The sequence below is a fragment of the Suillus fuscotomentosus genome (assembly GCF_016647785.1).
Source record: "Suillus fuscotomentosus strain FC203 chromosome Unknown F5891scaffold_5, whole genome shotgun sequence".
Classification (NCBI taxonomy): Eukaryota; Fungi; Basidiomycota; class Agaricomycetes; order Boletales; family Suillaceae; genus Suillus; species Suillus fuscotomentosus.
In genome coordinates this window covers 654770-786991 of record NW_024539517.1, presented here as the reverse complement: position 1 = coordinate 786991, position 132222 = coordinate 654770, and the positions used below count along the sequence as shown (strand labels likewise).

At 47.9% G+C, this 132222-nt stretch overlaps 35 protein-coding genes across 35 annotated transcripts; 16 read left to right on the top strand and 19 right to left on the bottom strand.

The window, feature by feature from the left end:
* Positions 1-7028: 7028 nt before the first annotated feature.
* On the bottom strand, positions 7029-7286 carry F5891DRAFT_942271 (uncharacterized protein; the record flags this gene model as incomplete). The annotated part of the gene is made up of 1 exon (XM_041374403.1): positions 7029-7286. A coding segment is annotated over one exon (258 nt), but the record flags the coding sequence as incomplete, so codon positions are not given.
* Positions 7287-7346: 60 nt separating this feature from the next.
* On the bottom strand, positions 7347-7745 carry F5891DRAFT_975664 (uncharacterized protein; the record flags this gene model as incomplete). Its single annotated transcript, XM_041376546.1, has 1 exon — positions 7347-7745. The coding sequence occupies one exon, from the start codon at positions 7743-7745 to the stop codon at positions 7347-7349; it is 399 nt and encodes a 132-aa protein (XP_041231811.1).
* A 4759-nt stretch (positions 7746-12504) lies between these two features.
* F5891DRAFT_1182464 (uncharacterized protein) lies at positions 12505-14737 on the top strand (the record flags this gene model as incomplete). Its single annotated transcript, XM_041366169.1, has 8 exons — positions 12505-12651; positions 12705-12901; positions 12985-13864; positions 13908-14044; positions 14096-14380; positions 14437-14536; positions 14592-14618; positions 14678-14737. The coding sequence occupies 8 exons, from the start codon at positions 12505-12507 to the stop codon at positions 14735-14737; spliced, it is 1833 nt and encodes a 610-aa protein (XP_041231810.1).
* A 3634-nt stretch (positions 14738-18371) lies between these two features.
* F5891DRAFT_1125632 (uncharacterized protein) lies at positions 18372-19531 on the bottom strand (the record flags this gene model as incomplete). Its single annotated transcript, XM_041363985.1, has 3 exons — positions 18372-18455; positions 18662-18955; positions 19007-19531. 3 exons carry the CDS (start codon positions 19529-19531, stop codon positions 18372-18374), a joined length of 903 nt encoding a protein of 300 aa, XP_041231809.1.
* Positions 19532-22756: 3225 nt separating this feature from the next.
* On the top strand, positions 22757-25167 carry F5891DRAFT_1182460 (uncharacterized protein; the record flags this gene model as incomplete). The annotated part of the gene is made up of 5 exons (XM_041366168.1): positions 22757-22984; positions 23034-23060; positions 23116-23406; positions 23458-23665; positions 23738-25167. 5 exons carry the CDS (start codon positions 22757-22759, stop codon positions 25165-25167), a joined length of 2184 nt encoding a protein of 727 aa, XP_041231808.1.
* Positions 25168-25486: 319 nt separating this feature from the next.
* F5891DRAFT_975660 (uncharacterized protein) lies at positions 25487-26773 on the top strand (the record flags this gene model as incomplete). The annotated part of the gene is made up of 5 exons (XM_041376545.1): positions 25487-25553; positions 25586-25615; positions 25666-25794; positions 25873-26020; positions 26206-26773. 5 exons carry the CDS (start codon positions 25487-25489, stop codon positions 26771-26773), a joined length of 942 nt encoding a protein of 313 aa, XP_041231807.1.
* Positions 26774-34811: 8038 nt separating this feature from the next.
* F5891DRAFT_975659 (uncharacterized protein) lies at positions 34812-35802 on the top strand (the record flags this gene model as incomplete). Its single annotated transcript, XM_041376544.1, has 3 exons — positions 34812-34863; positions 34918-35078; positions 35128-35802. The coding sequence occupies 3 exons, from the start codon at positions 34812-34814 to the stop codon at positions 35800-35802; spliced, it is 888 nt and encodes a 295-aa protein (XP_041231806.1).
* Positions 35803-37713: 1911 nt separating this feature from the next.
* On the top strand, positions 37714-38761 carry F5891DRAFT_556510 (uncharacterized protein). Its single transcript, XM_041372246.1, has 6 exons — positions 37714-37784; positions 37837-37874; positions 37939-38124; positions 38172-38318; positions 38376-38557; positions 38606-38761. Exons 1-6 carry the CDS (start codon positions 37754-37756, stop codon positions 38676-38678), a joined length of 657 nt encoding a protein of 218 aa, XP_041231805.1. The 5' UTR covers positions 37714-37753; the 3' UTR covers positions 38679-38761.
* Positions 38762-39990: 1229 nt separating this feature from the next.
* Positions 39991-40998, bottom strand: F5891DRAFT_556469 (uncharacterized protein). Its single transcript, XM_041372245.1, has 4 exons — positions 40753-40998; positions 40592-40700; positions 40248-40544; positions 39991-40160 (listed from the first exon to the last, which is right to left on the bottom strand). The coding sequence occupies exons 1-3, from the start codon at positions 40851-40853 to the stop codon at positions 40251-40253; spliced, it is 504 nt and encodes a 167-aa protein (XP_041231804.1). The 5' UTR covers positions 40854-40998; the 3' UTR covers positions 39991-40160; positions 40248-40250.
* A 386-nt stretch (positions 40999-41384) lies between these two features.
* On the top strand, positions 41385-42756 carry F5891DRAFT_1004693 (Chloroperoxidase). Its single transcript, XM_041360359.1, has 4 exons — positions 41385-41868; positions 41930-42133; positions 42189-42402; positions 42454-42756. The coding sequence occupies exons 1-4, from the start codon at positions 41646-41648 to the stop codon at positions 42683-42685; spliced, it is 873 nt and encodes a 290-aa protein (XP_041231803.1). The 5' UTR covers positions 41385-41645; the 3' UTR covers positions 42686-42756.
* Positions 42757-43030: 274 nt separating this feature from the next.
* On the top strand, positions 43031-47091 carry F5891DRAFT_556388 (uncharacterized protein). Its single transcript, XM_041372244.1, has 8 exons — positions 43031-43216; positions 43282-43347; positions 43402-43527; positions 43586-43702; positions 43766-44847; positions 44897-45400; positions 45454-46998; positions 47048-47091. The coding sequence occupies exons 1-7, from the start codon at positions 43078-43080 to the stop codon at positions 46864-46866; spliced, it is 3447 nt and encodes a 1148-aa protein (XP_041231802.1). The 5' UTR covers positions 43031-43077; the 3' UTR covers positions 46867-46998; positions 47048-47091.
* A 1777-nt stretch (positions 47092-48868) lies between these two features.
* On the bottom strand, positions 48869-49818 carry F5891DRAFT_556356 (uncharacterized protein). The gene has a single exon (XM_041372243.1). The coding sequence runs from the start codon at positions 49730-49732 to the stop codon at positions 49040-49042; it is 693 nt and encodes a 230-aa protein (XP_041231801.1). The 5' UTR covers positions 49733-49818; the 3' UTR covers positions 48869-49039.
* An 85-nt stretch (positions 49819-49903) lies between these two features.
* Positions 49904-51193, bottom strand: F5891DRAFT_1004668 (tRNA-guanine(15) transglycosylase-like protein; the record flags this gene model as incomplete). The annotated part of the gene is made up of 1 exon (XM_041360358.1): positions 49904-51193. A coding segment is annotated over one exon (1290 nt), but the record flags the coding sequence as incomplete, so codon positions are not given.
* A 1311-nt stretch (positions 51194-52504) lies between these two features.
* Positions 52505-53034, bottom strand: F5891DRAFT_942311 (uncharacterized protein; the record flags this gene model as incomplete). Its single annotated transcript, XM_041374409.1, has 3 exons — positions 52505-52657; positions 52707-52829; positions 52897-53034. The coding sequence occupies 3 exons, from the start codon at positions 53032-53034 to the stop codon at positions 52505-52507; spliced, it is 414 nt and encodes a 137-aa protein (XP_041231799.1).
* Positions 53035-56100: 3066 nt separating this feature from the next.
* F5891DRAFT_556284 (uncharacterized protein) lies at positions 56101-58389 on the bottom strand. The gene is made up of 2 exons (XM_041372242.1): positions 57918-58389; positions 56101-57856 (listed from the first exon to the last, which is right to left on the bottom strand). Exons 1-2 carry the CDS (start codon positions 58060-58062, stop codon positions 56223-56225), a joined length of 1779 nt encoding a protein of 592 aa, XP_041231798.1. The 5' UTR covers positions 58063-58389; the 3' UTR covers positions 56101-56222.
* Positions 58390-59099: 710 nt separating this feature from the next.
* Positions 59100-60301, bottom strand: F5891DRAFT_1101567 (uncharacterized protein). Its single transcript, XM_041363588.1, has 2 exons — positions 59615-60301; positions 59100-59564 (listed from the first exon to the last, which is right to left on the bottom strand). Exons 1-2 carry the CDS (start codon positions 60183-60185, stop codon positions 59440-59442), a joined length of 696 nt encoding a protein of 231 aa, XP_041231797.1. The 5' UTR covers positions 60186-60301; the 3' UTR covers positions 59100-59439.
* Positions 60302-61009: 708 nt separating this feature from the next.
* On the bottom strand, positions 61010-61734 carry F5891DRAFT_1101566 (uncharacterized protein; the record flags this gene model as incomplete). The annotated part of the gene is made up of 2 exons (XM_041363587.1): positions 61010-61564; positions 61618-61734. Coding segments are annotated over 2 exons (243 nt in total), but the record flags the coding sequence as incomplete, so codon positions are not given.
* A 68-nt stretch (positions 61735-61802) lies between these two features.
* F5891DRAFT_1004635 (kinase-like protein) lies at positions 61803-64707 on the top strand. The gene is made up of 12 exons (XM_041360357.1): positions 61803-62393; positions 62449-62473; positions 62529-62596; positions 62657-62763; positions 62815-62844; positions 62899-63181; positions 63238-63311; positions 63364-63444; positions 63494-63709; positions 63760-63907; positions 63963-64277; positions 64329-64707. Exons 1-12 carry the CDS (start codon positions 61926-61928, stop codon positions 64473-64475), a joined length of 1962 nt encoding a protein of 653 aa, XP_041231795.1. The 5' UTR covers positions 61803-61925; the 3' UTR covers positions 64476-64707.
* On the bottom strand, positions 64704-67211 carry F5891DRAFT_1004632 (uncharacterized protein). Its single transcript, XM_041360356.1, has 5 exons — positions 67076-67211; positions 65630-67015; positions 65437-65575; positions 65001-65387; positions 64704-64944 (listed from the first exon to the last, which is right to left on the bottom strand). The coding sequence occupies exons 1-5, from the start codon at positions 67130-67132 to the stop codon at positions 64820-64822; spliced, it is 2094 nt and encodes a 697-aa protein (XP_041231794.1). The 5' UTR covers positions 67133-67211; the 3' UTR covers positions 64704-64819.
* Positions 67212-68459: 1248 nt separating this feature from the next.
* On the top strand, positions 68460-70793 carry F5891DRAFT_556144 (calcium proton exchanger). Its single transcript, XM_041372241.1, has 17 exons — positions 68460-68833; positions 68888-69008; positions 69058-69083; positions 69134-69191; positions 69239-69287; positions 69344-69353; positions 69402-69423; positions 69470-69627; positions 69676-69794; positions 69847-69890; positions 69938-70017; positions 70067-70156; positions 70209-70255; positions 70311-70350; positions 70408-70454; positions 70517-70584; positions 70631-70793. The coding sequence occupies exons 1-17, from the start codon at positions 68513-68515 to the stop codon at positions 70642-70644; spliced, it is 1314 nt and encodes a 437-aa protein (XP_041231793.1). The 5' UTR covers positions 68460-68512; the 3' UTR covers positions 70645-70793.
* A 663-nt stretch (positions 70794-71456) lies between these two features.
* F5891DRAFT_1182445 (fungal hydrophobin-domain-containing protein) lies at positions 71457-71904 on the bottom strand (the record flags this gene model as incomplete). The annotated part of the gene is made up of 3 exons (XM_041366167.1): positions 71457-71507; positions 71562-71723; positions 71782-71904. The coding sequence occupies 3 exons, from the start codon at positions 71902-71904 to the stop codon at positions 71457-71459; spliced, it is 336 nt and encodes a 111-aa protein (XP_041231792.1).
* A 2095-nt stretch (positions 71905-73999) lies between these two features.
* On the bottom strand, positions 74000-76693 carry F5891DRAFT_555996 (Sodium/calcium exchanger protein-domain-containing protein). The gene is made up of 18 exons (XM_041372240.1): positions 76487-76693; positions 76113-76433; positions 75938-76058; positions 75863-75888; positions 75755-75812; positions 75658-75706; positions 75591-75600; positions 75522-75543; positions 75321-75478; positions 75154-75272; positions 75058-75101; positions 74931-75010; positions 74792-74881; positions 74693-74739; positions 74598-74637; positions 74494-74540; positions 74363-74430; positions 74000-74316 (listed from the first exon to the last, which is right to left on the bottom strand). The coding sequence occupies exons 2-18, from the start codon at positions 76374-76376 to the stop codon at positions 74303-74305; spliced, it is 1257 nt and encodes a 418-aa protein (XP_041231791.1). The 5' UTR covers positions 76377-76433; positions 76487-76693; the 3' UTR covers positions 74000-74302.
* Positions 76694-78254: 1561 nt separating this feature from the next.
* On the top strand, positions 78255-79333 carry F5891DRAFT_1169912 (uncharacterized protein). Its single transcript, XM_041365498.1, has 3 exons — positions 78255-78422; positions 78481-78652; positions 78721-79333. The coding sequence occupies exons 1-3, from the start codon at positions 78412-78414 to the stop codon at positions 79102-79104; spliced, it is 567 nt and encodes a 188-aa protein (XP_041231790.1). The 5' UTR covers positions 78255-78411; the 3' UTR covers positions 79105-79333.
* Positions 79334-80298: 965 nt separating this feature from the next.
* Positions 80299-82785, top strand: F5891DRAFT_1004589 (uncharacterized protein). The gene is made up of 11 exons (XM_041360355.1): positions 80299-80402; positions 80453-80528; positions 80578-80654; positions 80703-80822; positions 80873-81107; positions 81159-81367; positions 81420-81584; positions 81637-82192; positions 82245-82294; positions 82341-82434; positions 82487-82785. The coding sequence occupies exons 3-11, from the start codon at positions 80589-80591 to the stop codon at positions 82567-82569; spliced, it is 1578 nt and encodes a 525-aa protein (XP_041231789.1). The 5' UTR covers positions 80299-80402; positions 80453-80528; positions 80578-80588; the 3' UTR covers positions 82570-82785.
* Positions 82786-85077: 2292 nt separating this feature from the next.
* On the bottom strand, positions 85078-87141 carry F5891DRAFT_942180 (permease for cytosine/purines, uracil, thiamine, allantoin-domain-containing protein; the record flags this gene model as incomplete). The annotated part of the gene is made up of 11 exons (XM_041374395.1): positions 85078-85456; positions 85528-85805; positions 85858-85903; positions 85960-86166; positions 86216-86247; positions 86306-86342; positions 86392-86511; positions 86565-86624; positions 86682-86789; positions 86842-86931; positions 86978-87141. 11 exons carry the CDS (start codon positions 87139-87141, stop codon positions 85078-85080), a joined length of 1521 nt encoding a protein of 506 aa, XP_041231788.1.
* A 256-nt stretch (positions 87142-87397) lies between these two features.
* F5891DRAFT_1004577 (Mob1/phocein) lies at positions 87398-89823 on the top strand. Its single transcript, XM_041360354.1, is given in 6 exon segments — positions 87398-87521; positions 87536-88010; positions 88067-88202; positions 88264-88346; positions 88449-88886; positions 88906-89823. 5 exon segments carry the CDS (start codon positions 87706-87708, stop codon positions 89687-89689), a joined length of 1746 nt encoding a protein of 581 aa, XP_041231787.1. The 5' UTR covers positions 87398-87521; positions 87536-87705; the 3' UTR covers positions 89690-89823.
* A 640-nt stretch (positions 89824-90463) lies between these two features.
* Positions 90464-90934, bottom strand: F5891DRAFT_1125622 (histone-fold-containing protein; the record flags this gene model as incomplete). The annotated part of the gene is made up of 4 exons (XM_041363984.1): positions 90464-90539; positions 90593-90729; positions 90778-90849; positions 90908-90934. The coding sequence occupies 4 exons, from the start codon at positions 90932-90934 to the stop codon at positions 90464-90466; spliced, it is 312 nt and encodes a 103-aa protein (XP_041231786.1).
* Positions 90935-91098: 164 nt separating this feature from the next.
* F5891DRAFT_1004567 (thioredoxin-like protein) lies at positions 91099-91955 on the top strand. The gene is made up of 5 exons (XM_041360353.1): positions 91099-91280; positions 91334-91488; positions 91538-91600; positions 91652-91698; positions 91781-91955. Exons 1-5 carry the CDS (start codon positions 91215-91217, stop codon positions 91783-91785), a joined length of 336 nt encoding a protein of 111 aa, XP_041231785.1. The 5' UTR covers positions 91099-91214; the 3' UTR covers positions 91786-91955.
* A 1033-nt stretch (positions 91956-92988) lies between these two features.
* On the bottom strand, positions 92989-95232 carry F5891DRAFT_555868 (amidase signature enzyme). The gene is made up of 6 exons (XM_041372239.1): positions 95118-95232; positions 94261-95053; positions 94124-94199; positions 93981-94068; positions 93488-93932; positions 92989-93439 (listed from the first exon to the last, which is right to left on the bottom strand). Exons 1-6 carry the CDS (start codon positions 95150-95152, stop codon positions 93182-93184), a joined length of 1695 nt encoding a protein of 564 aa, XP_041231784.1. The 5' UTR covers positions 95153-95232; the 3' UTR covers positions 92989-93181.
* Positions 95233-96312: 1080 nt separating this feature from the next.
* Positions 96313-97689, bottom strand: F5891DRAFT_555556 (Chloroperoxidase). The gene is made up of 4 exons (XM_041372238.1): positions 97291-97689; positions 97016-97219; positions 96751-96964; positions 96313-96700 (listed from the first exon to the last, which is right to left on the bottom strand). Exons 1-4 carry the CDS (start codon positions 97511-97513, stop codon positions 96448-96450), a joined length of 894 nt encoding a protein of 297 aa, XP_041231783.1. The 5' UTR covers positions 97514-97689; the 3' UTR covers positions 96313-96447.
* Positions 97690-98452: 763 nt separating this feature from the next.
* F5891DRAFT_942309 (uncharacterized protein) lies at positions 98453-99409 on the top strand (the record flags this gene model as incomplete). The annotated part of the gene is made up of 3 exons (XM_041374408.1): positions 98453-98602; positions 98717-98820; positions 98872-99409. 3 exons carry the CDS (start codon positions 98453-98455, stop codon positions 99407-99409), a joined length of 792 nt encoding a protein of 263 aa, XP_041231782.1.
* A 5253-nt stretch (positions 99410-104662) lies between these two features.
* Positions 104663-105002, bottom strand: F5891DRAFT_1182434 (uncharacterized protein; the record flags this gene model as incomplete). Its single annotated transcript, XM_041366166.1, has 4 exons — positions 104663-104713; positions 104769-104777; positions 104835-104866; positions 104921-105002. The coding sequence occupies 4 exons, from the start codon at positions 105000-105002 to the stop codon at positions 104663-104665; spliced, it is 174 nt and encodes a 57-aa protein (XP_041231781.1).
* Positions 105003-105888: 886 nt separating this feature from the next.
* On the bottom strand, positions 105889-108071 carry F5891DRAFT_1125615 (uncharacterized protein; the record flags this gene model as incomplete). Its single annotated transcript, XM_041363983.1, has 9 exons — positions 105889-106415; positions 106475-106594; positions 106646-106832; positions 106887-107081; positions 107134-107279; positions 107330-107357; positions 107407-107571; positions 107629-107771; positions 107828-108071. The coding sequence occupies 9 exons, from the start codon at positions 108069-108071 to the stop codon at positions 105889-105891; spliced, it is 1755 nt and encodes a 584-aa protein (XP_041231780.1).
* A 320-nt stretch (positions 108072-108391) lies between these two features.
* F5891DRAFT_1161708 (uncharacterized protein) lies at positions 108392-110245 on the top strand. The gene is made up of 7 exons (XM_041365265.1): positions 108392-108483; positions 108532-108724; positions 108783-108927; positions 108984-109202; positions 109259-109521; positions 109578-109727; positions 109783-110245. Exons 1-7 carry the CDS (start codon positions 108430-108432, stop codon positions 110037-110039), a joined length of 1281 nt encoding a protein of 426 aa, XP_041231779.1. The 5' UTR covers positions 108392-108429; the 3' UTR covers positions 110040-110245.
* A 2279-nt stretch (positions 110246-112524) lies between these two features.
* Positions 112525-114017, top strand: F5891DRAFT_1169901 (kinase-like protein; the record flags this gene model as incomplete). Its single annotated transcript, XM_041365497.1, has 8 exons — positions 112525-112643; positions 112696-112936; positions 112989-113087; positions 113115-113300; positions 113356-113386; positions 113439-113476; positions 113530-113745; positions 113799-114017. Exons 2-8 carry the CDS (start codon positions 112925-112927, stop codon positions 114015-114017), a joined length of 801 nt encoding a protein of 266 aa, XP_041231778.1. The 5' UTR covers positions 112525-112643; positions 112696-112924.
* Positions 114018-132222: the final 18205 nt, after the last annotated feature.

The window sequence follows — 132222 nt, the reverse complement described above, 5'->3', positions numbered from 1 at the left end:
TTGCGCTTTCTCGGATCGCGGAATCTGCGGGTCATCTTGTAGTGGCTCTGCAACATCAAGGAAGGTTTGTAAGACAGGTAGGCGCCTCGGTAACTGCGTGAACGGCATCATATGTGCGGTTAAATCATATTTGGCGCCGGCCGACTCTACTTGGAGCGTCCTATCGTTCAGGATCGCGAACCCAAATGAGTAAGCGCGGTCAATCCAATCCTCGTGATCGTCATCTTCTTCTGGATCATCGTCGGTGCGCGGTCTCCTTGAGAGACCGTCTACGCCAGCGTGTTTCGCGGCGGGTACATGAACGAGATTAAATTGAAATAGAAGAATACCCGTGATCCATCGATTGATGGTCGCGTTGGGTTGCAGATCGGGATTATTGATCATACCTTTAATATACTTCGCGTCGACTTCAACCGTTAAGTTGACGATGCCGAATATATATACGCGCACTGCGCGCAGCGCGCGATACAAGCCGTATAGCTCAAGTTTCGCTTGGGAGTAGCGGCTCTCGACTTCGTTGAGCGCGATTGATCCGAACCGATTTGGATATCGCTTGCCATCTTCGCCAACTTGTAGCAGAATATACCCGATCGCGACGCAAGAGGTATCAACCGCTAGGATGACCTCCCGGCCGCTTTCGTAATCTATCCGCCTAAGCGCGGGCGAGTCAAGAACGGAGTCCTTGAGTGTTTGCATCGCTCGACGTTGCTCCTCGCCAAACTCGAATGGAACATCTTTCTTGGTTAGGTTAATCAGCGGCCGCGCGATGCGCGAGAAATTGCGGATGAAAATGCGCAAGACGCCGCATGTACCTAGGAACCCACGCACTTGTGACTGGTTCTTAGGTTCAGGCCAATCACGAATCTTTTGTACTTTGGATTCGTCGGGTATCCTCCCTTCGAAGGTACACTTGTGACCGACGATGGTCGCGGATGGCGCGGCTAATACAAACTTGGTCGCCGATACTGTCGCGCCGACATTTTCTAGGCGCTGTAATATGCGATTGACCACTATACAGTGTTCCCAGATGAAGCGCCTGATACCGGGGTTTTCGGGTATGGTCTCGTAAGAGCCATCCTCGCGCTGATACCGAGTATTGACTGATTTGATTGGTACATCGTCGATGAACGGCGACGTGTACTTGGGAATTTCGTCCTGTAAAATAAAGGCCGTGTCGCCTTGATACACTTGAACGGCGTTAGCATGTCCTTGTGGGAGCGTGGTTAAGCGGTGTGGTCCTAGGGGCGTTCCGAAGGTAGTCATGTCGCGCGAGTCTACGTGCAGTGCGTGCTGATCATACCCGGCGTACAAATCCAACATCGCATATACTGCGTATCCGGCAAACATTTCGGCCAAGAAATCTGGAAACGGCGGAACTGACGCATCGCGAATGGTGACTTCGTTCAGCGGCTGTAGGTCGTGAACTAAGCGCAGCGAATGGCCGTCCTTTTTCACGACACAAAACCAGCGCGAGCGATAGGCGGCCGTTGACGGCTCGTATACTCCTGATGAAATCTTTTCTTTGATAATGCGAACGACTTCGCCGGTAATTGCGGGTGGAATCGGGATATTGCGCTGCGACCATGGAGTGTGCGGTACTGTCGGAATCTTATAGGGCGGAAAATATGTTTCATCGAGGCGCCCCCGTTCAGAGGCGCCCCAAGCGAATGCGAGTTCGTGAGTTTTAACTAGCCAAGTTATCAACTTGAGCTCTTCGGGCCACAGCCAATTGGCCGGATCTAAATCTAGCTTTTCTGCGCGCTCGCGCGTAAAGCGGGTACCTGGTGTAAACTCTGGGGGGTGAGTTGGTAAATCGGGTAACCCGGCGAGCGGGTCTTCGGGTAACTTGCGCACTATCCTATACTCTGGCGGCATAGTGGTAGGCACCGTTCGTACTTTCTTCGCGACTGGCTTATATACCAGCGCATGAAGTGCGCGATCATAATAATAGTAAGAATTGAAAGCGTCGATAGACGCTTTATCAATAACGGATCGGGTGGACGATAAATGCACATAATGCGCGGACGGTTCGGAAACGATGCGATGAGAGAATGAAGAAACGGAACTTTGCGCAGAATTGGGAAATGATACGGGGATACTCCTTAAGAGCGTTAATCGGGCGCTCGAAGCGCGGACGCTTTGCGGCACTTCGGGAAGCATGCGAGAATGAATGAGACATGACGAAGGAAAATACTGATAGCGGGGGATATGAGAGGTATTGTCTCCCCGCGAATAATGCAGATCATCGAAAATTAAAAACCCTTTTCCTCCTTTACTTTCGGCGGATGATCCGAACACGAATGACCGCTTGTACAGCGCTCGCAGCGCTTTACCCAAGGCAGCGTTGGAATGCGTAGCTCCTTGCGCGTGTTTGGGTCAGTAACCAAAATATCCTGTTCCCCGTCAGGGAGATCAAACGTGCGACAGGTAGTTAGCTTAAAGAATGGGCGACCGAGAAGAATTTCGAAACTTGCGCGCGGTATGACTTGTACTTGGAAGTACAGCGGTCCTCTGCCGAAATCTAGCGGCACATTCTCGATGACGCCGAGCGTCGCGTCCTTGTTAGTATTAACCGATTCCATGTTTAAGCGATGGTCTGACCGCAGACCAACACCGAGCGTTTTCCAAATTGCGGCTGGCATTACCACGACTTCGGCGCCTTGATCTAGGACACAGGTTACCACCCTGCCGCCGATGGTAGTTGCGCGAATGCAGCGTAGTGGCGCAAAATGGTCTGCTACAACTCGGCCATCGTCGCTTCGCAAGCGTTTGGCGTCATAGTCGCGCATCCATTCATCCGAAACCGGGTGTCCTGTAAGTTCGTTCACTGATACTGTGCCGACCGTGACGCGCTTTGTGGTGGTGAGGTCGCGGAATTGCTTGCGGAGGTCGGGCGATATTGCGAACAGTTCCCGTGTCGAAATATTGATATGAGTATCTAGTAGGCGCTCGAGGATGCGCTTATCGGTGTCCTTGTCCTCTAAGCCGTGCGAATACCGGTATGATGCCGTTTTTGCCGAAGATGATGCCGTGTTTGTTGTCGAGTCTGTAAGGTCAGTGTGTGTTATAATGGGTGAGGATGAAGATGAAGTTGCGGGAGCGGTGTTTGTCCTGCGTGCGTTTGCCGATGATTCGGCCGCTGCTGGCGCGGTTATTGCTTTCGCAACTTCCGGCGCTTTCCCTTTACTTGACGAAGCTTGGACAGCGGGGGAGACAATCTCCTCTGCTACAGTGGCTTGCCTAGATGCGGGTGCTGGTTTGGCGCGATACTCGCTAGCAATTTCTACGCCGTCAAACCGGACGGTCTTCCCCTTACCTTCGCCCTTCGCCGATCCACGCTTGGTATCGCGTCGGGCGGTTGCCAGCGCGAGTGCTTGTGCGGCACGTAACACATCTACGTCCTCCTCGTCTATATCAGACTCAGATTCTGCGACGGTATGGATAAACGCGGACGGGTCTATGTCCAATACGACGTCGACATCCGTCGCCACGCGAACATATAGCGCCGCGGTAACGCTAGAACTTGGAAGCGCCTCGTTTGCCTGTTTGTTGGAGTGATACCTATCTAGTCGGTCCTTTAGGGTACCGTCGCTCGCGCGACCGGGAATCCAATCTCCGCTGGTTAATACCAGTTTCATCGAGGTTTCGTGTACCTTACACTTGCCGGCGCTAATGTAGGTGTCCTTCTCTTGACAGCGGCTGAGGAAATGGTCGTTCTTTCCGCAAAACATACAAGCGCTCGATGGTGAACCACTACCGGGTCGTCGGGCTTGGTATTCCTGCTTGACAACGGTACCTTGCGCCGGTTGTTGCGGTGCTTTTGCCGCCGGTGCGGTAGCGCTTGGATATGGCGTCAATACCGACGTCCCTACGGTTTCAGGGCTTACTGTTCCCATTCCTGGAATCAAGAATTTGGCGGCTGCGTCTACATCTGCAAAAGGGTAAGGGTCGCGCGGGTGGTGATCTGGGAATTTGATCATTAAGCGCATGCGAAGCAGCGCTTGGATATTGCTCGGAAACCCTTCTAACCACATGCGGTTCCGTTCCGCCGTACCTATGTGATCCTTCGCAATCAAGGAATCAGCAATCTCCCTGAAGGCGCGGCGGTAATTGCCGAGCTCGGTGAGCGAAGGCATTGGTAGAGCCGCGTGTTTGCGCGTTACCGACTGTAGGTCGGATACTGCGTAACGCTTCTCGCCTTCACAACCGGGATACATTTCCTTTACCTCCTTAATAAAGGCGTTATAGTCGCTTAACTTTGCCTCCGGCATTCCGGACCAGAGCGCGCGCTCGCTGTTAGGCAAGTAGCGGATGATACCCTTGATGCGATCGCCTCCGACGAGGTTCGCGTCGTCGGCGCACGCTTCATAATCCTCGATAAATGCAAGAAGATTTTCCGCCGTGCCGTCGAACTTCGGCGCTTTGTCCGAACCACGAATCGGCATTCTGATAGTTGCGGCCATTTGGATAGGTTGGGATTGGGGTTTGGTAGGTTGAGGTTGGGCTATGATGGGTGTTGGAAGTATGACGTTTGAAGGTCCAGGATGACCAAACTGAGGGATAAATATGGCGGCGCGGTTCCGAATAGAGTTCGGCCCGATTAGGGGTTCCGTTTGTTCTGTTTTCACGATAGGCGCTGCGCTTGCTGGCGGCGCGTGTATCCGAGATGAAGGTTCTTCTTTTACAGTCGCGCTGGATATGGTTAGCGGGGTAAGTGGAGACAAAGGAATAAAGTTCGGATCTAGGGGATTTTTAGGCGTTTCAACAAATGCGCCAGGCGGCAGGTTGCGGGGATGGTCGTGTGATTCGAATTCGTCCGAGGATTCGCCGTGTACTGATTCTCTGGGCGATGGCGTTACTGGCGATGCGGGTGCAAACGGGTTTGGTGTTAATAGGGATAGATTGGGGCGCGTTGGCTCCGAGAAGTTTCGCGGCCGATTATATTTGACCGGAGTCAAAATTTCCTGAATGGTGGATAAGCGCGAAGAGGCGACCGCTCTTCGAAATTCTTCCAAGACTTCGTTTCTTGCGACGCGTTCTTTAGTAGGCCTGAGTAACCTACCGGTTTTCTCAGATGATCCCCTCGCGGTGGGCTCCAGTTGTAGAAGAGGAATGGAAAGTGGGTGAAAATAGGTGGTGTGAGATAACTCAAGTAGTCCTCGGTGAGCGAGATATACGTCGGCCCAAGGGGATTGCTACTGAGAAGGTTCCTCTAGGTGTATAAACGGAGGGAAACACTGAACCGGGCGCTTGGTCAAGCCTGGTTAGGCGCGCGACAATGAGCGAAGCGCGAGCGAACGAAAGCGACGTGAGGCGCCGATGAGCGATAGCGGCCGACGACAGATATCGGCGCGCGACTTATACGGAAGCGCGCGCTTTAAGCAGAAGCGATGCGCGCGGGGGTGATAGAGCGCAGCGACTCTTAATGAGTCAGAATACTAATTTGACAGAGTTTCTAGTAGAGTACGGCGACGGCGCTCGTATTGTACTTTGATACCCTTTCTAGTTTTTAGAGGATAACTTTAGACTTATAGTCCAACGACGTGTGGGCAGGAAAAGATACCCTTACACAGTTTATGTACGTCTATATATACTAAGTAATGATAAGCGCTGTCAAGCGCTAAAGCGAGCCGAGAAGCGAAGCGGACGCGAGATAATATGTAATAAGGGTTCATAACGGAAACATACGAAATATGACCATAAGTGCCGGAGATATGTTAAATCAATGAAAATAGAATCGGAATACGCACCGACGAACCGAACGGACATGGAATGGATGGATGGAGGACGTGCGACGGAACCAAGGATGTGCGCGCCGATGCGCGACTAAGAAGCGACCGGAGCGCTGGCGCTTGCGAGCGGCCGACAAAGCGCGGGGGCGCGCTGCGTGAGGTATGAGTCGCGCTATGTGAGGAAGTGGTAGTAAGAATGGGATTTTAGACCCCTGCAAGGCCACAGAGATATTAGTCTCTACAACGCACCAGCGAATCAGTAAGGACATGGGATGAATGGACGGACAATAGTGCGAAGACCTAGGAGAAGGCGCGCGAAGCGCGCATAGCACGTGTGCAGGTAAGGCACGCCTAAGTGCGCGCGAGTCCGGATAAGGCATGCACAAGACTGGTCCTTAGGATTAGAGCTGTAGCATATAGGAATGTATGGGTAAAGGCCGGATATTCGGCATTGAGACGCGCGAGTCTCTACACTGGCTTAGGCTTGCCATATTTCAAGCCTAGGCCATGAGCCCAAGCCAGCCCAAAGCCGTGGCTTGAGCCACACTAGGCCGCGGCTTCATGGTATGCAAAATTGTAGACTCGTAGTTTAGTAGCACAAGAAAATACATGAAGTAACTAGTCAGAAAACTCATCATCATCTAAAATCAAAGCATCCCAAGCATCCTCCTCATCTGCAACATCAGTCCTCTCCTCACTGTCAGCTTCCAATTCAGAGTCATCACATGCCTCCGACTCCACAAGAGAGGATGGTCCAGGCTTGCGAAAGAGAAGGTCGTGTCGTATTGCACATTTGACACATTGGAGAGCTTCCACAATGTCTCCTTTAAGCTGGTTCTGTCGTTTGCTGATCGTGATGCCACCTTGCAAAAATGCGCGCTCGCTTGATACTGATGATGACATGATGGATAGGTAATCTCGTGCGAGCGAGGCCCATACTGGATATCTTGGTGCATTTATCTTGAGCAAAATTGACATCAGTGCAAATTTTCCAAGTAGTGCAAGCCATAGTACGTACCCCCCATCATTGTATGGTAGATACACCTGCTGGTAGAGCCGCCTCAACAGTCTCCAGGTAGCTCATAAATTTGGCGCTCCATGGCCGTGATGGATCGCCAATCGAAGTAGGGGTGGGGTTCATAAGTAAGTCGTCCTCCGAATCACTGATGACTTCGTGGATGAGTGACTTGAGACCACCTGCCTTGCTTTTCTTGGACGTGGGCTGGGATGACGACAAAAACGTAGCTTCTTCATTCAGCTCACGATAACGAGCTTTGAACTGGTGGCAAAATCAGACTATCGACATACCTGATCAGTCGCGACAAGCCATTCAATGGCAGCTTGTCTGAACAACTTGTCAGAATACGGTACAACTCGTTTGGCCTTGTGTTCAGTGAGATGGGCATTGATCCTTTGCTGCGCAGCGTTCTCCTTTCGAGCCTTCACATCACCAGGTAACATTGATTTGAATGAATGTTGGTTTGCCCATTTGCGATACTTGCCAGAAAAATGGGCCTCAGCGTGGCGATGAAGGGTGGTGATTTCATTGACAAGGACACATTTTTTCCTATGAACGAGTGAGTGAATGAGTAGTATGAGAGTACAAAGGTAGACTTACGGACAAACACTACACTTTCGGTGTTTCTTCACTTTGCCATTGGCCCCAGTTTGCTCAAACGTCGCTCCAAAGAATGTGTTGATATCGGCAGTTTTGCCTTCCCGAGATGATCCTGGGTCCGCGATTGAGACATCGATGTCGATGAAGACCCCATCTCCGTCAACCAACTCGGGGGACTTCTCTGGGGCCTTCTGTTTCTTTCTACGAGGCTTAGGGTTTGTACGAGCATCCTCGCGGACCGAGTCATGGTCTTTGTCGACAGATTTGTTGTCTTCGATGTTGACGAAGGTATCATCAGGATGCAAGCGCTTGTTGGACGAGGGAATAACTGAGGAACAGATTAAGTTTGCGAAGGCAGCGAAGTTGAAGCGCCAGGCAAGACTGTAGAGGTGCATGGATTGCTGAATGTTTTCTTTTCAAGACCGGGGCAAATATCAGCGAGCTTTCAAAGATAAATAACATGACAACGGCGACTCACTGTGATCTCATTCTGACATACCTCATGGTATGATCGATGATTGATTCCCAGTGAAAATCGACAAGAATGAGGCAGATAGGTAGCGATACACGTCTAAGTACCAAATGATATAGATAGAAATCTAAATAATTCGAGATGGAAAAATGCAAATTGTAAAATTAAATGCAAAGTCCAAACTTGCGAGAAATTTGCAGTGTATTTGCTGCAAATGTTGCAAACGACACTTTGCAAATTGCAAAGCTACGCCTAGATTAACATTGCGATTGCGCATATACGCTTCCTTGATCGCGATCACACAGCTACATGAATTCTATAACCTCCGAGAGCCTCGAGGCTGGCATACATCGACTTGCAAACGGTACTGATACTTACATATGCGATTGTGATGCCTGTCTTCGGAAGAACAAAGGCAAGCCCAAGCGTGTACCCCGAACTACTTACTTCCGGCACAAACCCAACAGACTCGCTAGACTTTTTCCCCCACCACTTCCTGCACAAACTCCAGCTCCTATACCGGCGCCATCGTCTAGCAAGCGTCCTCTGGATGCTTCTGATCACCCCGAACAGCCACCCATATTGAAGCACAAGGATGATCGGATTGATGGCGCAGAAGACGGTGTGTTCATAACCCTGTGATCAATATCAATTTGCTGATATGAATAATAAGATTTTGATATACCTGAGGCTGCTGACAATATTCCAGGCCCTGACGCACTCGATGGAGCTTTCGATCACCTTGAGGACACCAATTTTGGTGATACGGGACCCGAGGACAGGGAGGAGGAAGAGGAAGCTCGTGTTGAGGAAGTGCAAGCTCGTGTTGAGGACACCAATTTTGGTGATACGGGACCCGAGGACAGGGAGGAGGAAGAGGAAGCTCGTGTTGAGGAAGCACAAGCTCGTGTTGAGAACACCAATTTTGGTGATACGGGACCCGAGGACAGGGAGGAGGAAGAGGAAGCTCATGTTGAGGACAATATACCCGAGAACTTCGATCAAGACATGCCCCCGGATGACGTCGATCTCGAGGGTGCGGACACTGACTTGGGAACCATGGGCTGGACGGACGAGGACTTGGACGAGCTACAGCAGATGGCATGCCTTGAAGATGCCCAGGATTCAATGTCATTCATTACTGCTCTCCGAAAAGCATCCCTAGACGACACACACTCTAAACTACCTCCAGACGCACTAGACAGACTTCGAAACCCTCCCCGCGAACTCCCCGATATGTCAGATCCTGATCTTATCCTTTCATTAAAATATTACTTTGCAAATACAACAATCGCTGCTTACAATCTTATCCGCGAGGCCACGATCGAACGACACCCCGAAGATGATGTATATAGTCATTACCGGGTTAAGCAAGCTGTCTGTGAACTTAGTGGTGTCGTCCCGATCGTTAATGACATGTGTACCAACACATGTCTCGCATTCACAGGTCCGTACGCCGAGCTCGATCATTGTCCTCGATGTGGAGAAGATCGATGGGACGCCAAAAAAAGCTCACCTCACAAGAAGGTAGCTCGGAAAACGTTTGACACATTTCCTGTTGGACCGCAGCTCCAGGCCCTATGGCGCCATCCAGACCAGGCAAAGAAGATGCGATGGCGCCAGGAGTACACCAACAAGATCATCGATGAATTGAAGACAACCGACGGCGTTCCGGAGGTATATGAAGATGTTCTTCATGGGAAGCAATATCTGGACGCGTGCCAATCTGGCAAAATTAAAGATGGTGATGCGGTTCTTATGTTCTCGATCGATGGTGCCCAGCTCTATGAATCCAAACAATCCGACTGTTGGATATATATTTGGGTAATTTTCGATCATGCGCCAGACGTCCGGTACAAGAAGAAGTACATACTCCCGGGCGGTATCATTCCTGGCCCCAAAAAACCCAAAAATCTAGATTCTTTCATTTTCCCCGGCCTACACCATCTTCGCGCAATTCAGACAGAAGGGCTTCCAATTTGGGATGGCGCGAAGAAGGCTCTATTTCAATCTAATCCCTTTCTCTTTGTTGCAACAGCTGACGGCCCCGGCATGGCATTTCTTACTGGCCTCGTGGGTCACCATGGCAGATTCGCATGTCGTCTCTATTGCGGACTCCCAGGGAGACACAAACCAGGTGCACCTACGTACTATCCTGCCCTACGTCAACCTGAAGGTACTGATCAACCTGATCACCCCGACTTCTTCATTGATCGGCTTCCCCTTCCCGGATCATTCGATTATGAACGGAACCTCAAGCGTGTGATCCGCTGTTCCAACATGGCCGAATACGAGCTTGCACGCCTCGAGACAGGCATTATGAAACCAAGCATCTTCTGCGGCTTCAACACTGACCGTATTTTGCTGGTGCCGCTGTGCTTTGGCTCTGACATCATGCACATCGCTGCCATCAATACCGGTGATCTCCTTCTACCCCTCTGGAGAGGAACCTTTAGAGCCGAGACTACGGATGATAAATCCACGTGGGCCTGGGCTGTTCTGACGAAGGCGACTTGGAAGGCACATGGATCTCTGATCACAGATGCAACACCCTTTCTGCCGGGTTCGTTTGATCGACCTCCTCGTAACCCAGCAGAGAAGATCAATAGTGGGTATAAGGCCTGGGAATGGCTTCTCTACCTGTATGGGATGGCACCGGCCACACTCTACGGCATCCTTCCTGAGCCCTATTGGTCGCATTTCTGTCGTCTTGCCCGGGGACTACGTATAATGCAACAATACCATATATCTAGATCAGATCTCATTGAAGGCCACCATCACCTTCTTAACTTCGCGGATGAATTTGAAGAGCTCTACTACCAGCGCCGGATCGATCGACTTCATTTCGTTCGACCATGGCTCCACTCGATCACACATATCGCTGGTGAGACAGTCAACAAGGGACCACCTATCTGCTCATCACAATGGACTATGGAGCGAACTATTGGCAACCTAGCTCAAGAGATACGACTACACAACTCCTCTGTCTACGCTAATCTCTCTCAACGTGCTGCCCGTCGTTGTCAAGTCAATGCCATCAAGGCTATCATACCAACAATCGAACCATCGGATAATGCTTCCCCGAAGGGCTCGTTGGATATCGGCCAGGGATATTTACTGCTGCGGCGAAGAGAGAGGACAGCTCACGCAGTACGTCCCTGTGAGGCCCAAGTACTACTTCGCTACCTGTCCGACAACAATGTTCATGTTACCTCCGCCCCTCTCATCACTCGATGGGCTCGTCTTCGCCTTCCAAATGGGCAAGTTGCACGGTCTGCATGGAAGGAAAATGCTATGTCCAAGCAACCAAGAATGGCACGCAATGTGAAGGTATGTTTTTCATGGTCACTCTATTAGTATTATACATTGACACGTACACTAAAGTTATTGATTGACGGCAAGACCACTGTTGCCGAAGTCTTATTTTATTTCAATATGATGCTTCACGACGAAGAGAAGACCTTTGCTTTCGTATCTGAATTCAGCCAGCCGCACACAGATCTATTTGAAAACTCGTCGCAAACGGTCTTTGCCTGTCGTTATCGTGGAGACGCTTCATTGAAACTTGTCGAGGTTCATACTATACAGTCTGTGGTGGCTATGATTCCTCATAATTTTCCGGGTATTGATGGCGTTCTTTTCTACCTCGTGGAACGACCAGGGTTGGACATTATAAGAATGAGTGGTGTGGAAGAGGAGGGTATTCTTGACGAAGAATGAGTTCAATTACTTTTTTATACGAGATGCAAGCATGTTTATTTATCTGACTACTGCATCACTAAAGAGCTTCTTCAAGTTCTCGTTTCATTGCACGAACCACAAGAAAATTCTTGTCTGTACGCGATCGATCGTACCATGCTTCATCCTCCTCCTTCGACACGTACTTCCAGTAAATTGATCCAGGCGGTGGTGGGCTTGGCGTTGCAAATATAGACTTCATATTACTTTTGGGCATGGAGAGAACTGGTCGGGTGATAGTGGACGAGTGTGCCATTGGCTCAGGTGGGTCGCTTTCAGGCTCGGTGACGCTGTCAGGATCGTTCACACAAGGAGGGGTGATGACTTGCTGTGGTGTTGGCTCAGGTGGGTCGCTTTCGGGCTCGGTGATGCTTTCAGGATCGTCCACATGAGGAGGGGTGATGACTTGCTGTGGTGTTGGCTCAGGTGGGTCGCTTTCGGGCTCGGTGATGCTTTCAGGATCATCCACACGAGGAGGGGTGAAGACTTGCTGCAGTGTTGGCTCGGGTGGGTCGCTTTCGGGCTCGTCAGGCCAGGGAGGCATAGTATTTGGGTGATGCCTTCAATATAAGTTGTTGAACCGAGATATAATCATATAATAGTGACTCACAACAGTTGCTGTCTGATCAAGTGTTCTTTCTCTGGATGCGCATGCCAGTATGCTGGGTTGACAAACATATCATCCGAGGGTGTCATCTTTGGTGTGCTGGAACGACTGTCTGAAAAAGATATGCTAAGATACATTAGTGATAACAGTGTTAGAAGTGATGGAGAACATACCTAGTATCAGCATCGTAGCCATCATTATCCTGATCAAAAGACATATCTAAAACTCGTTGAGTGGATGTAGGATGAATTGATGATACTATAGAATGAATTGGACTTAGTCCGAAGTTTCCTTTCTTGACTTGTACTGCAGCGCCCCTTCTCATCATACCATCATTATGCCCGACACAACGACTTCACTGACAGGATACGCCAATCTCCTCATGTCTCAAATTTCTCCACAACATTCTTTTAATTCACAACTTAATTCCGGCGGCTCACATAATTTTCAAAATACCCGGCGTGATTGCGATACCAATAATACCGTGAGTTCTATGATAGAGAACTTGTTACATTAATGAGATACACGTGTCATTAGTCTACCATGTTGCCCGAAGGGCTCTGGGCTCTTCTTGATCAGGGTCGTTTATCTCCCAATGATCCTGACGTCAACATGATCTCACAATTGAGGCGAGAGATATCGGAACTCCAGCACACAGTCGCCTTTCTCCAGTCGGAGAAAACACAACTCGTCAATGAAAACTTGTGTCTGAACACAAAATGCGAAACATTGCAGTAAGTTCCAGTCATATCATGCACATATATGCGCACCGTGTTTGCTGATGCGATCAATGATGTCATGGTATATCTTCTCTCAGGACCATACTTGTTAACAGTCGAGGTTCTGCCAGCTCGACTGCATCAAGTTCTTCTTTGTCGGTTGCAAGTGACAGTACTGCGGATCGAAAACCTACTCTTCTGGACGTCGCTCGTGAAGATTCTGATCATGACCTCAACGCAATTGATTACCCACTGGTCAGATCATGGACGAAGAAAGACTGGCAGGAGAACATGCTGTCAAGTACATCAGCCAATCCTGGATCCTCTGGGAAAAAGCGAGGAGCCACACGCATGGCACGAGGCATCAATGTAGCATGTACCTACCTGCAAGACCAAGCTGGCCAGCCGGTGTCTGCACAACGGGCAAAAACCATCCGTCTTTTCATGCTGTCATGTTTTCGACAACTCGAATCTCAAGGTCTCGCGCCCAAATCCATCGGCCAAGCATCGCTCAAAGTCCTACATTGGCTTATTCACATGCTACGCAAACATTACATTGAACTCCGTCTATGCGCTGACAATTGGAAAGCTATGAAATTAATGATCGACAACTATTCCCAATGGTACAACTACCACGTCGTCAAGAAACAAACTAGCGGTCATGTCAAGTCCGAAGACATAGAGACTGCCGACGATGACAACAACATTACCCCTCCTTCTTCCTCACCATCTGCGACACCTGCTGTTACCCCTCCTTCTTCCTCACCATCTGCGACACCTGCTGTTACCCCCCCTTCCTCATCTTCTTCAACACCTGCGGCTACCCCTCCTTCCTCATCTTCAACTTCTCATAAACGAGTTAACGTTGATATCGACCCTGTTGCAGAACCAGCGTTGAAAAGACAACGAGTCGAAGTGGAGGACCTCTCACCTTCACCTCTTTTAACTGGCCCTGATAATGATTTGTATATTGCACCGGTAAGTCAAATTTTCCTTCCGTTTTACTTATTAATTGTTGTAGATTATGCCACCTGCCTCACCCCGCACTGAGAACGAAATCCCGCGACACGCATCACCAGAACGTGAACCAACCCCACCTCCCCGTACCGACAAAGGAAAAGAGAAGGAAGTGATTACTGTGGAGGTCAACAATCCTCTGTAAGTGATCGCTCTATTGCTCATTACATTCTACTGATACTATTAATTTAGTTCTAATCTTGTCTTCAAACCTCGCCCCAAGCCAATCCCAAAGAAAGCTCCTGCCTCCATCGACTCTGCCACTTCTGGAACGACTAGCGCCGAGCCGACTATCATCACCCCTCCATCCAATGACCCATCGGATACCAACGCAGCTTCCCTCGCTGTCAAGATGGAACTCCTGGTAGCGACCCCCACGGAGCCCATTCCCGGTGCAATCAACTCGAAGGCCCAACCTGCAAAGAAGCGTCAGCCGAGCACAAAGCCCATGCGTGTGAGCTCGAAGATCACGGCGCGGTAAGATTTATCTATTGCGGTCACAGCAAGTAAGGCTAACACTATTATTATTATAGGAATCTTTGTGCCCTCGAATGGCAATCGAACGGCCATCAGAAAGAACCGGCAAGCGTCTTTGCAACCTACTGGAACAGTCTATCGAAGACTGACAAAGAGGTATGTCGTTTTTGTATTGATGTCATTTATCTACTGACTAGCACTATTATTGAAGGTATACAAGCACAAAGCGGCTCTACAGGTGCGTGGTTTTCATGATATCCGCGAGTATCTTCATACTAACAATGATTTGCCTTATAGCTCGGCTCGGCTGGACCCACTGAAAGGAACGGCGCCGGCGATGATGCAGACGAGGAGTAGCGGATGGATACGAGGCGGGATGGCGGGCGCGGGATGGCGGGATGTCGGGATGGCGGAGGCGGGCGCGGGCGCAGCGATACCACTACCTAACCATAGCGATACCTATAGATACATCATTCAATGGCATTAGATACCTATTCATCTCATCTAATTGGAACATTTTCAGCACATGTTTGCATCTAAAACCCATCTAAAACCAACTAAAATCGTATCGAAGCTCGTTTCGGTCTCTATCGTTTTTCGTCTCGAAAAGTCCCACTTTTCTAAAGAGGTCGAAACATAACGAAAAATTTCATTCCCTCATATTTTTTTCGATCTATATCTACACGTATCTACGTCATTCTTGTCGATTTTCACTGGGATTGATTGACTAAGAAGCTGATACCGGTCGTCAGAAAACAACATTAACATAAACAGAAACTTACATACCGAAATAGATTGCTTGCTAAGCCATGGCTTGGGCCGGCGGCTTAGGCTTTGCAAAATTGAAGCCTGGGCCAAAGCCCTGGTCAGGCCATGTCCTAGGCCTGGGCTGGGCCTGGCTGAATCAGGCCCGGCTTGGCCTGGCCCGGGGCTTGAAGCCGAGCCGGAACATCACTAGCTGGGACTTCCGTACTCGCTGGGGAGTAGAGGGGAGTCGAAGTCGACGATGAGGTTCCTGAGAGGGGAAGGGATAGGAACGGGGGGCAGAAGGAGGGAGCAAGGAGGGTATCTTCCGCGCGATGGGTCATCCGCGGGGTTGAGACCGCTAGGGACATAGCGTGTGAGGATGATACAGGCAGCAGTGTAGAAACAACAATACAGAGAGGAACAAAAGATGCTCCAAACTGTATCTAAAAATGTTGAAGGTCGTGCATTGCCTAGTCTGCTATGCTTGAGATGACAAGCGCATTCGACCCTAAAGGGGAAGCAAGTGGAGCGAAGATCTAGTGGTATGTGCTGAAGCGAAGCGCAAGAAAGCGCAGGTGCGCGCAAGGTACGAAGGTGTGGGAAAGCACGCACGCGTGCGGAAATGGTAGAGAGACTAAGCTTAAATGATAATATAATGCAATATAAGAGAAGAGAGATGCAAAGTGTAGACAAATAGATTTCTACTATGTTCTTCTAGGTAGATAGTGGGTGGAAAGTATAGTAAGGTAAGGTGAAAAGTTTTTTTGAAAAGTAAGTACTGCTGGTGCTTATATAGCGCGGTCATGTGGAGCCGAAGCGCTACCGAGTAGGTATGTAAGGATATATATGGGTGAGAGTCCATGATAAAAATAAAGGTGGAACACTATGCTAATAAAGGAAATGGAAATATACACACTAGGGAGCTTGGTGGACAGTGGATGGATGCATCTGGATGGCTGGCGCTATAGGGCGCACAAGCGCGGGAATGCGCGCGCGTGTATACATCGTGAAGTGCGGGAATGGTGCGCGCATGGCACGCGTTGCGCGGGAAAGCTGCACCTCATATAGGAATTGCTGTGGACAGTACACAGAGTGGTGCTGCGAGTTGGTGCTGTATACTCCCTTAGTGGAAACTGTCATATCACGCCATGAGAGGCATGAGTCTCTATAGCGGGTCTAATGGCATGGTGAACGCATTTAAAGACGGCGTTGGTTGCACGATTGCGGCTGCACCCCTTCCACCACCCTTCCACAACTCCTCTGTTATCTCTGTAAACCTTGAAACAAGGGGGTGGGTTTGACTGGGAGGTCTGGAGGATGCTGAGGATGAGGAGTTCGAAGCCGATGGCTTCGGCCCAACCGATTTCGCGGTTGTCGGCCTTCCACCCTGGAACGAGACGCCAAGCCCGCCACCACCCATTGACCCATATTGCGACTCCCATGCCCGAACTAGCATCTGAGAAGGCGTTGAGGTCAGTGACGATGCACGGCCCTGGGATAGGTCTGCTGACGGCTGGTTGGCGTAGTGTTGCAGCCCACCACTGGAGGTCTGCGGCGCAGTTTTTGGGTGGGGAATGAGGCACGAAAGGACGGTTACCGTATAAGGGAAGCATGGCCTCCAACTCGACAAGGTACACTCGTCCTTCTGGAATGATCTTGGCAGCGTGAAGGAGCTTACCGTGAAGCTGTTGGACTTCGAGAAGGGTATGGCGGGTCCGGGTCTCCCATTCTGATATCGCCGCCAGGTATTTTTCCCTCTTCGCAAGTGGGATCTCGACTGTCAAGGTCCCACGAAAAGCCGGTGAAGGGTGGCTGGGAGCAGAAGGGCGTGTCCTTGGACACCTCCCAGGGAGTACCTGTTTGGCGCGAAAGCGCGTCAATATCATCCATACAGTAAGAGAACCTCGCGTCTCCTGCAGAGCGAGGACTCCTCTGGGAGAGGTCGATGATGGGGAAGATGCAATCCTCGTCGTACTCTTCTGGCTGTCCATTGGCCGCCGTGCAGCCTCTATACCATTTGCGACCACCGTTGATGCGGAGCCCTCCTTCATTCTGGATGCTCTGGGCCCAGAGTTTCCATTGCTTGTTGTATTCTTCAAGGTGCTTGAGCAGGATCCGGAAGAAAAGGTGGTCATCGACCCACTTGGAGAGAGGTCCAATTCCTTCGCTGCGGAAGATGTTGGCTCCAGCGTCGGCGAGGCCACCATAGGAACCAGCTGCCGAAGAACATCCAAAGCAAAAGCTGGTATCAATAGCGAAGGACTCGTCGTCCGAACGGACGACGAGTCCTGGATATTGGGAAGGGTGGAGGGGAATAGTCCTATAAGCCTCTGTGACGTCGCGTGTTGCGCCTTGATAACCTGGAGGGAGGCGCCAAATAAGTAAACATATAGTAGAAAAGGTACCGTATGTGCAAGGGTAAATGTTAGAGTCAATGAAAGAGTTAATGGACGGAACAGAGCGTGATAAAGATGAAAGACTATGTGATAAATTCTGAATAAGACGAAATTTGCCAGGTTTACCTGGCTTAGGGATAATCGAAAGCGGTGCTGTCTGAAATGGTCCAATGAGGGTTTCCACCTCTTCCTGCGAGAGAGGGCCCAAATATCTGCCGGCAGCGAACTCTCGAGAGAGAATCGATCTGAAGGCATCAGCGTGTTGAGAAATGGAGGGACTATTAGGTGGGCTATATGTGGTTGTGATGGGGGGAATGCTACCATGAAAGCCGTATTGTAGTGACTGCGGAACATGTGAATATGTACGTATAAGTCCAGATTTATTAAGTAAGAAACGCCATGCATCAGCGTGATAGGGGGTGAGGGCTTTAAGCTTCCTGGCCTCGAGGACAGCCTTGAGCTCCGTGATCCAGGTTCCCGCAGCCGGAGCATTCGTGAATGTGATCCTTGCTGCTGCTCGCGCATCCGTTGGGTCTCTGCCAGTCGTAGCACAACTGGAGACCCTGAGAATTGACAAGGCGACCTTCTGCGCTCCTGCGACAGTGTGTTGGGGTCTTGCTGTCCCAGAGGAACTCGCTCTTGCATTTGTGCATGTTGTGGGCGAATCAGCCGAGGCACAGAGCGCAGGCATGTAGGCCTGTTGATGCTGCACTGCTCTGAAAAGCCTGCCTGTCTCGAGTAGAGCATTTGCGCTCATGCTTGGCTTGTTGGTGGTTCGGAGACGTGGGACGAGGTGGTAGATGACCTGATGGGTTTCGAGGGGGGGAACGAGAACGAGAGCAAGTAGTTCAGGGCTGGCTCTTGTGCTGGTTGCGTTGGGAAGAGGTTTGGGGTTCGTGAGCGGGCTGCTGTGTAGCCATAGCTTGCTGCATCTGGTTGGGTACCAGCGATTGTAGGGAAGGAGGGGAAGCGGGAGCGAGGTTTCAGGATCATTGGTAGCGGCAGCATAGTGGAAGCAGTAGTGGAAGCAGTAGTGGAAGCGGGAGCGTGAACGGGAGCATGTGTGGTAGCGTGATGGGTGAGGGGGGAAGTTTGAATTAGTTTGAATTGTAATGAGATTCGAGTGAAAGTGACGAACCTCGTTCAAGCTTTCCAGATGCAACTTATTCCACACTTCTTCTGCCATATTCTTGAGGAGCATTGGGTTAAAGACGCTAATGTCGAATGCATTATCGAGGGTCAGCGTGTCGTGCCAGTCTCGGCGTACACGGGCAGCATAAAGAAGTAACGCGCGTTCCCCAAAGGGTTCAGCGCGTTGAGGGTGGGATACGATGTTCATAAAGAACATTGTGATGGCGTGTTGGTGCTTCTCCGGCCAGTTGAGCTTGTTTATGTAAAGGAGGAAACTGTTCTTTGCCATGTCGAATTGGCGCTATTCAAGGTTGTGGTCTTGAATAGCTTTGCGGGATGGCTTGAAGGACACGACAGGCTTTAGGGCCACGAAGTCTTCCACTTTCGTGAAACCGAAGGTCCCGTCTGCCGAGGACTTGGCCTCGTCTGCAGTTTCTTTGCATCCGTCGGGGCTGAAGTACCATAACTCCACGTACTCAAACGATTTGAGTTTGTGGATGGCATACTGGGACGGATGGGGGGTAAGAGTATCACTGACGGAGGTACATACCATGAAGTCGTTTATCTTCGGCTTTTTCTTCTTGGCCTCCCAGCATTCGTTCTCTGCTTCTTGCTCACGTGTCCATTCCTCTTGTTCCAACAGTTCTCGCATGGTTTGGGCTTGTTCCGCCGCGAGTCTAGCGTCTTCGGTGACTTGCTGGTTCCAAGCGGCAACGCGAATGTCGCAGTCTTGCTGCCATCCCACTGTGAGTTTGTTGGCTGCTTCAGCGTGTGTTGTCTGCGAGTTTCCGATGATGCGATTTCTTAACCCTTCGAAGGTGGCTGACGCGAAGTCGGGCTCAACGTCAGAGGTAGGGTTGGATGCGATACGTGCCATTTTGAAGTGGATGGCGGGGATGAAATTTGAGAGATTGGATAATATTAAGTGCTTTGTAAAGGTGTGGAAGTATTAGAATGTGTGTAGGAGAAAAGCAAATAACTCGACGAGGTAAGCGTCGAGGATTCTACTAGTGGAGGAGCAGAAACAAGAGACGCCGGCGTTTTCCGCTCGCCCAAAGACAAAACTCTAATCCTTCACTCGTACCTCGCTACGTAATAGAGTGAGAATCTTTTACTGCCTTCTAACTTATTGATAATTATCACAAGTTTTTTGCAAATTATTATAACTTTCTGGGAGTTGGCTGATCCTTAGTTCAAACTTGTATACATGAAAACAATTAAATTTGATTAAAAACATACTGAAATGTAGTGTAGTAAAATGTAGCTAGGGGGTATGACAAGCTCGAACCCTTACCCGTACCCGTGCAGGGTTTACCTGCGGGTAATACATATAGATATAAAGTTAGTAGTTATAAAAATGAGATACTTACTTCCTGCGAACGGGAGGCAGCGACTTGAATCAGCATGGCTCGAGCTCGAACGAGGATCAACGAACTCACTTCCTGCGAACGGTGGGCGACAACATGGATCAGCGTGGCTCGAGCTCGAACGAGGATCGACAGACTCACTTCCTGCGAACGGTGGGCGACAACATGGATCAGCGTGGCTCAAGCTCGAATGAGGATCGACAGGATCACTTCCTGCAAATGGTGGGCAACGACATGGATCAGCGTGGCTCGAGCTCGAACGAGGATCGACAAACTCACTCACTACAAACAGCGGACAACAGCTTGGATCAGCGTGGCTTGAACTCGAACTCGGACCGACAGACTCACTGAGTCACTGCGAACGGCGGGCAACAACTTGGCGAACTCGAACTCGGACCGACAGACTCACTCACTGCGAACATCCTAGAATAAATAGTTTTTAGAATTTTAGAATTTAAAAAAATCATTGCGCACCTTAATTGTATGTAGTGCAGGAACACCAGCAATGCCTCTTAAAGCTTCGAAGACGAGAGTGAGAGTTGAAGATCAGTGACATGGCACCACTTCGCTCAAACATTTCAAACTACAAGTCACATGATACAAACAAATACGTACAAATGTTGGACTTGAGATATTTCTTCGTTCAAACTACAAGTCACATGATACAAACAAATATGCACAAATGCTGGACTTGGATATTTTAAAATTTTGTTGCACACTCACGGCATCAATGATCACACTATTCAGGTGTCGAGTTTCTCAATACCCTGTAGACAGGCATAGTTTTATGACCCTTAGGTAGTACTCTATAACTTAGCAATAATTACATGTATGTTATGAATGATATTGATATTTAGCTCTAATTTGTAATAGTTTATCTGACTTATAAGAGTTAGATGTATTGTGTCTATTTATATCTAAATTAGCACAGGAGGTTTTCCCTGATGTGTAATAGTAATACCATGCGTACAGCCTACCAAAGGGCTGATTCCCTTGTTGTTAACCGTTCTCAACTACATTCTTACTACTGACGCACCTGAACTTCAACACAGTCATGCTCTTTTTCAAGACGTTTCCTGCTCAATGGTAAGAGCTCGTGCCAACAGTAAGAACACAAACTGAACATCGACAAATAAAACTGGAATAAGGTGACTTGACGAGTATCGGGAAGTTTATAGCAGCGGAGGCTAGCTTTGACATGTAGTTGCACCCCGGCATACTAGTAGGGAGCTTCGAGCGAGCGTTACGTAGATTATTAGATTAGGAAGTAGGTTAGGATTAGGTAGAGTGAGATCAACACAGGCAAAGTCATCGCGAAATGGATAGGACAGCGTTGTTGTGCTGCAGTCGAGATGGCACGTGATCTAGTGGTGAGCCCTTTTTGTGCTTTAGTGACAGCACTGCACGTAAGATTCATTCATCTAGAACACCGCAATCAACTCTACTAATAACTGGTGCTTCTCCTGCAATCAGACTGTCCTGCATGGATGTTCTGTCCTCAACTACAGTAGTGATATCTTCTTGAATGGCCTTGGTACTGGTTATTAGCGCTACATCAGGAAAACACTCAAAATGCCGTAGCCCTGGTGACAGCTATATAGCCGCTGTAGCACTATATAGGCACCCTTCAAGCTACTGTAGTCGCAGTAGCGCTATATAGGCACCCTTCAAGCTACATACGCATCAGTAAACTACAACTTTTCCCACAGGGAGCACGGAAGTCACGTTCTTGTGCAGCCCGTGACAGACTCCACAGTTCCCTCAAAGTTCCAGTGCGCTTGAACTTCAAGGTATCCAGTTTCCACATGAGCTGTGGGACATTGCAGCACATTTCGACATTTGTATACTAGTAGTACTACTATACTACTAGTACCCGGTCATACACTTTAATGCAATATATAGTCCTTATTTCTTTCATTTTGAACATTGGATTCAAATGCGACACGTGATCATTACAATAAAACACATGTATTGCGCAGTACACTTGCATACATACTATATACATGCGTGGTGTGATGGTAAATAGAGGTGCTAAGGTTCAACGTGTTCAAGGAGTCTCAACTTTTCAATCTAATTGGACCTGGATGTGATGGTATTCAAATGATTCTTATATTTAACTTTAGCTGTCAGGTAGTATGCAGTTGTATCGGAACTTACCTGGCAAATTGCTTTGCATGAGTGTGCGATGAGAAAGACCGTGCTTTTTGAACGCGATCCGCATGTGACCTATTCCTATATCTGCCTTCACTAGTTACTGCTTCAAAATGTCAAATTTATGCTTGGAGAGAGTCGCCGTGACTTCGTGTTCGCGGAGCACGCAGTCAGCAAGTATCTTCTCTGCGTTGAACACATCCCGTCTGGCCCTCGCAAGGTCCATGATGAGGTTCGCTTCAAAATCATTGACATCTTCGATCGCCTGTAAAAATGTTAACAATTGTTTGCACTAGTAGTAAAATATTTACTTGCCATTGTCCTAATAGCATCGACTACTTCGTATAGGTCAGAAATACCATCACCAGAGTGACACAGAGTATTAAGGCTTGCATGCCAGTGAGCAGGACGACGTGAAATCAACGGGATATCACTTATATTGAGATGTACTGGTTTGCCAGTTGACATGATGTATAAAAAAACACTTCATTGATTCGGACGATGTGAGTTGATGGTTCTCACGATGATTCCAAACTTCCCACAATCAATTTGGCCTAGAACCCTCCTTAGGAAGTCGAACTCATATGTCATATCAGTGTCCTTCGTGCGGCAAAGACAATTTCAAAGACCATGGCACTGTGGCTCAACACATGAGCCAACCTCGCTCTGGCTGTAACACTTGGCTACAGGATCTAATAAGGTTGCGTTCAGCATCTGTTCATACTACTGCTAACTCTATGAATACTGACGAACCGAATATTCCTGACATCGACTCAGAGCTTGATGGGCCTGGATTTGGAGATTGGAATGAGGTATGGCAAGGTAGTAGTGGTGAGGGTGATGATCTTGAGCATGGTGAAGATCGACAACTTTCTTTCACTCGAGATGGTTAGTTTAAAACTTTTTTTATTGCATTCACGGTTCTGACAAGTGTTTCATTAAGATCAAGAGTCTTCCGTTGTCCTTTCGTTCAGCCAAGGAACTACGTGGTCGAGCCGAAATGCTACCTAGCGGTCCACGCTGGTTCTCCCAAACGATCCTTACTGCACATCCGACAAAATTACCTGTCGTTTTGTATTGGCGTGATCCCCTGGAATGCATCGCGAGCATTTTAAATCACCCTTTCTTCCACGATCGCATAGATTTTACGTCTCGCAGGGTATATACTACTGCGCAGCGACTGTGTCGCGTGTACTCTGAATGGATGACTGGTGATGACACGTGGAACATGCAGGTGGGTTTTTCTTGCTTTTTGTGAGTTGCTGTACTTACTTGTTTTCAAAAGTCAGCCCTGCCAAGAGGTGCAACGCTTCTTGGGACAATTTTGTCATCTGACAAGACCAACATTTCTATGATGACGGGCAACAGAGTCGCACATCCCCTCCTTATCAGTCTCGCTAATATACACATGTCCACGGAGCTCAAGTCGTCATCTAATGCCTTCGTTCTTACCGCCCTCCTCCCCGTACCAAAATTTATTTATAAAAAAAAATGTATGTGAGGCGTACTCGAGGACTGCCTAATTCATGAGTGCTTGAACATTGTGCTACATCCCCTCAAGCAAGCCGCTCGCAAAGGAGTCATGTTGTCCGATCCTGTTGGACACAGTCGATACTGTTTCACACCATTCGCAAGCTATATCGTCGACACTCCAGAGGCCATGATGCTGGCTACTGTTGGTGGGAAAACCTCCCCAGTCACCATGGCCATGTACAAGCAGTTCAGAGACAGTTTCCGCCACGAGCCTTGCATGAAATCAACTACGCTAGCCCAGCTACGCGTCATCTGGACAAGGGCAGATCCTGGCGATATCGAAGCGTTCTTTCGCGAAGCTCAGAAATTTCGCTTAAATGGCGTATCTGAACCATTCTTTGAGGACTGGGCACTTTCTGACCCATCCCATTTTTTCACTCCTGAGACACTCCACCACATCCATCGAGAATTCTATGACCACAATGTGAAGTGGCTCATTTGTGCGGTTGGGGATGCCGAGCTTGATTTTCGCTTTTCTGTGATGCAGCCCATCACAGGGTTTCGCCATTTTCATGGTGGTATTTTGAAGCTCAAACAAGTTACAGGGCGTGCTCAGCGTGACATACAGCACTCGATCATTGCGGTTAGTGCAGATGCAGCACCTAGTGCCATGATCACTGCCATCCGAGCTCTAATGGACTTTCGTTACCTTGTGCAATCACCTTGGATTAACAACATCGATCTCGAGCGCATTTCTGCAGCTCTCGAAGAATTTCACGCCAACAAAAATGCAATTCTTGCTGGTGGTTTTCGTCACAGTCAGCGTGGTAGAGTCATCGATAACTGGTATATCCCGAAGATTGAGCTTATGCAGAGCATAGTTCCAAGTATCCAAAACAGTGGAGTTATCATGCAATGGACTGCTGATACTACAGAACACGCACACATCACCGAAATCAAGGATCCCGCACGCTCGAGCAACAACAACAATTACAATTCGCAGATCTGTCGACATCTGAACCGCGCTGACAAATGCCATCGCTTCGAACTCGCCACGAGTCTGCTGGACAATATGTCAGGCTCGAAGCAGCAGGTTGATGATGCTGCTGCTGATGATGTTGATTTCAATGAAGACGACAACGACAACGACGATTATGACATCCCAGCAGAGCTTCTGGAGACCATTGAATGTCCCGGCTATTCGTGTCCCATCACCAATCACTTTGCAATTGCAAAGCTCCTCCAGCACAGGGAGGTGGGAACTGTCCCTATGCCATTGCGCCCGTTCTCTGTTGGATGCACATCATTTCATCTCGCCTATGCCCCATCCATCAGAGCCATCTCTATTGACGATGCTGCTCTCATGTTTGGCCTTCCTGACCTACGACCAGCCATTTCTGACTTTCTTGGTTGCGAAACTGCTCGGGGGCAGGATTTTGTTCACACCATTGGGGGGGCTAGAAGAGCTGGACCCACTGCTTCGCTTCCATTCGAAAAGCTCCAAGTCTGGTTTAAGCTTTGATTGCAGAATACCAATTTTCACGATGGAACAGTGCACTCTGGCACCAGTGAGAGGACAGCAGACACGAGGCTAAAACCTCCGAAGCGCGAGAACGAGACGAGGACAACAGCAAGAGCCTCGAAAGCGAAGGCCCGAGGCAGCAAATGGCCAAAGCCAAAGCAAAGCAAAGCCTCAGACAAGCAAACACACAGCAAAAGCTGGAGGAAAGGATGTATTGAACCTAACCCTAAGACATGCTATATATGACTATCTAAGACCTCAAACACCTGTGCAGGACCCCTGGCACCTGTCCCTGCCAAACCCAACTGATCCAACGACAATGGTATCATACGGCCGGCCCAGACCCTTAATTGTTCACCACCTTCTGGTGTTTGGACCTGTGGCTGGTATGATCCGGTCATCGTTAACAACGATGCAGGATGCTCATGGCCCATTGATGGTCTTCGTGGTATGTTTTGCTCTTCTGCCGTGCTAACTATTCTCATTTTCAAATATCAGGGCACACTGTTGGTGAAATCAGGCTGATTCTGCATCCTGTTGGCAAGCCTCACACAAACTGGTCGTGGAAAGACCGCTTCATCGCCTATGTGTATCGCTTCGACTTTGTTCTGCAAGGCAGAGGTGATCGTGAGCTGAGCACGCAACTGCATGTACTCAAATGAGTGACACATTCAAATGGTACTCTGGTGGGTGATATCATACCAGTTACGCAACTCAGGGCACCTGTCAACCTTGTACCTCGCTTTGGTGCAAGTGCGGACAATCAGCTCACCCCATACAACAGTATGAAACATGCTTCAGAATTTTGGCTTAATAAATACTGGGACAAAAACACATTCTTTCCTCTCTTCATGTAGTTTCTGTAGATAATTTTGACTTCATGCGCTATTCTGAGCAGGACAATTGCCATTGGCCCATTTATTATTAGTTCACTCGCAATGTCAAGTCCGTTCCCAACGGGGGCGCTAGGTGGCGCATGATAAGCATTGTCTCACTTGATCCCACCATTGTCACCCAAAAAATGGCATTCTTTTTCAGGACAGTTGACAACGGAATTAAGCTTTCCTCCTTACTCTCCATCCCTGACGTCAGCGATGTTCATACCATGAACAAGATCACCTCTGACAAACTAAATCGTTTGGTAATGCATGAGGATGCACCAGAGGTGTCGCAACCGCTAGGACACTTACTATCTCATATCTTCCAGCCTTTCAAAGTTCCTCTCCCTGATGTGTCTGAACTCCAAATTCCCCTAAAAAAAATCATCTATCCCAACCAACGTGTCAGATCACTATACCACGACTTATCGCCTGATTCCCTTGTACCACTGTACGACACTGCAACGAGCACTTGGAACTGGAATCTTCCAGTTGACCCTCCTAGAGACGACTCAGACTCAGACACCAGTGGGACTCCAGTGAATCCGGACCCAGAGGCTGCAGAGAGTGCAACTTACGAAGAAATCATTGCATCTTTTATCAATGCTCTTGCTGGTTGTTTATTAGCATCACAACCCCTGCTCGAACGCGAGTGTTATGCCACTCGCACATGGAGTGCAGCCAGTGCTCACAAGGTGTTGCCTGACACCAAGTGGCACCCCAGCTAGGACCCCGAAAAATCTCGGCACCCAGCACTGCGCTCACCGGCGTTCAAGGCGTTCCCAACACCAAAAGACTCTCGACCTACCACCCAAAAACTTGCCAGGCTAAGTACAGTAGTCCATACTGACGAATATAGCACAAATGGCAACGGGGAAGACGCGTTCAACGTCTGTGGGACCCGGCAATTCAAACATCCGCGTCCCCACTCCCACCAATAGAACCAGAACATCCTACCGCAACACTATCTCCCTACTGTTGCCAAGAGATGAAATTATACAGCAAGAATACGATGTTAAAGACAAGGAAAGCAGTATTGCCTTCCTAGAGAAGTCTCCATTCCATCAACCGGGCACCCCCATTTCTAACGAAAGTCTGTTACTCACGATTCTGTATATCACCCAATACACAGGAATCCCCCGGATCGTAGTCGAAGGCCTTCGCGCCACAGTCCTACTACTGGAAGACAATCTTAACAGTAACGCCAATGCGGCAACCCCCAACATTCAGCAAATCACGGAGTCTATCTCAGCCTCGCTCTCAACTCAAGTGGCCGCAGACCTATCATCTTCACTATCCGCCCATGTTATTGCGGCCATCTCTCCACATGTAGCCTCCATTCTCACCGCCTCAGAAACCCTCAAAACAAACGTTGACGAAATCGCGAAATTGAAGGACATTATAACAGAAAATTCAAAGGAAGACAACGGAACTGCATCTGCAGCAGCTACTAGAGCTGAAAAGGCGGCCGACGCAGTCCTGAATAGTATTGCTGATGTCAAGAACGTTGTGGAATCTCTAAACGCTCCCCTTAGCACGACAAAACCAGGAACCTCAAAATCATACAGCGAAATAGTTCAACAACACACTCAGACCCCGGCACCTGTATCGGCAGCGGTGGCACGCGCGGCTACACGAGATCGCCAGATCTTAATAGACCCTGTTCTGGGCCAGACACTCTTCGCCCCCGAAGCGACCTCGTCCATCATAGCGAGTAAACTAAAACAAGCGTTCTCAGCATCCCAATCAGATGACACACCGGAAATCAACATTAAAGCAACCACCCGTCTCAGAAGCGGGGGAATAATAGTTGAACTAACTTCTATTGCAGCTGCCAAATGGATTAGACGCCCTGAAAACCGCCTTAGCATTACTAACGCTCTAGACAACACTGTCATCATCAAAGATAGGCGTTTTTCCATCATTGTTCCCTTCTTACCTATTATTTCCAGAATCGAAGATCCCAATTGGCTACGCACGGTAGAAGAGGAAAATGAAATGCTTCCGGGCGCTATAGAATCGACTAATTGGATCAAGCCAAGCCAACGCAGAGCGCCGGATCAACGGGTTGCTCACGCAATCTTCCATTTCACAGATCCCCATCCAGCTAATAAAGCGCTTCGCGACGGCATCTACATCGGTCAAGAAAAGCTACACCCACGAAAGGATAAACGCGAACCAGTACGTTGCGTCCGATGCCAGCTCTGGGGACACATCGCAAGAGACTGCCAGGCCCCGCAAGACACCTGTGGCACTTGCGGAAAGAACCATCGCACTAATGACTGCAATGCCTACCGCACCTTCTACTGTGTTAGCTGCAACTCGGACAACCATGCCAGCTGGAACCGGAACTGTCCTGAATTCGAGTCCAGGTGCGCAGGTATAGACGCCAAACATCTAGAAAACTCCATGCCGTTCTTCCCAACCGACGACCCCTGGACCCAAGTACTATTACCTTCACAACCAGCTCCACCTCAGAAAGTTACTTCGACCTTCACTCCGCCACCCACCAACCCACATCACCCACCACCCCTTCGTCAGACAAATCTTCCATTCGAGTCACGCCGTCCTACTAGAGGACATTCTACACGAGGAGCACCGCGTCACATAGGCCAAAGGGGCTTCAGGGCCCCCACACCCACAGGACCCAACTCCATCCCCATTGATGCCAACGCTAACAAAGCTTGGGACCATGGACGACGCACTCCGGTAGCCCAACACTCTTCAACCCCCTCCATATTAGACTCCCCTCTCACATCCTCCTCCGTTTACGCGACCCCACGGCCCTCGACCCCACCCAATGTCTGAACACCACTCCGAAACATCGACTAGACTACGCGTATGGCAACAAAATCTAAATACATCACTAGTGGCGCAACATTCACTCCTCAATAGTCCCATCGCCCGAGAATGGGACATCGTCGCCCTCCAGGAACCTCACATCAATTCAATGAAGAATACCATATCGTCCCCTTTCTTCCACGCAGTATACCCTACCACCAGATTCTCAGCGCCTAATCTTAAGTCACGAGCGGTCACACTCGTTTCCAAATCTCTAGAAACCAACTCGTGGCAGCAACTCGCATTCCCCTCGCCGGACGTTGTGGTAATCCAATTTCGGGGCCCATTCGGCCGATGCACAATATTTAATATCTATAACGATTGTTTACTAACGAACACCCAGGAGGCACTCGCCTCCTTCCTAGAACGAGAATTAGTGAACTTACGCCCATCTGCCGATGATCACATGATCTGGCTCGGTGATTTCAACAGACATCACCCCCTATGGGACGAGGACCGCAACACCCAATTATTCACTAACCATTATCTTAACGCAGCTCAGCCTCTTTTAGACCTTCTGGCGGACTATGGTATGATATTAGCCCTACCAAAGGGCATGCCGACGCTACAGTCATCAAGTTCGAAAAACTGGACACGCCCCGACAATGTCTTTTGCACGGACCACACTAGCGACTCCTTCCTGAGCTGCTCAACCAACCCAGCATTGCGCGGACCCGCTACTGACCATCTCCCCATACTTAGTATCTTAGAATTCGACGTCCCGAGAGCCACAGTGGAGGAGAAGCACAACTTTAGGGAAACGGACTGGGAGATGTTCAACGAACGTCTAGCCTTAGAACTGGATACGCTTCCTCCTGCTCAGCCACTTGTCACTGACGAGGAATTCCAGAATGCAGCGCGGGCTCTGACCACTGCGATTCAACGTACAATAGCGCAAACCGTCCCTAAATCGAAGCCTAACCCCCACTCCAAACGATGGTGGACAAGAGACCTCACCATTCTACGATGCGAAGTAGCAAAACTATGTCACTGCTCATATCGACTGCGAGATAATACTAACCACCCCAGCCACGAGGAATACCGCATCAAACGTAATCAGTACTCGGAAGCCATCAAGCAGACTAAAAAAGAACATTGGATTAGTTGGCTCGAAGAGATCGAAGGTAACGATATTTGGATTGCTAACAACTACCTCACAGCAGCAGCGGGCGACGGCGGCCCTTCTAGAATTCCAACGTTACGGCGGCCTGACGGCTCCTTTGCAGACACTAACGAGGAGAAAAGTGCGACCCTAGCAAACACATTCTTTCCGCCCCCACCAGCTGTCTCATCCGTCCCAGCAGAGGTCATCTACCCCGAACCAGTCCACACGCCGGCACCTATCAACGGAACTCAACTATCGAGAAGTATCGCCAAACTCAGTCCTTACAAGGCACCTGGCCCCGACGGCATATGCAACATAGTCTTCATTCGATGCGCAGCCCTGCTCAACCAGTACCTACTTCATCTATTTACAGCTGTATTCACGCTCCAGACATATCACCCCCCATGGAAAGACTTCACAACCGTCGTCTTACGCAAACCTGGAAAGCCGGATTATACCGTCACGAAGGCCTACAGACCTATCGCGCTCCTCAACACGATGTGTAAGCTACTTACGGCCGTGGTCGCGGACCAAATGACCTACCTCCTCGAGCACCACAATCTACTCCCCGATACCCATTTTGGCGGCCGTCCTGGAAGATCCACCACAGACTCCTTACATCTACTTGAGGCAACCGTCAAAGATGCCTGGAGGCAAGGTAAAGTTGTTTCAGCGTTATTCCTGGATATAGAGGGCGCATTCCTGAACGCCGTAACTGACTGCCTCCTGCACAACATGAGGCAGAGACGCCTACCAGAATCTCTGGTAGGATTCACTGAACGTTTGTTAACAGATCGTCACACTCAGCTCAAGTTTGATGGGCACTTATCCGAATGGATCCCAATCCGCAATGGAATAGGTCAGGGGGACCCGCTCTCCATGATCTTATATGTCATTTACGACTCGGACCTCGTCGACATCGCTGTCGGAAACGGCAAAAAGGAGAGAACGTTAGCCTTCGTCGACGATACTGCGTTTATCGCCATAGGGAAATCTTTTCACGAGACTCACGGCATCCTCAAGGACATGTTAGAAAGACCAGAGGGTGGATACGACTGGGCGAGAGCCCACAATTCTAAGTTTGAAACCTCAAAATTCGCATTAATGGATTTTTCGGTGAACTCCGCCAAAGAACGCCCTCCTCTCATAACCAGGAACACCATGATCACCCCAACAGCAACGCACCGATTCTTGGGAGTCATACTGGACCAAACACTACGCTGGGGAGCCCATATCGCATATGCTCTAGCGAAGGGTACCGCATATGTCTTTCAGCTGCGCCGTCTTTCTTCTACTTCCCTGGGAATGCCACTCTCACTAATGCGCCAATTATACCTTGCTGTAGCCCTACCTAAGATGTTATACGCAGTAGATCTCTGGTTCCGTCCCTTGTTCATAGGGGACGGCGACACCCCTCAACGAGGTTCGATAGGCGTGGTCAGGCGTCTGTCAAGAGTCCAACGTATCGCGGCTCTAAGTATCACCGGGGCAATGCACACCACGGCAACGGATACCCTGGAAGTACATGCGAAGCTGATCCCTCTTCAGCACCGGCTCCAAAACCTATGCTACCAAGCAGCTATTCGCCTGGCGGCGCACCCCACCACCCATCCATTGTACATACCGGTGAGACGAGCTGCTAACAGACTTGTCAGACGTCACAGATCATCCCTCCACCACCTATACCACGCTACCAAGCTCGACCTGGGTTCCATCGAGACCATCACGCATAATAAACGTCCCCCCAGTTCCCGAACTCCATATCAGACCTCTATAGCTAACACCAGAGAACTGGCCATTCAGGAACATAACAATAACGCCGACGAGATCAAGATTTACAGCGATGGTTCGGGCATAGATGGACAAGTGGGAGCAGCAGCGGTGCTCATTCGTAATGGCCAACCTCAACCGAAGACTCTGCGCTACCACCTGGGCTCTACAGATGACCACACCGTATACGAAGCCGAGGCAGTTGGACTAACGTTAGCAGCGCAACTACTCTCTATGGAAGATGATGTCACCTACCCTGTATCCATCTTCGTGGACAACCAAGCCACGATCAAATCCGGTGAAGTCCTTTCGACCAAATCAGGTCATTATTTGATAGACCACTTTCGCAGCATGATAACGAAACTGAAGAAAACCAGCCGCGACCGCCACTTCGAAGTTACGGTTAGATGGATATCGGGACACGATGGAGTTATGGGGAATGAATTAGCAGACAGGGAGGCAAAACAAGCAGCCAAATCACGAACGGAATCCAGTCCCAGAAGGCACCTTCCTCCTTATCTTCGTAAAGGAGTGCTCCCAAGCAGTATATCCGCGCTGAAACAAGCACAGAAGCGCGAATCATTCGAGCGTTGGACCAGATTTTGGCGAAAGTCACCCCGATACCATCATACTGATAATCTAGACCCTGATATACTCAAAGGATCATTCATCTCCTTAGCCCAACACCTCCCGAAACGACATATCAGCATGCTTATCTGGCTCCGCACCAAGCACATCTCTCTCAACCAGCATCTTCATCGCATCGGCAAAAGTCCCTCTCCCAACTGTCCGCACTGCGAAAACACCACGGAAACAGTACTGCACTTCCTACTTATATGCCCCCAGTATGCGAGAGTGCGACACATTCTCACCACAACTCACCGTCGACGCGCTTCTTCCATGTCGTTCCTGTTATCCAACCCCAAAGCAAGTGCCTCAATCATTCGATATGTTAACAGCACGGGCCGCCTACGGTCAATATTCGGTGATGTTTCTCCTAAGACTAAATGAAGACAGACGATGACTACCTCTTTAGCATACCATAGTAAGAACCCAAGCAGACCCATAACGGTTAAGGAAACCTCTGGGTGCAGGACACCAGACCTTAACCCACTACTCGACGACGACGGGATTAGGACTACCAGCGGTCCAACTGGAGAACACGAGAAGCGTTGAACAAGGAGAAGTTAGAGGGAAGGACATTCGCAGAAAGAAGGAGGAGGGACAGAATACCTTGCTTGCTCGCCGCCCAAACACACGCCCTCCCACACAGACCAACCTGGAGGCGCCGGCGAAACGAGGCTATCCGCACCCAAACACTTTACTTTACGCTCCGCGCTCCATCATCCCCATCGTACACGGTGTCACACCCGAGTACTTGTATCATCCACAGCCAACGTTAGGGACCCACCCACCACGAACTGTACAGCAAAGGTCCCGCGGATTAGAAGACTTGCGCATCTAAAACGGCCGGCGGGAACGGCGGACTGGGGGAGGTCACCCCTCCCTCAGGGCATTTGCGAAGTCGGAGACGTGGCGGGGGACTAGGAAGTCCCCCATTTTTCCTAGTTAGAATTGTCTTACATAGGGTATTGTACCCCACATAGACATAAATTGGATTTAAAAAAAAAAAAAAAAAAAAAAAAAGGTGTTGCCTGGCAGTGAGATGAAGCAAAAACCTGACCTTGTTCTGTCTGACGACATCACAGCAAGGTGGGGAAATATCAGGGTGTCTGGTGAGCTGATGCACAGTGCTTACAAGCCTGCAATGCGGCTTGGGAAGGCTACAGACACCCATGCCTATATCATGATGAGTGAACAGCCCTGGAGGCGGTTTGCACTTATCTTATCGTTGACTGATGTGTATCATCATCTCCGAGTCCTCATGTATGATCACTCGGGTGACGTGGTATCTACTCGTTTCGACATATATCAGCAACCAGCTTTATTCTCCCATATCATCGCTGTTCTCAATTTCGGAAATCTGGAATGTGTCGGATACGATTCAATGGTTTCCTTCACAAAGCATGTTTCGCCTCCCCTTTCCAAAGACATCCACGCTTATCGTCCAATCAAGAACTTGCCTGCCTGACGCAGTAGTTCAACAGATCCTGTTGTATCCACCTCTGATTCCCTCGTTCAACTGTCTGATTCAGAGGGCCCGTCGTCTGGCAATTATCTCGAGTCTGTAGCATCTGACAGCTTTTATTCTGAGGAACACTTGAATGAGGACGGGAGCTCAGACTCCACTACACCCATACAGGACAAAGAATCCCCCTCCTTCCCCTCTCCAGTGCATCCCACTTCGATGTCCAGTGCCCCCCTTCTCTGCCTTGTGTCCCAAATTCCCCAGGAATTGACCAAGAGCATATCTTCCGTCACGCCTCATCCTTCCCAATTTCCCTACTCTGCACACTCACCCAAACCTTGTGGCAAGATCCGCGTAGGGGATACCACGTACATCATCAAGAGGATTATCTTTGCGACCCGGGGCCTTGTTGGTCGTGGAAGCATCTGCTATCTGGTTAGTTTGGACGATGAAGACTATATTGTCAAGGACCATTGGGTCCTTGGCAAGCATGATGACATTATTCTGAATGAGATCGAGATGTTACGACTGATGCATGGTATCCCTGGCGTTCCAGAGCTAGTAGACTATTCGCTCGTCATGACATCAGAGGGTGAGATTGATAATACTCAAAATTATCGCAAACGGTGTAGGGATTCATTTCTGGCTGGGCTTGTAGAGACTGTTTTTACCTTACCTTATGTTGGCACTTTTGTAGCTTACATAAGCAATCAATCTTTTCACCAGTTACCAGTATGAGTCAGAGTGCTCAGTAGTTTTTATGATATTTCCTCTCCTCTGAGCCTTAAGCCTGGTCCAGAAACCCTTAAGGGTCAAATAGCAGCTAGGTTCTGCATAGACCCAACATTGTTCAGACTCACCATCTGAATTGTTGTACCTTCAACGGGAACGTCGGAGTACCCAGGGCACCAGCCGCACTCATGTCCGCCTTGTGTTAAAACCGTGTGCTCGCCCCCTCCACATGTTCTGGACGCTGAAAGAGTTGGTGAGAGTGTTGAGGGATATTGTGATCAGTAAGTGTCTAGTTGAGTTATACGAGAGCGTTGAACTGACGTCTCTTCCTTTAGTCCAGAAATCAGCAGTGGAGGAACGCAAGATTCTGCATCGCGATTGCAGTCTGAATAATGCCATGATCCTAGATGATTTTGACATCAGCAAGGGGTTCCTTATTGACTGGGAATTTGCAGTACGCATTACTGCAGATAATAAATATCCCATTGGTGGTATGGTAAGTACATTCCTTTCATGTCGAGTTCACAAATTGATTCACTTTCCAGGGCACAGTCCCCTTCATGTCACGCAAGCTTCTCAGCCAGGTTTCACTGTTGCAGGAACAGGCGAAGGCGGAAGCTGAGAATAAAAAGCAGGCAAAAGCGCGCAAATCAAAATCGAAAACCCCAGCCCCAAAAACGCCGAAAACCTCCTCGGATTCTTCAGCACTGCCTGTTTCTCATGTAGTCCACACTTACTCTGATGACCTCGAATCTCTTTTCTTCATATTTGCTTGGGTTGGCATTAAATTCAGCGGTCCTAATGGTGTGGTCCATCAGGAGCGCATGACCAATTCACTACTTAATCGCTGGACCAACCTTGACCTGGCATCGTGCTTCGCCTTCAAGACCACCCTATTTGTGGACCTGTTGGAGGAAGAGTGCCTCCTAAACAAATTCCACCCGTATTTTAAACCTCTTATCCCCCTTGCAAAAGATTGGTATGCAGCGTTAAAGGATAACATGGCTCATCCTGTTACCTTTGATGCCATTCTTCACATACTCGATTCTCATCTGGATCAGCTTCCCAATGATGAGGAGCTCCAATCCAGTATGACCACACTCAAGGAGTCTGCTGTCACTCTCAGCAAGTTGAAACATGTTGCCTCTCTATCTTTGCCTGTGGGATCACCGAAGTGGAAGAAATCGGATGACATTTTTGAGTCAGACGGGCAGGTGTAATCTTATGTGTTTTTATCATTACTATCTCTCGGATGAGTACCGCGTATGACATATTTGGCACCACAGTAGTACTAACTAAATTTATTGCTGGATGTTGTTGTAGTTTGTCGCTGACTCGTTGTTTCGATTATATAATATGTTACTTAAACATAGAACTTCAGCACATAACAAGACACCTATGCTTTGACTCAAGGTGCACATTATCTAGTATTACTCGCGAACACATGGTCCTTTATTACCTGCATCAGTTACGCGCCCTGCACACCACCAAACCGAATACTCTAAGTTTCCGAGAAGGCTACACGGATCCTTCCGCCATGGCGTACCAGTGTATAAAATGGTGAGTACTAGTAGTATCAACTTGATCCTTCGTCTCATTGCTTTCTGTATTGCAACATGCCTCCTCGCGCAGTAGCCAGTCCCAAGAAGAAAAGGTCTAAGCGCAAAGCTTCAGACGCTTCAAAGGCTGCTTTGCTGAAGAGGCCTTGCGCTGCCAATGTCACCGATACTATCCCCAGCACGCCACTCGTATCCCTCGGTCTTACTGAAGCTGATGTGATGGGCGCTCCTCGACGTTCTGGTCGCCCTAATGCGGGAACTGGAGGTAGGAATGCCCAGCTGGAGAAGATTGGCTTAGTGTTAGAGTCTCAGTCATTGAGTCGGAAACCTAAGGGCACTACGTCTCTTGATGCACTCAATCCGGTGAACCCCCAGGCTCCAGAGCAGCCTCGTAAACGGAAGAATCGTTCAAAGGTACAGCAACAATTTTTGTTAATGATCGTATTGATTGCGTGTCTAGGTGCCCCCTCCACCATATAATCCTGATTCATCAAGCCTCGATGCTAGTACCCTAGTACCTAGCTTTTTATCGCAGCAAAGTGGTGGGAGGTTTGGCTTTGCGCCTTCGACCACCACATGTATCCCTCCCAGTAATGCAAAGTCCAATCCTCAAGTCTTAAATGATCCATATATCGCCATGGGAATGAACATTGCGGAGAAGTGCAATCAGAATGCTCTTGTCGATCACGCTCACAGTTCTCAACCTCTACTAGGTGCTACATATTCAGACAACCTGGATCCGGCCCTACATAAGGAAGAAGGTATTGTTGGGCAAACACTTCATGCAAGGCTGGTAGGATCCGATTTGGAGGACAGCGAATTCAGTGGCACTGGTACCGATAAAGACGATGACGATGATGAAGATGAAGAAGACGAAGAGGATGAAGGAGAGAATAATGAGTCACAGCAGTTTGGTTGGGGGGAGGCTCGTCAACGGCAGAAAGAACATTCAGGTAAAACAATTATATCCAGAGTACCTTGACTGACTTGATTTTACATCTACAGGATTTTCGGCTGAAACACTACCTCCTCAGGCTCGAGTCACTCGCCCTCTCACACCAGACTTCCAATTCCAATTCTCACGTGATGAAGATGAAGACTCTGCCCAGATGCGTCTCAACAACAGCAACCAGGTACGATTTTAATTACTCATTTCGATCAACTCACAGTTTTTCGCCTTTTAAGCCTATGGACACTTTGCCGGGAGTGCGGCAGGAACACTCAGATGTTCAGGTGAGGGTGTACACTTGTCTTAGATGAGGCTCATGTTTTTTTTGTAGACTACTACCTCGAAGCCCATTGACGTATTGAAGCGTCACCATGACAAAAACAGTCAGCCCCGCTTGCCCGACCCTGATTCACTCCAGCTGTTGAATCAAGTGTCTGAGTCTGCCGACCGAGCTGAGGGTCGGTCGAGAAGCAAAAGGTCCAAGGGGCCTGAAAGCGGGCCAAGGCCTGATCAACTAGCCTGGTACGGGCCATGCTGGAAAAGTTTCCTTGAGGAGGCCAAAGGGGAGTGTCGCGGTCAGCATGCCCTGGAAAATCCATTTCCACCTTTAGTCAAGGGTATGCCAGGAACCATCTCCGAGGTTTTACTTTCAGTTTTGGTCGCATGGACAAAAGTGGTAAACAGTTCAAAGCTGGTATGTGCTCTTTCTTTTTTGTCGAACTAATGTATTTATTATCTCGATGCAGGGGTTTGGCCAGAGCAGCAATACAACATGACGCGGTTGGTGAGTGGATTGCTTACATTTGTGCTGATGCCTCGCTGACGCACATCGCGGGTTTGTACTCAAGTTGTACGACAACCTGTCGACTTGGCGATCCGATCTGAAGAAAACTGCGATAAGTATTGCACCCCTATCATACTCACTTTTTCCTCCGTCTTCTGTTCCTCCTCAACAACGTGCGACTTGGATCGAAAGTGCCGCTGGAGATTTACTGAAGGGTGGTTCGTTTTTACGGTTTGGAACAGATGAGAATGTGAGTGGTTTTATGCCAATCACAACCTTACTGAACAGGATCTACAGGGGAGAATGAGGAATCTGGCTCATCCTGCTCTCCGTGATACATGCGTAGCCTTTTTTTACATGAGGCCTTACTGGGTCGCGCGGAGGCAGCCAGATCACTTCTGCATGCAACTACCCATATCGTGTCTGGCCTTAGTTGCCACAGCGGTAATGTGTTCTCTTCCCGCCGATGTCAAGCTTATGTGTTGATTTTTCTCTCCACAGTTCCACTGCGTTTTTGATGGTCTTGAGAAGAATGGTACTGGTAAATGTTATCCGAATTTTTCGTCGAAGGATTACTCGCCCGTCTACCGCAAAATGCTCCAAATCATCAAAGATACCCTCAAGGACGAATATCATGGCCCTAGATTGTTAGCACAGCTTCGAGAATGGGCTGAAGTTGGATGGTGAGTTCTTGTTGTATGAAAAACTCTAAACTGATTTCATTTATGCAGGGCTGAAAATATCAAGCTCGATGGCAGTGCTGCGGAGGCGAGACACGACCACCTCCAGGTGATTCTAGACTAAATCGTGCAGATTCGTGCTTGAATCACAGTTCTTTGCTCACCCGTATCGTATTCTGTATCATTTCTCTTGATTGCCATATCCACTACTACTGTTGTGTGCTCGTATCTGTGTGCAAGATTTAATATATTTTTGCGGCTATGCTATTGTATAGAGTGAATGCTGTGACCAGGAGCAAGTTGTCTGCACAAATCACGTTCTTTGAGTGATCGGTGAGGGTCTGTACAGACATAGACAGAGGAAATTGGTACTATTTGAGGGCTGTTTCGTGCTTGCTGGGCATGTCTGTGGGCATCTGTACAGAGATTGACAAAATAGTCTGCTACTGTAGCAAGCTAGGTAGTAGGGACCAAGCTAGGGAGCTGGGATACTGTACAGCTCTGTACAGCTCGTTTTAGTTCACTGATGTAGTAGATCACGCCAATCTTATACTATACACGATCAACGATCTTTTATTGAAGTTCTCTAATGTAACATTACATAATTGTTTCGAATAATGAATCTATGTTTCCCGGAACTTGACTTCAATGAGCGAGGCATTTAAACTTCAGAGCGATGACATCGATTGGAAAGTATCGAAATTTCCCTCACCTTTCCCCTGGGCCATACTTTCGAGGACGAATAACTCTCGATTGAAAATGAGATAAGTGCGGCTGGGATTCAAAAGGAGACCATAGGAGACACAGAGATCGAACAATTGGAAAGCGGGTGGCGCTCAGCTGGAGCGCGCACGTGGGGTAGACGCGAATTGCTTCCACGGGATCAGACGTTCCGTGCTTATATATATTAGAATATGTATGAACAGCATCTTCTTCTAGTGAACCTAAAGTGTCCTATGATAGTATATACTATATCATAACAGTGCTTGCGCACCAGTCCCTGACTCCTGATTCTGGCCTGCTCGTTCTCAAAATGACATGCACTGCAACGTGTCATCATATTTCAAGTCATGAACATCAATTTATTCATGACAACTTAACTTATCTCATGTCAAGGGCATGTATTAAATCCAGTACTGTAACCATACGTACCAGCAACACAAAACAGAGTGTGGTTCAGATACACGAGTGCAGTAAATGTTACATATGCAAGATGATGTGTACCATAAGAACCACGAGGTGGTACATCATAAATGCAAAGTAGGACAAGGTAAGAACGAAGCGTAAAAGGCGTGTATGCACATTATGATGTCAATTCATGGCTTCAGAGATTTTGCTTGCAAAGAAGGTCCTGCTCCAGAACATTACTCCAGTAGGTAGTCCAGAGCCGATGAGCGCAGGAAGGCGCGCAACATTCGCTATGGAAGCAGTTGGAGTAGGTAGTTCTTCATCATCATAGATCGTCTTTGTTGGTGTGCCAACAGACACCGGCCCACTGTGCTTGTGTTCCATGCTAGGGAACGTGAAAGTTGAACTCCCCCAGTCTTGCTGGCAATTGCGTATGGTGAGTTATAGTGGGCGCAACCGCCACTGATGCGGGAGAAACCTGAATTGAAGTGTCAGGGAGGTGTACAAATGGATGTGCGGTCGTATGAGCTGCGGGGACCTGAACCTGGGAATGGCTGGCACACACCCACTATGTAACCACTTTCTGCATCATCATCACTGTCCTCTCTGTAAGGCTGCAAAACATGCTCGGGTTGCAATACTGATGGCAACCTCCCTGTGGCCCGCAACATCCAAGAAGAGAGAGCACACTGATCAATCCGCTTTCAACTGGCCATCTGGAGTGATCAAAGCCGACCCGACCAAGAATGCGCACAACAGTTTTGATGACCTTGATGACAAGAATCAGAAACAACATAAGATAAACAAGGCAAAGGATGCTCAGTATGCCATAGGCTACCCAACCGCCTGCGCCTATTGAAATCTGAACGAGTTGTTAGCATTGGATTTCATGGAGACAGGCAGCCTTACTGTTGGGGTCAAAATAACTAGCGGCACGGCAACCACAAGGGAAGTGATAACACAAAGGACAACAAAAAAAGCTTGAGAGGCCTCACCACACGCATGACAGTTGAATAACCTACAAAAGGCTTGTCCAACCTCGCATGGTGTACTGAACCTCGCTCACCTACAAAAGGCCGGCGAGGACAGTAGGGGATGGGCCACAACAAACAATCCGCACCATACAATGCCCAGTTAAACTTTTGACAGCCTCGTATGGAGGAAGAGCCATGTCATATCCTCCATATTCATTGACTGCATCAGTTAACCAAAACGGAGGCAGAGCCAAGTCATAGCCACCATTGGTTCTGAGTATGCTGTAGTTAAGGTTGCAAGGTCGGGTACAGAGAATTTAGAAATTAGACGATCGATGTGGCAATGACCCTCCTCTACTAACGTGGGAGTCTAGGATTCAATATGTATTACACTCCCGTTCTGGAAGGAGACAACTTCCGATCGACTTGCCATCAACTTTTCAACTGGTCACCCATTGACACAACTTGCGTTTCCACTGTACCCACATGTCAATTTATTAGGCCTGACTAGTATCCTTATGCTTGCCAGTCACGATCCTGTCAATAACTGGCAAGCTCTAGAATTATGCAGGTGCCTCCGTCTTCCAGAAAATGAAGTTTCTCAAACACGGTCAAACCATTCTCTTCGTATGTGATTTCCTGTTTTCTTTTAGTCGGAGCAATTGCGAAACCAGACTTTAGATGCATCGTGGCAGAAGCTTGATGATGTCTATTGGTAGGTGGCCTACATAGCCTACTAGCGGATATAGAAGAAACGATACTTTCCCTTTAGCTTGAATTCAAGTTCATTCAAGATACTTCATCTTGGAGAATATTAATGCGACTCCCGGGCCTGCAGCTACTCAAAATATAATGTATGCGGTGATACAGAGCCTTCCCATCAAAGCAAACTTGAAGCCTTGTCACCGTCAACACAATGACACCAAATATTGTTTATATCTCGTATATTTACTCAAGCTTAGCACAAGCTTCCGTCTCCAACTACACCTATGGGCTTCTTCTCTGGCTTGTCCCATTGTTTCTTCAATGTTGGGATCATGGCTTGGGATGTGCTCCTCACAGTCTCCAACCTCGTGAGGAGGAAGTACCCCATAGGTGATGTCACCCCCAAGGGCCACCCAGGCTATGGAGGGCACTGGCCAGAATTCATACCTCCCCAGTTAACCGACTCCCGGTGCTCGTGCCCCGTGTTCAATGCTATGGCTAACCATGGTGAGTTTTTCTCTAAATCTGCGTGATGAATCTCATTGGTATGACGGTATTTAAAACCTAGGCATCATCTCGTGCAGCGGCCGTGAGGTCTCGTTTGTCGAGCTCAACAACCATATCCAGGCAACCTACAACTTCAGTCCTACCTTCTCTTCTTTCGTGCTGCACTTTCTCGCTCGCATGCTTAAAAGAAACTTCAGCGATGATACCTTTGATCTAGAAGAAATAGACCTGCACAATGGTATTGAACACGATGCCTCTCTCTTACGTGAGTGATTTTCTCCGCTTGTTTTTGCAAGTTATGTGAAATGATTTGTCTTCAGGTCTCGATGCTGCTCTTCAGCCAGACCAATCGATAAAACACGTACCTTTCATCGAGGAGTTACTTGCGGCAGCGACCGGCAAGGACAGGGACGGTAACGATATTATCACCACTAAAGATTGCTCTAGCATTCTCGGCAAGCGTCGTGCAGTGGCGCATGCAGTAAACAAAGAGTTCTCGCTCAGCTTCTTCCACAAGATCTTTGGTAGCGCGGAGTATGTCATTGCATTATCCATTTCCAAGCATCCTTCTGAGCGTTCTGTTAGTGCCTCGATCCTGGTCACAATATTTGGAGGTCGTGTAGACGACCTACGCAGCTTTCTTCTTCATGAGCGGATCCCAGAGAGATGGGAATTACGCGTCTGCCAACCTCATGGAATGACTATTATAAACTTCAACAAGACTGTTTTGAGAGTTGAGGTCGGTGTACGCGAGAAGGATTGGGCGCAAGCGGCACGAGAGGCTGCCGAAAGCCATGGTACTGTTATTCTTGGATGAAATACTCATAATGTGGGGCACTGCATCTGGTGTTATTATAACTCCCATGGCTGCTGTACGACGATTAATGAATTAGTAAGATTCTATATTGCCTTTTGAATGTATATCTTGGTCATCGTCTTTTGATACCACCAGCGCGATCGATCGAGGGGTCACTTGATGTTCGTCCGCTGCTCCATAGCAATCCAAATTGAGAAAGCGTTCAAGAAGACGCGCTTTGGAACGTTGCCACAAGTACTCGACTGGCGGTTGAACTATAGTTGTAGCGCAATTAGATGTTAACTGAGTTTGAAAATATAATCATAGAGAAACACACTAACTCAGCCAAACAATCTGCTTTTGGCAGGCACCTTGACCTCTGATGCTATAGCGGTCAACCTGAGCTTATCACCATGAATCCCACTCAACTGCCGCCGACAGAGAAGCGTAAACGCGGTCGTCCAAAAGGGTCAAAGAATGGACCCAATGCGGGCACTGTGGGCTGTCCAGTTGGACGCCCCAGGAAGGATGGAATTTCACGAAACACACCAGGTGAGCCTCGAAATGTGACCTTCATGTGCAACTTGCTGCTAACATATATCCTGTGTAATCTGTAGCATCTTTACATTCTACCTCTCAGGCTGCAGAGGCAGGGAGTCATCATAGTGACACCAGGCAGCCAGGTAAGTCATTTTCACACCAATGCCGTCTGTAGTGCTGATATGCTCTGTCTTTAGTGGAACCACGCACTCATGACTTGGAATTGAGCACAAGCACCAGCCCCTCTCCGTCTGGACGTGAGTCATCCCACGCGGACTCAGATCAATCATTACGTGCGCCAACGAGCACAAGTGTCATTCATGGTGAGTTTCAACATCAAAGTCATGAATTTGTGCACTGATTTTGATATTGATATGCTAGATATCTTTGATGGAGAGTCGGACATTGAGCCAGTGCGAGTTGTTCCGCAGCCAAGCACTGCTCCTGCGTCAAGTGGTGCGCGCAATCTTGAGACTCGTAGTGTGATTGACGACTCAGGTATGTACAACTGATCAATACTATATTTGAGAAGTATTTACTAACAGTAACTCTTATGCTTAGATCAGGCTGCAAGCTGCAATAATTCACCGAAGCAATCCAACAACCAGCTGCTCTGTGACTACAATGACGATGACAACGACAACGACAACTTCTTTTTTGGGGCGGATGCAGAACTCGAGTGCATGATTGATGAATTTTCTGCCATCGGTGACGACAACAACAACATTATTCAAGATGTTCCGACCACGGCAGCACCTGATTCATCATTGCCAGAACATGCTTCCTCAGCCAATGGTACCAAGACCAAGGTACCGCGTGCAACCATGCCAACATGGCTTGCAGACGAGTACGCAGATGCCTGCACTCGTCTTGATTCTGACATCGCAAAGACCGGGAGACCAGTGTGTTACGAGAGTGGGCAGTTCACCATGACTGCACCTCCGCTGGTATTTTCCCGTGTCGTCCCTTTTGAGATTGAGCCCCGAGACTTCTACCGGCCGCGTTTTTTTGTATGGCTGCCCCACCTCTTCCAGCGCATCCCTTGTCCAAATTGCAAGGATGCAAACCGGCGGTCCAAGAGGGGGCAGCCAGTCATGCTTCGCGTTCTCGGCTGGCCACAGCAGCCACGGCGCGTTGTTGATCTTGAGCACTTGGTGTTCATTATTGGACACCGATATTATTGTGGGCACGAGGAGTGCAAGAAGACATTTCAGAGCTGGTCACCTACAATCTTGCAAGCCATACCACCACCACTAGCAGCCCTCTTTCCATTCCACCTAACGTATCGAAGTGGCCTGACAGACCGCTTGGTTGGTGTCTTGCGAGCCTCATTTCAGAGGGGTATTGGGCCATCACCTTTCGCCAAGAACATACGAATGATGCACATTCGCCATTACGAGCAGTTGCATGTTCAATACCTAGAGACCGTCCGTCAGCGCATGCAAGCAAGTGCATCTGGGCTCTTGCCACCACATCAACCCTTTCCTCGCTGGAACGACCCCAGTGGATATGCCGGATATGTTCCTACGCACCGATTTTTTCGATGTTTTTATAACTCACTCATTGAACGACATGCTGCGGAGATGGACCAACATATGGCCATGCAGTCTGCTGAAACACTCAGTCATGACCATAGCTTTAAGGTCCGTCTACATGATTTATTCAAAGACTTATTGACTCAGAACAGAACAGGTGACAGGCATTCTCGGTAAAGTCAATGGTGTGGCAACATTTGGTGCCCTCCATACTGCCTGCAATGACTATGGCGAGTGTCGCAAGATGACACTCACGCCAACAAAGGGACATGATGACTGTATGCCTGCCCTTGCCGAGATTCCTGTGACGCTTGCGAAATATGGGCATGCACCTGTCAAGATTCTATTCACGGATAATGTCCGCGGTGATAAGTCAGCCCTCGAGAGAGCATTTCCTAGTCTTCTCTACAGTGTAAATCCTGTTCCGAGTTTGGGATTGGAGGATTTAGTAGTACCTGATGGTTGGCATGTATGTCGTCTTGGGACAACCTATCAGATCAATAACCGAATGAATTGCCTCATGGATGAGCTACAAGTTGATGCGGAAAAGGAGCTGCATGTTGCATTTGACCTGGAGTGGCCAGTAGACCGAGAGACAGGAATATACGGCAGAGTTTCCCTTGTATCATTGGCATATGATAAGGCCATCTACCTTATTCCGGTATGCTTGATGGTCTGCAAAACTTTGCTATCATTTCTCACTGAAAATCACAGATCAGTCAATATGTGCAAGACAATGGATTTCTGAAGCTGCCATCATCCCTTTTGGTAGTCTTGCGCTCGAAACGAGTCCGCAAAATTGGTGTCCAAGTCAAAGCAGACTTAACTCACCTATACAAGGACTGTGGCTTTGCTGATTCCACGAATGAACAGCCATTCATTGGTGCTCTCGAACTCGGGTCAATGGCCAAGGATCGAAATGTGACGGATCACATGCGCATCAGCCTTGCAGACTTAACAGCACTTGTGCTTCACCGAAATCTGCCAAAGGACGCATCTATTCGAGTTAGCACAAAGTGGGATGATCCTGTGCTGTCACCAGAGCAAGAGAAATATGCCGCATTGGACGTCTATGCAGCTTCAGCTATTTTCGAGTCTTTCTCGGCTATCCCTTCTTGTGGTCCAGTGACATTGTCAATGCCAGTCAGCACCCAGGTTCAGCTCATGTCACGAAATGGAGGACTTGCAGTGGCATATGGCCACATAGCTCGTCACCAGCCAAAACAGCTGGATGGGGTAAATGTATCAAAAACTCGTATTGTTATCACTGTGACGTCCATCCTTGTCCCTGCCTATCTTGTTCGAGCAGATCTGCGACCTAACCATCAAGAAACCCCAATTTCGAATCTTGCTACTAAATCACCCTTCCCGCTGCTGTGCTATCAACGGGATCTTCGAACATGCACCAGAACCAGTGAGACAACACTGCAGAATAGCACCACAATACTCCCATCATCACCATATGAGCCTCATGATTCACCTTATCTTCAAGTTGACGAAATCGAGGACTCGGAGCCTACAACAGACTTGGATGTTGGCGAGTGGTTATCACATGACAGAGATTCTGGTGTCCCAGAACAGTTGGCCAGTGATGCAGAAAAGGACCTGCATGGGCTCTCTCAGATTGAATCACTCGCGGAACTTGTTTCCCATAATGTCACCATTGAGAGCAATGAAGTACGCTCTCGAGTTCTTGGGGATATCTGGCACCTCATGGACCAGTTTAAAATTTCCATTCACCATGGTCTCCGCCGTCCTTTCAGCCGTGCCCTTCGAGATGCTATATTCTTACCAGACCCTGTAGATCTTGCTGCTGTCGAAGAAGTACTGAAAAAGAGGAACACGTGTTTTCGCCAGATGGTCCTTACCAACTCGGACTGGGTGTGGCAGCGCATCAAGCGGCTGGTTCCACCTCCAGAGATATTGGCACCTCGTGTCACTGAAGTACTGCAGACCTATGGCCCACTGAAGGATGCCGTGACTGGCCAGCCTCTTTTCAATGATGCATCATGGGAGAAAGCTCGTCTAGTCATCGAGAACATTAAATTAGGTTACTACTCAGATCCCCCAGGTCACCATTTCTACACATTGCAGAGAACGGACAAGCTCGGTCTCAACATCTATTGATGCTCACGTGGAACCAATAATGTTGAGGGCGGGATTCATCAGAACATCATCCGACGATTTGGTTCATTCAATGCATCACCCCAGTTGACCGTGAATTTACTTCGCGACTACACATTGACGCATAATCTCGAGGTGTGCTTAACATTATCAAGTACTAGAACATTGTACTCAATTACTACAGGTCGGCACCGTGAATCGAACAGGAAAAATCTATCTCGGCTCTTATGACATCTGGACTCGCAACCAAATTGCACTCCTTGTGGATATTACTGCCAGTGTGGTGCGGCCGTCATACCAGGAGTGCGGTCAGGCAACTTGGCTCAATGGAAATGATTTTGAGCCTGCAAACGAGTCATTCGGCATCCTACCTGTTGCTGCAGCCACTCGCGCAAAACTAGGAATGAGTCAGTATCGAGATGACTATGCAAAAGGTTGTAAGATAAAGCATGAATACCTGGCGAGGCACCAGCAGACTCTTGTTGCTATTCTGCCGATCCATACTGTGGAGGAGAAGGCTTTGTACCGCCTACTCATCAAGAGTGTCACAGGTCAGTTTGCAGGGCGGAAGCAGCCAAACTGGGTAGCTCTCGCACAGGAGTGGCAGCATCATGCAAATGGCACTCACATATTTTATAAGGTGCGTATAGCACCATCCATCGCCAGTCATCCACCTGCTCATTTCTTTTGCAAAGCTTCCTGAACAACTCAAGTCATATTATAAGACCTGGAATAAGCACCAAAATGAGCATAACTCAGTCGAGCAGAACAATAGCGCTTACCTAGAGTTGCAGTACAGCAACCCTGCACTCCCAGGACCTCATGGACAAAAGCGGCCTGCAGAAGAAGAGGCAGTTGCACCCGTTAGAGTGAAACAGCGCGCGCAAAGGACATGCAAAAAGTGTCATAAATCTGATTGTCCAGGAGCGTTCAAGAGCCGGCCCTGCAAATACAAACAAGTAAGCATTTTATGCTCAAGTGCTATCAAAGAAATGACGAGGGAAAATTTTAGTCGAACATCAACTTGAACAGCCAGCAGAGACTTGACGCACCGCAACGAAACATTTGAAGTCACACGAACGCACAGCTGGCGTCGGAGCCCCGATCAGGAAGCACATTTGCCCAGTCACCACTCGAAACAAGCACCTGGGTAAATACGTCAGTGTCGAGCGGGCAGCTACAAACACAGAACGTACCACACACCATAAACATGCCGCCCTACTACATGTATTTGCACCCTCCAAGACTGGCGCCGGTGCTATATCCTGGCTCGAGCTCTGAGTCAGCAGTCTTCCGCACAGCAGACTCGCGCGCGCTGCCAGTGCACTGCATGTCTGACGGCTCCGTCAGAACAAGCGCAGATGCTCAGTCATCCTCGAGCATGGGTACTAGGCAGGTCAACTTGAACTTACCTGTGCCTTCTGACAGTGGTGCCGAAGGTAGAGAATGATGGGTTGAACGAGGTGGTTGAGTTGAAGAGACTCGGAGTGGGAAGGTAGTAGCTAGTATTGGGGTAGTTACCCAGATTTGATGGATTCCGGGGAACCTCAGCTCTCAGTGTTTATGACATTCACATCATAATTGAGAGCCTAATCAGACCTGATGTCGTTCTTTGTAATCAGCGTTCTTGAAATATCGAAGCGTGTTCAGGTATAAGTACATCTTAAACCATCCTTCCCCCCTTCCTCCCTCCTCCCAATTTATTTTCTTTTCTTTTATTTAATTTTTGGAACTCGCAACATATATAGTTCAAGTGCCCTCGTACTAGCAGTAGTATAGATCCGCTATGTTGTGATAGTGCATGTTATTGTTATGTCTCTGTATGGTACACCGCCCGGTGATAGCACCACTAGTATGTATATTGCGGTAGATTGAGCAAAGGAGGCAATCGGCCATGATCACAGCCTACCGTACCCCGGGCCCGTGCTGTATTTGCTCCGAGTCGATCCAAATGCTTTTGAATATGGATGTAGTCTAGTTAGTCCAAAGCGACACGAGGGATTTAGTATTAGTATGCAACAGCCAGCTCATTGTGAATGGAAATGAAATGTCATTGTCGAGTCGGACTCCTACCAAGGTATATCATATATGACTGTATATGACTACTTACTGGGAGACCAGATGCAAGTACGTGTGCTACGATGAGCCTCGATTTCTTCCAGTAGGGCATGATTTGTTACACGGTATTATTATTGTCTCTTTCGTCATCCTGTAGACGCTTGAGGCAGTGAAACACCGCATGAATGCCTTCCCGCACAGCATCCACGTCCTCAGCCACAACCCTGCCAACGACCAACGAGCTCTTATCAGGATGCCACCGCAATATAGAGCCGCGGATCCTACTCTTCCTCGTAACAGCATTACTCCGCACAGAAAGAGACTCGAACAAAAACTCCGAAATCGCAGGTAACGTGAAAGCACCGGTATCTCTGGGAGAAGGCGCTGTCCGAAGCGGCCACGGGATATCTGCGAATGAGAGAGCTTTATCTGATGCGGCCAGCGCTTTCCAGCGCTCATCGTAATCCCTCCATCTGTCCATTTTTGTCTTTTCTTCTTCTTGCAGCTTGAGCTCCGCGCGAATACGTTCTGTGCGGGATTTATCGCGGCGCCCTTGTGCGTCGCGTAGAACTCCGCCGCCTCGAACCCACTCTATTTCGCTCATCTCTCTGAGCTCCCGTTCCTTGTGAAGTCGGTTGATACGTTCTTCATCGTGCGGTGGTTTCTCGCTACGCGTCTCGTCCCCTTTCCCAGGTGTGCTTTTGTCAACGAATGCTTCTTTGGTATCGGGGGACTGAGGTATAGATGTGGGGTATGGTCTTGACGTGCCTGATATCGGAGGAGGAAACGCGAAGTACCCTTTTGTGCTCATGCAGGATGTCAATCAATGCAGATGGACGACAAGGTTGAACATGTCTGTTGATTATGTCATCCTAGAAACGGCCATCATCTGCTATCTGCCATCTTCTTGACAACACGAAGTAGGAACATGTATGTATTATGATAACGGGAATGCATATAACCGACGTCATTAGATCAAAACTCACTGTACCTCATTATAATGTACCGATCGGACTTTCTTGTCTTTCTGTGCCTCCCGTGCCAATCTTCCTTTACCCCGTGCGTACTTCACGTCCTTCCAGTTTTCCCGAGCAGTATGGAACACCGACATATCCCCATCGTAAACCTCTTCGAACTTCGTGACTTCTCGCGAAAAAATGGCTACTGCTTCATGCTGATCAGCATGACCCGAAAGAATCGTTCGCACTCCAGTAAGCAGGGCATCAAGGACGGCAACGTTATGTGCGACAAGGAGTGTGTGTGCAGACATCTCGTGGGTGTGTAAGAGGTGGTGCAGGTAGGCTCGTGTGAAAGGAGGTGAAAATTGTTCCTGGCTCGTGCCGTCGTCTAAATGCCCTCGGTGCGACTGAACGTCAACTTTGCTGTGGTAAATAGGAGACGTGGGGGCAACTGGAGAGCATGCAGCGCAGGGGCAAACGGGAGTTTTAGACGAAGATGCTCTATCGCGGCCAGCGAGGAAGGCGTTTGACAACCTGACGAAGTCGTGAGCGTACTTTGCATCGTACAGGTTGTGACCAATATCGCGTTTGCGATGGTCTGGACTGCTGTCGTGACTGCTGGGTACCGGAAAAACGAAATCGAGAGCTACTCCGATATCAGCTGCTTTTACAGCCCATCCCGCATCGAATACATCGACTCCAACATCTCTGATCAAACGCAGGATTTCATGAGGGGATCGAACATCCGTGACGAGGCGTGGCTTTGCGATCGGGAGTGGATCTAACGATGCACGGAGGAGCTCATCCAGCATGGGGGAGAGGAAGGAAAGAGGCTCGATCATGCTGGACGAGAGCGATGTGGGTGTATGAGCCGCGTTAGGCGTTGGCGCCTGTGCCAATGATTCCGAATTCTGTAGAATCAGAGAGCTCTCTGCGATTTCGATGCCTCCGTCCTTATCGTTGTGGGTCGACGAAGGAGCTGGTCTGACATGAAGGGCGGCTAGGTCAAATGCATATCCAGCTACTCCTTCATCCAAACATAACAGTGGTGTCACGGCGTCTGCTTCCAACCCATGAAGAGTCTCCATGAGGCTGTGCGAAAAGGCTCTCCTTGCGGAGGTCGAAGTGCCACCAGCCATATGCACGAAGACGTTCAAAGCAGTAGGAATTGATTCCGTGGATGACTCATCCATCGCAGGACGCAACAGATCTGCGAGCCAAGCCGCACTGCGCTCGATGCTTTTCGTCATGCGCTTCTGCGAGTGCGGGGCAGCAGTAAAAGGCGTATCGCTGAGAGCAAACTGCGATATCAGGCTGCATCGTCAGAGCATACGATCGCCAGTCCGCAGGCGTGACCTAAAAATGAAAATGAAAAGCCTTGATAGAGGAGACTCTACCTTCATAAAACGAATAATCACCTTCCTCACGCCACGCATGCATGAAGCTGAAACATATAAATTCCCGTTTGGTGGCATCTCTCGAGCATCCAAAGGATCGCGAAGCGAAAGCGAAACGATGTATCTCGAGCTGTCGAATCCGAAGAAATCATGTAATGGTTGCGATCCCGTTTGATAAGTGGGTACTGGGGGTGTTTGCTCGAGGCTTGAAGTCGCAGATCCGAAGCGTTATTTCACCATACGGGGATAGAAGGGTAAGAAGACAACTCACAATGACTCAAAAGAGACGTTGATCCAGCTGATACCATTTGCAGAATGGACATGGTCCCTTGAGAAGTGTGGAATTACACCGCGAGATGTTCCGATGAGAAAATTGGGTGTTGGGATGTCGATGAGATGGTTGGATGGAGTATCGGATGGTCGTGTCAGGCACAGCCTACCGACGCGGGGCCCGAACTGTTTTCTTTGGTCCAGGATGAAAGTGAGTTTGGGAAAGCGTGAGCCGACGCGCTGGCCTCCTCCAGGTTGTGTCTGAGCCATCGCGAATGTGGTGATCTAATGTTGGGATAGATGCAGCGGCGTTTTTAGAGAAAAGTTATTATCTTGTAGTAAATATGGGTTATGGTACGAATTGCAGAGCGCTGAACTTTAGGCTTGAACATGAAAAATTGAAAGGGGTCGCCTTCAATATTCAATTTGTATATTGGGACCAGTGCTTATCGCAGATCGGAGTCCAATCGGAGCTATTAGATACTTTTTTTTCCCCATTTTTCTACCCCCGCGGTGTTCCTGAAACTCCCCCGAGACTCGAGTCATGATGCATGATGGGGAACAAAAACAAAAATTCGGACGAGTCATTTGAGCTACGATCTGTATGTACATCATCAGTAGCCATCTAGGATAAACCAACGGAACAACAAAGAGCCATGCAGATTAAAAATATATATGAAAACAATGCCACTTCCAGATCCATAAATTGCAATAAAAACTTGATGTCGAGTGTATAAGTACTCGAATGCAATGCCTGAATGTGTGATTGAAGGTGAGAAAACAAAAAATAAATGTAATGCCCGATGATATGCTTAGTGGTATATGCTCGATGCCTGATCAATGAATCAGGATGCTAAGTAACAAAAAATGCTTGGTGACAGCTGTGAGGACGTGTGTCAATCAAAGATAGCCGGAGGATGAAACGGCATACATGTCAAACGAAGGGATATATCGCTGCTAAGCATCGTCACGAAGGAGACACAGTTTGGGCTGCCAACTCCCCTGTGACACGCGGTGTAGTGAGACGAGAGCGAGATGCTCGATGCGGATTCCAGTGGGACCGATACGCCATATCGAATTCGGGGGATCGCATGGAGTTTTCGCATGCTCCTGTTTAGGGGTGAGTAAACTTCAAACACGATACTCTTAACAGGCTGACCTTGAAGAAAGAGTGAACAGCGCCCGCAATTTTGACCGCCAGTCTTTCGCGTGTGTTCGGCGACCTTGTTTTCTTCCAGTCTTTGGAAGCAATTTGCTTCGTAAAAGATGGGTATCCAGGCCACTGATAGATCACATCATATTTTCGTAAGCAATGCGTGGCGAGTACCTCAATAAGACGGATCCTTTACCTCAATGCGAATAGAGATTGTATCCCCAGATATGTCCGAGATGCGGTCATCACGTGCCTGGAGGTGGGTTGTCTGCCGATGTAGCAACAGTTCCAAAGGGATGCCAGCTCCCTCTGCGACGTTGAAAACGACTGGCATTCCACTTCCGGTGATGAAATGAAAAGCGTGTGTGGTCCCTACATTGTACAACTGTTGGGGGACTGTCGAACCTCGACCAGGAACACTTGACGAGATTGATAAGGTCGTACTAGTCCCTCCAGACGACGACGACGACGAGTGGACGTCAGAGGCGCCGGAGATGCGCGGTGCGACCCTCCGTCCGTGCTGCACGATACTGTTAATGATATCCCCACCAAAAATCATAATATTACACACCAGCATATCATCCGCTGAAGATTCCAATGGACGTTTTTGCGACGGGGAGATGGGGGATTGCCCGGAACCTGTTCCTGTCATGGAATCCGGGCCGTAGAAGCCTGGGCTCTGAGACGCCCTGTTTAGGGGTGTTGCTCGGGAGTGGCTGTGAGCGGTCACACCGCTTGTATTCAATGGACTTAACGTTGAGGGACCGCTAACATCCGACGCTACCATCGGGCTGTATCGCGGACTGCTTCGTAAACTTGACGTCATCGGGCTTGTGAGCTCCGTAGGTGGGGCGGGGGGCAACGTCGTGGTCAAGTAAGACGGGGGTTCTGGGAAGGGCAGTCCTACACGATTGTCCCTGATGAGCTCCTGTGGCACAGGAGCCGACAGCACGGGATCGAATGGCGTCTGGTACAGGTATCCAGTGTCATGCATCTCATGGAACGGGAGTTGATGGAAGTAATGCTGTGGATACTAGAAATCATCATAAGCGATGACATTCATCGCTTCTAGCTGGTAACTCACTGGTAGATTCGGCGGTACGCCACCTGCAAAGTTGTCATACATTTGTGGCGCATGGTGCTGGGGGTTGTACACGTAGTCGTCTGATGGAATCTGGTCATAGGCGTCTTGTGGGATTTCGTGGAATTCATGTGCGCCACCGAAATCAGTGAAGACGTCCTCCTGATCACTGTGGGGAGGGTAGCTATACATTGATATAGCGCTTTGAGGGGTTTGAGATATAGAGGCTATGGTCGCTCACGATGAATTGGAAGAGGACATGAGGGTGGAAGAGATGAGATTGAAGAAATATGGGAAAAGCAAGCAGTCCGTGATTTAAAGGATGCCAATAGCCACCGCCACAGAGAGCATTTTGACGGGGCCACGAGATGTTACGAAATACGAGCTTCGAGGATCGGTAAAAAGGTCAATAAATGCAGTGCAACCCACACATCCAAAAACAGCACACGCAGTGGATTTGGAGGGTGAAGCGGCGGAAGCTGAGAATGATACGAAATAGTGCCCAAAAGGTACATGGCGTCCGGGGGCTGTGACTTTCAGTGCCGACGAAAATTCGGGCACTAGAAAAATGAGGAAAAGGTCGAACAGGGCGGCAGACCCCAGAATCAGCATGTGGGGCGGAAGGCACTATTCGTTGGCAGGCTGGCGCGCTCAGCCCCATAATGACGATACGTAAGGTCGAAGCGGAGGAATGCATCGCTTCACTGCAGGCTGGACGGGGAACGTGGTTGCACGGGCAACAGTCTTGGATATGTACACCCCTGAGTAGGGCAGCAATGTGTACTTCATTTACATTATGAGGCTTCAGTACTCAGTCGAGTGGCGAGTCACGGTAGTCAGAAACCATCATTGATCATCATCAGGAAATACAAAGACTGCCTATTACAGAATTCAGGACGTACACACACATATAACAAGTTGACAACGCACATACAAACAGGACCAGGGCCATGAAGACCATAGGATATATGCTTGAAAATGGTTTGCAGACGGTCCAAGCACAAGGTTCAGCCTCTCATGCCACATGATACATCCTCGGATCGCAGATGGAGAAGAAGTGTGCTGCGGTTGCACTGGATTTTTCTCGTTTTGAGAAGCATTCACAAGCGGGCCCTAGCGCATCGTAATTGCAGCGGTGACTAGTCCACCAGTCGAGGACAACAAAAAGCGCGTGTATGGTTGTCAAGAATGGGATAAGTTCGGGAGAGTTCGGGGTCTCTGCTGTGGGTCCCAACAACTGTTACGTAAGTGAATTTTAACACAGCATGGTATTAATTACTCACCGTTTCCGCAGTTCGCACGCACACAGACAAGAATGCAGCTGTATCTTACTAGAAGCATCTATATCCATTTAATTGAATGGCCACTGGCCAGCCCGCCTCTGGTGAAGGAGCGTTATCACCGTCCTTGGGTTATATCCAGTGGGCAAATGATCATTGTTCGACATCAATACGTGGCGATTCTTTTTCCCCCTTCAAACCACCAGCGAAATCGTATCACACTGAATCTTGCCACCTTAACTTGTTTGCAAAGTAGCCGAAAGTTCGATGAACAGACATTCATTCAAACATCCACGGTACGTCTCTCGGCTGAATAAGAATGTTGGTCGCTGCGTTACATTGCAATTTGTAACATGAGCGACAGTTTCCACCAGCAGATCATATATAGGTGCATGTCAATTTTCAAGTCTGCAGACCTCCAACAAATCACATGCATGCGCCCCATCCTTTTCCAGAATGTATTGATCGCACTGTCCGCACAGCAAGAAATTTTCATTGATTCTCATACGAACGTTAACATTCTAAACTGCGGATGTGCACATTCACGGCGGAGATTCCGACACCGGTGTACAAAATATTGTCATCTTTGCGACGTCTGACTCCAACGTCAAAGAGGTGCACAGCCCCTTCTGCGGACTGATAACGATCGACTATCGGACTCACGATCAACTTGTCATTTCCACAAAGTCTAGATTATCGCTTACGGCACGGTTTTCGCCGACTCATCGTGACACTCGTATACAAATGACTGCGCCTGTCCCCCTTTGCACCGCTTTTCTGCCTGTCTCGAAGAGCAGAACCAGGGATGCATTTTGTGGACAGCAGTTCAAACTACTGGAAACCAGGCATCATATGCAAACCACAAAACCCCCGCGTAAAGCCAAGTAAAGCTGTGCAACGGTATAGCAATTCGCTCCCGAATTTGCAAACAACGAACAGCCAGAACTTTGTTTTTTCTTATCTCAGACCATATACGCAATCCAACAAATCGAAATTCTAACATCGGTCGTCTCTTCATCATGTCGTATCCGTCAATCGTAAAGACAAAGTGTAAACGAAGTAATCAATGCGGGGGTATGGAACACATGGCTACTGGTACAGTGTCGATATTGACAAAACTATCATGCGGGAATATTATTTCATCTTACTTTGACCCTCTTTCTAGTTCGATAGAGCGGAATTCTTCATTTCCCTCAGGCGAGGAATCACATCCTGGAACGCCGCCGCCTCCCAGTCGCCCTCGTGACTCTGCATTTTGACAATGACACCGGTGCTGTCTCTCTTGTCTTGTAACATCGGAGGCATACGCCCCTTTCCAAGTTTTGTTGCGGACACTGTGAGGGTCGGCGATGAGGTGTTTCTATGTGTGTAAACAGACTTGGATATCGAAGCAACAGACCGAGATGAACTCTTCGGTCTGCGCAAGCGAATTATCGAGAACGCCTTCTTGCTACTGTGCGGACTATCCCCGCTTTCGGAGGAAACAGCCGAAGAAGGACCCAACCAGCTTGAAGGAGGATTCCACGCCCATTTTGCAGAGGGTAATTTGGGGGCTGGGGTGGCTGGTAACTGGGTCTGATGCGAAGCAACCGTTGTTCGTGTGTTGATTCGTGATAACGAGTACTCGTCAGGCGCTTGCGTGTATAAGGGCGATGGTGGTGGAAGTTCAAGCTCATCGTCTAACGAGAGCGGAGGTGAACTTGGGCCTGCTGATCTGCTGCTAGCTGTGAGAGAGGATTTCCGATTGAGGAACACAGATTTTTCAGACGTCAAAGTGTTGGGTATGGGGAACAATGATGCCGGCTCATTGACAGACGCTAGCCGAGCTGGCGTCTGATGTGTTTTGTGGGAACGCGCAGATGCCGCTCGCGTGAGAGATTGTTCGTGGGTCATGGTTGTAGGTGAGGGAGAAGGAATGAGAGTTTGTGTTCGCTGATGCCTTTTGGCCTTCTTCGGAATGACCTTGAGTGGTGGGGGTAGCTTGGGACGACCAAAGAATCCCTCGTCTACAGGGAAGATGGAAGCTGGCTCCCTGTTTGCATGACGCTGAGGGCGCCCGGAGGCAACAGAAGTTTGCTTGCTCAGCTCACTTGAGTCGCCGGGGGCTGTCCGAGGCCTTTTCGGACGAGTAGATGAAGGAGTGTGACTCTGGTTTGACTGTGAAATAGAAGGGCGACTTGCTACCGATGGGGACGATGGAATAGGTGGCTCTCTATTTGAAGTGCTACTGCCACCTTGGACAAATATCGGAGCTTCATCAGGAGCAGTGGACACGGGAGTGGCGATCTTCTCGACTGGATCCACATGATTAGCCTGAGCCGTTGCTGAGGGGGGTAATGGAGCGAAGTGCACATTGGCGGAGGTGATATTTAGAACTGGCAGCTCGATGTTAATAGCATGATCTGATGCCACGAGTGCGTTCCCTCGAGACGATTCGTGCCTTGGCTTAGACGAGGCGGGACTCGTGTTGTGTGATAGCGAGTGTTGGAAGAACATGTCCGCTCGAGGAGATGCTGGCTTGTCTAACTGTGACAGCACTGCTTCACTACCCGCAACTTGAGGTTGCGTAAGGACAACAGGAGTCGTGAGGCCAAGTTCTCGTAGATTGTCTTTGATGGACTTGAATCGGGGAACATCAGGGACAGTGTTGACTCTGCTCTGAGGAAAATTCGGCGTGAAGGCCTGCGGAGCAGATTGTACTCGCGATAGATTCGGCGTCAATGTCTGTGGAACGGATTGTACCCGTGATAGATCATGTGTGGGTGCAAGTGGCTCGCTGGGGGTATGCGAGAGTGCTAAATGATGCAAATAATCAGTGTTTTTACTTCACGCAAGATACGCATTTATGATCCTTACCCTCTGTTGCGCTGGGTCGCTCTATCGCACATTTTGTGGACCTCTTGGGTGACCACGAAAAGAAGCTGGAAAAGAATCCCTTCTGCGCCGCCTTTGCCATCTGTTCTGTTTTTGAATCCGCGCTCGGTGATGTAGGTATGACCATTGTGAATGACGATTCCTGGGAGAGTCGATCTGTTGCATGCAGTTGGTGTCAACAACGGCGACTTTCGTTGCCTCGCCGTGAACACGGGTCAGTGAGAAAGCCTCTTACCTGCGTGGTTAATCGGTTTATCTGAAACGTAGTGCGCCAACCAGTACGCCTTATGCTGCTATGTTCATGGAGCGAAGAGCAGAGGAAAGGACAGAAACGCTAGCGGGGATAGATAACAGGTCCACAAGATCAGAGCCCGATAGTTAATAAATTCGTAGCTGTCCTGTTGGTATAGATTGACTATATATACGCTTGTGCCCCCCTAGCTCCTCAGGAAGGATGACCCCAGGCTGGGAAGTAAGAAGTACTAAATGACTGATGGCAGCCTTGGATACCGATTCCACGTTGCTTCATAGTATCGAGAGCCTTGACTACGACAATGCATGAAATGAACGTGCACTTGGTTTTCGCTTCCCGCGACTATCATATTCTTACCGATGTTATAACAACAGGCTCTGGTGGCATCACCGTGGAGCCCACAAGAGAATCCCAAGAGTGCAACATGTTTCAGCCCATTGACGAATGTTGAGTGACAGTTGGCAAGTTAATCATGATGATGATAAGTATCGATTCAGGATGGTTGCAAAGTAACCACATACGTCATATGTTACAGCCCAGCGCCAAAATCCAGGGGTCGATACTTAGCTGGATGACTTCCCGTGGGGCTGAATGATGGATTAGGATAAAGCGCTGGGATCAATCTGCAATGATAGGAATCAAAAATACGGCTAGGCTTTGGGATCAATGCAACCGATCGCCTAAGCTCGTAGTCGAACTTGGCAGGAAACAGCTGGTCTTGCGAGTCAAGTTGGACGTGCCACGAGGCTGATGTGGCGACAACATGACAGCCTGGTGGCATGAAGAGGCAGGTAACATTATTAGTAACAGGCAATGTGCACAAAGGTCATGTGATGTTTATTAGGCACCCGATCGTTTCAGTGGGAACAAAGTCGGAATATAGATAGACTGTTACCCGCTGCCACCCACCGCCACTGTGCAGCCAATCAGTCGTTCTAAGTGATATTATTTTTACCTGACTGCTGCAAGATAAAATACGGTTGCGATCGGCGATCAAAGGTTAACGCAATGACGTAGAAATCAGCCTGTGCAATCCACAAAACGAATCAAAGGTGTATTACGAACTGATATACTCATATGAGTTAAAGATAACAAAAGTTGTCCATAATGCCAAAAGTCTTTGTAATCAAAGGTCCGTATCGACTGTTCATGAACGCGAGGCTGATGATGTGACTGACAGTGTCTCCTAAACATGACAAAAATAAGAAAGTGGAATGCAACGAGCTGCTGAACGTGCATTGACAACGTGTCCTATATTCGCCGCAAGAGAGCCGAGCCAGAGACGAACATCACCATTAAGGTAGCGATGAGGGCAATGAATGTGGGGTGGGCAATGTGCTGCGACACAGCGCTAGAACAACCTGCACAAGACCAGCCTTTTCGAACGAGTCAGTAAAAATATAGCCGCCGTGTAGACGTCGCTTACCGCTGGTGATAGGAGTATAAGCCTGCGGCGTATACAGCGCAAATTGCAGCGCGCTATTGGGCGTGAGCACACCCGGCTCGCGTACAGCATCAGGCCCTCCGTCTGCCCAAATTTCGAGAGTGTATTTTGCCTGAGCGAGCGGCAGGTTGGGATGGCTGGTTTGGTAGGTGTATGGGTCCCAAACAACGCTAGTGGCAGTTCCAGGAATAATGCCATTCGTTGGACCAACAGGGTATGTGTTTCCGTTCTCGCAGACAGCGGAAACTGTCAGGTGAGTGGGGGTGGCTAAGATGTAGCTGAAATTCCATCCAAACGTGATGAACTGGTTCTGAGCAATCTTGAAATAAGAAGTCGACTGCTGGGGCGGCTGGGTGATGGTAAGAAGCCCTGCAGGAGCTGATTGGGGGATGGATAGAAACGAGGCAGAAGTGCCCGACGCAGTCTGCGACTGTGAACCTGACACGGTGGATCCAGACTGAGTTTGAGACAGCGATTGGGATTGAGATTGGGATTGACTCTGGGACTGAGGCTGCCCTCCCTGTTGTTGACGCGCTTCCAGCTCGACTTTCATCCTGAGCTTCAAACGACTGTTAAAAAATCAAAGAATGACAGCAAACGAAGACGACAAGATACGGCGACCACGGGCAATTAGGCGGGAACAAGCGGCGAATTTATCAACGGAAAAACGTTGTTCGGGTCTGGCTCTTCGGTAATAGCAATTATTTTTCTTTATGAGCTCGACTTCCTTTTTTGGACGATGACTAGAATCTTGATAACCATGCACAGATCCTATGCATCTTGCTAGTGACGCCACCGAACACACTTCATCATGAATAACATCAGTCCGACCAGGCCCATTGCTCAAGCTTCAAGTTTGAACTGCGATACTGCCCACTGCCAAACTGCGCTAACTAATACGACCACGTCTCATCACTGCAACCATCCCTTATACAATATCTAAAAGGAGCGCTGTTTAGTCCACCTTCCTGTAATAAAAGATAGAACCCACTTAGACGACTTCTACGAAATCATAGCCCATTCAGGCGACATCACGGCCCTGGATTGGGTGGGACAATCATACAATTTCAACAGTTGTCTGCCAGCCGACATTTCCTTAAGGCTCTGTCGTGTACACTGCCAGTACCATCTTTACTGGAAGATGATATGCAGAATTTGGTCTCCACATTGCGAATCAACATTGTGGCTGTAGAGGCGGCTTTGAAACTGTATGTCCTTCTTGGGAGCCTCAGTTTTCCTCGTTTCGCAAACGCCAGACTGCAATTGCCTCGCATCGCATTTCCTCTCACAGAAGTCGGGTGGAGGCCTAGGGCGCTAGATATTTTACTAGCATGGCGTCAAGGCAGGCGGGCTACAAGACCTGCTGGTCACGATGGAAGACAGGCTTGTTCAATTCTCGCCAGCAAGGCGTGCTCCGAGACAGCAGATATTCTTGCTCGTCCGTCCATGAAATCGGTATAGTCTCGGGCTGGTTAACTTTACAGACGAGACGCAGAGCGTAGAAAATCTCGAGCCTGGGTCTCCATCAGATGATACGTTTGGTGACTGTCCCGGATACAACGAGTCGGCTACGCGAGAGTTAAGGTCGATCATTCGCCTCAGACAGCCTTGGCCCTTTCGGCGCGCTTTTGCTAGCGCAGCAATGGGGTTTCCTTCCTCGCGCGCTGCCTTCGCTTGTTTAAATGACTCCAATCTTCGCCAACACCTACGTCGGCTGCTGTGAATCGAGGTAGTCCTAGTAATCCAGACTTCGAGATAGTAGAGGCGGGTCAGGCCTTACGTGGAGGGTAATACAGCCTGTTCCTCTCATGCAGCTTTGGTCACCGTCTGAAGCCGATAGTCGATTTCTGCTTGTGAGAGCGTTTGCTTGGTGCAAAACCTTTCAACCTCCCTTGAGTTCAATAGCTCCGGGAGCACCACTCTTTTTAATACCTGTGTTATGAGATTGAGCACACCAACCAAGACCTAAATAACTATTAACTGACTGTAGAGACTGCTCTGGACGGGGTGGTTGAGTGGAAGGAATCGCTGTCTGTTTTCAAGTCAAATTGTAAATATTGTCCATGGTCGACAATGGTGTGGCCACGAGATAAGAGAAGGTTGGCCATGTGCCCTCGAATTTCAAATTTCGAAACTCAATAATATGCTGACTAAGACGACATGAAGGAATCCGACATCATCGCTTCACTAGTACTGGTGCTGGAGTGGTGTCTGTCAGCCAACGCAACTTCTTACCAGGACGACCATCCAGAACCACAACTGTTCGACTACTTGCTAGCCTCAACGGTGTACCATGTTTGACGAAAGTCAGCCACCCTCTCCGAACCAGCCGGTTGTCGCGTTAGCTCCTCTGGAACCCGAATGGCAGCCAATCTTCCAGGCCTCTAATCAGATCGTGTTGTATAATCCAACATCTCATGCTCTGTCTATAACAAAGACCTCTGGTTCACTAGATTTTCCAGGCTCGTCATCGTGTCCCTACTGCCATCGTCCTCTTCCCAATGGATTCGATAGAAATGACTCTTCTGACAATATTCGGTCCGATTTTGGATCACACTCCCGAGCGTCAAATTACTTCCAGCTTCTTGCTGCCGCAAATCAGACGTCCTCAAGGCAGTCTAGCCCCCCTTTGATGAGTGGCAGTGGGAGCCGACATGGTGCTTTCCCTCCAGAAACTATGGCAGAAGGTTACTTTAAGGCTTTTTTCCAGGAAGAGTATCGATTAGGAATGGGGGCAAATGGAAGTGTATATCTCTGCCAGGTCTGCTGAATTGCACTGCACCCTTATATGACTATTTCTCAAGTCCCGTGGGCAGCATGTTCTTGATGGGGAACCACTTGGTTAGTATTTTGCATGCAATAGTCAATGATTTAACGTGCTGAACGAACATCTTAGGACATTTTGCCGTTAAGAAAATTGCGATAGGAGAGTCCCACTCTTATCTGCTCAACATACTGCGAGAGGTTCGTAACTGTGACGATATGTTGACATATCATGCACGCTGACATTAATGTGCTATCAAGATTCGCCTTCTCGAGTCTCTGCACCATCGCAATATAGTAACGTATCATCACGCATGGCTAGAAACTTATCAGTTCTCTGCTTTTGGTCCGAAAGTGCCCACCCTACAGTAAGTACGGAAACGCCAACCAATGACAATTGATTTACCATGACTGCGCAGCGTTCTCATGCAATGGGCCGAAGGTGGAAGGTAACACCCTCGAGTATAAAGATATGACTATCATTATTGAAATTCGGCTATTAGTTTGGATGATTTCATTGAACTTCGCCTGGGACGTTCAATTGGACTTCCACACATGCAATCCTCTTCATCGCCTGCTCCTGACGATCCGACTCCATCTGCACGCATCCGTGCATTTCGTGCGATGAAGCGTGCCCCACCAGAGGAACGCGAGCGATTACGCCGAGAAATGGAGGACCAAATCCATAGCCGCAGGAATCATCCCTCATGGAAAGCTGTCCATCTTCTCAGTGCAGAGGAAGCGCGAAGTTTGTTTGCTGACGTGACACACGGATTAGCCTTCTTGGTGCGTTCTGATCGATGTTCCAACGTTGACGTACCGATGATGCTTGGTATCTGAAGCATGATAAATCTATTCTTCATTTGGACCTCAAACCTGGTAACGTGCTACTGACTTGGGATGAGGGAACGCTCATGTAAGTGCGTTTTGTTTGGTTGTAGTGCTAATGTTAAGATCGCTATGTGCAGCCCTCGAGCAATGTTATCGGATTTTGGAACCTCCCGAGATATGGTACGGTCGAGTGGTGTTCGATCAGGTAATACGGGAACGTGAGTATCCGGTCGCCATTGCTTAACTTCAGCCTGCTCAATCCAACAGTCTCGAATACGCTTCGCCAGAGTCCCTTCCATCACCTCTTACAGGAGTTCTCCGACAAGTTGACTCGAAATCTGACATGTGGTCTCTTGGGATGATCCTGCACAAGATGCTTTTCTTCAAGTTACCCTTCCGCTACGCAACAGAAGGAGAAGCCACCGCATACGATGAAGCCGACAAGATGGACAAGCTAGAGCAGGAAATTTTGGGCTATACTGGGTGCGGTTGACTCTGAACCGCTTGTGATCTAGTTATAGACCAGCTCTCAGATTCCGATCAACGTCTGCACTTGCAACATCTTTCGAGTCCCGCAGTCTCCCGCGTTCGTTCCTGATATTGCTCGAAGGCCTCTTGAGCATCAACCCCTCTTCGAGACCCTCGTGCGAGCGCATAGTGAGCGCTATCCGAGAAGGACGAGTAAGCCGAATAACTTATCGCGCTTGATCATTTTGTTAATAGTCCATGTTTTCAGTTTGATCCTGTGGCGCCATTCATCCCTCCTTCCAACAAGTCTCTCATCCCACTGCGACGAATACCTGACGAATCTGGGACCGTTCAGAACGAACAAACACCCCCTGATGCTTCCCTGACGCCTGCAGAACACAAGCAGGAAGAAGTTGCCCAGGTATTGGACAGGAAAAGTCCCATGCTTCGTCTTCCTTCTCCACGTCCCGATCGTCGGGCTGACGTTGCGAACTTGATCGTAGAGAATCTTACTTTCTTACGCTGGCGATCACCGAAAATCGCGTGGGTTAACACACTGAAAGCCTGCATCCTTGCTGCGAAGGTACGTTTGAGAAAAGCACCTTTGGACATCGTATCAACAAGGCTATTGCAGACATTGTCGGCAGTATCTATGTGGCCCTCCCGCCCGGTCCTCCTCGGCATAATAGGACTTCTTGCCGTTCTAGATACGATGTTTGATGGTCTCGAAGCTTCTTTGGTGCTTGGGGTGCTGCATCTGGCGATAATTCGGTGGTGCTGAATTGGAATTTGATGCATTGATGACCCAATTATCTCTCGAGTTACATGATTATGATGTGGTATCGCCACTTTCAATATTGCGCGCCGCAGTTAGTTTCAGGAGCTACTGATCGGTAAAAGTGCCAAAAGTTGCTGTACAATATCATACCGCGTTGTATACACTATTGCGACTGTTTTACATACGGGAAGCGGGCACTACTTAGCCTCCGAACGTCGTTTAAACAATGTCGTCGGGTTACCACTGTCGAGCAAAAGTCAACGAGCAAGTACTATGGGTGTGTATGTTTTGTGCATATCTTATTCTCAATCAAGCCAGTAAAGGTATGAGACGAACCAAATTATCCATTAAATGGGCTGGGTGAGCGGTGGCTGCTTGTATTCTACTACTTTGAAGCCGTCTCCCCTTTTGATTACGTTACCCGGGCCTACTGCGAGGCGTGAAACCAGCGCTTCTTGAACAGCAGACAATACTAAAAACGAGCAATTGAGTATCCTGCTGTCCCTATACAAGCACAATCATCGTTACCTGCTTCTTCTTCCCTGGCAGCCGGCCACTGGAAAGCTAGTGTAAGACCCACCCTCGGACTGAGTACTATGCATTCCTCTCGACCTGCTCTGAGTTTGAGGGCCATCAGGAGATGCTTTCCAGGCAATCCCCTCAGCTCCTTGAGCATGGCGGGATCAAACCGGGGGTCGAACATATCAGCATATTGTTCAACTGGTCGTGCAGAGAAAGTGACCGGGTAAGCTGAAAGGTCTGTTTCCAAAACTAAACGTTCAATATCCTCTGGGTAGTCTTTTCGTGCTCGTTCCATGGCTTCTTGTATTCGGTCAGCGTATAGCGAATAGTTGAAAGTTTCCACAAGCATGATGAGAGGAAGGCTACCACGAATGCGTTTGGACCCGTCAAAACCTTTGAAGAGTCGGTTAGTACATGTCATATGTGTGATTGAGAGACAGACCACCAGCCGAATGGAGGACAGGGCATGCAGTACGATGTCTGCTTTTCCAATCTGTTCTCTGGCAACCCCGGGAACAATATCGCGCGACGAAACACCCACAGCACCGATAGTGCGGTGGTCTATTGTTGTCATACGGACACTGGAGATGTCATAAGCCTATGGCGTACTGAATCAAACTAGCCCTCAAACGTACCTGTAAATTCGCACACTTTTGTTCGTAAAAAGGCAATGGACTGGTTTTCCTGCAGACATTGAGTATCTGGCGGGCCGCTTGCTGGACTAAAATCCATGTCTGTTGCACCTCATCGTCTTTCTTCGCGTGAGGTCCAAAACGAGCCATGTTATTGGCAGTTTGATCCATTACTTTTTGGAAGTGGTGTAATACTTTATGGTACATCAGAAATCGCGGAATGAGCTTGAGGACACTGGAGGCCATCTGTGGGCAGCGGAACCCAGCTTGCAGCACCAGCTGGATAAATCCGGCATCGAGGACCTGACATAGAGCCGGAATGCACGCCTCTGATTGACGCAGGATCACATCTATATAATCGAAGGTATCCTCCAGGATCATAGTGCATCTCTTTTCAGTCGAGGTTTCCGTCGAGGAATTGACTCTCACACCAGTGAGAACCGGCCATGTTTGAAGTAAAGCTGTCACAACATCCGAAGGTGCGCGGTGCAAGATGAGCTCTTCTTGGCACGTAGCGTCCATGATGCTGACCAAGGAGAGAAAGCGGATTAAAATTGATAAAGCATCGACAAATCCTAGCATCGCGGTCACAAACCCATAATTTGAAGTCGTGCGATTGTTCATGTCGCCGATCTTCCTCCCGAACCACCGAATATATCGTAGTGCCGACGCTACGAATGGTTCGTATCCACCCATTGCGTCGAGCAGGTTATGCAGAGTAGGCACAGCAAATGGTGCCGGAAGCGCCACTGGCATGCATGCTGTAATGATTCCGACCATAATCCTCCTCACGTGTCCCGTCATCTCATCATTGACGCCCTCCCTCCCGTCATGCCGAAAAGATGCGTCATGCCGGAGTAAATCCTCATCCTTCAATTTCCCGATATAAAGCCATAGCTTTGCAATGAACTGTTGAATAGACATGTTTGACTGGATCAGGTGCTGTCCTGCGACGGAGATTGCCATTTGTGAGAGGGCACGAGTTGTGATGGAGACTACCTCCACATCGCAGATGTCGAAACCTTCCGGAACCCTCCGAGGCGGGAAAGGTAGAAAATGCCGATACATGAACTGTAGCCATGGAAAGAGAGTGTCCCAACGTCGCACCAGTGCATCTGTAATCATCTTGTCCGCGAGACTTTCGCTGAGAACTCCACGCACGCTAGCACACGTTTGTACGATACTCATCAATGATAATTTGGCCAGTATGACGACTTTCTGTACATCATCAGTCGGTAGAGGTTGATCGGGTATCACAGCTGGGTCCAGATGAGCGTAAAAGATGGGGAGTAAAGTCATGTTCGCATCGACATCGGTGGAATTATCGACCCAATGGTAGAGTTTGCGGACATCATGCACCACGCCTTCCAGGGCTCCGTCTGTTGAGCGCTGGAAAAAGCCAGTTGACATCGTTTGGGATAGCCCAGGAGATTCAAAAACTTGATTTACCTGGATACGCTTGGGCAGATATTTCAAAGCGGTTCTCTCTTGTGCAGTTAAGGGCATATCGGTAGATTTTAGTACTGACAATGAACATTGGGCAGTGTAGGACGAAAACAGCTGTCAATGGTCGTAAACGTTCTCCAATGTAACTGCGGCATATGGTATAAACACATGAAGTCTTTGCTTGGAAATGTTGTGATGAGCGCTTACCTTCTCACTTAAGCGCCCCGATTAGTAGTTGACGAAGTTTTGATCAAGATTCAACAGGCCACACCACATCGACCAAAAGTTGACCAAAGGGTTATGGTCCCAACCGGACCTGAAAATTACTACGCATGCTGTAAAATCAGGCGAGGCTCTAACGTCTTTCCGGAAACAATACTCTGAACCCCTCGACGTACTCATCCATCTTATCCTAGTGATGCCCGTAATCAGAAATATGCTAAACACCAGACACCGCTATCTTCTTCGGAGGCTATGAGAACATAGGGATTGTCGATGGTTGTGCCCGCGACTCGAGCACGAGATTACGAAGGTCGTCTGCGCCAACTATTGGTCCAGTATATTGACCAAGCTTCGTCAAGATTCGAGAGGACCAACCCGACAGAGAATAAGCGTGAGCTACGTCGAAGTAAAGCCTGAAGCTGAGGAAGCCTTGGCTGCTGGGTTGGACGTAAATAACCCTACTAACCTTGACAAGTCACTGTGATGTCGCTCATAAACCCGACTTCTCGTTCAGATGTGTCTTTCCAGTCTTCGTTTCGGCCAGAATAATATGGGCTCAGCATCTCCCAAGGATCTCTCCAGTCAGCATCACGCTCCCTCAAGTTGGACCTTTCCTGACTTCCGCCGCACTGCACCACGCTGTCCGAGTCTCTCACCTGCTCAGCTTGGGTCTCAAACTCTGGTGATGCCACCCTCTTATGGAAATGCTGGTTTCTTGGAAAGGGTGACCTCTCCAAGATTGAGCACAGATACTTGTTAAGACATCAATGCGAGTCAAATGAAGGGCAAAGGTCCGTTATTATCTTATACTGGTCCGAAAATCTCTATCGCACAGGACTCACATCCGAAGAGATCATCGCAAAACGCTGTGCAGAGCGCAAGCAATTCAAGTTCTATCGTGTGAAGTCGACTGTTGCTTCTGCGGAAGCAGAGTCTCAAATTCAAAAAGTTTGGTGCTCATACTTCACGAGTTTTCTTCAGCGTAAAAGCAGTGTACGCCTTGATCCGAAGGTAGGCGAGATTTGTCAACTGTGGACCAGCTGATTATAAATGTTGTCTTCAGACAATGCCGACCAAGTAAAAGACTAAAAGCTTCCACAATGAACAATGACTCGACATATCACCAAATTCATCTTGATGTGAATGCAGTTCCACTATCCTCCGCCTGTGGTATCAACAATACCTGGACGTTGTGGTCACAGTTGGTGCATCATATAAATGGCTCAGGCAGAACGTTCGAAATTTGTAGAGTCAAACGCATCCTACCAATCAACCATGTCCTCTTCGGAATCTGCACCGCTACTCGAAAATGGTGGCCATACAGGTCATAGAAACCTCACCTTCACTCGTCGCGTTATCAATTTCATGAAAGGCGAGAGCGAGCCATCATGGGAAGAATCGTTCAAGTTCTTTATTTTCGGGACTTGGCTCAATATCCTACTCGTATTTGTACCTCTGAGCTTCATCTCACACAACATGGACTGGGATGTTGGCCTCGTATTTCTGTTTAGCTTTATGGCCATCGTGCCCTTGTCCAAGGTGACAACTACTTCTATCATAACACTCTCGGAAGACTGACATCGTCGTGTTTAGCTGTTGGGCGAGGCAACAGATCAGTTGTCGGTCAAATTAGGAGAGACCATGTCAGGTCTCCTGAATGCATCGTTTGGGAATGCCGTAGAAATCATCATCGGCGTTGCTGCTTTACTCACTGGTTTGTCCACCGCTCTGAAGTTGTCTGCAAGTGCTGACGATGATCCTAGGTCAATTACGAATTGTTCAGACGTCCGTGAGTGTCATCATGCGGTTACTATTTGCGATAGAATGACGTTGGGTCAGATGATTGGATCGATTTTGTCAAACATATTGCTCGTCCTTGGTTGTTCGTTTCTGGCCGGTAAGGGACCCCGCCTTTGAAGGAGAGTATGGGCTCATTCGATTTAGGTGGATTATACCATAGAGAAGGACTTTTCAATGGTACCGGAGCTCAGGCGTGCGTCCTCTGTTTTTCTGTTCTTTGAATCCTTGGTTAAATTGCAGTGTTTTTAGATCTGCCTCCGTAAGTCATCTGACTGATTCATTTAATGATTACTGACACCAAGCATAGCTTATAACTCTATTGTGCATCAGTATGGTTATGTTCTTCAACTCGAGAGTTTCGCTAATATTTCACAGCGTTTGTTGTGCCTGCGGCCTATGCAAGTACTACGGATCCTGGAAAGGAGACTTATTGCAGTAATCCGGATGAGTGTCCCACCGCGGGTCTTCTCTTTATCTCCAGAGGAACCGCCATATTGCTCCTAGGGGCGTACTGTGCCTACATTTGGTTTCAGGCATGTTCTAATATCTTATTTCTTTAATGTACTCACCCAAGGGTTTAGTTAAAGTCTCATCCCGATCTCTTCGTCGCGCCTTCTTCACAAAACAGTGATGTAGCAGTAGCATTGTCGGAAACGGACGAAACAGAGCCTCGCATGGGAACGGCCGCTGCTGGTGTTGCGTAAGTCTTGTTCTGTGATTTTTTACATCGGGAGCTTATTCTCTTTCGTTAGACTATTATTGGTCACTGTCGTCATCGCATTTTGTGCTGAGCATCGTAAGTGTCTTACTTTGTTCCCTTCGTCTCATGTTCAATTGTGCCAGTGGTCACCTCCATCGAGGAAACTGCAGCCCGCTATTCCATCACGAAAGCCTTCATTGGTGTTATCTTGTTGCCGATCGTGGTATGTTTCTAGCTGTATCCGACTAATTGCCTACCAATATCGTTTGTAGGGAAATGCCGCAGAACATGTCACTTCAGTCTGGATGGCAATGAAGAACAAATACGAACTCACCATCACCATCTGCGTTGGAAGTTCGATTGTAAGTGCAGACCGTTTATCAAATTATTACGATTGTACTGACTATGGGACAGCAAATTGCCTGCCTCGTAGTGCCGCTTCTTGTGATCATCGGTTGGATGTACGATCATGCATTGCATCTCGCGAGGTTTTGTTCTCACTGTCCTTTTTATCAGCGTCAACCAACCCCTGACATTGTACTTCCACAACTTCGAGGTCTGTATATTCAGAATATATTCCATGTCATCACTCAAGTTTCTAACGAATCTTCAGACAATCGTGCTCTTTGTATCTGTCTTCCTAGTCAATCTATTGCTCATGTCAGTGTTGCCTTTACACATGGCAATTACCCTCTCATCGAGACTTACATCGCTTATTTTAGGGACGGAAAAGCCAATTATCTGGAAGGTCTCATGCTCCTTACCCTCTACTTGGTCATCGCCCTCGCATGTAAGTTGCCCATTGAACCCTTTAATCACATTCTCATTGCCATTAGTTTGGGTGGTCTGAGATACCATCGATTATTGTCATTATTGGCAACATATATTTTGCGACTGCTAGTAAATCAGTTTCTGCGCCACCTATGTCCTTATGCTCCACCTATTTATTTCGGCAACACTAAAACATGTGTGTACATAGTATGACTTCATCGAGAGAAAGCATCATGTGTAGATTCATTGTATTCATAATATTATGCAAATGTGAAGGGTCATGTGTAAGATAAGTCTGTCTTCCTATCCAGTCGTGATCAACAACAGTTCGGGAGAGAGAGTGCCCTAGCTAATTGGCATTTATTGAATGTAGTTGCGTGTGAGCGAATCTTGCATGTTTTGGAAATGGAAATCACATAAGGTGTTCAAAACACACCATGTCAGGGGTCCCGGTCAGATATCTGCAAAACGATCGTAGTACTACGGTGCAGTCTTGATGCAAGAAGGAAAGTTGAAACAGTGTCTTCTTGTAAATGAAGAGGCTGTAGAGTTTTTGATTTTTCGCAATTTAATGAATGCGTTGAGACAGTTCCCATTGCATGATGTGGCTTCGGTTTTTCTAACTCTAGTATGAGATGTGATTAATTGATTGTTCGACGAAAGAGCTCGTATATAAAATGATCAGACAAGTTATGACAAGAGAGCAATCCTTCGCTTTGACAGAGCAGTGGCTGTCAGTTGACTCGACACAAAAAACATCATGATCGACACATTGCTAATACCAAACATCTTTGAGCTTCAAGAAAACTGTAACAAACTAACATCGACTGTTCATAGCTGCGCTCGATGATCTTTCACATTCCAACCGCATTCCTCCGTCACCTTCAAAACTCAATTGATGTAGATGTTGATGGGCGTGCAGCCGATGTTGATGAGCCCGTACTGCAAAGGTAGCTTTGAGAAGTCTGAAATGGAAGACAAAAGCTGAATGCATACGTATTGATTGTCACTGCAGCAGAGTGGTTCCTGAGAACAGGTCGCGCCAGCACCAGCGCCGACAATAGTGATTGGGGAGCAGCCAAGACCGACACGACCGAGGATGTCGATGTCAATGGGAACCCTTCCATGTGCCGTCGCGTTCTTATTGTACTCATCGACCTATTGTTGGATTTTAAGCATGATTTGTGAAGGATACTTCTAGCGCTATCAAACTCACTGTCTGAGTCTGTTGACAGCACTGGATGTTGCCAGTGTCGCACTGGCTGTCTCCGCGGTGAACAAGGGGATTGGCGATTGCGAGAATGAAGAGAGATGTGATGGACAAGAGGCGAACAAACATTGTGTAAGACAGAAAAAACGAGCTTTGGCTAAGTGATCTGGGGCGACTTGAACTGAGGGAGAGTGGGTAGAATTGCTAGGTTTTATACCTGCAGATAGACCCTTTGGCTTCGGGATCTCATTGCAGTCACCGAAGTACCGTCGGAAAAATACTTTTAGTCGATACCGACGGTGTATGTGCGTAGGCTGCAAGAAACCCGAGGGGACTCGACATTTGGTTTTTCCCTGCCTACGTCTGGGCTGCATGGAAGGTACAGAATAGACAAGTATTGGTACCATCTAGTACCGCGGCCGTACCTCGATGACTGCAAATATGATGCAAGACTTGAATCAGGATCTCGACGTTCGGTGATGTCCATACCTGTCTTGAGAGCCTCAAGGTACACATGTAGTCATCACCTGCAGGCTGCAGTAGGTGCCACATATATAAGTCCTTGGAGTAGCCATGCATGCATGGCTTGCAATTATTACTTGCATATTGAAACATCAGTGACCCTCGGTAGGTCCCCTCGGCGGGAACACTGAATCCCCAATCGGAGGAATATTTTTAGTCTTGGTATTTGTGTTGACCGACATTCCGAGTCGGGCGTGTTTGTACTGCATAAAAGACGCCCGAAGATAACGAACCTCCGAGGTGAAGTAAGTACCGTCCAGAAAGGATATAGCAAGCTAGAAGCACACCTACGTGCCCGACACAGTTCGGTCCGCCTTCATCTTCTAATATATTGCAAGTACTTGACACGTTGACCGACGAGGCCGGGTTTCCCTGAAATCGACGAAGTGAAATATATTATTTAGACTCTGCTGTTGTTTTTAAGAAACTTACTTACTAGTTAAGCTACGGCTCTGCGGTCGTGAGGGTGACAGCGTGTCAGCCTGAGTAATGATTCTACTATCTGCAGAACCAAAGCAACTTGTGTTAGTAAAACTTGTTGATGAAATCATTTATGAAAGTGAAAGAGCACCGTCTAAGCCCCAAACTTCTAGTTTTCCGTAGGCTGTAGCGGAGCAACAGCAGAATTTAATTACTGTAAATAATATTAATGACAATAATTTATTACGTACCGTATGTACTTCACATTCCCAGGCCGCGCACTGTTTGTGAACTTGAGGTTCAACTCTTGAGCAGACTTCAAAATTGATCTTGAGCTTTAGCTTGACCATTGAAGAATTCTCCTTGTTCGGTACCGAGCGATCATGTGTTCTCGATCGCTACTTCCAACCATACACTGGGTGCTGCTACGTGTGGACATAACACTGCCAAAACTTCCAAAGCCTTCTCTCCAACTTTTTTTTCGAACAGTTAAGGCTACCTTAATACCACTTCAAGGGAACCTAATACCTAAGGTACGAAGGAATCTGATGCAGCCACCGAGACAATGCATGGACTCTGATCAAATGAGCTTGATTCTGACATGGTATCCCCCGATCGGTGACAGTAATTTTTGGGGCGATGTAAACGTCGAAATTGAACTTACTATACGAGTTTGCAGGCCCCATGAATAAAATACATGTCCTCGACATCCATTTACGCCAATGTGGCCCCTCGTGTGTCGGACACCTGACCTGGTGAGGGGGCTGGTTTCGGACAAGCCATGTGAGTATGCATTCTAGAGAAGGGTTATTGACTGGCCATAGCAGATTTTGCTCGTTCCAGTTGTACGCAATCGAAAATGTGTGACGGGACATTGAAAGTATCAGCTAGTGTGTTACCTCTAGGAAGCAGACCAGTGGCAGTAAGTATGGAACCTACTAGGGAACGTCCATTTTCATTTTGATCTGTCCAGAGGAGACTAAAGCTATGGCTATCATTGTACATGTACAGAATCACTGCACAACTTACCGCGCGCGAATGCGAGTCGCCGCTCTTGTCTCCTCGAGCTGCATCAGCTCATGAAGACTCGTATTAATGGCCTGGTGGGCCAGGTCCGGGTCGGTGTTGGTTCTGGACTATTATCAATTTGTATCATGGTATGCACCTGCACTCGCTTCACTGATAGCGAGCCAAATTTCGAGCGTTTTTTATGCAATGCAAGTACGCTCGACTCAGAATGTCAGTCAACACAAATACCAAGACTAAAGATATCCCTCCGATTGAGGATTCAGTGCCCCCGCTGAGGAGGCTTACCGAGGGTCATTAATGTTTTAATGTGTAAGTAATGATTTATGAGCCACTGTATGCATGACTAACATGGATATGCAGCACATACTACAGGCGATGACTACACATGTGCCTCGAGGTTCTCAAGACAGGTGTAGATAGCACCGAACGTCAAGATCCTGATTCAAATCCTGTCTATATCGTTATTAGACATATTCGTAGCCATCCAGGCGTGGCAGCGGTACTAGACGGTACCAATACTTGTGTATTCGATGTCTTCTATGCAATCGATGGTATTTCAGGCCACCCAAACTAATGGTAATGAGAATATGATTAGAGGGATCAACAAGCGACTTACATGCGAGGCCAATGACCGAGTAGAGGGTAAGGAGCATGAGACCTTCCAGATAATTGGTTTTTCCGTCCCTGAAACAAGTGAGCTGAGTCTCGACGAGAGGGAAACTGCCATGTAATAAAAGGAGAACTGACATGAGCAATAGATTGACCAGGCAGACAGATACAAAGAAGACAATTGTCTGAATATTGGTTAGAAACTTGGGTGATGATGTGGAATACATTCTGAATAAACCGACCTCGAAGTTGTGGAAGTGCAACGTCAGGGGTTGGTCGACGCTAACAAAAAGGACAGTGAGAACAATACTTCGCGAGACGCAATGCATGATCATACATCCAACCGATGATCACAAGAAGCGGCACTACGAGGCAAGCAATTTGCTGTCCCATAATCAGTACAATCATAATCTTATGATGAACGGTCTACACTTACGATCGAACTACCAATGCAGATAGAGATGGTCAACTCATATTTATTCTTCGTTGCCATCCAGACTGCAGTGACATGATCTGCGGCATTTCCCTACAAACGATATTGGTAGGCAGTTAGTCAGACACAGCTTGAAACATACCACGATCGGCAACAAGATAACACCAATGAATGCTTTCGAGATGGGATACTGGGCTGTAGTTTCCTCAATGGAGGTGACCACTGGCACAATTGAACATGAGACGAAGGGAAGAAAGTGAGACACTTACGATGCTCAGCACAAAATGATATGACAACAGTGACCAATAAAAGTCTAACCAACGAAAATAAGTACCCAATGCAACGAATGACAAGACAAGACTTACGCAACGCCAGCAGCGGCCGTTCCCATGCGAGGCTCCGTTTCGTCCGTTTCCGACAATGCCACTGTTACATCATCGTTTTTTGAAGAAGGCGCGATGAAGAGATCGGGATGAGACTTTAACTAAACCCTTGGGTGAGTACATTAAAGAAATAAGATATTAGAACATGCCTGAAACCAAATGTAGGCACAGTACGCCCCTAGGAGCAATATGGCGGTTCCTCTGGAGATAAAGAGAAGACCCGCAGTGGGACACTCATCCGGATTACTGCAATAATTCTCCATTCCAGGGTCCGTAGTACTTGCATAGGCCGCAGGAACAACAAGCGCTGTGAACTATTAGCGAAATTCTCGAGTTGAGGATATTCGTACTGATGCACGACAGTGTCATAAGCTACACTTGGTTAGTCGTCGTGGTGACGAACAAGTCAGATAACTTACGGAGGCAGATCTAAAAAGCATTGCAATTCAACCAAGGATTCGAAGAACAGAAAAACAGAGGACGCACGCCTGAGCTCCGGTATCATTGAAAAGTCCTTCTTTACGGTATAACCCGCCTGTGTTGAGTGAGCCCATACTCTTCTCCAAAAGCGGCGATCCCTTACCGGCCAGAAACGAACAACCAAGGACAAGCAATATGTTTGACAAGATCGATCCAATCATCTGACCCGACGTCATTCCATTGCAAATAGTAACCGCACGAGGACACTCACGGACGTCTGAACAATTCGTAATTGACCTAGGATCATCGTCAGCACTTGCAGACAACTTCAGGGCGGTGGACAAACCATTGAGTAAAGCAGCAACGCCGATGATGATTTCTACGGCATTCCCAAACGATGCATTCAGGAGACCTGACATGGTCTCTCCTAATTTGACCGACAACTGATCTGTTGCCTCGCCCAACAGCTAAAAACGATGACGTCAGTCTTCCAAGAGCGTGATGATAGAAGTAGTTGTCACCTTGGACAAGGGCACGATGGCCATAAAGCTAAAGCAAAATACGAGGCCGACGTCCCAGTTCATGTTATGTGAGATGAAGCTTAGAGGTACAAATACGAGTAGGATATTGAGCCATGTCCCAAAAATGAAGAACTTGAACGATTCTTCCCATGATGGCTCGCCCTCGCCTTTCATGCAATCGACAATGCGACGAGTAAAGGGAAGGCTTTTATGACCAGCATGGCCACCGTTTCCGAGTAGTCGTGTAGATTCTGAAGAGGACATGGGTGATGGGAAGGATGTGTTTAACGGTGTGAATTCGAACGTTCTGCAAGAAACCACCTATATGGAGGCTTGTTGAGAATGACTGGGAGATCGGTCCTATGACACATTACCAATAATTACATGAAATATGCCGTGGATCGCAAAAGCATCAGGAATCACCTTTACATCGCTCTGGGATGCATGTAGAAGGAACGGGCCAAAAAAATTGGCAAGCCCACGTTATCTGGGGTCGTCGCACAGTCGACGTGTCCTGGCACACGCACTTAGTCATTCTTCCCGCCATACCACCGTGTCACACGACAGGAAGTATGTATGATCAGAGTTCTAGGTTTTACCGTTATCATACCGCCGAAAAAAGCTTGATCTCATACGCGTACCGTGGTAAAGCGGGGCACAGGCTGCTTGCATAAGTTCGTTATCTAAAGCGAAAAGAGGTTGCGTCATATTGCCCTTTATATTGTTCATTGATTCGGCCAGGTTCAGCCATGATTTTGATTTGAGAACATCGAGGGAATAGGCGAAAGAACCAAGCGAAGCCTACCGGATTTGAAATTGTCCACCCTCCTTTGCTGGCAGTCCCTGGGACCACGGACAATATGTATCAACGGGATGACTCTGACGAAACGTCCTGGAGATCAACAATGGTGAATGGGATAACAATAATCATCGATGATCCATCGTCTCGAGTGTGACCAGCGATAATCAAAAAAAGAATGACGTGCTTCTCCTGACCGGGCTTCAAAAAAGTATACACAAGTATAGTACCAACTGTGACCACGACGTCCACCTATTGATGCCATAAGCAGAGGCTAGTGTGATGTGTCGCATCACTGTTCTTTGTGAAAGCTTCGGGTGATATATTCCTTTACTTGGCCGGCATTGTCTGGGGACAACATTTATAATCAGCTGGTCCACAGCATCCCGCCGACCTTCGGACAAAGCGCACACTGCCTTTTACGCTGAAGAAGGTGTAAGTGGCGGACTTCTTGGATTTTAATAACCTCGGTTTATGGTGCTTAGCCAAGACCACGTAAAGAGGTCTTTGTTCTATAGCTCAAATGAAAAGTTGATTGTTCTTGGAGGTCTTCGTAGGACGGGGGCGACGAGATGTGCGAATCTGAAAAGGTGTCAGTAGAACTGAGGTAATGTTCAATAATAATGTGGCGAGGTTCGCTAGAGAACCAGCAGGGGAAGGAGAAGAATGGAAGATAGAAAGAAATGCTACGCACTCTGCATGCTGAAATACGAGGCCGCATTTATGGAGTAGATAGTCGAGGCAGAAGTATTTGATGTAGGACACGAGGAAGTGATTGTCGAGACATGGATGTAACGGCGCATGTAGTAGGTGGCTGTTGTGGGACAAACGACGGTATGCAACACCTGGGTATACCTGGCTTGTCATTCGGTATTCATGCAAGACCGTAAGCGCTCACATATGGTTCGTCACAAGAGATATCGATAAACCCTTCACGGTACCCGAAATCATGGATAACAACATACCAACATCAAATTCTTATCGGCGTGTCATACCGGAGCCGCCGGCTATGAAGAAATCCCCGACGAAGTCATCCACCTTGCACCTGGACTGGAATTTTGGGGGTTCAAGAGCGTGATTAGCACTCCGTAGGTGGCCGATGACGCTGTCGTTGGCAAAACCGTCGTTGTGAAAGCTTTCTGCTATGAGAAAACGATCCAGGACTTGAGTCACGCTTGAAGGAGGGTGACATGGACCTCCGTGAAGAAGAAAGTTCCGATAGCGCAGAATTATTTTCATTGGCGTGGAGTTTCTTAAGCTTGCTGTGCCCTTTGGTAGTTATGTAGTGCAGTACTATTGTGTGTACCACTGGTTGTGGCAATTGTCTCAGATGCCATAAGCAAGGCAGATGGACTGAGCATCTCTTGCAGTATATAGGTCACATTGCAAGTTGTTTGGTATCCTGTACTTTTCTCCAGTCATAAAACCACATCTACATTGCAGAGAACGTTTTCCGTAACCCTCTCTTACGAGTAATATCAATCTGCGCGCCTAGTGGAAATGGATGACAGGCAAGCTCATTTTCCGTTTGTTCCAGCCGTATTGTTCTGAAGACTTCCTCACTCGCAGTACCCCCAAGTGTTATATTTCTCATGAACATTGCGACATGGAAAAGCAGCATTTTTCAGACTTGGAAAAGGTCGAGGGACCGATATTAGAATCGGAAGAGGAAGAAACATTGGGTCCCGACGAAGTCGCTCTTGAGTTACTTATCGTCTCCCTTAACTGGACACTGTTCTCAGTGAGTTCACACCGTCAGCAGTGTTGTTTTATCCTCTGATGATGCATGGTTTTATTTATCAACTCCAGGCTTTGATAACGGGGTTAGTTTGGTTCAACGCGCCACGACTAGATTCTCCTGACAACATCGAGGTCCCTACGCACGAATCTCAACCGCCTTCGCTGCGTTATACGCTCTCACGCGGAGCCTTCTCTGTCGGCAGCTCACTGAGTTTCTGCGTCGTACTCCTCATCGTTTTGGGCAAGATCCTCATGCGCCAGCGCACGCTCACTCTGAAATTCCCGCCTTTTGGCCCTCGTCGCCTCCCCAAGCATAGGGTTCAACATCTACGTGCGATACCAGCATCCATGCCTCCATGGTTCATGAAGCTTTTGAAGTCACTGCAGCTTACCTTTCCATTCATTCAGTTTATGATCACTATAGCAATACTCTCGCTCGTCTGGTTCTTTTAGTGTCCCACCCTTCCCAGGGTTCTTGCCAATTGTTCTTTACTGTCTTATATGAGAAAGATCCTTTATATCGCCCAGTTCTCGGAATGAAGTTTATGTTTACCAACGTTATCCTTCATTTGGAGGCTGGCAGTCCTCACTGCGCTGCCGCATGAACAGACCATCCCAGACTTTGCCTGTCCGTTTTTTTTTACCATGCATACAAATAAATTCATCCCATGTTTATTCTACCAAGTCATGCACGCTGTCAGCGTTTCAAGTGTGTCAATGCCCCCGTCGCATGGAGGGCAGATAAAGAGTGATCACTTCAGTTTATCTAAGACAATACTACTTTCGTTCAATGAGACCATCAAGTATCTCGTTACCATAAGAGAAACAAGAAGACATTTCCCTGGATGACGCACTTCCTGATAATTATGTGTGGATCGGGCGCTTGGAGCACGTCAAAATGAAGAAACGTCACATCATGATATCAGCAAGAGAGAACTCCACAGCGTGCCGGTCATACTGGGCGCATACCACACATATATGATACAGGGTTTTTTGTCCAGGCAGAGCCTTGCACGTATGAGTTGACGCACTCAAAGACAACGTTCTCAGAGATAGGATGCACTGCTCCTGCGATCAACGTGGCGCGAGTTTTGGAGGGAAGTAATGGGAAGGTGCATCAAGAAACACCGCACGTGCACTTCATCAAATGAACCCACATGGCCACAAGCTTCGCATGGAATGTCGCAAGGTTGCAAGGATGATGCAAGGATGACGTATCATCCTTACAACTTTGCGACATTCCGAAGTCATGTTTGCCTTCAGTTATGGCATCAGACGGTTTACAACCAATGCGTTGGGAAGCATGGTGTAGGATGGGAGCAGTCGAACAATGAGTGTTGTTTTCATAGCACACGGGGGATGCAGAGAGCCATGGTGATCACATAATACAACGGGTCATGAAACAATGAGGTAAGCAAACATGCAAGCCAAACACGGGGACCTCCACAAGAAAATGGACATCCTGAGATAATGATCCAATGAGATTAAAATATACAAGTATGACAAAACAGTCAGAGCGAATGAGAAGAGAAAATTATGCGAGATATCGCATGTGAAAGGCAAGGTATGATTGAATCGCATGTAAGTAGAGGACTAGTACATAGTGATGTAACGGGGGCATTGTCGCCTCGGGGACGGCCGCTGCTGTTTTGTTTCGTCATATGTTCATTACATTGGGTACTTGTTAATATATTCTTCGTTTGTTAGACTTTTATTGGTCACCGTGGTCGTCACATTTTGTGCTGAGCATCGTAAGTGTCCCACTTTCTTCCCTTCATATCATGTTCAATTGTGCCAGCAGTTACCTCCATCGAGGAACTACAGCCCGGTATCCCATCTCGAAAGCCTTCGTTGGTGTTATCTTGTTGCCGATCGTGGTATGTTTCAAGCTGTATTCGGCTAGCTGCTTACCAACATCGCTTGTAGGGAAATGCATCATGGCCCTCAACTCCAAGGAGGCCTTACTCAAGGCGCTACAACTGTCGCCTGATCTTGACGATGAGGTTGAATGCCTCATCATAGTTTGAATGTTTGTCTAATGCGATTCAAAGGTAATCAGCCAAAACATCTCCGCCATAATAACAGTCGCAGTCGACGATGAAACATACCAGCCATCTCTCAAGACCGTATATGACAGTATTCTTCAATATCACGGGGGTCTAGTCTTTCTTGTAAGTGACATGTTCTATTATATTTTTGGAGCTCGATGGACTCCCTGCAGGAACCCCTTGACGTCCTACCTCCTCTCCTTCGGTGCCGCCGCGAAGAGGCCGTTGACCTCATTAGCCTAATTTCCGAAAACAGTAGTCCAAAGGAGGTACTAATTGTCGTTCAAGAAGCTCTGGAACAAATAACCCAGCTAGCCCGCGAAGACGAAGCCGAAGAGGAGTCCGAAGAGGAGTATGCTCCTGGGTCTGTACGGACTCTCATCAACGTTATCGTGTTGTCTACAAAATGTGAGTATATTGTAGGTGTTGGCCGATTACTGACGTCTCAAGGCTTCATAGCTCTACCTAGGTTAACTCTTGGAAAGAGAACTGCGCTGAGCGCAGTCTCACCCTTGGTTTCCGGCGTTATTTCAGCGGTTTCTTCGCTAGGACGTGACTTCACGCTGGATAGCGGTCGTTCATTACTTGAAGGGGTCTCTCGCATGTCACAGGTGTTCTACACATGGATAATCAAAACAGGCAGCGAAGCAAATGCTGCGGAGGCAAGGGTTTGTCTACAACATTTGTTGCAGATAGCTTAGCTGACTCATCAACTTGCAGAAACTCATCACGCTACTTCTCGACACGACTGTTTTAGCGTGCGCGTCGTGTATCAGGGCATCATTATGTGCCAGAGCTTTCGAGATGCACTATCCTCGTCTTACACTGACTTCTGCAATCGAACCCGAGTGGCAAGAAGGTGAGCACGCCATTCTGAGCATACTGGTATGTCAGAGAAACCGCCAAATATTATATTCTGAATTGTTTTTTTTCTTAGACCACCCTTCGGGTGATGAACCTGTCACCACAGGATGTCCCGGCAATGAGTTCCCTGATCATGCTCGCTCACGAAAAGGAAAGCTATCCTTCACTGAAAGATCTACCCTCCACGTTGCACTCGATGCTCGTGACTTCAATTCAGATGAATTTCGCCTTGGACGAATCTCTCTTCCTTATCTTTCGTTGCGTCACGCAAGATCGCACACAGCCTGATCTCCCACCTGACCTCGCTACGTCGCTATGCGTAGTTCTACCTGCTTTGGCAAGCACCCATCTTGATCCGTTTATCAGGCACTTCAGTCTCCGGCTAATTGCACTGATTCTTGCACGACTACCATCTGTGTTTCAGCAACAGATCTTGATAACCCTAGCATCTGGCGCGGAGCTTCCCCAGATGCGGGCAGCTGCCGTTGGTCTTCTCAAGGAATTCGTTTTAGACGCACTACAGATCCCCGCATTGTCGGGCGAACAAAATGTCTTTGCGTCGCCACTGCTCATAAGATCCTTCGGACCGATCCTGTTCAGGACAATGCCGTCTGATTACTTGTCAACAGGTCCAGGTGGCTGACGACATTGAGAAGTCCTTGGAGCCCTCTCGGATCGCAGAGGTACTATCATTTTACTATGTACTACTACAACGGGACAAGGCCAATAAGGTACGTTTTTTATCCATCGATGCAAATTAAATTGACGATGTCCCAGACTGGTATACGAGATCCGGATAACATCGCGAGCGTAGAATCGTCTCTACTGCGGCCTTTGCGCTCTTTTCTAGAAAAATGGTCGAACACTACAGGTATGAGAATGTCGTATTTTTGTCTCATGCAGCCTGATAGGTTCTTCTACAGCTAATCCAATTCTTTCTGTAATCTCCCTGCAGATTGGCCTGGAAAGAATAGACTACGCTGTCCAGACCATTCGAAGCCGGTAATTAAGCAACATGGTTCACTTAGGTCGCCGAGTGCTCGAAGTGGAATGATTCTCGAGTTACACAAGTACAAGGACTCGGCTGCCGGCCCTCATTCTGTGTTCATGAAGTTACGAAGGCGTAGGTACTCAGTAGCAAGTCAGGAAATACAATATTCGCAGTCTTGTTCTTCGTTCGCCTCTGAAAATAAGCACAACGTGTCTCTTCGCATTCTTACTCTCGATATCACTGTATACAATTGACCGTGAGCAAAAGGGATCTGTTCACAAGTCGAGCACGGTTCGTGCTAGCGTCAGTCCTTGACAACCATTAATGTGGTTGCATATGCGAGTCGCAGAGGAAACTGTCTTCGATTACTGTCCACGATGAACGACTTGGATGGAAAGCAAAGTTGATGCGGGGAATGCAGTGGCTTTCGAATGTATTGAGTAGGTTGGACTTTGACGAATCTGCGATGCAGTGCAATCACGCGTACGCGCCCGTTCGCACTAATCCCTTCTCCACCGAGATTTTTCGTTGAATGGTGCAAATGCAGTTTTGTTTGAGATCTAGGCGACGAGGATGCAGAAAATTCACGCACATGAGATAAAGAGAGTGCGCAGATTTGCCTTCGTTGTCAATGATAGGACCAATAGTGGTCCGTGCATCCGATAGATAGATTCCGTCTTCCGCAGACGCGGTATTCGCACCAAATGTGAACATGTTGATTCGAACATCTCCCAGTTCTGGAGTCGCGATGAAAGCGTCATAACGCCAGTGATTCTTTTTTGTCATTCTGATATCTGCTTCCGTTCTGAAGACCAACAACACCGTGAAATGAAATAGAGGCCGTCATAGTGGTGAAAGGAGACACGCACAACACAGCATGACGCAGAAAACGGATAGAGCCGCGAAAAGATTGCGATCTGCGTATGGGCCAACGAACGCAACACATGTGTTGATGCACATATGGCCCATCAACAACAAAACCAGCTCCGCTAAGATCTGTCTGATTTGATAGAGGCTGGGTATATCAGATCCCGGAAAGCATCGATGATGGTTCTGGAGAATCAAATTCTGGACGATCGAAGTCCAGGAGAACATTATGAGATGGTGCTAGCGAGCCTTGTCGACTAGTAGTATTCGTGTCCTAGTTCAATATACTATTAGATTTCAACATAAGTACGGGTCAACGATACACGTACCTGCTCCGTGATATCTGTTGATCGATTGCGTTTGCAGTGTACACTGTCATCATCATCAGATTGGCTCCGACGTTTCAAGTTGCTCGGACCAGCCACAGGCGCAACAGATGTGCAGAATGCATCAGAACATTTGCCAAACGGAATCCGGATACTCTCCTTCTCATCATCATCCGGATCTTGAAGATGATGACAATACCGCGCTCGAATCAAAGTGCTTCAAGTTTTGCCGTTACAATACTTGCGACACACACACCAGAAGTCTGACATCGAAGTCTAAAAGTATGTATTATGGTGGGTGCAGCAACAGTGCGACGAGGGCTACATGATGCGCTAGCGACAAGTATTCCGAGAGTGTTGCTATGCGTGCGAGTAGCAGCCGTAGTATAGACCGGGCGCTGCTTGTAATTCTCGTTTGCTAAACATGAAGTCAATGCGTAAAACGAGCAAGCAGTCTTCAGAAAAATCCTCACCTTTGAACAAAAAACAAGAATGACGACAAACGCGTCGATTACCTTACATAATGACATATGCTAACAGGCCAAGGCCAGAAACTGTCAAAGTACGATCCGGCAGAGCCGACAAGGTTTCAGGGGTCTTTTCATTATGTTCTACCTGGGCTCCATGGCAGCCGATTAATGGTGGCGGATCGTTACGCGTTACCATGCAGCCGCGGGGCGCCGCACATGTGCATAACTTTTGAAATTTGATTCCTGTTCAAACGTTCATATCCCACTAGGTTGGTGGAACAGCCAAGTACCTTGATGCCAGATTGCTTATGCGACTCGACTTGATTCGATAGCGGCTCCAGTAGAAGCTTCCCGCGACAGCTTCTATCGCACAAGCTGATCGATTGACACGCGCGCATACGCATAGTAATACGATGCGGGACCCGTGCGTGTTATTCTTGCCACGTCGGCAGGCATGGCATGGTGTCCTGATGAGTCCCCGCAGCAGTTTCTCAAGCATGCGCGATAATTCTTCCATGAATCAATACATTTACTGCACGCTCCGCTCTTCTTCCCACTCAAACTCCAAAGCACCTATTTACGACGGCGGAAGTTGTCAATTCGATGTGTTTCTCCATGGCTATCATTATACCACAGGATCGGCCCTTCACGGATGATATCAGGCATCGATTTGCAATTGCTTCGTGAGCATACGATAAGATGCGGGAGGAGTAGACTAATAAAGTAAATAGATACAAGCGGTCCCTAGATTCCTGTTGCTGTTCTGATTCAAGGTAAGCGGTATTAGGTATAGACATAGTAAGGCGGTACACGTTTCATAGCACGTCGTATATATACTCTCTATCACGACCGAGCGGTGCTTAATATTGGGTATTCTGGTATCTGAGCTCTAGCTTTCGGAGGGGGAAGTAAAGGAGACCTGCAAGAGGGAATGCAACCTCGAAACCGATGTCGCCTGAAGTCATGCCGATGGGGCCCTCATACCACAGCTGACTCATGCAGGGTATGATCAGGGCGAAAGACAGTATGACAGCCGTGATGGCAGCCGCTCCCCAGGGTAGACGCCCTGGAACATTCCATATGGAGTGGTCATAGGTGCTGAAGTCACCCTTGCGGAAGTAGTGGTGTTCGACGAGGAGGATGGCGCCGTACGCACTCGCCCAATACCCGAGTAGTGAAAGGAAATTGGTCAACGCCGCATAGAATTTGTGGGCGCCCACGATCGATAAAGGCAATGCACTGTGTGTGTCCAGGGGAAAAATTTGAGATCAGCCAGTGACAAGATACATATTATAAATGAAAAGACCGACATTACGGTGCCAATGATCGAAAAGACGTATCTCGGGACTCTTGACATAGCCGGGACCATCACTTGGAAATTGAAACACATAGAGTAAAGCGTGCACGAAATGTTACCGGTGACGCTCAGGCTGAGAAGAACCGTGAGGAACTTCCCAAAGTTACCGACCGGGCTGAGCATCGCCTCTAACAGGCCACCGATGTCTCCGGCAGTTCCGTAGCCTGCGTTCCAGCTAGGAACGGTGTATGAAGCAAGGACTGCTGCAGCTCCAAGGCACTCGAGAGAGACCTGGAGATAGATTAGAAGACGCTTGGGGGTACCGATAAAGAGATTGACGTACGATAGGCACGATATACCCCAGATATGCATACCAAAAGATCTTGGACCTGGAAAATTACACCTAAGCGAAGTGCAACGCCACAGGGCATGAAATGAAACCTACCGGGAAACGGTGGGCGTATAATACATTGTAAAATCGGATGCCATTGCCGAGTAACTGATAACGAAACCAGCAATAACAGCTGCGAAGCCGAAAATGCCAGGAGCGGTTGCAGGTGCCGCTGGTTGAGCGTTGTACAGGTTTTTACCACCCACGCCGAGTGCGACCAAGAATGCGATAAGAACCGGGAACCACGCGACACGTTCGTACCTGAAAGCTGTAAGACTTAAATTTTGATGGACAGATGCATGCCGTTTACCAGTTGAGTACTCGGTAGCCCATAAAGGAGATCTGGAGGTGCGAACATTGTGAAGACAAGGGATTTCGAGAGTCACGTAAGAGAACGTACGAGGAGCGCAATGATAAAGATAATGACGATGCCGACACTGATACGGGTTAGGTAAGATGATTGATGCTGCGAGATGCCATACGCACTCCCAGCTCATGTTACTAGACACACTAGCTAGTGCCTGTCCGCCAAGTATACCGTTAAGGATATTGAAGCCACACAGGCCGATCAGATTGAGGGCAGCGGGTATAATGATACCAAAATAGCTTGATGGAAAGAAAGTCAGATAATAACAAATAAGGAAAACAAGCACACTTACCCAAAGCTATATCTGGATTGAATCATCTGACGCATGCCAGTTCGAGGTCCCCATGTATTTCTGTGGAAGAGAAGTCAAGCAATGACCCGGTATCCATGTTCAGGAAAGTATACGAACAAATATGCGGGCAACGCGCATGCCAGGAGATTAAAGAATAAGATAACAAGACAGGAATCGCGAAGTCCAAGCTCGAAAGCGATTGGTCCGAGTGTTCCGGTAGAGAAGCTAGTTTATCTGTAAGAAACGAGCTGACAGCGGAAATGCACTGAGAACTCACGAAAGGATGTTGAAGTTCATTGAGAACCAAACGAAGAAAATTTTATAGTATTGGGTATCCATCCGCTCCTCTCGGGAACTGGAACGATGCCTATGAACGAAGATCAGATGGGTATCTGGTTGGTCGTGAGGAAGACTCACCTCGTTCCTCCACGCCCCAGCTGAGAAGAGATCTTGCTAACGGGTGAGAGAGCCATCCGTGCTTGTCTCCGGGGATGATCACAGAGACACCATCCCTAGACGTAGAGTCCTTCTCAAGGTCGATGACTGAGTTCTTCTCGTGTAGATGATTGTCGGACATCGTGGAGATGAACGGGGGATGGCAATCGCAGAACTTCGCAAGGAGCGCCCTAAATATATAGATGATGAGGCACCATTCAAGTTGGATATCCACGCCTTGGACATTTCAATACAACCGGGAGAAAAGATCTCGATGATCATGTGGTACAACAATCAGGTACGTACGAATCTACAAACCCGCATTTGGAACGAATTTCATATGTAAATAAGCTAACCTAACTTACGGAACCTGAGTTTTCTCCGGCCTGCCCCGTCCGTCCATTCTTGTACATCCAGTCCGCTCTGTCCCCATCATCCAACCATGTAGAATCATCACCCTGTTTCAAATCGACGCTACTAGCACTGATCGTTTCACAGATATCAATCGACGGAATTCCGATCGCTTCCAGATAGCAGAAGTCACAACGCACGACACGGACCGTCCGGGACATGAAATTTCTGGTATATATACTAATTCGGAAGTTTATTTCCACGATCATCTTCCGCGAAATTTAGTCAACCCTGTGAGACGTTGTGCTCAACGCTCTCAACAGCGACGACAACCCCGAGCTCACTGTTACTGACGATGGCTGTAGCTGTACAGCGCCCGCTACGCGGCTCACGCGTGTCTTCCTTCTATCCTGTCAAATCTCTCCCATCCTTGTCTTCTCTCGATAGCGCGTTCCAGCTTCAGGAATACATTTCGCTTCTTATTCGTCTTGACGTCCATGATGTTGATTCCATAGTGTCTCTTCCGGGGAAAGCTGCTTTCAAGGATGCCGAAGAAAAGTCTTCTGATCTTTCTGATCAAGTCGAACGTAAGCCTGATGATCCTGAACGCAAAAACGACGTTGCAGTCGATCGAGGTTGCTGGATTTATGAACAATTACGGTACCTCTCCTACTCATTCGTTCCGTTTTTTTTGCGTTAACTTGTTTGCCCATCAGACGTCTCGCACAAGACCTATCCCATCCCCTCATCACGATGTTGCAGCAGGAATGTACACGTATCACCTGTCCCGAGATGAAGGCGGGAGAGTGGTTATATTTGTGTGTCGCACACGGTAATGACGGTGCTATGGAGGTTCGTTTGGTGATCATTTAAAAAAAATATGGTTTCTCTAACTGCTTATGTATATCCTCAGCAATGCTGTGCGATTGATTACATCCTTCATACGTTGGACAGCGCAACCGCACTATTAAATTCACCTCGAGCTTTTCCATCTCGGTGAGTCATGATCACGTCTCATAGCAGCATCTTTGCTGATGTCCTCCGTTACGCCGCCTTCTTCAAACTCAAATCAACCATGCGTTTTTTTCGCGATATTAGTCTTTCCATACCTCCTACGTCATATCGACACTTCTCTTCGCTTGCTCGTCGCCTTGGCAGAATATTTGCGCATGCATATTTCCATCACCGAGAAGCCTTTGAGCAAGCGGAGGCCGAATCATCGCTTTACGCTCGCTTCTTGAAACTTACTAGTCAATTCGATCTTGTCCCTACCGAGTTTCTTGTCATCCCCCTGGTACTGTCCTGTCAGGCAGAAGAGGACGCGATGAGGACGTCGAACCTCCACGTCTTCTTGCAGCGGCCGTCAATCCATCGCGTGAGCGGGAGGATCAAAATGCACCTACAGCAGAACAGGACACAACCTCCGAACGTTCGCGAGAAGAGTCCTCCGGGACTGTCCAGTGATAGCCCGCGTGGCACCGATAGTCCACGCCGGCTGGGGCGCAATCGCACAGATACTATGGTGTTCAGTGAGGCGTACAATGCTGGAGAGGAGCTTGCAAAAGGCGGCGATCCAGGGTGTCACTGAAAGCAGCGGTTTATTGCATACTGAGCTATCTGCTGAGCCTGAGGACTATTCGCAACCCTCATGGTCCAGTCAGCCGAGTGAGTTCTCCCCCGACAAATTTGGGTTTGGCGTCGAAGAGGTCCCCGTCGAAGAAGTGCTCGTCGACGAAGTGGCAACCGTCACCGGATCCAACTCTCCACCTTTGGAAGATCTGTCCTTAACGTTGCTCAAAGACTCTAGCTCAGCTCCCCCTGCTGTGCAACATGTGCCGGAACACGAGATAGAGACGACTCCGAATGTTGAACCAACAATTGAGATCATTCAGGAAGAGCCGGTTGTCGAGCCTGTAGCTCCTCCAGAAGAGTCTGAAGAGACCGCTGCCCCGGCTGAGCCTTCAAGCCCAGTAGCTTCCGCAGCTCCGCAAGATGTCGAGGCCAGTGTTATAGTGCCTGATATTGTGGAGGAGACTGTACCTGCCGAAAAATCTGATTCACCGGAGCCAGTTGCAGAATCTGAAAAATTACTCGAGACACCCGTCGAGCCTTCTCCTGAGGCAGACGTAGTGGTCACCCTCGTGGAACCTCCGGCACCATCATCTCCGGAGTCTGTGCCTGTTGACGACTCTCCCACAGAGCCCGAGGTTAGCCTTAATTTAATGGAGCCCCCACCGTCAGAACCAATACCTCCGGAGAGCGAGAGTGATATTACAGATGAGGCACATGATGTAGATGAGGAGGCGGAGGTGGAGGTGGAGTTAGTGGAGAATCCATGATGTTCCGATCGTCTGTGCTTTGCTGTGTTTTTGTAGCATTGTTCTGGTTTTCCTCATCTCTTAATGCTTTGATGTCAGATTGCGTGTCGGCAAGCAAGGCAAGCTACGAACTGATTGATTGACTAAATATAGCTGTCTGACTATAGTGACGCTTTCGATGCGTTATGATCGCAAGCGCCCCGCTGGATCCACATACCTCTCGAATGGCATCGTCATATGACGAGTTCCGGTATAGTCAGTTGCGCATGTCGTCGTGATTGGCAGATTACGTTCGCGGATGCATCTCGAGGGACGGGCTATCTTTAAACTTTTCTAGGACACATTTAAACCATTGATATCATTGTGCCGTCATGCAGAGATAACAACTCATCGCGGGTTTGAGCTCGGGCGCCTTGGTTTTACTTCCTGCAGCAGTTCTAATTAGATTAATGTAGGGATCTCAATAATCCGTAGTAATGGATATGTGATGACGTGGTGACGGTTCATTGTGATAGCGGACGATCAATGAATTAATCATATGCATCCAGTGCTGGTTACGCACGGAGCTGCCACGTGAAAGGACCGCCTGAGATGAATTAAAACCAGGCAGTTGCAGTATATTCTAGAGCACAGCGTCATCTACTGGATACAAGATGACCCGTTGAGTATACAACAACCGAGCGAACTTGCCTCAAAATTGAAGGATCGCTAAAAGGACACGGTAAACGGCTACACTGACCAGGTATTCAAGTCACTATTGGTATATATCCGTGGCGAGTGGTAACAACACTTTGATCATGCACCGAAACCGTACAACGTGCGCCCAGACCGCTTCAGCGCATAGACGACATCAAGAGCAGTCACTGTTTTGCTATAGTTCCGATGAGTCAACGAGCACAGAAGTAAGCTGATAATGAGGCTTACCGCTTAGCATGTTCTGTGTAAGTGACAGAGTCCCGGATGACGTTCTCCAAGAAAATTTTGAGGACACCGCGGGTTTCCTCGTAGATGAGACCTGAAATACGCTTCACGCCACCACGGCGGGCAAGACGGCGAATAGCCTGGAAAATATGGGCATGCGAATGATTATAGAATTCTATGTCACTCACTGGCTTGGTAATACCCTGGATGTTGTCGCGCAGAATCTTCCGGTGGCGTTTGGCACCGCCTTTTCCGAGACCCTATGATTGCACTGTGAGTCAGCTAGTATAAGGCGACGCTAACCAATGTTTTCCGGACCTTGCCACCCTTTCCGCGTCCAGACATGTTGTATTATAGGCAGTGACGATTTGTGTAAAGGCGGATTGAATACCGCTGGAGTCGATGGTGGTAAGTGAAAGAAGCTGTAAATGCAATGATACGCGGGTGGTCACCGGTCACGTGACATGTAGTCCTCACATGACCGGCTTATATCGTGCTTTCCAAGCACGTCACGTAGCAGCTTACTTATACCGTCCAGCATAGCCCAGATATAAACCCATCGCCTTGCCATCGCCCACAACATACTTCAATCTCTCTCACATCCCATACTCCATCTAGTCTCATAATGGTTGCTGAAATTTCTACCGCGGCACAGCTCAAGGAGTTAACCACTGATGCCAGCAAGCTGACTGTAAGTATTTGTGTCCTCAGTCCATCAAGCTCAAGTGACATGTTTATTTTCAGGTCATAGACTTCACTGCGAGTTGGTGCCCTCCTTGCCAGGCAATCAAGCCGGTCTTTGAAGGCCTTGCGAATGACAACGCCAATGTGAACTTCGTCAAGGTTGACCTCTCCGAAGGCACGAACGAGCTCGCCACCATGTACTCCGTCACTGCTATGTGAGTCTTCATCCTCTTGCAATATTTTTTCTGTGCTCATATTTCGCAGGCCAACCTTCATTTTCCTGGTAGGCGCGGAAGAGGTGCACAGGATCCGTGGCGCTAACCCGGCGTTCGTTCACCAATTTTCATCCTTGTGAATGTGCTCTGACATATATTCTAGTGGCCTCAAATCGGCTATCGCGCAACACGCCAAACCCGCATCTTCTGGTGCGTTCTCTGGACAAGGCCAGACCCTTTCGGGTAAAGGCGGATCTTCATCGTCCGCATCTACTTACAACGTATCAAACAGCCTAACTGCCGCATGGTCGAATACGAGTCCTCAAGCGAAAGTTTTGATTGCGCTTTGTGCAGCATATGTATTTTTCTGGCTGATATAGAAAAGAACGAATATTGTAGATCAGGTTTCGCGCTGGTGTATTACGTACAGATACGATATGCATCCAATAGTCATCGGATTTATGTTTGATGGATACGGGGTGAATGAGAAGCTAGAATGGTCAGCGCTGGTATTCGGCGAGTCCATCAACAGGCTCAGCACTTTTGAAGGACGCCCGGATCGTTGAAAACCGGCAAGGCGGACTGATTTACTACATCCGTCAGTACGACGATCATCATCGGAACCTCTGGCAGGCGGCTTCGGTTCTTGATCTTAACCACAACAGCCCACGCATTGCTGCTAGCGCCATGATTCATAGGCTAGCCTGAGCCTGACCGCCAGACCGGACCCTTAGGCCTTCAAATGTTCACCATGGTCAAGATGATGAATAGCGCAAACCTCGAGCCTGCGACTCAAGTTGGCCGCTGGGCCCTGGCGCAACACCATCGAGGTCCATCATGATGTAAAAAGGCCTCCGAGTCTATACTATATAATCAAGAGTTCAAGAAAGTGAGTGGCCCTCCTCACCAACATGTCAAGTGCAGATCTTGTTAATCGAGCTGCTGATCTGATGATACTTTGGCAGTTTCCACAATCTGCATACTCCTCGCGGGTATGCGATCACGGAGTCGCATTCTTTCTTCCATCCCGGACCTGATCATAACGATGCCTTCCTAACATGACGCTAGCCTGGATTCCTGTGTTGCCTGAGGCCTCCACAAGCTTAAACGTCACTGAAGCGCAATGGTCCGCGAGGTTTTGGCCTCCTTCATCGGTCAATCTTATCATCAGTAGAGGAGTCAATTCTGCAGGTGATTTCACCGCTCTTGTTTATGGTATCGTGATAGCGTCAGGGAGGCCATCATGCCAATCACGATTCGCCGCATCATTCAAGTTGGCTATGAACCAGCCAGATATCGGGTTCTAGTACCTTGGCAACTGGATATGATATCTACAATGACTTTCGATGACCCTGAAAGGGTTCAGCGCTCAGCGCTCAGCATCCAGTGTGCTGTCATGGTCGCTTGAAATGGTGTGGATATGGTTGACGTGTCGCGTTACACTATAACTCTGGGACCCCGGATTCTTGGATATATTGGCCCTGCGCAAAAAGAAAGATGTCTGCCCTGTTTTTTGTGGAAACCTGGAATTAGAAGGGGAGCCTGCCTCAGCATGTTCGATTTAAATCCATGCCTAGAAATGTTTTGCCTGTTATTAGTGTCCCTCTTTCCGAAAATGCTGTATGTATTTCTGTACAGATGGAATGGAATGATGTACATGTCAGGCCTTCAGGGTTGGCACACAAGCACCTTTCTACAACGGCAAACCGACGTAACCAGCACCAGCATCCTTCAACAGGCGTTCGATCAGTTTCATGCCCTCCAAGACGCGCTCCTCTTCAAGTCGTCTTCCTACAATCTGCACGCCAATGGGGAGACCTTCCATGGCGCTTGCGTCATACATCTTGTAGTAGTTCCGTTCGATGGCGTTTCGTGGACGGAAAGCGCGCGAGAGAACATCAGTCGTCGCATCCACATGCGTGATTGGCATAACCCCCGCACTATAATCAAGCTTTTCAAGATTCAGGATGAATTCCAGATCGAGAGGGGTGGAACATACCAGATTGAATAGGAACGTGTACCCACACGCTTTCCATCCGTGCCTCATCCCTCCGTGAGGAACAGCAGGAAGACTGTTTGGGACAGTGAGAATGAAGTCAACTCCTTCATCGCCCTGGCGGTCTTCGACCTCCGCGTCTCGCCACACTTTGAACCAGCGAGAACGATAGTCCTCCCTTCGCGCAATTAAAGCATAAAATTCTGGCATGGTCTTCTCGTAATGAGTGTCGATCAGACCGGCATAGATAGGATCGCGGCGTATGTAGCGGTAATACCAAGCGTAGAGTTTCATGACGAAGTAGGGAAGACGAAGGCCGCGGAAGGCTGAAATCATTCCAGCATCGTTGGACTCGAATGCGCGGTGGTTTTTGGAAGCCGTCTTGCCGCCATCAGCAAGGAGGAGCTGTGACGCAATTTGAAGACCTTCGTATGGGCTCGGGCACTGCCTGAGGTGGGATAGGAAACGCTTTCAGGAAAGAAGAAATTTGACCTACAGAGTGACAACTTCGTGGCCGTTCTTCTCGAGTATCGCGGTGACCGTTTTCAATGCTCGCGCGCAGGCAGGCGAGGGTGTCACAACACCTTTATGTAAATGTAAATATGCTGAGCTTAAACTCCATAGAGATGTTCCGCTTACCGTCATCCCACAGGACACCCCACCTGATGGGGCGATCTTCTGGAAGTTTGACATCTCTCCAAGGAATTCTGAGAACCTATATTACCACATTACCATGCAGCAACTTCACAACACTGATATTCAGAAAAATTATTTACCGAGTAGTCGTAGTTCCAAGGCTTCATCTGGAACACAGCACGCCAGAATGTCTCTAGATCTTCCAACGTTCTAGTCATAGGGCTATGTGTTGCAGGAACGCCTTCCTGGCCAGGCATACTGGATGCGCTGCCTTGCTTCAAGAATCTATACATACTTGATTTGATTGAATAGACACCAGAGAAGTGCGCAGGAGCCCGAACGCTCCCCGCGACATCTGTGCCTATCGCGAGTCTGGCTGCACCGAGCGCGAGGAGTACAGCTTCACCTGAAGATGATCCTCCTGAGGTGTAGCCCTTCTTGTGGGGATTGTCTGTAGAGCCAAAAACATCGTTTGTCGACTCCAGTGAGAGCATAGTCATGGGGACGTTCGTCTTGACATATGGAACGGCACCTGCATCTCGCAGCAACCTCACCAACGCGCCGTCGGCGGCCATTGGTTTGCCCACAAGAGCTGAGTATCCCATGGAGGAATCCCAACCCTTCACACTTACCAGGTCCTTGAGCGAGACTGGGACGCCTGCTAGTGGACCTGATTTGTTTGCAGTGCTAGCCCAAGTCTCTGCAGATGCAATCATAACCTCGGTCAGACAGTTTGTCTGAGCATGCGCTTGAAGAGCTTTTTTAGAGTAGGCAACGAGGATGTCTGATGGAGACAGAGATGACGTTTGCACAGCAGCCACCAGAGACGAAACTGAGCGAGACAGAATGTCTTTGTCCTGGGATGTGAGAGGCTCGTGGTAGATGGGTTTGAGGGATGCGATACGTTCTGCTCGCTCTCGTTGCTTATCGCGACTAGTATGATTATGGACCTCGTCAGAGTCTGTCGAGGAAACAAACAATGATATAGAAGGCTCACCATGCACGACGGTGCGACAGATAAGAGAACCACATGTTTCCTGAATCCGTACTAATGGCAAATCTTTCAGAAACCCTCGTTAGTTGAGGGGAACAGAGTCCAGATGTGTGAGAAGACTGGCAGCCGTGAGGAAGGCTCACGAGCCTCAGCTGGTTCTTATCGTACTCGCATGGAATGGGCACGGGATTGAATTATGTTATATGCCATTACCTTGTACCACAAGATCAACATAATAAGTATTAATATCAGCTCATAATTGTACACACGTGAAAATGATGTAATAATTGTTAGCAGCGGCGCTTTTGCCACAACTTGCAAGTAATATTCTCCCCGACGAAGGACGTTGAAGCTTGAATCTCTGAAGGGAAGCGGTCGTTTCTTCTTATATCCGCACTGAGAAACTTCAATTCCTGGAACCTGAGGTACCTGCATAACTGGCAGCTCGCCCGTTGCTGACAGGATCGTGGCTGCCAAAATCAGGATACAGGCCAAGAATAAATTAACATGCGGGTAGTATTCCAAGAACTTCAAGCCAGAAGCAATAACACCGTCTGTGTAACAGATGCTAAATGCCTCGGTGGAAATGTAGTTGTGTCGATGTCGCAAGCTGAAAAGTCACGGTGAATCACAATTCCTTCCAAAATGCTTTCCCGAATTGGAATTACGTATTACGACAAAGTTGCGACAAAGTACTTTATGCTAAGCGATGTGTGCACATGCGAGGGGTTTGGGCCCGGCTGTGGATGAGTGCTACTAGTAGTATACTACGAGAGTGATGTTGAGTACTAGTCATGTTATACATATCAGAGTTACGCCTTCTCTGACATAGTGATGATTTTTAATATGATCCCTTCCCTGGACACGCTCCATGGTCAATGTTTGCCAATCCTGCTCACGCACACTGAATTCAGTTGCAAGTAGATATTCTCGGACTCCGGGTCTTGTATCTGTTCAGAATTTGCGATTGTTTGGCTCAAGCCCGACAGCTTGCTTTGCGCGCAGCTTGTTCTCAATTCAAAGGGACAAATGCAGAGCTCGCCAGTCGTTGACAGGTTCGTGACTGAGGGACGTGTCCGAGTCTTCAAGGCGTCCACGCAATTTCAAGCGTCAGAACAATCTCTCGAATGTGTATGAGGAACGTGCACCTTTACTATTTTTCGATCAGATTCAATGCAACGGGTGATCTCTGTTGTCAACTGTGAGCGAAACGACCAAGAACATTAATGTATATTCAAAGGTAATGAACTCATCATAATCATTGTTAGGGGTACTGGGTGTCGCAATCAAGCAGATAAAGTCGGTAACGTCAAACGAGTTCCCAACGTCACGTTCAAGTATGTAGCTTCGGGGAGGATTTTCGAACAGAAGCCTTTTGACATTCTGCAGCCTCCCGTGCGGCATCTGCCCAATCCTGCTCACGCACGCGAAGCTCAATTCCTAGTATGGTCTTGTTTAATTGCATCATAGTTATTCCGTGACGTTGGCGGATGTGCGACTCCCAGTCCTCTGGGAGTCGTTCTTCATGAAGGAAGTTATGGAGGTCGTCCACACGGCCTCCAAAGATAGTGACTAGGGTCGCGGCACTAACAGAACGTTCAAAAGTGCGCTTGAAATGGATGATACAATAACGTACTTTGCGCTCCCAAAGATCTTGTGGAAAAGGCTGAGAGAGAACTCCTTGTTTACTGCGCGTGCGACTACACGCCGCTTGCCGAGTATCCTGGAGAGATCTTTGGTGGTGATGACAGTATTGTCTTTTTTGTCCTTGCCGGTAGCTGCTGCAAGTAACTCTTCAATGAAAGGTACGTGCTTTGTTGATTGCGTCTGTTCGAGAGCAGAATCGAGGCCTAAAAACAAATTATTCCGACGTACACAAACAGGCATGTCAAATCACCCACGCAAGAGGGATCCGTCGTGTTCAATACCATTATGTAGGTCAAGTTCTTCCAAATCAAATAAGTCCTCGCTGTAGTTTTTCTCAAGCATACGAGCGGCAAAGCGCGGCACAAATGAGCAGAAGCTAGGACTGAAGTTGTATGTTGCCCGAATATGATGGCCAACCTCGATAAACGAGACGTTGCGGCCACTGCGTGGGATGATACCTGGGTTTTAATGTCGTCAACACCAATACTACCACCTGGGCTTAAGCACCGAGGCTGGCAGAATCACTCACCATGGTTGGCCATCGCATTGAGTGCAGGGCAAGAGCAGCGGGAGTCGGTCTCCTTGGGAGGCCTATACTCGGGCCAGTACTTCCCATAGCCTGGGTGGCCCTCGGGGGTGACATACCCGATGCGACGCTTCCTCCTCATGAGATTGGAGAGGGTGAGGAGGATATCCCAAAATAAGATCCCGACATCGAGGGAAATACGGGACACGATGGAGAAGGGGCCCATTTGATTTTCCTTGTGTCAGTGATAGGTATGTCGAAGGTGATAAGTCTGAGAGATAGATAGGTACGGTTCAAAGGGCTTAAGTATACACAGGATCCGAATAATGTCAGCGGTAGTGTCACAGAACCGACGGAAAAGTTCTGTATCCCGGTACTAAGCGCTTGTGGAGTCCCATGTCCCCCAAGTATAGACCGAGACTCATGTAGGAGGGGGGTGGACAAAAGGAGTGATGAATAGCGTCTAACAGACATTATTTTCAAGTCCGAATGTGGCATAGGCTTCATCGAGCTTCTCCAATCTAGGAATGAATTGTCCAACGTTCAGATCCCAGAGTTCGTGGCGGTTCCAAGGAGGTTTAAAATTGTACTTTTGGGCGTTTGATAGCTTGAATATTGACGCAGCTTTCCGAGTCGGAGCGCCTGCTTGTCATACTACATACGAAAACTACATGGAGGATCAAAGGGATCCCCAGCAGTGTTTCGTGTTTGGGGAGTTTTAGGAACCTGAAGACACCTGAGTTCGAATGACAGTGACAGGTCTCCTCACCAAGCCGAGTAGCAACTTGAAGAAGTGTGCGGTACTGATACCGCTGGACAATAGCAGTACAGTCCATTTTTGTCGAAATCAAACTCAAGTTGACGTTGAGTGAAGTCCGGACTCAACGAGTAACCGATACAAATTGTTTCTTTGTGAAACGATGTTATCAACTAGCGACAAGATCGATATGTACGTCCGGGATACGGCCGGGTGTTTTACCCGTAGAATTCGATGCGAAGTTGTTCAAACTTTGAAGAATCAAAAATTTGAAATCTAATGCGAGTCACGTGATGTCGGTGCTTAATTTGGACGTTATCTTGGTCCCTTCAGGCTTCGATAGCGAACATGACAGCAGCAGCAAGATGCACGCCAGGGCTTGCTTCCACTTCATACAAGCTCCCTTTCATGACTTCAGTACTGAGATATAAAGTACACCGTGATTCCCGCTGCTTCTCATCCACGTGTCGACGAGCAGCCCACTTGCGTGATCACTATGCAACCCTTGGAGTCCCAATCACAGCAACGAAGGCTCAAATAAAGGCATGGGTCATTCTTGTGAATTCTTAAAGGATCTGTTCCTCACAAACTTATGATAGACACATTTCTACCAAGTGAGTCGTCCTTATTGGTAGCAAAGGGTGCCTACTGATGAACCTCGCCAACTCTTAGCTCAGCAAGAAATATCATCCCGATGTCAGTCAGGACAATACGGCACGAGGAAAATTTCACGCAGTGAGTGAAGCTTATGCAGTGCTTGGGGATGATCGGAAACGGTACGTCTCAAAGCGCTCACCTGATGTACTGACCTGATAACTCGATGGCAGGCGAGAGTACGATCGTAGTATCCGCCACGCATCACCGTCACAACCATCCTCTCACAACCCGCAAGCTACTACAGCACGTCCCTCCAATCGATCAGGGTCACGCAATGCATGGCAAAATAATGCACGTCAGCATCAGCACCGTGACCCCAAGTCCAGCCATGCGCATGACCCAAACGCAGCTTATGACCACCCATGGGAGCATGCTCGAGCAGGCAAATACACCTATTATCAACCTCCCCCCGGCGCCCATTCGCGCACGTCCTATACATGGTCGCACACAAATCCATTCTCCAGCCCACACGTCCAACGAGCCACCGGTCGTATGTCTGCATATCCTTCATCAGGAACGGGCCCGTCTAATGGTGGCAATGAAAATATGGCTAAAGAAACACCACGACCGAAAAGAACGCAATCGGACGAGGACATAGTTGCAGCGGAGAGTGTTATAGGGCGTGTGTTTGCGGTGTCAGGACTTTTAACTTTCATGTTAGTGATAGCCCAGTTTGCGGGTGCGCCGTGGGGCAGTGCGCATGCATGAATCAATCAATTTTGCGATCAGTTCGTCGAAACGCATAGAAATTTAGTTGGAAGCCTAATACTACAACAGTACTTTCCTGATACATACATTGACTGTCTGTCTACGCCACCTCCCGCAGGTATCTACCATCCGTCAGCGCTAGCACAGGCATTAGCAGATTGTGACGTAGGGTCTTCTATACATCCCTGTGGTGCACTACTGTCACTCTCGTTGTTCTCTTGCAGTGCTTGCGCCCTGGTATACCCAAGTAACTTCTTGACCCGATCTACAAATACTACTGCGAATACTGCAGAGAATGCTACGATGATTACTTTCAGTTGGAATTCGCCTAACCGAACTTCACTGTCAGTCTCATTCTCTTCTGGTCCGTCATGAGAAGGCATGGCTTTCTGGGCAGCAAACGAAGCTGCCTGAGCTTGCAACTTCGTCTTCTCCCTTTCCTTCAACTCCCTATCTCGCGTGAGCTTGTTCATCACCGACCAGTATCCAACAGGCGGGCGATAAAACATCAATGAGCCTGACTTGACTGGGCCCCAGAAAGTGGGATCAACCGGCCGGGGTTCAGGCGAAGCTAGTTCCCCCGCCCGTTGATGTCGCAGTCCCATTATAAGAGCAGAATGCAGTTGCTCGTATTGATTGTATTTCCGTCTGCGATGATGTTCAGAACCAATATACTATAGTTGGCCGAGTGAAAAATAAACAAGCACACCGAGTCTTTTGCTTTCCAAGCACAGCGCAAGCCTCGGTAACCTTTCTGAAAATTTCGGGAGAAGTTGGATCTTGAGAGACGTCAGGATGATGTTGCCTGCTCAGCTACACGCGCATCACCTCAACAATGCGCATCGACTATGACCAAACCACACCTCGTAGTACCTTTTCTGTGGTGCCGTATCAGTTACTAGAATGAACCTCGAACGAGCTATGTGTGAGATACATGAAGCGTAAACACACATGAAAGGGGAGAGAGAAAATCATCGAGTGACACAGATTCTAAATTGTCTCATGACCGATGTGAAACAGGACGACGACAACCAACGAAAATTCCGCAACAGCTCACTCCTACATACTCAAAGTCTTGCGCTCCACCAGTTGGGCCTTGTGCTTGTATTTGAATTGGTTGCACTTGAGATGCTTGTGCTCCAGCTGGCTGTCCTGATGGTATTAAATTGTCGGCTTCATTGCCATTCGTGCGTTCCATAGCTGCGGCTGCTTCCGCATCAGACTCGGGGACAATACCAATCCTCTGCAATGTGTTTTAATGGGAGGAAAGAGGAGGAAACGAGAGCTACTCACATTTTCATCTTGAGCAAGAGGTACATCGATGATGCTGCCTAGAATGTCCTCCAGAAAACAATTTGAAGTTGAAATTCCAGTGTCGGGACTGTCGCTCTATTGGTTGAGACGCAGTTACAGGTCGTGTGCCGAAATGCTTGGGACTGAGCCAACGACGCCAACGAATGAAGGACGATGGGCTTGCATGTGGAACTGCACGACGAGGCGCGTGGTCTGAGTCGTTGCTGAAGAAATCATTGCCCTATATCTTGGTGTCAGACAAGAAATGGAAAACAAGAGATTACACTGACGTATCTTGCAAATCCATATTTTTTGGCCTGTTGATTAGGAGCAAGACAGGCGTCAGAGATCTAATGAGACATCTGAGAAAAGGTGGGGTTGCTCACGATTGGTGGGCGCACAACTCTCTGTCGGGTTGGACGTCCCTGGTAAAAAATGAGATGTAGTGTGAAAGAGAAGTGGTGAAGACTTGCCTGAAGCTTTGGGTTCCCATCATCGGCACCCTAAATGACTAAAACTATTAGAAAGGACATTGTAATACCAAAGTACATATGTACCACAACTTTGAGCGCCGCCTTCAAGGCTCCATACATAGATTTTTTTGTCTGGTCCAGCGCTGGTAATGTATTTTCCATCGGGGGAGATGGCGACAACCCAGATTTCGTCATCATGCAAGAGTGGATCTCCGACTGCCTGATTGTTCTTGAGATCCCAGATGCGAATAGAGTAGTCCCTTGATCCGCTAACAATATACCTTTCATCAGGGGTAAGACACAAGGATTCGACGCCGTGGGTATGATCCCGGAAAACGACGAGTTCGTGTCCATCAATAGCCCGCCATTTTCGAATGGTGTTATCAAGCGAGGCAGAAAAGATATGTGCGCCATCCTTGGACCAACACAATGACGTCACTCCGTTGTCGTGTCCCTCGATTTCGATAAGCAGCTTGCCGTCCCTTGACCACACGCAAATTATATCATCCCCATCCACTCATGAATTTGTCGCCTTGTGGAGAGTATTTGACGGCTCCGACCCATCCGTGACTGGTCTGTATGAGTGGTACTATTTGTCGACCAGTATCCGGGTTCCAACGTCGTATGGTGCCGTCTTGCGATCCACTTGCGATCTCCAAGGAATTGCGAGACCAATCGAGGCAAGTCACCGCAGCGTCGTGCCCCTCCCATGGGTCGCCGATCATGCTGCCCTTTTTTATATTCCACAGTCGCAGTCTGTACATCTACACTTCCAAAAACGACCATTGTTTCATCTGGGGATACTGCCATCGAGACTATCCCTTCCCCGTCGTGATTCGAAGGCTTTCCTACTGGCTTTCCGTCTCTTTTCCACTGACGAATTGAACTATCCCAGGAAGCGCTCATTATATTGCCACTAGTACCCAAGTGGGCAAGGCTCCATATGCAGTCGGAATGACCCTCGATGACGCACTTCCGGCATCAAGCTTCCTGCCGGACGTTCTGGCTTAGGTTTCTTCCACGACGTGATCTGAGTATTGTGGTTGACGAAGTACGACCGACCGAGTGGTGAGATGTGCCATTCCCATCCGGGATCAACGAGATCTTCAGGATCATCTATGTTCAACCGTGAATTCGTCGGTCCGCGTCGCAATTTCATCCCTCACCTAATCGCACTCCTGGTAAAGGTCGGTTCCACGAGACCATCACAAGCGTGTCGTCTTGATATAGTGTGTTACCATTGGACGCCTTAAATTGTTGCCACACGGGAGGAAGCGCTTCATTCCCGCCTGCTTCTGATTGAGTAAGCTGCAGTGGGTATATAAGGTGACTTCTGACCTTCCCAAAGTGCGTCCTGATGGTGTTGTGCACCATATGATGGAAGACCATCTGCGCTCGCCAGAAGAGGTACGTGTGTTAGTGGGTTGAATATCATTTCTCCTTGTGCTCCTCTCCGTTGTGCTGATGTGCTCGACTCGGTGACTTCGCTGAGCATAACTCTGATCAAGAAAGGACGCTACGTTTTCAGACGGTTGGACAATGAGGTAGAGGCTGATCTCGATAACGGGTAAAATGAATAGTCAAGGACGAGAAAAGACGATGAGGATGCTTTTTGTTTTGCACGCTGTATTCGCGAGCGCCTATCTTACACTGCATGTGGCCTCGGTTCGTTCCGTGTCGTCGTTGTACAGTGTGACACTCGGACGAGAGGTATTTGCCAAGTGGCAAGGAGTACTCGGATATGGGTCTCACAGGTTCGTGCATAAAGATGGACCAGAGAGGGTGTGGGTACCGGTGTGAGTTGGACGATTGCGCAAACGAAGTCTTGAAGTTTTAGACTCGCGCCGTTATTTGTGTTTGCAGAGGGTAGATCGGTATCATACCCCGGACACGCTGGTACGTTGTTAAGTCAGGCGGCGGCCAGGCCTTAAATTACATAAGCTGAAAGCGTCATTTGATTCCTTTTTAGCCTGTCTCCGCCCGCGATCGCAAATTTCGTTGAAGCCATTCTTGAGTTTGAAACTTGAGCATCTGCTGTCCCGGGTCTTCTGGTTCGCACTGTCTCAACCTCACTATTACTGTCCCATCATCGCTTCCGCTTCTGTCATTTGGAGACGACGCCTTTATCCCTCCGTTGTCTAGCATCACAAATCGCAGGGTATTCAACACCAAGATGTTAGCCTGAGTGAGTCGTTAGCAGCTTCTCGTCAAAATCGCGTAGAAATTTGAAAACGCATCACGATTCTTCTGATCATGTCCTTCAGGCTCTCAGGCTCATGTCCATCGCCTCTATGCGAGAATTTTGGCTGGTGTCAGTGCAAGATCACCTGGTGAAATATTTGATGGTAAGCCAAACAGTTCTCTTGTGGCCGTTCCAATTAGGCTGGTGGCTCGGTGTGACATGAATGTGCAATGGCACAGGTGGTGTAATCATCTGGGCGTGTTTTTCGAGGGGACCGACAAAGACCTGAGGTCGGATCAGTATTCGCGAACTAGTGTGCTGGGTGAAGGATTCCATGCCTCCCGCCGTGACCGCTCTATACTTTTCTACTTTTGAGGCCCAAGAACAACTTCAACACACACCCATCCCCCATCCTTCCTCCGAAAGCATGTACAGAGAGATAACGTTTCTTTTCTTTTCAATCAGGATTGACCCTCTGGTAGACCATGGCGAGTCTAGGTGAGAAACTTGTGCGATGCGATGTGTTTCAAAGAGGTTGTTCAGAGCTGTTCAGAGGCGTACAAGACGAGCTGATTCAAACGAATGAGTCCAGACTTTCGGAACAATCAAGTGTGCCTGCCCACTATCAGGGGAAACGAACTTTGTCGGCAGGGACCCGTTGATGTCTACTGGTTTTGCGAGTACAATATCAGTGTGCGAGGTATTATATATTACTTCCCACACGACTTTAGCTACAATTACAGATCTAGAGTGACCAGTCATCATGTGCGGTTTAAAGTTTGAAAATTTGACTTCCCACCCCGCTCTCGAACATATTCGGCAAACAAACGCCCCCTGCACTATGCCCTATCACTCAAATAATGACACCCTCACACTCCACAACGAAAGGAGAGTGGCACATTATGCAACAGTACTGTCGATACTATGGAAAGACCACGACCAGACAAAACATTCGCAAGTTCGATTGATATAGTCTTAATCTACTAACTTCTCACGTCAACCACATATATACGAAGGAAAAGATGCAAATGACGAAACCATGTCCAACATAGGGTTTATGACCCCGAAGGATTCACTTTGAAACGAAAAAAAGAATTCGACTATCGACTTCGAGGAACGAAGTAGATTCTAAGTAAGTTCACGCCATGGTAACATTGCGTAGTTGTAAAGCTTTCGACCTGTGTACAAAATTAACACCGCAAGGCCAATTGGATTTGAGGCGAAGCAAGGCTTACACGAGGCACCTGGATGCACTACATATGGAGTAAATATGACGAGGTCTGATATGAAGTATTGAAGCCTTACCTAGAAAGTTGGAGTCTCGCCAATTGCTGTGGCAATACTGGTCTCAGTGCCCTGTGTACAATATTAATATCGCGATGCCAATCAGTGCATTGGATATAAGGCTTACACGGGGGTACTGGGTGAATCACATTCGAGGTTAATGACATAACGAGGGTAGGTACCAGACACTTACATTATAATTAATGGTTGCCGGAGTGGCGGTGGCTACACATCGTGTGTGAGTGAACAGTATTAGATTTTGTGCGAAGTCAGCCTCACCTGAGGCAGCATAGCTTGTGGTAACAAAGGCCGTCAAGGCAAGCAGAACATAGAGGGGAGCAGAGAAGAAGCGAGTGGACATGATGGTGAGTATATCTGTATCTGTTACGCTGTCTGATCTGTGACGATGGGCTGAAGTGAGAAGCACACAGCTCCAAAGGATGCCGTTTAAGTATTCTTCCTTGGGCCGTTGAGAACCTAATAAAACAATTTCAGCGTATCTGATATTTTACCTTTTGATGTCATAATGGTGTCACTCGCTTGCTACAACAGACAGATAACCGCTACGCCAGCCATATTCGATGCGACCCCTTGCCACGAATTCAATTACTATTATGGATCAATAATAAAATCCTTATTGAGTAGCTCGGTAAGTTGTTCAAACATTTGATGTCATACCGCGTCGTTGGGGATCTCCTATCGTCTGCTATAACAGCGCCTAACGACGCGGTGTGACATGAAAAAGAGTCCTACTCAATAACGATTTATGAGTGGTATTCAAATTAACGTCCTGAAACGACTTAGATCTGAGTTGTTTATCGATCCATATAACAAGGTAACGTCATGATGAATCCGTGGCAGGGCGCCACATAGAGCAGGACCGGCCGCCCACCCTAGCAATATCGAATTTATTAGCCCCGCTCAATTTGCGGTGGATTTCGCCCAGTTTATTGTTCACGAGCGATATGTGTTTTGATGGCAAGCAAGATAAACTGATTTGAAATTGAGTGCCTCAGTTGTGTTTTTACAGTTAATTTGCGGAGCTCACATAGTGCCGAACAGCCAACAGTCCTCCTCGCAGACGTTGGGTGATATCTTGCCACTCATCATGACGTCACTATTATGGATACAGCTAAGGGGCTCTAGAGTCCAAAAACTGATTATTAGAGAGCATATCGACCCGAGATAGTGCGTTGACAGGCATCATATATGAAATCAACAAGAGCGCACTCAAAGCCAATTGTTATTCATTTTCGTGAGGAGTTCAGCAAGTCTTGAAGAGTGTTGTGTATGCCTTGTGTCCACACCCCAAGTTCCTTCTCCAACGACACCACTGTTTCGCGAATATTTCTCCCGAGCTCACCGCCGTCGTTGTTTCTGCCAAAACCGATCATCAGTTCGTGTCTCGCACGCACTAGTGTTTCGTATGCAGCTTTGAGTCGCGCAGGGCCGGATGGTAGGGACGCGATATTCGTGGGTGGTGATGTGACCGGGCAGGGTTCATCAACAGCCAAAAGCTTCCCGAGCTCTGCGAGGGCGACGGCACGTACAGGGTGGCCATCACGGAGAATGGCAGATAGCCCCATATAGTGCTTAGCTGCGATACGGATCGTCTCGTCCAGCAGTTCTTGTGCCATGTCTGCCGACAACGAAGACAAGAGAAGTGATTTATGGAGTCCTATCAAGGGTAATAACGGGTGACAAGATGGCGTCAGGCCGGCAGACACAAGTCTCGGAATAATATTGGTCGTCAGCTGTAAGGCCTTATCATGATCTGTAAGGACATATTAGGATTTACGTGGATGTATTGCCTACGCAACATGAGGGACAAACCTGTATCTTGAATGGAAGTTGCCTTCGCCAATGCTTCTTGTCCAATATGAAGAGCGTCCATGATAAATGTAGGTGTAGCTACAACTGCGCGGCATTTCACGCATTGATATGTCTCGCTTTCTGTTATAGATGTAGTGTATGAACAACCAATATTGCAAGTAAAGCGCCGACCGTTCTCACCGTCACTAGGCGCAGGGCACATCCCTCCACATGACTTTGGACACCATATTGACTCACGAGGGTCTATTATATTGTCGTCATGACATAGTTCACACTGGCATGTGAAGTCATATGTCTCCTTCAACGCAGCCTGTCTTAGAGAACGAGGTAGGGTGGTGTCGATATAGGAGGTCAGAATCTGACAGCGATCGCTGGTTAGTGAGAGCGCTTCGAGTAAGTGGTCTATACTCGCCTCCTCATTGGGTGAAATGTCTCTGAGCGCAATGACTTGCATCTGCGGCTCCTCCACGGGATTTCGAGAAGACCGAGGAAAAACTATGACTGCACCGGGATCACAAGAATGGTTGAAAAGCGCAACAAGTGGCGAGACCGACACCCCCACTGGTGTCAACGAGGGTGAAGTTAATGCAAAAGTATTCGTCACAAACTGTCAGATACTAAGCATGCGATGCCTGAATCATTTTGTGAACAGTGCTTACTCTTGAAATTAAATCAGCAAAGTCGCCCGCAGATAAAATGCCAAACTCCGATAGATCTCCAGGAGAGGACAAGCCGAGATATCGAACCAGAGAGTGGGCAAGGTGGGTATTATTTTCGACGACACGAGGTTCCAAAGAATGTCGATCTAATCCCACCTCGATTATAACCTTCACTTGAATGTGATGCACGACTCACGAGACTGTAATGCATCGATTTCCTTTGACTGTCGTACTGTCAGCGGTGTGAGCCATGAAATACAAACTCTTACCCACCCAACTACTATCAAACCCTTCCTTCTTTTTTTGCCATAAAATTCGACCCAGGCACCTGACAGCATCACTTGGGACAGACAAGTTTTTCGATGGTGCTGACTTGGCCCACTTCGTCAATGCAGAACATTCGAGTCGATGAAGTGACCAGTCATTTGTCTGACACGTCTAATACTGAGGAATTAGACCAGTGAAAAAGCGCTTTATGGTATAAGTGCAACTAACTGTATTACAATACCGAACTGTGCGGCATCTGGTACACCTCAACAATCCCGAGTTTGATGTGGCAGTACAAGAGGAGCAATGCGAGTCCAGATACCGGCTAGCAAGTGCAAATGAATACGGTCTTAGTGATATAATAATAGAACCTATGTTGTGTAAGCGATGTGGCTCAAGAGTCAGATCTTGCAACAAATTTGCTAACCAGCTTTGATTAAATTCCTGGCCCATAAGCCTCTGCCTGATATTTCCGATACCCGCACCTCCACATTTTCTGGTATGCCGTGGTACACAGTGCCTCCATTGCTGGGAGTTGATGTAGTTGGATCATTAGAATGTATCGCTTTTGGAATAGTTGTGGAGTGGGACTCTTTGGAATTATCGGTGGAAGTCACATACGATCTTGATGCCTTAGATTGCCTTTGAGATTTCAGACTTGCAAATGACATGATGCATACGACCTATGTAGTAATCAATACAACCCATAACGCTGGCTGGTGCCTGTTTGTCACTGTTTACGACGGTACCTTCTGAATTCAATAAGTCCAAACAAAAACCAGCTTACTAATTAGGATGAAGGAAATCTGTCACAGAAATTATCCTCTGAAGTTCCAATAATAATTGTACCAAGTTTTTCCACCCCTGGCCAACTTCGCTGGCAAATGCTAGAGTGGAAAACTGGCGCGGTGCACTGGCGCAGTAATGCCAACAACACTGCAAGTTGGGAGTTTGTTTGTACATGATTATATTTTTGAAACTCAGCTAAGATCTAATTCCACCACAAATATATGTAGTTCATCCAACAAAATGCCTACCGCAGATTCAGTGTCAGTGTTCGCGGAAGGGACTTTCGAAGAACAGGTATAGTTATACTCTCCTCGTGAAGACTCATTCCTGATCTCCGGTCAGATACAAGAGCTAGTGGATTATGCCACTCGAAGTAGCCAAGAGGATGAACGTGCTACTGCGTCGCAATCTTTCCGAGATATTATTAAGCCAGATGAAGGAGCTAAACCTATTGAAGAGGATCAGGAAAGAAAACGGAACGCGTTGACCTTTGTGCTAGATCGGACGAAAAGCTTGGGCGATGGATCAGAACAAGGTGCGTCCGGGATCCTCAGCATTTTTTGCAGTGAATTAGATCTGATTTTGAAATGCAGAAATCGAGGGTTACTTCAACCTTCTCTTCTCTCACCTTCTGACACTATGGCCGACCAACTCACCGGAAATTAAACATTACGTCTCCTCGCTCCTGGGTGTTCTTACTTCATCACCTTCCGAGCATCCATCAGTGAGGTATCGCGTGTAAGTACTACTTTTTCAGCACATTTGTACAGGATGTGTGATCGGTTCTTCAACAGCATATCAAATTTGTTCAATGCTACTTCCCGTAATTCAGCCCTGCGCCTACCTATTTACACCGCGTTGCTAAAGGTCGCCGCTAACAATGGAGAGCTCGAGACTTTACGTCTATCTAGAAAAGATGTCGAGAAGTGGTTACAAGAATGGGATATCTCTGGGGAAGAGCGCAGTCAATTCCACAAGTCCATTGTCGATGCATTCATACGATCTGGCCAGCCGTACGTATCATTCCATTTGACTGATGAAGGCTGTGGTTGACATTTGACTCATACAGGGAAACTGCTTATCACCACACGCTTTCCTATGTTTCTTCATTATCATCCTCTTCGCCTGAAAGTCAATCCGCGGCGGTCGATGCCATAGCCTTAGCATTGCGCTTGCCCAGCCTATTCGACTTTGACCCATTGTTCAAGTTGGACGCTGTTGTCTCAGCAAAGGATCACGAGCTTTTCTCGCTTCTGCAGGTGTTTTTGAACAGTGGTCTACCAGAATTACATTCATGGCTCGAAAGTCATCCGGCTGCTCTCGAAAAATATGGCAAGTCGGTTCATGATTATTGATACCATATATTTCAACTATTCGCGGGCCTGCAGAACTCGACCGAGCACAGCTTGAGCGTAAGATCCGCCTTCTGTCATTTGCGTCACTGGGTTTTGCACACGTCGGGCATGACTTGCCATATTCAGAGGTCGCGTCGACCCTGCAGATTGAGTTGAGTGAAGTAGAGAAGTGGGCGATCGATGGTACGTCCTCTTGACATCTTGTCATTTATAATTATCTCAGATAATCTTTCAATAGTGATCCGTACCGGTCTTCTTTCGGGAAAGCTCTCGCAGACCACCCAATCTCTACACGTTTACCGCTCATCAGCACGCACGTTTGAGCGGGAGCAATGGGAGGCACTGGAAAAACGTCTTGTTGCATGGAAGGCGGGCCTAGCGAGCGTGCTGGAGGTTGTTATTAGTGCACAAAAGCGCGGTAACGGTTCGGGTATGGGTGAAGTCGTACAGCAGGTCACGCAGACAGGTGAGGGCGTTCAGGTCGACGCCGCATAGCCTACATCAGAGTTCTTCTGGTCAGTGAATCAAGGCATGGTTGTTGATTGCAATTTGTGGGAAACCCGGTGAAGTTCATTGTCGTCTATCTGAACATGACTTCGGTTTTGATGTCGAACGTTCAACTCTCTGCTTATTGAGATACGAAGACTGGTTTGAACACTATCAACGTTAACTATAGCAATATTGCGCATCCAACATCTGGCGACTCCATCCCTGTTCCCGTCAATCGTGCAATCATTTGTCACTACTGGTGGTACTTTGCTTGGGAGTGCTGCTACGCGCTATGCACAGCGCACAGATTCGATATGTGTGTGTGTACCCGCTCAAAGGAATATCATATTATTCCACTCGCTGACAAGACGTATATAACAGACCAATGTGCATCGAACTGCCTCAAGATTTGCACCGAACCAAGGTAAGTAGTAGGCTACTTGATCCGGTGGTAGCACAGCCATTGACATGCGGTTTCAGCAAGGCGCCTGCAACTACAGCATGCAAAACCGACCCAAATAGCAGGTTTCTTTATCACCTTCAACCCGTATCTCTCCCTTCCCTCGATTGCTGACTTTGCGCAGTGTTCTGTCCAATCTGTCTGTACAGCGTGACATCCTTTATCGATCAAGGTCATGCCACACGAGGAGGCCGAGTCCAGCACGTCAACGAGACGGGGTAAAGCGCCATTGCACTTATCGATATATCGGACGAGCGCGAAACATCTACCACCATATGGTGCACAGCACCGCCAGGATGCACTTTGGCAAGGTGAGCAGCTACCGGGTGATACCCACCAGCTTACTCAATTAGAAGCAGGCGGGAATGAAGCGCTTCCTCCTATGTGGCAACAGTTCAAGGCATCGTCGGATGATGCATCAGGATATCAAGATAACACGCTCCTAATGGTCTCGTGGAATCGACCTTTACCAGGAGTGCGACTAGGTGAGGAATGGAATTGCGACAAGGATCGACGAACTCACCATTGAACATAGACAAGCCTGGATATCTCACTGTTCCTGGATGTGAATGGCACATCTCACCATTCGGTCGGTCCTACTTCGTCAACCACGATACTCGAACCACGTCGTGGAAGAAACCAAAGCCAGAACGTCCTGCAGGCAGCTTGATGCCAGAGTGTGTCATCGAGGGTCACTCCAAATGCATATGGAGCCTTGCCTACTTAGGTACCAGTGGCAATATTATGAGCACGTCTGACGATAGTTCGATTCGTCAGTGGAAAAGAAACGGAGAGCTAGTAGGAAAACCTTTGAAGATCGATGGGGGAGGGACATGTTCGATGGTAGTATCCCCAGATGAAACTATGTTGATTTGTGGAAGTGGAGACGGCAGACTACGGCTGTGGAATATAAAGGAGGGCAGCATGGTCGGGGACCCGTGGGAGGGACATGATGGTACAGTGAGGTGCCTCGATTGGTCTCGCAATTCCCTAGAAATAGCAAGTGGATCGCAGGACGGCACCATACGACGCTGGAACCCGAATACTGGACGTCAAATAGCACCACCCATGGAGACCAGTCACGCATGGGTTATGGCCATCAAATACTCTCAACAAGGCGACAAATTCATGAGTGGTGGGAACGGTCCGATCTGTATATGGTCAAGGGACGGCAAGCTGCTTATCATGATCAAAGGACATGATGATGTGGTGACGTCATTGTGTTGGTCCAAGGACGGCGCACACATATTCTCCGCGTCACTCGATAAAACCATCCGAAAATGGCGCGCGATTGATGGACAGGAACTCGTCGTTCTTCGGGGTCACACCCACTATGTCAGATCCCTCTGTCTTACTCCCAGTGAATGCTATATTGTTAGCGCATCAAAGGACTTCTCTATTCGCATCTGGGATCTCCAGACCAATCAGGCAGTCGGACATCCACTCTTGCATGACGACGAACTCTTCGCTGTTGCCATGTCCCGCGGTGGAAAATACATTGCCAGTGCTGGACTGGACAAAAAAATCTATGTGTGGAACTTGGAGGCGGCGCTCAGAAGGGTTGTGGTATGTATATGCGCTTTGTTGTCTAATGTCCCTTCCTAATGGTTTTGACCATCCAGGGCGCAGATGATGGGAATGTAAAGCTGAAGGCAAGTCTTCTCTGCATAGCTTTTACACTACATCTCACTTTTTACTAGGAGCGACCAGCCCAACCAGGAGTTGTGCGGCAACCAGTCGTAAGGAACCTCATTCTTTCTCGTATGTTTCGCTAGATTCTTAATGTCCATCTGCACTTCAAACAATAGGCCATTATCAAAGGCTCGGCGAAATACGTTAGTAGAATTTTTCGTTCTTCAGCTCTTGCTAATCCGACTTTGATACAGGGCAATGATTTCTTCGCCAATGATTCAGATCGCGCAGCTCCGCCTGCGAGTTCATCTTTCTTTCATTGGCGCACTTGGATTGGTTCCCTCCGGTTCAGTACCCAACCTACAGATACGCCTCGACCATCACCTCGCACATCCCGACATTGGCATTTCAGCTTAATTCCTGTAAGAAACTCCAGTCGTACCGTCGTTAGATCTTTGACCTCCTTGCCTCTATTCAGCCGAAAACCAGGATTGGAACTCGCACACTGAGCGATACCCGTGCGCAATCATCACCCGATACCAAAGATAAAGCACCAACACGCCCTCGAAGAGATGTCCGGAATGTGTCCGGAACGGATGACAGGAACGGCACAGAAATCGGTGCTACCGTCCAGTCTGACACGACTTCACGGGATCACGCACCATCTCCAAAGCCGCAGACTCGAGCACCGTCACATCCACTACAAGATCTTACTGATGACCTACAGGGAAGATCACGTTATCCGATAACTTCTGGAGGCTTTGGAGACATCTGGAAGTGTGATTTAGTGAGGCTCGATATGACCGTCCAGGTATGCTCAGCTTGTCGCACTTCCTATTGTTACCATCCTGATGAAGACCAAGGTAGCAGTGAAGACTATTCGCGCTTTCGAATCCGACGACGAGGTCCTGGTGCGGAAGAATAGTAGGGTAATGTGGTCTTCCACGACGTCACGTGTATCAGTATGTCTAACGTTGAACCGACTTTAGAGAGTGCGTCGCGAACTCAAAGTTTGGGGCCGTCTCAAGCATGATGGCATTCTTCCACTCTGGGGAGTGGCGACCGACTTTGGACCCTACCCAGCAATGATTTGCCCATGGGCCGAAAACGGAGCGCTCACGGGCTATCTTGAGAAGCAAGAAAGCTCGTTGTCATCTCACGATAAGTTTTACCTTGTAAGCTGTGTATCTAGCATCTCCAGGCGCTTACTGACCTTCTTGCGTTTGCCAGCTGAATGACATTGCTCTTGGATTGCAATACCGTAAGTCTGTCGTTCACTGCACCCCGTTTCTCACATGCTTATGTTGGTTCAGTCCACAGCAAATCAGTCGTCCATGGGGACCTGACAGGGGTGCGTACGTCCGCACATAGAATATTTTCACTACTCACGTGTCAACTCTCCAGTCAAACGTCTTGATTTATGGCGACGGTCGGGCATGCCTCGCTGATTTTGGTCTCTCCACCATAATCCTAGAGTTCGTCGGTACCTCATATTTTACGAGCTCCATCCACGGGAATGTTCGATGGGTAGCTGCAGAATTATTTGAAGTATCGGAGGACAACGAGCTCTCGCTCAGCACCGAGTGCGACATATACTCGTTTGGCAGTATCACGCTCCAGGTTGGTAACTCGATTTCGAACGAAATACGTTGTTCACTTCGCACATGCTCTAGGTATTGAGTTGCAAGGTACCCTACCACAATGTGAAGAAGGATATTGCGGTGTTAGGACAAGTCATCAAAGGAATAAAACCGGAACCTCCTAAAAAATCGCAAATAGGGCCTGGGCACTGGGAGTTCATACAGCGATGCTGGTTGCCTCCTGCAAGTCGTCCGTCAGTTGCAGAAATCGTCACGTTTATAGCATGCGAACGACAATCTGTGTCATCCTAGTCCCTCTGAACATATATACTGACAGTACCAGTACTTGCTAGGAATGTAACAAGAACTGAGTTAAGGTATCTATATGGAAAATGCCTTGTCACCCTAAGTATTTTCAAATTCGAGGATGATCATTTTAAACTCCTCATTAGGAAGGTGTCGTGGTTAGTTGACCGAAGATGATTTCTCTTCATGCATATTCATCCCCGACCGGTGACCTCGGAAGCACTCAGTTTGTCGTATCATTGGACACAGTGTCAATACGGTATATTTTCAGCCAGCATGTTAGAAGTACTGCCCAGACTCTCGCAGTCCTTCTTTGCCGACGAACCGCCATATTTCTCCAGGCAACTCGGGCGCATCAGTAAACCGGTGAGTTCTTGCTGGGGATTATGCTGATTATGCAGGCTCCTTCCCAGCCCCACGGTTCGAGTGTGGAGGGGCGATATCTGATGGCATTGTCGGTACTGTTTCATAAGTCACATGATACAAGAAAAATTCCTGTGAGAGTTGGTGGCTTCGTGCATGCCGACTGCTCAACTCTTGCGGTCTTCATGTGGGTATATGCGCGTGGTTCGAACGTGAAATTGAAGTAGGAACCGTCGGATGAAGACGAAGATGATGAGTCTGGTGAGGGTGCACGCAGTGTTTGCGAGGGTAACGTCTCGGTATTTAAGGTTGAGTTATCCCCAGCTTTTGCTCTAGCGCGAGTGAGAGGGGCAACTGTCCCTTTCGGCGGTACCTTTTTGTAAGGCACAATGTCTGTGTGTACCGGTGACCTTGTAAGGTCCGCTTTTGTATAGCGGGAAGGCGGCGGGTACGGTTTGATATACGGCGGTAACAGGGATCAGCAACGATGACAGTGTTGAACACTGTGGAGATTTCGACTTAATTGAACACTTAAAAAAAAGTGGAAACCACTCCGGAAGGAGGGAAACACTCAGAAACAGCACAGGGCAAAGCGTGGACAGGTCGTGGATTGACGGTGCGGATGGTAGTAGATAAGATACAAGGCAGCAGCGCAACAGGAAGATAATCAACAAGGCAAGCAAGCACAAACAACGCGCGTCATAAGCATCCAGCTTACAATAATTCCACTCGCTGACGAGACGTACATAACGGATTAATGTACATCGAGCTACCACAAAAATTTAAACCAGACCAAGGTGAGTACTTGATCCGATGGTAACACAGCCATTGACATGCGGTGTCAGCAAGGCGCCTGCAACTACAACATGCAAAACTGACCCAAATGGCATCTCTCCCTTCCCTTGATTGCTGACTTTGCATAGTCCGTTTGTACAGCCCAGTATCCTAGATCGATCAAGGTCATGCCACACAAAGAGGCCGAGTCGAGTACGTCAACGAGACAGGGAGAAGTGCCATTGCACTCATCGATATATCGGATGCTGAGCGCGAAAGATCCACCACCATATGGTGCACAGCATCGCCAGGATGCACTTTGGGAAGGTGAGCAGCCACCTTGTGATACCTATCAGCTTATTCAGCTAGAATCAGGCGGAAATGAAGGGCTTCCTCCTATGTGGCATCAGTATAAGACATCCTCGGATGATGAAACACTATATCAAGATGACACACTCGTGATGGCCTCGTGGAACCGACCTTTACCAGGAGTGCGACTAGGTGAGGGATGAAATTGTGACAAGGAGCGACGAACTCATCATCGAACATAGATGATCCTGGAGATCTCGCTGTTCCTGGATGCGAATGGCACATCTCACCACTCGGTCAGTCCTACTTCGTCAACCACAATACTCAGACCACATCGTGGAAGAAACCAAAGCCACAATGTCCGGCAGGAAGCTTGATGCCGGAGTATATCATCGAGGGTCACTCCAACTGCATATGGAGCCTTGCCTATTTGAGTACCAGTGGCAATATAATGAGCATGTCTGAGGATAGTTCAATTCGTCAGTGGAAAAGGGATGGAGAGCCAGTGGGAAAACCTCTGAATAGCGATGGAGGAGGGATAGGCTCGATGGCGCTATCCCCAGATGAAACAATGGTCATTCATGGAAGTGTAGATGGCAGATTGCGGCTGTGGAATATAAAGGAGAGCAGCATGATCGGGGATCCGTGGGAGGGGCATAATGCTGCAGTGAGGTGCCTCGATTGGTCTTGCAATTTCCTAGAGATAGCAAGTGGATCACAAGACGGCACCATACGACGCTAGAACCCGGATACTGGTCGACAAATAGCACCACCCATAGAAGCCAGTCACGGATGGGTTGAAGCCGTCAAATACTCTCCACAAGATGACAAGTTCATGAGCGGTGGGGACGGTCTGATCTGCGTGTGGTCAAGGGATGGCAAGCTGCTTATCAAGATCAAGGGACACGACAGGCCAGTGTCGTCCTTGTGCTGGTCCAAGGACGGAGCACACATATTCTCCGGGTCGGGAGATAGCACCATCCGAAAATGGCGGGTGGTTGATGGACAGGAACTCGTCGTTTTTCGGGGTCACACCAACTATGTCCAAGCCCTCTGTCTTACTCCCAATGAATGTTATATTGTTAGCGGATCATATGATTGCTCCATTCGCATCTGGGATCTGAAGACCAATCAGGCAGTCGGAGATCCACTGTTGCATGATGACCGACTCTTCGCTGTTGCTGTGTCCCGCGATGGAAAATACATTGCTAGTGCTGGACTAGACAAAAAAATCTATGTGTGGAACCTGGAGGCGGTGCTCAAAAGGGTTGTAGTACGTATGCGCTTGGTTGTCTAATTTCCCTTCCTAACGGTTTTGACCATCTAGGGCGCAGATGACGGGAATGTAAAGCTTCAGGCAAGTCTTCTCCGCTTCTCTTTCACACTGCACCTCACTTTTTATCAGGAACGTCCAACCCAACCGAGAGTCGTGCGGCAACCAATCGTAAGGAACCTCATCTTTTCTCGTATCTTTCGCTAGATTCTTAATGTCCATCTGCACTTCAAACAATAGGCCATTACCAAAGGCTCGGCAAAATACGTTGGTACAGTTTTTCGTTCTTCAGCTCTTGCTAATCCTACTTTGATACAGGGCAATGATTTCTTCGGCAATGATTCAGATCGCGCACCTCGTCGCACAGCTCCGCCTGCGAGTTCATCTTTCCTTCATTGGCGCAGTTTGATTGGCTCCCTCCAGTTCAGTACCCAACCTACAGATACGCCTCGACCATCGCCTCACGCATCCCGACATTGGAATTTCAGCTTACTTCCAGTAAGAAACTCCAGCCGCACCGTCGATGTAGCTCCTGCTCATGATGAAGATGTGAGTGACTCGTCATCCCTCCAGTTTCTTTCCATTAAAATACAAGTTGCAGAGATATGGCATTGTCCCTGAAACTGATGAGGAAGCGGCTGCAGCTATGGAACGTACGAACAGCAACCAGGCCAACAGTGCAACCCAATCAGGTCAACCAGCAGGTGCACAACCATCTCAAGCGCTGGCAGGGGCACAAGGGTCTCAAGCACGACCAACAGAAACACACCAATCAAACGGTGGGAGGGGAGAAGTTCGCCACGAAGTCACCTGCTGCGGATTTTACTTTGGTCGTCGTTCCACTTCGCATCAGTCATAAAATCATCAAGAAATTCTGTTCCTCCAACGTTTCTCTTCCCTTTCATGTGTTTACGCATCAAGCATCTTAAATATAGCTTGTCCCGTCCCATGCATATGCGCAACGATATTGATATATTTCTCTTATTAATGGGCATGTGATTGAAGCAAGCATGAGGTTGTCGCAGTTTCTGTGTAGCTCCCACGTAGAATGGCACAGGAGATCGAATACAAACAGGGTTAGAGTGTGCAGAAGGATACTAATACCATAGTTTGCACCAGCGCTGTGGAGTTTCGCTGGTTCGTTGGGATATGATGACGAAGAGCTGCAATGTTAAGAGAAAAGGGCACAGCAGAGGGCTTGGGCCTGTGCGCATAATTGGAGGCTGGCCGGGAACTAGTAGCAGGTGCTACTGGATGGGCACGAACTGACAATGTTTGAGCCCGGCATTCGAAAAGCAAATTCGAAAGCGTCAAACCTGCTGCCAGAGAGCGTACACAGCTCAGTGCCGAAGTCCATACCTTATATACATCTCCTTGTACAAGTATCTATCAGCAATTAACCCCCAACATTAGGCAGTTCTCCGCTGTTGTTGGTCGGTCGCTATTTCGGACTCGCAACCCACCGAAGTGACTCTCGACAGATGATGTGTTTTGCCTAGCAGTCGAAAAGTCGTCACCTATAAGTTCTGCCATCGGTTGAAGCTTACGAAGTACGAAAAGTACAGCACACAGCTGCCTGTGGGCTAAGTCACATTAAGCACTTAACGATAAATATCAAATGCACGATGCGAGACAAAGGTAAGTGAATGCCAAACGTTTGGCATCCATGTTGTATTCCCGTTGCTTATGAACTCTTCGAACCTCTTAAAAAATATCTGCTGCTATCCTAACTTTCTCGATATCAGAAATCGTTGTAAATCGCAGCAAGGAGCCGGCACGTCCCTTGAGTCACTTAGGTCGCCCTGACCGAGGTGTTCCGGTGGAATGTGAGATTTCACTAACGACAAGGATGTGGCGGATGATGAAACTCGGACGATTGAATGATATCGTCTCTTTGATTCGAGTTGGATGGGCATGCAGATGCCTGCTGGGTGCGGAAAGACTCGGAGAGTCAAATATCTACTGTGCCAACGACTTAGAGATGGGCAATTTCAGTTAACGAATATCAAGCTCATATGTTGAGCAGCCCACCTTTGACTCTGACGGATCGGGCCTCCAAGGTACTAATGATGATTAAGTGGAAGGTGTTGGAGAAGTGCCGCAAAGAAGTGGCCTTGTTGATGCGCTATAAAATGGAGACGAGGTAGGAATGGTATCGGGAAGGACAGGGAAATGGTCGATGAGGACGGAGATGTCTGAGGATCAACTCGTTTTCAGATGTTCCTGGTGGGGCGAGTGTACAGGATGGTCGAAAGGAATGTAGAGGACCATTCTAGCATATTGTGGAAGCTACATTCTGTTAGATTGAATATCATAGAGATAATGGGCAGACTTGTGCTCAAATTCAGACGTACTGGACGAACAAGTCCTATCATAGAACACGGAAGATTCGAGATGACCATATTGCCACATACGAGACGAATGAATACATTTACTGAGATATGCAAGCGAGGACTTGGTTGGCAACATGAAGATGAGTATGACACCCCATCTACTCTCCGCAAACACAAATTCCTGCGCGAATGCGATACTTGGACATCATTTACACAATCGAAGTCCAACCCACACCCACAATCTCTCTAGCGCATCTTCATGCACGAACCTGTGAGTTCAAGTACTCCTTGGCACACCCCTCATTCATCTACTCCTCTTCTCCTAATTTCCTCACATGCAGGTGATGTGTCGATTCATTGTAGAGACTGTACAGGATACTCTGAATGGGGCGGTTGAGTAGAAGGTTGCTTTGTTATTCCATGCACGATAGTTAGATGCTCTTTCTTTGATACACTGTGCTCTGGTGCCGACTCATCTGAGACAAGTTGTATAGTCGCTGTTTGTTTCAAAGCCAGAATATTGTGAATGACCTCAGTCGACACTTGCGTTGTCGACGAAACGACTATACTGCGCAGGGGTTCACGCACTGAAGTTAAGCAATGACAGGTTTTTCCAAAATGAAGGAATAGTGGTCGTGATTGTGAAAAGAATTCGAAACAATGATCAGGCTCCTTCCCAGCCCCACGGTGACCTGCACCAAACCGGTTCGGTGCATGGACGACCAATACTCTCTCATGAGTCAAATACCCTGAAATACCACTATGAAACCCTTTTCCCTTTTATCTGAAGTTGGACTGAGGCTAAGGGAATATTTTTTGCTTTTCTTTTTATTTTTTCAAGTTTATATGCCAGCAGCCTGAATATTTTAGTACATTTAATTCTGCGATGAGTTTTGCTTAGTCAGCCATGGTGATGACCCAGACAGAATCCCACACATGTCAGGTGACTGTGAAAAATATTTCCCACATATGTTGTCCTGGAAAAACATTAGTAAACCCCTAAATACTAGGCTCGCGTCATTCTCACCCTTCCAACAAAGCAAAGCAAAGACAGCCACGCACAGGATTCATATCATGTGACACTTCTTACTCTCCTTCTGGATTTGTCATCAGGGGTTGGACAGGTCACATGACTTAGCAAATACCCAATGACTCACTATGACTCCCTCTGAATATATGACTCACTACGACTCACTCTAGCTACATATGACTCATTATGACTCTTGATGACTCTTGAATACACTAGTAGCACAGCCACATTTATTGTGTATATAATGACCTCAGTTTTTGAAATAAAAAGAAGCAGATACCAGCAGGTAGTAGGGTGTTTCTCAGCCCAACTAACACTAAGTTGTGAAGTAAGGTGTGATAAGTGTCAGTACCAGTGTCAAGAACTGTTTCAAGACTGAGAGGAACACTCTCAAGAGACAGTAATACTGCAAGCTCATCATACTGAACGACCCGCTGTGAGCTCACTGTGTGCAACAACCAGCAAGCAAGGTACAGCCACACTTTTATTCTGATTTCTATTATTCTTTTTCTTTTCTTTTACTTTCACTGACCTTTGGTGTTCTTTGTCCAAAAATACTGATCCAAAATATTCGTGTTGTCTCTACGTCCACCTAAGACTCAGTAGTAGCATAGTGGGGAGACTTTAGGAATTGATAGTGAAGCTTGACCTCACTCATCTGAGTAGTGATACTGAGCCAAGATATTCTGTGCCTGCTAGGCTTTAGCCGTTGAAGAGGGGACTTGGTAGTAAACCCAAGGACGTCCGTTCCTGAGTCTGTTTGAATACTCAAAGAAGAGTTCCTTGACAGCAGGTTCAATATTGAGCTAAGAGTTCTACAATAAAGCATCTGATTAGTCTTGACCTTTGATTCTACCTGTTTTGTGCTGAGGGGGTTTATCATTGTAATTCTGCACCATTTCTTTGGAGTATAGTTGGTACGAGGCACTGTTGTTGAAAGGGAACTTGAGGAAGAAACCCGTATATTCTTTTGGTCATTGCCATACTGTCGGGCTGACCATTGTTTGTTTGTTTTCCTGTCAAGTCCAAAGATTGGATTGACCATCGTATTACTGATCTTGCAGAAGTATCCTTAGCTGAACATACCTTGGGTAGTATACAACTAGCCACCCACGAACGACCACGTTATCAGTCATTGGTATTTGTCTGAATCGCTGACCGTGGAGATATTTGTTTTTATAGGTGTTTATCTATAGATCATCTATCTAAGAAGACATTACTGGAGCCCACCGCGAGGGGTGGTATTTTTAAGGTTGTCACTAACCTAATATATTCAGACCAGTCTTGTTACTGTATCGACATACACACTTTCACATCGCTTGACATCCATTGTCATCATGAGTACCCAACCAGCACATCCAGCACATCCAGCTAATCCAGCTAATCCAGCTAATCCTGTTAATCCAGCAAATCCAGCACCTGCCCAGCCTGCGGCTGCGCAACAGGCACTACCTAATCATCCGCCACTCATTCTACCATTGCCAGGAGGCAAACATGCCCCTGCTAAGTTCAAGGGAAAGTATAACCAAGTCAAGAAATTCATTCGTCACTATGAAAGACTATGTGATCAACTTCTAATCACAACCAACCAGGAGATGTGCGAGAATGTTACTTTGTACTGTTCCTCACGCATCACACGACTCATAGAAATATTACCAAGTTACAGAAGAAACAACTGGGCTGACCTAAAGGCAGACTTTATCAGCCTCTTTGATGCAGATCGGGACGCTAAGCGATATAAGGTTCGCAGTTTAGTAACCTTTGTCAACAAGCATCGGTCAGCATCTATCAGAACATTGTCAGATTGGAAGAAGTATATTCGGGATTTTGTAGCTATAGGAGGATGGCTACTAGCCAAGAACAAGATATCAAGCAATGACCATGCTACTTACTTTTGGAAAGGAATTCCTAGAACATTGCGCTCCAGAATCGAAACACGGTTATTGGCAACAACACCCCTAAGAGATATGACAATCCCTTTCACCTTCAATGAGGTATCCCAAGCAGCAGATAAGATTCTGCAGCGTGATCGCTTTGATACGGACCTAGTATATTCAGATACGGATAATTCAGATAGCAGCGACTCAGATAGTTCTAGTGGCACGGACTCAGATACTGAATCAAGTTCAGAATCAGACGAGGAGTATGACAGGAAGCTCAAGTCTGCAAAGAGAGCAAAGCATAAGAGGCACTTACCTAGTAAGACCATTATACGTAAGACTCGCTTTGAAGATGGAAGCTCCGATGATGAAACTCCTATTACTAAGACACGAAGAGCAGTTCACAGACAACGGGCTGCTAAGCAAGGCTCACAAGAAGAAGTAGAGAATTTGATTCAACAACTGGGAAGAATGAAAATAGGAGATGCTAACTATAGCACACTTTACTATCAAGCTATAACCTTAGACCCAGCAGTGAAAGATATTGTTGAGAATCCTCTGAGCAGAAGGAGAAGAGAACAGGACATGGGCTTTAGAGACAATAGATTCCCTAGTGCCAGATTCACACCAAGAGACAACGGAACAAATTTCGTAAACAGAAATACTAACAATCAATACAGTACACCTAATAGAACTAGTACTACCCCTAACTACTCTAATACTCTCTACCCTGACAAACCATTCTGTTATGGGTGCGGAGAAGAGGACCATGGGTTAGCAACGTGTCCAAAAATAGAGGAAATGCTTACCAAGGGCGAGTTAGTAAGAGGAAGAAGCGGAAGGTTTATGTTGCCAGGAGAAATACCCCTAAGGAAATGGCCGGGCCAAACAATAATCAATGCGGTGGAAAATTGGCATCGGACGGCAAAGACTCACTTTGTAACGTGGAAAGAAGATCCTGAGAGCGAGAGCGAAAACGAATCAGAAGAGTACCTAGAACATTGTTGGGCTTTAGGATATGATAGTCAGGATGATGACGATGAGGACGAAATAGTAAGAACTTACCCAGCAGTGCGGACGCCGAAGGACGGAATCCGTCGGCGGAATGAAGTTTTTGATGGAGTGTATCCCCCGAAGGGACGAGAGACAAGAGCAGAACTAAAGAAAGAACAAAATCAGCGCTACGAGTTAAGAAAAGAAAGGCAGTACGCACCTATGACACGGCAACAATCTAGCAGAACTTCCGTGGTTGTTCCGCCGAGGATGACAACGCCGGAGAAGGCGTCCGAACCTTCAGAAAGGCCAGTAATGCCCGAAGCGCGTGAATTCAAAGTGTTGGAACCTAGAAAGATATATGAATCAGTAAGAACTCCCCAAGGGAACACAAAGAATGAAAAAGAAAACTTACCTGTAAGGTCTGGAGAGTTTCCAGAAAGAAACAAAACAAAAGAAACGAAAAGCGAACCTTGGAGAAGCGGAGTGTATGAAAGGAACTCACCGACTCCAAGCAAAGAAGAACGGGCGCGGTACGACGCGCATGATGATGACGTCGTCATGGAGGATGATGCCCTGCGAAAGGGAAAGTTTAAAGAGTCAGTAAGAGAACAAGAAAGAGAAAAGAAATGGGACGCACCTAAGGTGAACACGAAGGTTCAAAAGACAGTTGATCTGATTGAACCTAAATCAGGAATGAGAAGATCAGAACTTGCTGATGGCATCAACACCAAATTAGTTCTAAATAGAATTCTGAACGTACCGGTGGAACTTACCGCGGGAGAAATACTTGGAGTATCAAAAGAACTGTCGGGGTTGCTGGCCGAGTCAATAAAGCCTAAAACAGTAAGTAGAAAGGACGTCCACCTGGCATATGACGTGCATAGAGCACATGAACTTGAGGCCGGAAGTTTCCGAGCATCGGACGGTTTCGAGGCGAAGGCAAAAGAAGCATTAATAGAATTACCGATTATGATCAACGGGTGCAATCTCAAAGCTGGTAATAGATACCGGCAGTCAACTAAATATAGTCTCGGAAGATACATACGAGAAGTTCATCAAACTTCCTATCAATAGAAGCAAAACACTAACGCTGCATGACGCAAATGGCGGCACAGGTCATCTCAAGGGGCTTGTATCTCAAGTTCCTATTAGAATAGGTTCTGTACTTACTGTTGCAGAAATTTACGTAGGAGCATCGGTTCCATTTGAAATTCTATTGGGAAGACCCTGGCAAATACATAATACAGTATCTATACACGAACGACATACAGGGACTTGGCTAGAATTTGGGAATAGCCCCACCAATGACGACGTATCCGAAGTTCTAGTGGTACCTTCCAAATTTGGAAAGAACCGAGAAAGCGGGGCAAAGAGCTGGAATATTACATGTTCGGCAATAACCGGTATCAAACCGTTCCATCAAGAAGTATCTAAAAATAGTACTACGTCTTCGGAATCGGTTAATTTAGCGGTACCAAACATGGAAAGTCATGAGGACTGCAGACGTGTGCTCATGGAAATTCAGTCACACATAGTTCAACAAATCGCAAAAATGGTGGATAACTGCATGGACTTAATGAATAGTACAATACAATCTGTAGATACAAGGGAAGGTATAAAAAGAGATGAGACTTTGAGAAAAATGAATAGTCCAAACCCATCAATCACAATGCCCCCTAACCGAGCTGTCACACTTTTTCAACCGAATCCGGAAATGTTGCAGTACGCCGGAACTACGCATGACGTCAGATTCACGCATCCCGGACATCACGCGTTTAGGCACACCGCCAATATCTTAAACGCACATTCTATTAAAGGAAACCACGAGGCCGATTTCCTAGTTCTAAATAGTTCGCAGTACAAGGAACTGCAGGAAGAAGCTAGGCACGTGGGAGAATTTATTCCTAGTATAGTAGTTTCGGCTAAATTCGCTGAGCCGGACCTCATTTCCCATTATGGAAATATTACCATACCAGCGGTTGAGCTTCCCGTTGATGCCCGATCAATTCGATCACCTACCCCACTTGCGTTCGCCAAACGCAATTCAAACGGCGCCTTTCTTAAGAATTACGACTGGTGACTTCCGTCGTTTCCACAACCTCTGCCTCCCTCTCCCCACCATCGACTTTAGTGACCTCGTCCATATGACGGACGAGGACATTATTACACTACCGGAAATTCCCGCTGATTCCGAAATACCGGTAAGTCCCATATCAATACCCGATACTGCTACCTACAATTTTTTCAAGCAGCGCAACATCCCAACCGAGGCCGCGTGCCATCTATACCCGCGTTTCGTCGTGCCCAGCGAAACACAGGGTATTCATTTAACCCAAGCGCAGGCCCAACGCAACAAGGACCTCCTCAAGCAAGAAGAAACCATCGACCCACGCAAGTTATTCCCGCAGGCTTCGCCTGCCTCACCATCTTCCATCTTCTCCCTAACCCCTTCCAACTCCACGGCTGACCTCATCCCCAAGATCGAGTCCATCGGTGATGCTATCGCCGGACTCGCGGATGAATGGGTCCGGCTGCCCAACTCTCAAACTAACGGTACTGGATACCACCTACTGATGAAGCTTACTGACGATGAAGACGAAGATATGGACGCGGACGCGTCAGATGACGATGCTCTCGTCTCGGACGACGAGAGCAGTTCGTCAGACTGCTCTTCCTTCGCCGACGCCATCGACCACGAGGACAACACTATCGCCGCGCATGCTACTGCCATGCAGCGACTCGCGCAGCTTGCGCGCGACCTCACCAACCCACTTTCCCGGCGCGTCATGCCCCAACTCGTCCCCTCCCTTAAATTCAACCGTTCCCTCGACACTCTCGAAGAACAGGACGAATCCATGGACTTTACCCCTCGAAACACGCCCGTCGCCTTCGGCCTCACGGCCGACAAACTCCAGTACGACCCTTTGCCATTCCAAGGCGAGTTCGACAAAGAACTTGCCCGGCGGGTCATAAACATGACTCACTACCTATCCCGCGAAATGATGGCCCAGGGATCCCGCGAGCTAGGAACTGAGCTGGCAAGCTTCCATGCCGCTCGTCCTAGCTCGATTTTTCATTACGACACCTCCGAATACCCCAAGTTCGTTCCGCGCGGATCCACCCGCCTCCATTCCCGCCTTTATGAACTTAAGTGCATGCGCGCCAACGCGCGCACTATCCTTTCCCTCGTCCACGCAACGCTTACCCCCGTCCAATCACAGGAATCCATGCTAACCGACATCTTCCTTATCGTTGTCGACGGGGTGCGCTGTATTCCCGCCATCACCAACCGCGCTACGTTCTTCCTCCAATTCTGTCCCTCATCTAACCCACTTTACACTTTAGAAGAAGTCGCCGCGCTTCGCACAGCGTCGGGCCTCTTCCGGTTCTATGGGAGTTTCCAGCTCGCCGACGCTATCGACGACCTCCTCACACTCTCCCTCCCTGACGAAGACACTGTCCACCAACTCTTACAGAATTATTCCCTCGACGACCTCCGTGGTACTGGCGTTACGGCCAACGCCAGCCTCAACTACCTCCTGCACGTTGCAGAGTCCCAACACGAGCGCTGCTTCAATGCGCAACGCGAAGGCCCATACTTCTTGGAATAGGGTGGGTCAGTCATTTTTTTTGTTTATCCTTATACCCGGCTCATGTTTCTTTCTATTCACACTCTAGTTCTCATCTTCTATACTTAGAAATAGCTTTTTTTCATATATACATTGCCCTTACGTATACGTAGACTCGTATCCCTACAGTAGTGTTTTGCTTGTGCTGTTTTGTACTTTGATCCGCTCTGAAAGTCTGCATCCGTTTGAGTGAGTCTATTTTTGGCATCATAACTAGAAAATACAAATATAACGATCGAATTTGTACTTATATGTCACGTGACCAGTTCTTTTTGGTATTCATTTACTTTGGACGTGGGAAATCATTGTTTGATATGAAGGAAGTTCTCGTTCGAAGACCCCTAGGTACCTGATATTAACACACATATGTATATAATGAATCTAAAATTGGTTCATTGAAAGAATCTTCGATCGAAGGCCTAGAACTATTAGGACGGAAAATTCACTAAGTCCCTAAAACATTCAAGTAATTCAATAAGTCCCATTATCAATATACAATCCCAACTAAATCAACATTAACCATAATATCAACCAAATCAAATCACTTTAGTCTAAGAAACTACTCTTTACTGGCTCAAGCTTTGCAAATCTTCCACAAATACATACAAAATACACGAAGAAAACACATTGCCAAGAATTTACCAAAAGCAAAACAGAGACCACCGGCCCGCGAGCCTAGAACATATTGCAACACTTAACCTTGCCTGACAACCTAGTCTCACGCAGTCATAACCCTAGCAACAAGTCACACGTATATATACCAGAACCGGTTCAGGGAACCGATGTCACTCCAAATGCAAAATTTGGAAACCATGCAACTAAGCCACGGGCTCTATGCGCGAGCCAGCAATACTCTTGACGAATATGAAGATTTTGGGGAAGGACGTGCAGAACTATACGACTCTGCAACCATAGATGAGTTTGCAAGTAAGGATGAAGAGACGGTAACCATGTGGACCGATAGTGTAGAGAATCATTTCGAGCCTGGAGATTCAATATGGGCAATGACCCTTGATGGACATGAGAATGAAGGGATGTTTTGGACCCCTGAGAGCTCTTTCAATTACCCATTAGCCAGTGCAGATAATGCCAAGTCGTTCACAATGTATAAGCGAGTTGACAAGAAAGTACGCCCAGTTCCAGGAGTATTTCCCCAGGAAGCAAAAGTGGTGAGACAATTCCCAAATGACCCTTTAGACACTCTTGTACCCTTATCCCCTAACCCCCCAGAGGTAATTCCCACCAGGAAAATTACTGCAGAACGACTTGACGCTTTGAATATCAATTCCAAAGGATTCTTACGACCAGAAGAAGAGAAGTTGTTTCGATATATTATGTGGCTGCACCAGGATGCATTAGCCTTTGAAGATACAGACAGGGGTACTTTGAAAGAATCCTACTTCTCTCCCTATATTATTCCTACTGTTCCACATATCCCATGGGAATATAAGAATATCCCAATTCCACCTGGAATACGAAGCAAGGTTATAGATGTATTGAAGCTGAAAATCGATGCAGGAGTCTATGAAGCTAGTCAATCAGCATATAGATCGCGATGGTTTTGTGTAGTTAAGAAGAACGGAAAGCTTAGGATAGTCCATGATTTGCAGCCTTTGAACAAGGTCACAATTCGAGACGCTGGACTACCACCCATTCTTGATGACTTTGTAGAACCTTTTGCAGGAGCCCAATGTTACACAGTATTTGATTTATTTTGGGGATTTGATGCTAGAAAGCTGCACCCATTAAGTCGAGATCTTACTGCATTCCTAACTCCCCTAGGACTACTTCGCATTACATCGCTTCCAACCGGATTTACCAACTCTCCTGCAGAATTTCAGAAATGTATGACATTTGTACTCAAAGATGAAATCCCGGATAAAGCCAACATATTCATAGATGACCTTCCCATCAAAGGCCCTACTACTATATTTCCAGATGAACATGGTCAGCCTATTGTTTTAACAGAGAATCCAGGAATACGCAAATTCATTTGGCTTCATGCCCTAGATGTTCACCGAATTATGCATCGTGTCAAGGAAGCTGGTGCTACATTCTCAGCACTTAAGATTCAACTGTGCCTCCCAGAAGTCTTGATTGTCGGACAAACCTGTACCCCTGAAGGACGAATCCCTGATAAGACCAAGGTAGATAAGATTCTGAACTGGCCAGATTTAACAACTCCAAAGGAAGCTAGAGCATTTCTAGGATTATGTGGTACTGTACGTATATGGATCCCAGGCTATTCCACCCTAGCAAGACCCTTGAGTGAGCTATGGAGAAAGGATGCAGAATTTGTTTGGGATGAAAGACGTACAGAAGCTTTTGAAACTTTGAAGAAACTAGTTGCTTCAGCACCTGCCTTGAGGTCAATTGACTATACTTCAGACTTGCCAGTAATATTATCAGTGGATTCTAGCTATATGGCAGCAGGAATTATCTTATCTCAGATTGATGAGAATGGACGTAAGCGCCCAGCGAGATATGGATCATTACCATTTAATGAAGTAGAAGCCCGCTATTCACAACCAAAGCTGGAGCTATATGGACTTTACCGAGCACTTCGTCATTTCCGTCTTTACATCATCGGGGTGAAAGTTCTCCATGTAGAAGTTGATGCCAAGTATATCAAGGGAATGTTAAATGAGCCCGACCTTCAGCCGAATGCAGCTATCAATCGCTGGATCCAAGGAATCCTTTTGTTTGATTTCAAACTCATCCATGTTCCAGCTACCAAATTCAAAGGACCAGATGCTCTGTCTAGAAGAGGTCTAGGTGAAGGAGAAATCATCGAGGTTCAGGATGATTCTTGGTTGGATGAATTAGCATTATATACGGGAGTATCTCAAGCATGTTTCCGGACTACCGTATTATACCAGGACGAGACGGTATCTCCCTCCACAGTATTCATGGGAACAGGTTTGCAGGAACAGAACCTTAAGGATATTTTCAAATTTCTAACTACCCTAGAAGCACCATCATTCTCAAGTATTTCAGCAAAGAAGAGGTTCCTGAAGAAAGCTGTCAAATTCTTTGTACAGAATGGAAAAATGTATAAGAGGATGCAGGCTAGACCACCCCTATTAGTAGTCTTTGATCCGGAAAAGCGTGCAATTATTCTGAATCAGGCACATGAAGAGCTTGGACACAGGGGCGAAGTTGCCACGTGGGACACAGTACGGCTCAGGTTCTTCTGGCCCTACTTATTTTCAGATGTACGGCATCATGTACAGTCATGCCACCCTTGTCAAATTCGAAGCACTACCAAAATGCATATTCCTATTACAGTTTCTACCCCATCTACGATATTCATGAAAGTCTACATTGACATTATGCACATGCCTCCAGCCTAAGGATTCAAATACATTGTGTTGGCTAGGGACGACTTATCACGATATGTAGAAGGACGACCTCTGAGAGCACCTAATGCCAAGGCCCTTAGCAAATTTTTTTGGGAAGACCTCTATTGCAGATATGGAGCTATTGGGCAAATAACTACCGACAACGGACCAGAAGTGCAAGGAGCATTTTCAGCCCTTATGCGGAAAGTGAATATTCCACATGTCACAATTTCACCATACAACTCTCAGGCTAACGGAGTAGTTGAAAGAGGGCATTTCATATTACGAGAAGCATTAATAAAGGCATGCAATGAAAACATTACACAATGGCCTCAGAAGATCCCCCAAACTCTATTTGCAGGACCGAGTTACCACTAGTCGGGTGACAGGATTTTCTGCATTCTATTTAGTTCACGGAGTACACCCAGTTTTGCCATTTGATTTAGCAGAAGCTACATTCATGGTAGATGGATTTAAGAGCGGAATGACTTCAGTGGATTTACTAGCACTTAGAATACGCCAGCTTGAAAGACGTCCCGAAGACCTAGAGCAAGCAGCAGAAACCCTAAAGAAAGCTCGGTTCAAATCAAAAGAGCAGTTTGAGAAGAAGTATTCAAAGCGATTAAGACGGGAAGCTTATCAACCAGGAGATCTGGTACTGGTACGTAACACTCGGATAGAAAAGGAACTAAACCGAAAGACTAAACCCCGTTATCTTGGCCCTTATAAAGTAGAACGGCGAACTCAGGGAGGATCATATGTACTAAGTGAAATGGACGGTATAATATCCCGTCGTGGAGTCGCTGCCTTTAGACTGTTGCCATACATATCAAGAAACTCGCACCAATTTTGGAGACTTTCTCAAGGAATTGAGGAACTTGAAAAGGAACATCTTCTCCCTGATTCTGATGGACCAGTGGAATAGCGAAAGAAAAGCCAGCTACTCCCCACAGCAGCTAAAGATGTGGCGCCAGAAAGCCTGCGCTAACTTGCTTCGCATTACAGCCGTTTGGATCGGCCACGTGCTAGAGAAACATACACACTCAGAAGGAACTAGTGACATTTTGTTAGAACCTGGGAACGCGTACCTTACAGAACCATTAAGCCCAGAAGAACGGGATACATTATCAAATTTTCCCAACTGGATTTGCCCAATCTGCGCTACCTTAGAACAACGGGCCCAGAACGTAGAAGCTCACCTGAAGGAAATTGAAAGAATAGAAGTTCAGTCGTGGGTAACATTTTCTTTAGATTAGTTTTCCCTAGTTTCCCCTCCCCAAAGTTTTTTTTTCTAATGAATAGCGTACCTGCTGAGGAACGCTTATTGCATGAAACACAAGCAGCCTGCCTTGTTTTATTTGTACATCACATACACTGTTCACATGCCACTCTATTTTCCGGATATTTACTTACTATAACTGTACTATGGGATTTGGGATACAAACGATTGGTAAAGAGACATTGCCCCACATGCTATTTGTTGATTCACTGGTTACTGCGCGCTGAAGGACAATCAATTGAGCCGGAACCTAAATTAATGACGGAACCCTAATTTCGGCAACAGGAAGAATGCAAACCTTAAATAACTTAAAACCCTAGCGGCATTAATAAAACAGACAGCGCCTTTTTCATTCACAAATTCATTTAGGGGTTAGATCGCAGGGACTTTCAATTTTGCCTAGTATAGTAATACTTTAAATCCCTGAAGACCCTTGTACAACTTTCATATATAGGACGCCAAAATTTGAAGGTGTTCCTCAGTTTTCCGCTGGCACACAACAGCGCTACTCAATATCACTCTTTTTCTGGCTGCAAATCACTCCTCTCTTTCTTTAACTATGCTCTTCCGCCGCCATCCCAAGTCATTTGTCGACCTGACTCATCGGCACCCTATCATCGAAACCAAACCAGATGCATACACTTCCGCACCGGACCGCTGCTGGACGTACCACCAAATTTGCTGCACCTATCACGCCACTTTTGCCCTCGGCCAAATTGTGCGCCTAGAGGACCAGTCCAAATTCCACCAGATCTTCACTGGCCGAGTTTCGGAAGTAGTGGAGCACTACAAGGACGTCTTTGTTGTACATGTCACTCCATTGGACTATGAACCCACTAATCCACTCGCTCCACCGCCCGTTCGTCTTACCCTGTCTACTCACGTCCTTTCCCTTCCCAAACACCTTCGCTTTCTACGCTGGTGCAAGAAGCGCACCAAGTGTCTCAGGAAATTCAAGGCCACAGAGCCGGACGCAATTATGCGGTCCCTTGACGACTTTCAGA

Coding starts and splice junctions, on each gene's coding strand:
- F5891DRAFT_556510 (XM_041372246.1), top strand. CDS start 37,754: ATGGACAAAAGTGGTAAACAGTTCAAAGCTG. Junction 38,125..38,171: donor GGTTTGGAACAGATGAGAAT/GTGAGTGGTTTT, acceptor CAGGATCTACAG/GGGAGAATGAGGAATCTGGC. Junction 38,319..38,375: donor TGGCCTTAGTTGCCACAGCG/GTAATGTGTTCT, acceptor TTCTCTCCACAG/TTCCACTGCGTTTTTGATGG.
- F5891DRAFT_556469 (XM_041372245.1), bottom strand. CDS start 40,853: ATGGCTCTTCCTCCATACGAGGCTGTCAAAAGTTTAACTGGGCATTGT. Junction 40,701..40,752: donor ACTGTCCTCGCCGGCCTTTT/GTAGGTGAGCGA, acceptor AGCCTTTTGTAG/GTTATTCAACTGTCATGCGT. Junction 40,545..40,591: donor TAGTTATTTTGACCCCAACA/GTAAGGCTGCCT, acceptor CAACTCGTTCAG/ATTTCAATAGGCGCAGGCGG.
- F5891DRAFT_1004693 (XM_041360359.1), top strand. CDS start 41,646: ATGGGCTTCTTCTCTGGCTTGTCCCATTGTTTCTTCAATGTTGGGATC. Junction 41,869..41,929: donor CAATGCTATGGCTAACCATG/GTGAGTTTTTCT, acceptor TTTAAAACCTAG/GCATCATCTCGTGCAGCGGC. Junction 42,403..42,453: donor AAGATCTTTGGTAGCGCGGA/GTATGTCATTGC, acceptor GCGTTCTGTTAG/TGCCTCGATCCTGGTCACAA.
- F5891DRAFT_556388 (XM_041372244.1), top strand. CDS start 43,078: ATGAATCCCACTCAACTGCCGCCGACAGAGAAGCGTAAACGCGGTCGT. Junction 44,848..44,896: donor GTCATGACCATAGCTTTAAG/GTCCGTCTACAT, acceptor AGAACAGAACAG/GTGACAGGCATTCTCGGTAA. Junction 45,401..45,453: donor AGGCCATCTACCTTATTCCG/GTATGCTTGATG, acceptor TGAAAATCACAG/ATCAGTCAATATGTGCAAGA.
- F5891DRAFT_556356 (XM_041372243.1), bottom strand. CDS start 49,732: ATGAGCACAAAAGGGTACTTCGCGTTTCCTCCTCCGATATCAGGCACG.
- F5891DRAFT_556284 (XM_041372242.1), bottom strand. CDS start 58,062: ATGGTCATACCTACATCACCGAGCGCGGATTCAAAAACAGAACAGATG. Junction 57,857..57,917: donor GCGACCCAGCGCAACAGAGG/GTAAGGATCATA, acceptor TGCATCATTTAG/CACTCTCGCATACCCCCAGC.
- F5891DRAFT_1101567 (XM_041363588.1), bottom strand. CDS start 60,185: ATGAAAGTCGAGCTGGAAGCGCGTCAACAACAGGGAGGGCAGCCTCAG. Junction 59,565..59,614: donor TTATACTCCTATCACCAGCG/GTAAGCGACGTC, acceptor TCGTTCGAAAAG/GCTGGTCTTGTGCAGGTTGT.
- F5891DRAFT_1004635 (XM_041360357.1), top strand. CDS start 61,926: ATGTTTGACGAAAGTCAGCCACCCTCTCCGAACCAGCCGGTTGTCGCG. Junction 62,474..62,528: donor TCTTGATGGGGAACCACTTG/GTTAGTATTTTG, acceptor CGAACATCTTAG/GACATTTTGCCGTTAAGAAA. Junction 63,312..63,363: donor TGGGATGAGGGAACGCTCAT/GTAAGTGCGTTT, acceptor CGCTATGTGCAG/CCCTCGAGCAATGTTATCGG.
- F5891DRAFT_1004632 (XM_041360356.1), bottom strand. CDS start 67,132: ATGCCCTTAACTGCACAAGAGAGAACCGCTTTGAAATATCTGCCCAAG. Junction 65,388..65,436: donor TGTCCTCCATTCGGCTGGTG/GTCTGTCTCTCA, acceptor GACTCTTCAAAG/GTTTTGACGGGTCCAAACGC. Junction 64,945..65,000: donor TGCCAGGGAAGAAGAAGCAG/GTAACGATGATT, acceptor GCTCGTTTTTAG/TATTGTCTGCTGTTCAAGAA.
- F5891DRAFT_556144 (XM_041372241.1), top strand. CDS start 68,513: ATGGCTCAGGCAGAACGTTCGAAATTTGTAGAGTCAAACGCATCCTAC. Junction 69,192..69,238: donor TGGTTGTTCGTTTCTGGCCG/GTAAGGGACCCC, acceptor CATTCGATTTAG/GTGGATTATACCATAGAGAA. Junction 70,351..70,407: donor TGTACTTCCACAACTTCGAG/GTCTGTATATTC, acceptor ACGAATCTTCAG/ACAATCGTGCTCTTTGTATC.
- F5891DRAFT_555996 (XM_041372240.1), bottom strand. CDS start 76,376: ATGTCCTCTTCAGAATCTACACGACTACTCGGAAACGGTGGCCATGCT. Junction 74,740..74,791: donor TCTGCATTGGTAGTTCGATC/GTAAGTGTAGAC, acceptor ATTATGGGACAG/CAAATTGCTTGCCTCGTAGT. Junction 74,431..74,493: donor CTGGTCAATCTATTGCTCAT/GTCAGTTCTCCT, acceptor CACTTGTTTCAG/GGACGGAAAAACCAATTATC.
- F5891DRAFT_1169912 (XM_041365498.1), top strand. Junction 78,653..78,720: donor TTAACTGGACACTGTTCTCA/GTGAGTTCACAC, acceptor TATCAACTCCAG/GCTTTGATAACGGGGTTAGT.
- F5891DRAFT_1004589 (XM_041360355.1), top strand. CDS start 80,589: ATGGCCCTCAACTCCAAGGAGGCCTTACTCAAGGCGCTACAACTGTCG. Junction 80,823..80,872: donor ACGGGGGTCTAGTCTTTCTT/GTAAGTGACATG, acceptor GACTCCCTGCAG/GAACCCCTTGACGTCCTACC. Junction 81,108..81,158: donor TATCGTGTTGTCTACAAAAT/GTGAGTATATTG, acceptor AAGGCTTCATAG/CTCTACCTAGGTTAACTCTT.
- F5891DRAFT_1004577 (XM_041360354.1), top strand. CDS start 87,706: ATGGCTGTAGCTGTACAGCGCCCGCTACGCGGCTCACGCGTGTCTTCC. Junction 88,203..88,263: donor GTAATGACGGTGCTATGGAG/GTTCGTTTGGTG, acceptor GTATATCCTCAG/CAATGCTGTGCGATTGATTA. Junction 88,347..88,448: donor CCTCGAGCTTTTCCATCTCG/GTGAGTCATGAT, acceptor TCGCGATATTAG/TCTTTCCATACCTCCTACGT.
- F5891DRAFT_1004567 (XM_041360353.1), top strand. CDS start 91,215: ATGGTTGCTGAAATTTCTACCGCGGCACAGCTCAAGGAGTTAACCACT. Junction 91,281..91,333: donor CTGATGCCAGCAAGCTGACT/GTAAGTATTTGT, acceptor GTTTATTTTCAG/GTCATAGACTTCACTGCGAG. Junction 91,489..91,537: donor ATGTACTCCGTCACTGCTAT/GTGAGTCTTCAT, acceptor CATATTTCGCAG/GCCAACCTTCATTTTCCTGG.
- F5891DRAFT_555868 (XM_041372239.1), bottom strand. CDS start 95,152: ATGTGGTTCTCTTATCTGTCGCACCGTCGTGCATG. Junction 94,200..94,260: donor CTTGGAACTACGACTACTCG/GTAAATAATTTT, acceptor GTGGTAATATAG/GTTCTCAGAATTCCTTGGAG. Junction 94,069..94,123: donor GGGTGTCCTGTGGGATGACG/GTAAGCGGAACA, acceptor ATTTACATAAAG/GTGTTGTGACACCCTCGCCT.
- F5891DRAFT_555556 (XM_041372238.1), bottom strand. CDS start 97,513: ATGGGCCCCTTCTCCATCGTGTCCCGTATTTCCCTCGATGTCGGGATC. Junction 97,220..97,290: donor CAATGCGATGGCCAACCATG/GTGAGTGATTCT, acceptor ATTAAAACCCAG/GTATCATCCCACGCAGTGGC. Junction 96,965..97,015: donor ACACGACGGATCCCTCTTGC/GTGGGTGATTTG, acceptor ATTTGTTTTTAG/GCCTCGATTCTGCTCTCGAA.
- F5891DRAFT_1161708 (XM_041365265.1), top strand. CDS start 108,430: ATGCCTACCGCAGATTCAGTGTCAGTGTTCGCGGAAGGGACTTTCGAA. Junction 108,484..108,531: donor AAGGGACTTTCGAAGAACAG/GTATAGTTATAC, acceptor ATCTCCGGTCAG/ATACAAGAGCTAGTGGATTA. Junction 109,728..109,782: donor AGAGAAGTGGGCGATCGATG/GTACGTCCTCTT, acceptor ATCTTTCAATAG/TGATCCGTACCGGTCTTCTT.